The 130,583-nt window shown below is 42.5% G+C and overlaps 7 protein-coding genes across 8 annotated transcripts in view; all 7 read left to right on the top strand.

Moving 5' to 3' along the window:
• The window catches only part of LOC129841218 (zinc finger protein 235-like), an 8,690-nt gene extending 7,674 nt beyond the window's left edge, over window positions 1-1,016 (top strand). The window contains exon 3 of the mRNA XM_055909380.1: window positions 1-1,016. This exon is cut by the window's left edge and continues 789 nt beyond it. Within this exon, the coding sequence (XP_055765355.1) occupies window positions 1-504 (504 nt within the window). The 3' untranslated portion in view covers window positions 505-1,016.
• Window positions 1,017-6,462: 5,446 nt separating this feature from the next.
• LOC129841219 (ras-responsive element-binding protein 1-like) lies at window positions 6,463-11,765 on the top strand. Its single transcript, XM_055909381.1, has 3 exons — window positions 6,463-6,975; window positions 7,676-7,806; window positions 9,826-11,765. Exons 1-3 carry the CDS (start codon window positions 6,690-6,692, stop codon window positions 10,999-11,001), a joined length of 1,593 nt encoding a protein of 530 aa, XP_055765356.1. The 5' UTR covers window positions 6,463-6,689; the 3' UTR covers window positions 11,002-11,765.
• A 2,007-nt stretch (window positions 11,766-13,772) lies between these two features.
• LOC129841221 (zinc finger protein 552-like) lies at window positions 13,773-23,453 on the top strand. Its single transcript, XM_055909382.1, has 3 exons — window positions 13,773-16,159; window positions 18,379-18,503; window positions 18,711-23,453. Exons 1-3 carry the CDS (start codon window positions 15,892-15,894, stop codon window positions 19,800-19,802), a joined length of 1,485 nt encoding a protein of 494 aa, XP_055765357.1. The 5' UTR covers window positions 13,773-15,891; the 3' UTR covers window positions 19,803-23,453.
• Window positions 23,454-33,034: 9,581 nt separating this feature from the next.
• LOC129841215 (uncharacterized) lies at window positions 33,035-55,131 on the top strand. Its single transcript, XM_055909376.1, has 7 exons — window positions 33,035-33,532; window positions 33,928-34,058; window positions 34,260-34,445; window positions 38,509-38,673; window positions 51,763-51,874; window positions 52,120-52,247; window positions 53,526-55,131. Exons 1-7 carry the CDS (start codon window positions 33,250-33,252, stop codon window positions 54,390-54,392), a joined length of 1,872 nt encoding a protein of 623 aa, XP_055765351.1. The 5' UTR covers window positions 33,035-33,249; the 3' UTR covers window positions 54,393-55,131.
• An 8,682-nt stretch (window positions 55,132-63,813) lies between these two features.
• On the top strand, window positions 63,814-81,491 carry LOC129841214 (zinc finger protein with KRAB and SCAN domains 1-like). The gene is made up of 7 exons (XM_055909375.1): window positions 63,814-64,332; window positions 66,492-66,622; window positions 66,819-66,986; window positions 71,927-72,091; window positions 76,672-76,783; window positions 78,105-78,214; window positions 78,981-81,491. Exons 1-7 carry the CDS (start codon window positions 64,050-64,052, stop codon window positions 79,914-79,916), a joined length of 1,905 nt encoding a protein of 634 aa, XP_055765350.1. The 5' UTR covers window positions 63,814-64,049; the 3' UTR covers window positions 79,917-81,491.
• A 96-nt stretch (window positions 81,492-81,587) lies between these two features.
• On the top strand, window positions 81,588-110,110 carry LOC129841216 (zinc finger protein 8-like). 2 transcript variants are annotated; one of them, XM_055909378.1, is made up of 6 exons: window positions 81,588-83,029; window positions 87,717-87,847; window positions 89,680-89,865; window positions 102,122-102,286; window positions 102,892-103,003; window positions 108,739-110,110. In XM_055909378.1, the coding sequence occupies exons 1-6, from the start codon at window positions 82,990-82,992 to the stop codon at window positions 109,701-109,703; spliced, it is 1,599 nt and encodes a 532-aa protein (XP_055765353.1). In that variant the 5' UTR covers window positions 81,588-82,989; the 3' UTR covers window positions 109,704-110,110. The 2 variants fall into 2 exon arrangements, with proteins under 2 accessions (XP_055765353.1, XP_055765352.1); XM_055909377.1 differs by having other exon boundaries at window positions 81,588-83,419.
• A 6,236-nt stretch (window positions 110,111-116,346) lies between these two features.
• LOC129841182 (uncharacterized) lies at window positions 116,347-128,899 on the top strand. The gene is made up of 6 exons (XM_055909331.1): window positions 116,347-116,841; window positions 119,318-119,448; window positions 119,650-120,369; window positions 126,557-126,721; window positions 126,948-127,059; window positions 127,296-128,899. Exons 1-6 carry the CDS (start codon window positions 116,559-116,561, stop codon window positions 128,162-128,164), a joined length of 2,280 nt encoding a protein of 759 aa, XP_055765306.1. The 5' UTR covers window positions 116,347-116,558; the 3' UTR covers window positions 128,165-128,899.
• The last annotated feature ends 1,684 nt before the right edge of the window (window positions 128,900-130,583 follow it).

Below are 130,583 nucleotides of genomic sequence, written 5' to 3'. Positions count from 1 at the left end.
GATCAGGTATTGAACTCAAACGACACGGCTAGAGCCCAGACTCAGGGAGGGGGAGCCACATCAGGCAATGGTAAAGAGAAACGGTTCCTCTGCATGTTCTGTAACAAAGGCTTCAGCTGCCTCCAGAATGTGGAGGTCCACCAAAGGATCCACACAGGGGTGAAACCCTTCAGCTGTACCCAGTGTCACATGCACTTTGCCCAGGCTGGCACTCTGAAGAGGCACCAGAGTGTTCACACAGGGGTGAAACCCTTCAGCTGTACCCAGTGTCACATGCTCTTCGCCCAAGCTGGTGACCTGAAGAGGCACCATAGGGTCCACACGGGTGAGAAACCCTACAGTTGCCCCCAGTGTGAGAAGAGATTCACCCGCCAGCACCAGCTGAAGATGCACCTGAAGGTCCACACGGGAGAGAGGCCACTTACCAAAACGCACTGCAGGAAGAGGTTCTCAGAAAGGAGCTATCTCAGGATACACCAGCAGAAAAACCATTCCACTGGATAGCTTCTGATGTTTAGATCAAACCGTGCAATAAAGACAAATATAAATTTTCATTGTCAGCAGAAAAGACCCACAGATGCATTTGGAATAACGACAGTAACAGATTATTGTTGAATATTGCATTCAGACATAAAACATCTGTTACATATTGTGTTTGTATTGTGTAGGCTGTATTATTTTCATTACATCCATTCAACTATCCGCCCCACCCAATACACTTTTAATGAGAAAGTGAATGCAGTTTCTCAAGCTCATGCAGAGTTTTAGCTGAGACATATGTGTGATTTTCATATGGTGTATTTAAAACTTGTTTGTTTAATAATGCAAAATGGGACTTTTCAGTCTGACTTTCATTGAGACTCCCTTAACAGACAGTGTACAAAACATTAGGAACATCTCTTTCCATGACATAGACTGACCATAAGATGTGATCCCTTATTGATTTCACCTGTTAAATCCACTTCAATCTGTACAGATGGAGAAGAGACAGATTAAAGAATTTTTAAGCCTTGAAATTCTTTGGACATGGATTGTGTATGTGTGCCATTCAGAGGGAGAATGTGCAAGACAAAAGATCTAAGTGTGTTTGAACGGGGTATGGTAGTAGATAGTGATGGGGAAACAGGTTTTTGAAGCACTGAGTATTTCCAGCCAATTATGTTCATTACTTGAGGCTTTGATCAACACAGTGTACACTAGTGGCACCCGCTGATCAAAAGAAATTAGAACAGCCAAATTATTATAGATGACGTCACACACGCCGTAGCATAGGATAGCCTTTTTGTCTTCTACAGAAGCCAATACCAAACCAATCAGGTGGCTAATCGACAAAACAAAGTTTCGCACGACATTGAACACGTTCTTCTGATAAAATTATACAAGCAACGGCACACTGCTTTGAAGTAAACTGCTTAGAGATTTCAACGCATGCCTCGGAGCTCTGGTATCAAACGTACCATCACTAGTAGTAGGTGCCTTCCAGCCAACCTGACAACTGTTTGGAAGCATTGGAGTCAACATGGGCCAACATCCCTGTGGGACACTTCTGATGCCTTGTAGAGTCCATGTCCCAATGAATTGAGGCTGTCCTGAGGGCAAAAGGGGGTGCAACTCAATATTCTGAAGGTGGTCTTAATGTTTTGTACACTGTACATCACATCTTTCACCCTATTCTGCATACACACAACAGCGCTTTATAACCAATATACACTTACTAAATATACCTACACATACCCACACTAACAAACAACTACTCTATGTCAAGGGAGTCAGTATGCTGCTAACAGCTTAGCTTCCTCCACTGTTTGACTGCCCCATACTGGGCTTGAACCAGTGATCCTCTGCAACACTGATGACTGCCCTCCTTGACAACATGCAAAACTACTTCACCATACAACAGGTACCTCTTGAATGGCTTCATCTGCAACATTTCAAGGTAGCTGTGGAGTGAGCTTACGGTACGTTCTTAACTTGGTTACATGTACACTTCAAAATAGTTTAGTCAGGTTTGTCTGATGATGACTTGACTTATCATAGCTGACTCATATTTACCCACAACATATTTATGTCCACCATGATGGGTTTAACAATTAAGTCATTCTGTAACTACAGCATAGGACTCAAATGTAGTGGGGATGATTTAGAAACAACTAAGTTCTTTGTTCATATAACTGCACTGTCCAATTTACAGTAGCTATTACTGCGAAAAAATGCCATGCTATTGTTTGAGAGCTCCTAACAAAACACTTTTTTCACCGCGATAGGTTTGATAAATTCACCTCTGAAGGCAAAATGTGTACTTACATTCTGAAATCTTGCTCTGATTTATCATCCAAAGGATCCCAGAGATAACATGAAGTGTCGTTTTGTTAGATAAAATCCTTTTTCATATCCTAAAAAGGTCCATATAGCATGCACGATCGATTTTGTATTTCCACTTGTTCAATTTGCAAAGAAAGGAATCTGTGAAAATCTAACCCTAAATGTTGTTTCAACCGGTCAAATCACGTTCGTATGTATTCCTCAGAGAACTTAGAACGTAACCAGACTTCACTATATCATTAGGGGTATAGTATATCCTATAGGACACCAAATTTGGTCAGAGGGCGACGCCTTCATGGCACGCCAATGACGCGGCTGGTCTTTATTTGATTGACTGTATCTTTGTCAAATAAGCACCAATTTGTCAAACAAAGCTAGCTAGATAGCCAATGAGCTGGGCTTTACAGGAGTATGCGGAAACCCTGTATGTCGCAAAATGTAGGTGCTAACCTTTTGCGACCAGCATGCCTTTTCCTTTCGGACAAAAATTATTAGAATATTGGTTGTTTTGCAAATGTTGGAAAAGCTAAATCAAAGTCCAAGTATACAGATTTGATGATATTCTTGCATAAAAATGTAATATGAATGCAAATGTCTCCTTTACGATTTGCCCAAATGTACCTGGGTGACTTCACACTAAATGTCATGTAGTTAACTCATACTTCAAGTTATCTGTTTGCACATACACTGCTGCCATCTTGTGGACACCATCGGAATTACAACTAGAGTGATAGCATTTCAAAGATGGTGTTAGAAAAAAAACGTTTGTTTTTTTATTTGTATTTTCTTCTACCAGATCTATTATGTTATATTCTCCTACATTCAATTCACATTTCCACACACTTCAAAGTGTTTCCTTTCAAATGGTACCAAGAATATGCATCTCCTTGTTTCTTCAGGGCCTGAGCTACAGGCAGTTAGATTTGGTATGTCATTTTAGGCGAAAATTTTAAAAAGGGGGGATATCCCTAAGAAGTTCATGTTTACTTGACATGCAGTAGTGATGCTGTGTGTAATTTAATTTTGAACTTTTCCAGTGTATTCTAACATTCATTTTATCAAAGTGAGTGTACCAGATTTACAAAAGATAGTGTTAACCGTAGTGAGAAAATGTATACTTCTTGTCACATATCATTTTGTGAAATAAAGTACCGCACTTCAAGTCCCTTATGTTAGAGTATGACCATTTTGTTGAAATTAAATACAAAATTGTTGTGCTGATAATAAATAAAATAAATAAAGAAAAAAATCTGAGGGACTGAGTTTCCCTTATCTCATGCAAACCTAAACATTATACTTCATTCATGAATCAACACATAAGGACATTTTTTATAATAAACTACAATGGCTCCATATTGTTAGGTACTTGAATCACAGAGTTAGCAATGGGCTTGACTGTGGTTAACATTTTATAATGTCATGTTTCTGTTTGTACAGCTGAGTTTCTTATATAAACCTTTATGCTTTTCTGTTCAATGTGTGTTTACAGTGTGCAGTCCATGAGAACCTGCTGATATCCGGTATTGCTGACGGGAGAGACTGGACCTCTGAGGTGGCTGATCACAAACCCTTGCTCCAGATCAGGAGTCGTCACTCTTCCTTCCCGAGTCAGAACCAGGACCGAACCACGAGGGACAGAGACTCCACCACCACACAGAACACAACCAGTGCACAGGTGGACTGAACAACCTCAGTCCTGGTGGTCATCAAAGAGACAGAATCTCCAATCAGGGATCCAGTCTGCAGCCCAGTCCCTTCTCTTCACAGTCTCAGTGCAGGGATGAAGCAGGTCCTGGGGCTGATGGAGATAGACCCTCTTGTTGCTATAATACAAACACCACAGTATCCATGATGAACAGAGCAGGTCACCCTGGGCTTCAGCCTTCAGAGTGGGGTGGGAAACCCCCCTGGTGGTAGTCTTTCAGGTAGTCTGTCTTCTCCTTCAGGGTCTCGTCTAATGCCTGATGACTGGGTTCATAGAAAGCCTGGACCTGGGTCTAGCCTTCCTCAGCTACCTCAAAGTTACCCCACCAATACAGACAGGGTCAGGATGGGTGTCCACCACAAGATGTACCTAGCCTATAACACAGCACACAATCCCAACAACACCCAAACAATGGCTAGAGGTCAAGGAGGGAGCTCAAATACTACACCTGAGGGTGGTGGCTCCTGCTTCTACCTCCTCACGTAATCACTGGATCACAACGTGTGAGGTCGAGCATTAGGACGGAGACAAGCTGCTTCACTAGAGCAAACTATTTGAAAGAGCACCCAACCGTTCACCCCAAGGAGAGGCCCTTCTCGTGCCAACTATGTTACAAGAGCTTCTCCTTCCTGACTAACCTTACCAGACATAGTAGCGTCCACAACGGTGAGAAATAATTGCAGTGTGGCTTGAGATGTACGCAGGGGATGTCTGGGCACTATTCATTAGCTGACATATTATAGTTATCATGTGAAGTTTCTTAGGGTAATAAGGTAATTAACCACATACCCCACATTAACTTGTCATTTGAAACATGATTGTGTAAATTACTTTTTAGAGAGACAGTAAACCTAGGCTAGAACAAGGACAGTTGAATATTTACTTTATTGAGGTGATGTAGATGGAATAAATTCATTCTAATATGTTCTACTCTATTCTTGCTAACACACTGTTCTTTCTAAACAATTATGCTCTCAGCTTGAAAGATAGCAGTCATAGGAGATTTTGTGTAAAAACCCTCTGAATTTGGCATTCCAGATTGTGTTCGTAAATTCAATCTATTGTTTATATTTTTAAATCCCCTTAAAAACCAAGTTAGGAATAGGCTATATCATTTCAAAATAGGCCTTCACTGTCAACCATGTATGATAATTGGTCACGTTATACCAAACGTCCAAACAGCATCTCCATGACAATAATTTAATTAATCTCAATCAGTTTAATGGGAATATGCATTTGCACTGAACAAAAATATAAACGCAACATGTAAAGTGTTGGTACCATGTTTCATGAGTTGAAAAATATCCCATAAATGTTCAATACGCACAAAAAGCTTATTTCTTTTAAATGTTTTGCACAAATTTGTTTACATCCCTGTTAGTGAGCATGTCTACTTAGCCAAGATAATCCACCCACATGTCCAGTGTGGCATATCAAGAAGCTGATTAAACAGCACGATCATCACACATGTGATGAGTGGCCATACATGAGTTGCCGGTTGGATGTACAGCCAAATTCTCTAAAATGACATTGGAGGCGGCTTATGGTAGAGAAATTAACATTCAATTCCCTGGCAGACATTCCTACAGTCAGCATACCAATTGCACGCTCCCTCAATTTGGGGCATCTGTGGCATTGTGTTGTGTGACAAAACTGCACATTTTAGAGTGACATTTTATTGTCTCCACAGACCATTTAAAATGCTACTCTAAAATGTGCAGTTTTGTCACACAACACAATGCCACATATGCCTCCAGTTATTAAGGGAGTTGTGTGGGCAGCAGTTTGCTGATGTCAACGTTGTGAACAGAGCGCCCCATGGTGGCAGTTGGGGTTATGGTATGGGCAGGCATACCTATGGACAAGGAACACAATTGCATTTTATTGCGATTTGAATGCACAGAGATACCGTAGGATCTGTACACAATTCCTGGGAGCTGAAAATGTCCTAGTTCTTCCATCGCCTGCGTATTCACCAGACATGTCACCCATTGAGCATGCTCTGGATCGACATGTATGACAGCGTGTTCCAGTTCCCGCCAATATCCAGCAACTTCGCACAGCCATTGAAGAGTGGGACAACATTCCATAGGCCCCAATCAACATTCTGATCAACGCTATGCAAAGGAGATGTCGTGCTGCAGTAGGCAAATGGTAGTCACACCAGATACCGACTGGTTTTCTGATCCACGCCCCTACCTTTTTTTAATATGACCAACAGATCTGTATTCCGAGTCATGTGAAATCCATAGATTAGGGCCTAATGAATTAATTTCAATTGACTGATATCCTTATATGAAATGTATCAGTAAAATCTTTTAAATTGTTTCATGTTGCGTTTATATTTTTGTTCAGTATATAAAGCAGTACCGTGTTTCAAAGAACGGTGCACGCACCCTTTTCATTTAACCACACCCTTTGAGCCATGACACCAACCAATAAGAATTTAATTTCAAGTGTAAACGGAAGTGAACAGTGACCAAGAACAATTTCCCCGTTAGCGTTTTATTTCGACGTTTATTAACACGCTGAACTCAAAATATGACAAATGTAACTGCACAGCATCAAACATACCACAGGTAGTGTGTAATTCGCGTTGGAGACAGGACTTTGTTCATATGTTATCTTCGTAACGCTAGTTTGCTAGTTGCTGACGTTAACAATGGCAAACTGTGACGGTGTGGTTTTTCACACTCAAATAGCCTCCATTATGGAGGTGCTAGCGAATGCAGCCGTTGCAGAGATCTGTAAACTCGTAGACGACGAATATGCAGTGTTTCGTTTGGAAATAACTCAAAGCCAGAATGATAACAGGGCATTGCGGAGGAAACTACAGCTACTTGAACTGAAGGTGGCACGGGAGCGCGCAGAGAGGACAATTCGAGAGCGCGTCCTCGCCAGTCCCAGTAGTGTCAAGATCCTCGACCGATACAGAGGAATGGCAAGAGGTATATTTGCAATGCATGTCGCCCCCTTCCTCTGCACGCATGTTCAGATGTGTTACCCAGAATTGGGACTTAGTTAGCCCATTCAAATAGACGATAAAGGTTATTTAAGCAATAAGGCCCGAAGAGGTGTGATATATGGCCAATATACAACGGGAGTGCCAGGATACAGCCCTTAGTCGTGGTATATTGGCCATATATATCACAAACCCCCGAGGAGCCCTATTGCTATTATAAACTGGTTACCAACGTAATTAGAGCAGTAAAACTAAATATTTCATATAAGCAATACATTATTTTTCAAATATAGAATGTACACTTGCAAAGTTGCACCCGGATGTATTTTGAGAAACACAGGAAATGTGGAATGGAATGGTCCAATGGAAATGCTAGCGCAAGGTGAGAGGATGTGTCGTAGCCGAGGCAGTGTTTGAAAACAGCAAGGTGCAACTTGCTAAACTGCACAGTAAGTGTATATTTTTTATTTGAAATATTACTAGCAAGTGAGGCGCGTTTGGAGAGTGTCTGGAATAAACAGCGTCGAGATGGGGGGGGGGGGGTGTAAACTGGGTATAACCCACTTGGGTTCATGAGAGCTTGTTCTTGGATAGTAGGCAATAATTCACCTGATTAACTTACTTCGCTATCTTGCGCATATAGGTCGGTCTCTACTAAGCACCTCTTTTCCCACAATAACTCTCAGGTGAAGGAAATATCAGTGGAGGCCACAGGAGCTTTGTGAAGCGAGCGGGACACAATACATGGAGAGATGACCAACCAATCACTGTTGATGAGGGGAGTGGAACCTCAACCCAGCACGTTATCTTGATAGAGGTTAGTGTGCCAGTTTATTTCAGAAAGGCTACCCTCAGCTACAGATGGGCATGGTTATTTGAATATCCAAAACGGATGTTAGTATTCGATTACTAGGGAGAGTATTCATTTAAGATTTTTTTAAGGCAGTGTCTATAATTAAATAATGATCTATGTGACACTGCTACATAGCCTGCAAGGATAGATAATTACATTCAACGTTTTAATAAAACTGTTATGACAGAGTGCCTCATAAAAAAAGACTGCACCGTTAGCTTACACACGTTTCACACTGGTGTACATATTCTTCATCCCTTTACACTTGTGTGTATAAGGTAGTTGTTGTGAAATTGTTCGGTTAGATTACTCGTTGGTTATTACTGCATTGTCGGAACTAGAAGCACAAGCATTTCGCTACACTCGCATTAACATCTGCTAACCATGTGTATGTGACAAATACAATTTGATTTGATTTGTAACTTGTTATTGTATGTCAATCAAGAGGAACCATGTGTAGCAAGTGAAGTGGGAGCTTTCTACTCAATGCAAAAGGGAATTAAAGTTACGGAATTAAGCTGGCTAAATGAGGAGTAGGCTACAATGATCAACCAACAGATGCTGTTTCATATGAATGGAGTTGTGAACAAGGATGGGAAGCTCAGTAAAATAGCCTCAATTAGCCTTGCTACTTTAGCTAGCTGGCTGGCTAATTTAGCTGGCTACTGTAGCTAGCTAGCTTTTTTACAACGATGCAGTCATTACATGCACTACAGGATGGCATGACAGATAAACTCTGGCAGCAACAAGTTTGTCTAACTAGCACGAGTTGGTTTGGCTACTTTCTCTTTCTCCCTCAGTGCTACACACACCGGCCCCTGCTCCTCTCTCAACCCACCCCCACCCTTAGCATAGCGCACCTTCTCTCAAATCTCCATTGAAGTACACCAATAAAAATACATTCTTTAAAACGCATGAATCCGGATATCCTAAAAATATAATATTATTAAAATAGTGAAATCATTTCAAATGCCCATCACTACCCTAAGCTATTCACTTAAAATATATTTATTTAACCTTTATTTAACTAGGCAAGTTAGTTAAGAACAAATTCTTATTTACAATGGCGGCCTACCAAAAGGCCTCCTGGGGGCTGGGATATAAAATAAATATAGGACAAAATACACATCACGACAAGAGACAACACTACATAAAGAGAGACCTAAGATGACAACATAGCATGGCAGCAACACAACATGACAACAACATGGTAGCAACACAACATGGCAGGAGCACAAAACATGGTACAAACATTATTGGGCACAGACAACAGCACAGAAGGTTCAGAAAACAATACATCATGCAAAACAGTCACAACTGTCAGAGTGTCCATGATGGTGTCTTTGAATAAAGAATTGAGTTAAAACTGTCTAGTTTGAATATTTGTTGCAGCTCGTTCCAGTCAGTAGCTGCAGCAAACTGAAATGTACAACCACATTTATCTGCCATAGCCTCCAGAGATCCATAAAGTGTGGATGTAAAAAATACAAAAAAAATGCATTTGGGGTGCAAAAACAAAGAAAAAAGTTAAATTCATATTTTTTTATTGTATGTGATCTGTAGTGGCCATTTATGACTCAATTGATAGTAAATATGAACAGACAACATTTATTAACAAGCTCTTATTTAGATCTTATTTCATGTGAAAATTATTCCACTGCTCTGAAAACTCACACTATTCCTGAGATATTTACCTGTTTACCAATTTGAATATCATACTCAAATTATAATTACACACAAGAAAGAATTATGAAGGTGGCACCGCTACACGTGATATAATTGAAAATCCCCAAATGTCCTCTCATAGGTACAACAGGACCTAACACAGTGGCATGTATGGCCTTAGCGATACGATCAAAAACGAATGTCCATTAAAGAACATAAAAATTAATTGCTGGGTCTCAGGAGGATATGGGAGCTTGTGTGACTTTCCTACGACGTTGTTATCCAATTAGACTCCTGTACCACCTCTCTTCTTGTCAGTCTGTAGATGCAGAGGCTGCAGGTCCTGGAGGATCGTCTCTGGTCAAGCAGGAGAAGACTGAAAGAGAGGACCCACCACACAGCAGAGAGACCCAGACTAGAGCGGCCCCTGTAGCCACGGAGGACCCAGCACTGCCCAGGATCCGATGCAGCATCGGGTCAGTGGAACACCGAACACCGTCAGAGATCAACACTGAGACTTTAACTGAAACACACAGGCTCTTACACACAGGATATGACCACAGATCAGACCCAGAGAGACTGGGCTGTCCTCCTGCTCCCGGCTCAGAGTACTTACCGGTATTTCACCAGAGCCAGAGGACAGTTTATTCCCATGGAGATGTTGGTGACGCGCTAGACACTGGCGGTGATGATCTGTCTTGTTCTTACACTACAGAGACGGACGCTAGCAACATATCCTTGGGCTTAGAGACACAGACTGATCTATCTAGAGGGGACTGGAACCGGTACAGTAGTAGTGTATACTCTGAAGGGTGCCAGGACAAGAAAGTGGAGGTTATGGTGGTAGATGAGGTGACTGTGAAAGTGGAGGGAGACATTCCTCCCACATGGAATGCAGCTAGTCACCTAGGAGACGGACAGTCCCAGGGTAGAAATTTCTTAGATTACAGGGAAAGCTTAGAGACCAATCCAAATGTCGCGACCCAATCCCCTTTACATTCGCTCAGGGATCGCGACCCAGTGTCCACTTCGATGGGACCTTCCGATTCACAAGGCCGCGTCCTTTTCGATCAGGTATTGAACTCAAACGACAGGGCTAGAGCCCAGGCTCAGGGAGGGGGAGCCACATCAGGTAATGGTAAAGAGAAACGGTTCCTCTGCATGTTCTGTAATAAAGGATTCAGCTGCCTCCAGAAGGTGGAGATCCACCAGAGGGTCCACACAGGGGTAAAACCCTACAGCTGTACCCAGTGTCATATGCGCTTCGCCCAGGCTCGTGACCTCAAGAGGCACCAGAGGGTCCACACAGGGGAGAAACCTTACAGCTGCCCCCAGTGTGAGAAGAGGTTCTCCCGCCAGGACAATCTGAAGATACACCTGAAGGTCCACACAGGAGAGAGGCAGTTCGCCTGTACGCAATGCGGGAAGAAGTTCACAGAGAGGAGCTACCTCAGGATACACCAGCAGAAAAACCATCCCACTCTATTAACATAGAAAGTAATCATTCCACTTGATAGCTTCTGAAGTTTAGATCAAAACCTGCATTAAAGGGTAGGTAGCATAAACATAACTGAATGTAACATGGATTTGCATTAGTATACGCGTCAAAAGTCCCAATGCAAAGTTACCTCACTTTTCAATTTTTCAAGTTATTACATAAACTCCATAAAAATGCCGAAGTCATCCTGGAAGATGTTTTCGTGGGGTGTGACGTAATATGTAAGCCCCAGGAAAGCCAGCCTATTCCCCATGAATGTAAACTCCAACAGAAATAACTTTATATTAAACAATATTGTTTACACTCATTACTACTGGTTTCAATTAGATTTACTTTATGAATGTATTGTTACAAATCAGCTTGCAGGATTGCTAGCCAGCTAGCCTGCTAACGTCAGTGGTGTAAAGTACTACTTAGGTAGTTTTTGGGGTATCTGTACTTTACATTTTGGACAACTTATAATGTACGTTTTACTACAAACATTTTCACTGACACCAAAAAGTATTTGTTACATTTTGAATGCTTAGCAGGAGAGGAAAATGGTCCAATTCACACACTTATCAAGAGAACATCCCTGGTCATCCCTACTGCCTCTGATCTGGTGGACTCACTAAACACGAATGCTTTGTTTGTGAATTATGTCTTATGAAGAGTTCCCCTGGCTATCTGTAAAAAAAAATGTTTTAAATATCCCGTCTGGTTTGCTTAATACTTTGATACTTAAGTATATTTCAGCAATTACATTTACTTTTGATACTTACGTATATTTAATACCAAATTCTTTTAAACTTTACTCAGTAGTATTTTACTGGGTGACCTTCACTTTTACTTGAGTCATTTTCTATTAAGGTATCTTTACTTTTACTCAAATGTGACAATTGGTTCCTTATTCCACTACTGGCTAATGTTAGCACTGCATGAGTCAGCCAGTTGCTATCAACACCTAACTTCCAGCTACATTAATGTAGACCAACGTTTTGGGAAAGCATAACACCATCTAACCAGTTATCAAATAATGTTACCAGTTTATGCAACAGTGGAGGCTCGTTTGAGGAGGAAGTGGAGGACCATCCTCAGTGAAATTTCATAAAAATCCAAATGGTGAAACAAGAAGTTATTTTTTTAGATAAAACTATACTAAATATATTGAATTAACTTGCACTAACTGGACAAAAATAAAGTTCTAAAACCGATAAAACTATTTGTAAATCTACCTCCTCCTCCTGTAATTTGAAGGTCAGCATCCCGGAGTCGCCTCGTCACTGTTGACGTTGAAACTGGTGTTTTGCGGGTACTATTTAATGAAGCTGCCAGTTGAAGACTTGTGAGGTTTCTGTTGCTCGACACTCTAATGTACTTGTCCTCTTGCTCAGTTGTGCCCCGGGGCCTCCCACTCCTCTTTCTATTCTATTTAAAGCCAGTTTGTGCTGTTCTGTGAAGGGAGTAGTACACAGCATTGTACGAGATCTTCCGTTTCTTGGCAATTTCTCGCATGGAATAGCCTTAATTTCTCAGAACAAGAATAGACTGATGAGTTCCAGAAGAAAGTTCTTTGTTTCTGGCCCTTTTGAGCCTGTATTCGAACCCACAAATGCTGATGCTCCAGATACTCAACTAGTCTAAAGAAGGCCAGTTTTATTGCTTCTTTAATCAGAACAGTATTCAGCTGTGCTAACATAATTGCAAAAGGATTTTCTAATGATCAATTGCCTTTTAAAATTATAAACTTGGATTAGCTAACAAAACGTGCCATTGGAACACAGAAGTGATGGTTGCTGATAATGGGCCTCTGTACACCTATGTAGATATTCCATTAAAAATCATCTGTTTCCAGCAACAAAAGTAATTTACAACATTAACAGTGTCTACACTGTATTTCTGATCAATTTGATGTTATTTTAATGGACAAAAATTAGCTTTTCTTTCAAAAACAAGGACATTTCTAAGTGACCCCAAAATGGAACAGTAGTGTACTTTCTTCCTCCTATCACCATAATGTCAAGCTTGATTAACAACCCCTCCTTCCACATATCATACGCTTTCTCCACATCAAAAAAGACAGCTACTACAGTCTCCTTGTTCACCTGAGCCTTCCTTACCTCTGCTTCTAAGCAGAGCACTGGGTCCATAGTTCCCCTTCCTGAACCCACTCTGATGTGGCAATAGTAGCCCCCTGCTCTCCCGGAAGTAAGTTAGCCTCTCTGTAATCATACGTTCCATAATCTTACATACATGTGATGTTAAAGCTATTGGCCGATAGCTTGTTGTGTCCTTCCCTGGCTTCCGGATTGGTACCACTACTGCCTCCTTCCAACTGCCTGGTAGTTTCCCCTCCTCCCACACTGTGGAGAAGGCACGACAAAACCTATTCCCCCTCAGGAGACTGAAAAGATTTGGCATGGGTCCTCAGATCCTCAAAAGGTTTTACAGCTGCACCATCGAGAGCATCCTGACGGGTTGCATCACTGCCTGGTATGGCAACTGCTTAGCCTCCGACCACAAGGCACTACAGAGGTATTGGGCTGTACGCGCTACCATCACCGGGGCCAAGCTTCCGGCCAACCAGGACCTCTATACCAGGCAGTGTCAGATGAAGTCCCTAAAAATTGTCAGACTCCAGCCAACCTAGTCATACTCTCTCTGCTACCGCACGGCAAGCGGTACCGGAGCGTCAAGACTATGTCCAAGAGGCTCCTCAATAGCTTCTACCCCCAAGCCAGCTAATCAAATGGCTACCCAGACTATTGGCATTGCCCCCCCCCCCCCCCGGAACGCTGCTCCTACTCTGTTATTCTCTATGCATAGTCACTTTAATAACACTACCTACATGTACATGTTACCTCGACACCGGTGTCCCCGCACATTGACTCTACCGGTACCCCCTGTATATAGCCCCGCTATTGTTATTTACTGCTGCTCTTTAATCATTTGTTATTCTCTTTTTGGGGGGTATTTTCTTAACTGCATTGTTGGTTAAGGGCTTGTAAGGTCTACACCTGTTGTATTCAGCGCATGTGACAAATAAAATTAGATTTTGTTGTACAACACCAAAACCTTACCCAGTGCCTCATCACTAAGATGGGACAACATAACATAGCACACCTCATCTTTCCCAGGTGAAGTTAACCCAGCCTTACCTATTGTTCTTTTCATCTCTGCCATGGTAAATGGTGCATTCAATGCATCCTTTACATCCTCCCTCATATCCAGCACTCCAGGATATTCCTCTCTTGGTCTCTCTCTCCCCCTCTGTCCATCCTCTGACAAATTTGCCAAGCTAAATGGAAACTCCTTTGGAAAGCATGGAGTTTATTAGGCTATAGATTAAATAAATTATGAGCTTCACATGGTGGTGAATGTGCAAGATACTCCCTTCCAATAAATATCGAGGGTCTTATTCTGGTGACACGATTGATGATTGGCTGCCGTTTGACAAATAATATCGCTCTTATCCATAATAATCTCATAATGTAGATAGCCAACCTCCACTCTGTGCGAGCTGTTAGCTAGAGCGCATGTGCCAAGACCAGAGTAGGCACATTTGTTATTTAATGCAACAGTTGTGACAAAACCATCAGTAGCGTTGAAAATGTGATGGAAACACATTTAACTTGTATTTATTTTTATTCGGTACATGGGAATTTAACAGCAAAAGTAATTTTTTATCTGCAAAAAGTCTGATGGAAACATATCACCGGTGGGAAAATGCGCATATTGTTTTATGCAAATATTATATTCGTAATGAAAATCTGTCTCAAATTGAATGGAAACCTGCCTAATGTCTAGGAGTGCAGTGATGCGTAACATATTTTGGAATGCTGTTCCTTTCATTCAAGGTTTAAAAATGCTATCATCTAATTTCCCCATCAATCTTCCTATGCCGATCCACTATTTAAACTTACAGGCTGCAAGTAAATGAAGGACTTTCTGGTCTCATTGAAGCTGGGTCGGGAATGTCTTCCTGCCTAGCTGATAGACTGGCAGAAGTCTTAAAGCGATGTCACCTTGTGTATCTGGAGAGAAGAATGTTTAGTGAATAACTTGATTGTTTCAGGCAAAAAAAATGAATGAGCATCTGACGCACCACCAGCTGGGTATTTTCAAACTAGACTTGCACTTCGAAGAGAAGATCTTGGGCCTGCTTGAAATAGCCTCAATTAGCCTTGATACTTTAGCTAGCTAACTTAGGTGTGTACTGTAGCTAGATAGCTAGCTTATTTACAACGATGTAGTCAAGACATGCACTACAGGATGCCAAATCTTTCCTGCGGATGAGTTTTAGTTAGGTAAGATGTAATGTCAATTTTTTTTGCTGCTATGGTTATTAATTATACTGCACTGATGGAGCGTAAATCCCAGAAAACAGATTTGATATTGGTAGCAGCAGAGATATTTTTGAGTGCAAGAGATTTTAGAGCGTTAGATCTAAAGGGGGTTTTAAGAGAAGGGGTCTGCCCCATCCTCCCAGTTGGCCTGGAGTAAGATCTGGGAGGACTAGAGTACTGAGATAGGGGTGGTGAGTTTTTGGGGATATAGTGGTGTATAAAATGTGTGGGTTAGATGGTGGTGCAATTTATTTTCTCCATTTCCCCTTTATTTTTTTGTGACAAAATGTGCAATTCACACTCCGACCTGTGAAAGGAACCCATAACCAACACAGCGTCCAGTCTACCGGAAACTCCCACGAAGTAAACAGAAAGTGAACAGTGACTCAGAACAATTTCCACTTTAGCATTCATTGTTATTTAGACGTTTATTAACACCCTGGAACTCAATATATGACTAATTTAACTGGACAGCATCACATACTTGCAGCGTGTAGTGTTTAATAAGCGCTGGAGACAGGACTTGATTGATAGACGTGATCTCGATAACGCTAGTGAACAATGGCTAACTGTATTGTTTTTCACACTCAAATAGCCTCCATCATGGAGGTGCTAGCGAATGCAGCTGTAGCTGAGATCTGTAAACTCGTAGACGACGACTATGCAGTGTTTCGTTTGGAAATAACGCAAAGCCAGAAAGAAAACAGGGTTTTGCGAAGGAAACTACTGGAACTGAAGGTGGCAAGGGAGCGCGCAGAGAGGACAACGCGAGAGCGCGTCCTCGCCAGTCGTGTCAAGATCCCCGACCGAAACAGAGAAATGTCAAGAGGTACTGTTTGCATACCAGTGTGTGGTGCACAACAATAGTGGAATCGGCGGATCGCATTCAAATCAAAGTAACCCATTGAAACTGATTCAAACGGATAAAAATAGTGGAATCATGCCACAATAGATAATGCAATACCAGGTTGTAATGTTATGATAATTTGACAAAGTACACATCTGTTGAAATCGCACTGTGGATGTATAGACTACATAATTCAATTGGGGCGTTATTATATTGCAGTGTACATACAGCCTTACTTCTGGGTCCATGAAATGGGGTATCAGCCTACTCTGTGACGCCCACAGATTACAATTCTGAAGAGTTTGCAGAAATATTAGAGTTGTAGATCTTATTGTGGAACTTTTTTTATTTTTTTATTTTTTTTATTTTACAGTTATTTTACCAGGTAAGTTGACTGAGAACACATTCTCATTTGCAGCAACGACCTGGGGAATAGTTACAGGGGAGAGGAGGGGGATGAATGAGCCAATTGTAAACTGGGGATTATTAGGTGACCATGATGGTTTGAGGGCCAGATTGGGAATTTAGCCAGGACACCGGGGTTAACACCCCTACTCTTACGATAAGTGCCATGGGATCTTTAATGACCTCAGAGAGTCAGGACACCCGTTTAACGTCCCATCCGAAAGACGGCACCCTACACACAGGGCAGTGTCCCCAATCACTGCCCTGGGGCATTGGGATATTTTATTAGACCAGAGGAAAGAGTGCCTCCTACTGGCCCTCCAATACCACTTCCAGCAGCATCTGGTCTCCCATCCAGGGACTGACCAGGACCAACCCTGCTTAGCTTCAGAAGCAAGCCAGCAGTGGTATGCAGGGTGGTAAAGGGTGGTAAGCTGTGGAAAATCACCTCACTATTCAGCCTCTCCCAGAAGGTGGTGCACAATTGGCCCAGCGTCGTCCGGGTTAGGGTTTGGCTGTCATTGTAAATAAGAATTTGTTCTTAACTGACTTGCTTAGTTAAATAAAGGTTAAATAAATAAATATTGTGCATATTTAACATTAATATTGCAATGTACAATCAAATTTTCAATAATTTATTTATAAAGACCTTACATCAGCTGATGTCAAAGTGCTGTACAGAAACCCAGCCTAAAACCCCAAACAGCAAGGAATGAATGCAGGTGTAGAAGCACGGTGGTTAGGAAAAAGTCCCTAGAAAGGCCGGAACCCCGGAAGAAACATAGAGAGGAACCAGGCTATGTACACCCTTACCTCTGGATCTTGAGTCCATAAAATGGGGTATTAGCCTACTCAGTGACACACACAGAACACAACTGTAAATAGTTTAAACAAATATTAGCATTATAGCTCATATTGTGAAACTTTAACTGTGGGAAATCACCTCATTAAACAGCCTAGTCCTTCCCAAGATCATGGGCATAAGGGTGTACATTGCAAAATGAATGTTCAATACAATAGGCTGAATAGTGAGGTGATTTTCCACAGTTAAAGTAACACAATAAGAGCTACGCTGCTAATATGTGTAAACTCTTCAGAATTGTAATCTGTGGGTGTCACTGAATAGGCTGATAGTCCATTTCATGGACCCAAGATCCATAGGTAAGGCTGTACAGTGCATATAATTATGCCTCCAATGCAATTCGGAAGTCTACATCCATGTGCGATTAACAGTTGTTTTTTTGTTGCTTTAAACTACATTTTTGTCTTTTGTTGAATTTGTATAACAACATTCCAACCTTGTTTAGAATTATCTTGTCCAATTGTGGCATGATTCCACAATTGTTATCCGTTTGCATCAATGGGGGACTTTTAGTTTGAAGGCAAACCATTCAGCTATTGTTGTTCATGACACACACATATTTTACAGAAGGCTGAGCAGCCTGTCAGATATAGCAGCACTGCCTCTCCCCTGTTCCCTTCTGCATGTGTTCAGATGTGTTACCTAGAATTGGGTCTTGCTGGTCACGTTTTGGATAGTATGCAATAATTCCCCTGATTACTTATCTATCTTGCACAAGGACACAATATCATATTCTAACCAGATTGTTCATGTTCTGCATTTCCTATTATTTACTAAATGAAAACAATGTGATGCATGGAACATAATACATTGATCAATAAATAGTATATCAGGAAGTTATGAAAAGTGTTAACTTACATCCCTGCCAATTCTAGACAGTATCAATAGTGTACAAAATACCGTTGACAGTACCTAACCACCTCTTTTCCCCCAGTCACTGTCTCAGGTGAAGAACATCTCACTGGAGGCCACAGGAGCTTTGTGAAGCCAGCGAGACACAATACATGGAGAGATGATCAACCAATCACTGTTGAGGGGAGTGGAACCTCAACCCAGCACGTTAGTGTAATAGTGTTGCATAAAAATTACAATCACTTTGTAAATCAAATGTGGCCGTTTACTCCCGGAAGGCTCCCCTCAGCTATTCACTTGCTTACATGTACATCCTTATTTATCTGCCATAGGGGAGCTTGTGAGACTTCCCTATGACATTGTTATCCAATTCAACTCATGTACCGGTAATAACCTCCTCTCTTCTTGTGTCAGTCTGCAGATGCAGAGGCTGCTGGGCCTGGGGTCAAGCAGCAGAGGTCTGAAGATGAGAAGGACCCACAGCACAGCAGAGACATCCATACTGGAGCGCCCCCTGTAAGCATAGAGGACCCCACCACCGCCCCAACGCCTCCCAGGAACCAACCCAGCATCAGGGAGGTCAGTGGAGCGCAGAACGCCGTCCTCAAGTCAGAGACCGACACCAAGACTTTAACTTTAACACACAGGCTCTTACACACAGGTTCTGACCACAGATCAGACCCATGGAGACTGGGCTGTCCTCCTACTCCCGGTTCAGAGTACTTACCGGTATTTCACCAGAGCCAGAGGATGGTTCATTGCCGTGGAGATGATGACGCGATAGACACTAGTGGTGATGATCCGTCTTGTTCTTACGCTACAGAGATGGACCATGGTAACATGACCTTAGGTTTAGAGAGACAGACTGATCTGTCTAGAGGGGACTGGAACCGGTACAGTAGTAGTGTATACTCTGAAGGGTGCCTAGATAAGAAAGGGAAGGTTATAGTGATAGATGAGGTGACTGTGAAAGTGGAGGGTGATGCTCCTCCCACATGGAATGCAGATAGTCACCTAGGAAACAGACACTCACAAGGCAGAGATTTCTTAGATTACAGGGAAAGCTTAGAGACAAATCCCAATGTTGAGACCCACTCCCCTACACACACATTCAGGGAATGCGACTCAGTGTCCACGTCGATGGGGCCATCCGATTCACACGGCCGTGTCCTTTTCGATCAGGTATTGAACTCAAAGGACCAAAGGGCCAAGGCTCGGGGAACAACATCAGGCAATAGTAAAGAGAAACGGTTCCTCTGTATGTTCTGTAACAAAGGCTTCAGCTGCCCCCAGAATGTGGAGATCCACCAGAGGATCCACACAGGAGAGAAACCCTACAGCTGCCCCCAGTGTCACATGTGCTTCGCTCAATCTGGCAGCCTGAAGAGGCACCAAAGGATCCACACAGGGGAGAAACCCTACAGCTGCCCACAGTGCGAGAAGAGGTTTTCCCGCCAACACCTGCTGAAGACGCACCTGAAGATCCACACAGGAGAGAGTCCATAACGCCTTTACGCACTGCGGGAAGAGATTCTCAGAGAGGAGCTACCTCAGGATACACCAGCAGAAAAAACATTCCAAACCCTGCAATAAAGGTAGACTCAGGGAGATGACTTAGATGCACAAAGTGAACAGCAGTAGTGGGTCAATTTCTACAACAACTAAGAGCGTTGAAGCACGAGGCTAAACTTCTGATGTTTTGGTCCTGCGGCTACCACGTTGTAGCAGCGTGAAGCGACCTCATGTACATGCGCAGATACTGTGTGACTGTGTGAGAGCAAAGTCTAGCATCACGCTCATCACAATATCTGGGGTTCTGCTCGTGGCAACCTCATAACGCTGAGTCTTCCTTTAAAGACAAAGATTGATTTTCATTGTTGTCAGAATAACATTTCAGTGTTGAATATTCCTGGGTAGAATATTGCATTTAGGCATTGTGTGATACATATAATTATAGTGCCTTCAGAAAGTATTCACACAAGTTGTCTTTTTCCTAATTTTGTTGTGTTCCTGGCCTACACACAATATCCCATGATGTCAAAGTGGAATTATGTTTATAGACATTTTTACAAATTAATAAAAAATAAAAAGCGGGAATGTCTTGAGTCAATAAGTATTCAACCCCTTTGTTATGGCAAGCCTAAATAAGTTCAGGAGTACAAATGTCACTTAAGTTGCATAGTGTTTAACATGATTTTTGAATGATAACCTCATCTCTGTACCCCACACATACAGATAATTGTGAGGTCCCTCAGTCGAGCAGTGAATTTCAAACACAGATTCAAGACCAGGTAGGTTTTCCAATGCCTCTGAATGAAGGGCACCTATTGGTAGATGGGTAAAATAAAATAAAAATGCAGGCATTGAATATCCCTTTGAGCATGGTGAAGTTATTAATTACACATTGGATGGTAAATCAATACATCCAGTTACTACAAAGATACAGATGCCCTTCCTAACTCTGTTGCCGGAAAGGAAGGAAACCACTCAGGGATTTCACCATGAGGCCAATGGTGATTTTAAAACAGTTACAGAGTTTAATGGCTGTGATAGGAGAAAACTCAGGATGGATCAATAACTTTGTAGTTAGTGTTGTAGTCTACAACACTAACCTAATTGACAGAGTGAAAAGGAAGCCTGTACAGAAGAAAAATATTCAAAAACATGCATCCTGTTTGCAAAAAGGCACCAAAGTAAAACTGCAAAAAATCTAGCAAAGAAATGAACTATGTCCTAAATACAAAGTGTTGTTTGGGGCAAAAACAACACATCAGTGAGTACCACTCTTCATATTTTCAAGCATGGTGGTGGCTGAATCAAGTTATGGGTGTGCTTGTCATCGGCAAGGACTAGGGAGTTTTTTTTTTATCATAAAAATAAACGGAAGAGCTAAGCACAGGCAAAATCTAAGAGGAAAACCTGGGTCAGTCTGCTTTCCAATAGACACTGGGAGATAAATTCACCTTTCAGCAGGACAATTACCTAAAGCACAAGGTCAAATATACACTGGCGTTGCATACCAAGACGACATTGAATGTTCCTGAGTTTCTTGGTATCAGTTTTGCCTTTTTTTTTTAAATGTAAGAATAATGTGCAAATATTGTATAATCCAGGTGTGCAAATCTCTAAAGGATTTACCAGAAAGACCCACAGCTGTAAATAAAAAATAAAAAAAGTATTATTTATTTTATTTTTACAAATGTAGAATTTTTCTTCCACTTTGACAGAGTATTTTGTGTAGATCGTTGACCAAAAAAATTACAATTAAATCAATTTTAATCCCACTTTGTAACACAACAAAATGTGGAAAAAGTAAAGGGGTGTGAGGGCCGCACTTAATTTTTATATTGTGCCTGCACTGTGTAGACTGATGTCAAATGCCATTGAAATACCCCCAAAATTCCTGAAACACTTTTAATGAGAAAATTAATGCAGATTTGTTGTTGAGACATGTGGTTTTCATATGGTGACCTAAGTAGCCCCTCTTTTTAGGTACGAGCTCCGTGTATCCATGCTCTGTGCCACGTTTACTCTCCTCCATGTTTGTGTTGCAAATTTCCTTCCACGCGCAAAGCGTCGTCCAATTGATGTAAAATATTGCCGTAAAAAGTGATTTGCGACACAACAAAATAAACAATAGATGTTTTTCTATTGTTTCATATTGCTCTATCGCCCAGCCCTATGGTGATGGTTGGAGTGATGGTGTCTGTAAAAATGCTTTACTTATGAAGAGTGAAACTGGAGTTTTATAGTGAGGAAATGATAGTGCCTTAATTCATGTTTACTTAGATTTTTGTCATTTAGAAGACACTCTTAACCCTAATTGCTCCTGTAAGTTGCTGAAATCGACAGCTTTCTCACCTAGTCTGCTTGGAGACTCGAACCAGTGACCTTTTGGTTCTTAAACGCTAGGCTACCTGCCGCCAGCTACTTGACATAAAGGAGTGAAGATTTGTGTAATGTAATGTTGAACCTTTTCCAAAGTATTCTAAAATGCATTTTAATCAAAGCGAGGGTTAGAAAATAAAGGAGAGCCGCACACTCTAGGAGCTCAGATGCAAAAATATTTAATTACCAACGTTTCGACAGGCAAGCTGTCTTCATCAGGGTACAATCACAGACACTGCGGGATGACTCGTTTATATATAGTGTCAAGACACACAGGTGTCTGTAATCATGGCCAACAGTGGCCTAATATCATTGGTTAATTACTCATATTAAAACGGCATAGAATGAGCAACATACAATTAATACAAATGGATAGCATACGATCATAGACACACTAAAGACCACACAAGCCTACAAACAACCACAATGGCAAAGTCACAACAATCACAACAATCACAAGAATGGCTTCAGATCAAAGTCCACATTAAGACCGAAGGGAGCAAGGGTCTTTAAATTAAATATCCAAGCAGCCTCTCGTCTTAACAATAAATTATCAAGGTCACCCCCTCTCCTAGGGAGGGTGACATGTTCGATGCCAATATAACGCAAAGATGAAATCGAGTGGCCTGCCTCCAAAAAGTGGGCCGCAACTGGGTAGGTCAAGATTTTGCACCTAATGGTGCTACGATGCTCTGAGATACGTACTTTTAATTCACGCTTTGTTTTACCCACATAATTTTTACCACAAGGACAAGTTATGAGATAAATAACTGCCTTAGTGGAGCACGTAATAACACCTTTGATTGGGATCGATGTCCCTGTTTGTGGATGTTTAAAGGATCTGCATTTATAAGTGCCATTGCATTGGGCACAGCCATTACACTTATAATTACCATCCAATAGGGGCGCAAATAGACGTTGTTCAGGAATATCTTGGGGGGTTAAATCAGAGTGTACCAATTGGTCTCGGAGATTTCTGCCCCGCGAAAATACGACCAAGGGAAGGTCAGAAAAGACAGCTTGCCTGTCGAAACGTTGGTAATTAAATATTTTTGCATCTGAGCTCCTAGAGTGTGCGGCTCTCCTTTATTTTCTAGTTTTCTACTCCGCTACCCAGCACCTCGCCTACATAGGTGTGCGTTTCTTTTTTCTTCTAAATCAAAGCGAGGGTACCAGATTTACAGAAAAGATAGTGTTACCATAGTGAGAAAAGTTATTCCACTTGTCACGTATCTTTTTGTGCATTTAAAGTACTGTGCTTTAAAGTTATGCGAGTATGACAATTTTGTTGAAATTAAATACAAAATTGACTCTGTGCTGACTGACTTGGTTATTTTTGTATCATTGCAGGGATTGAGTTTCCCTTATCTCAGTGAACCAAAACATTATACTTCATTCTTGAATCAACACAGATTTTTTTTAAATAATAAACTTCAATGGCTCCATATTGTTAGGTACTTGAATCACGTTATAAAAGATGGGCTTCACTGTGGTTAACATTTGATAGTAATCTTTCTATACAGCAAAGAGTTTTGAACATACGTACCCCAACCAAAAAACGTGTATAGATGGCATCATTTAAACAAAACTGGAAGCTCGAACCACCACATCTGGCAGGGACTTCAGACAATTACGGATTATAAAGGGACCAGCTACGTAGCGGACACTGGCGCCTCAACTTCCAGACAGGCTAAACAACTTTTTTGCCCGCTGTTCCCACATGCTTCAAGATCTCCCCCATTGTTCCTGTACCCAAGCATGCTAAGGTAACTACGGAATGACTATCGCCCCATAGCACTCACTTCTGTCATCATGAAGTGGTTTGAGAGGCTAGTAATGGACCATATCACCTCCACCTTACCCGACTCCCTGGATCCCACTTTAATTTGCATACCGCCCCAACAGATCCATGGGCGACGCAATCGCAGTACACACAGCCCTATCTCACTTGGACGAGAGGAATACCTATGTGAATACCTCTGTTCATCGACTACAGCTCAGCTTTCAACATCATAGTGCCTTCCAAGCATATCACTAAGCTCAGGGCCCTGGGTCTGAACTCATCCCTGCTTCTACACCTGCATTGCTTGCTGTTTGGGGTTTTAGGCTGGGTTTCTGTACAGCACTTTGAGATATCAGCTGATGTAAGAAGGGCTTTATAAATACATTTGATTTGATCCCTGTACAACAGGTTGCTGGACTTCCTGATGAGCTGACCCCGGGTAGTGACCCGGGTAGTGAGAATAGGCAACAACAACACCACCACAATGACCCTTAACACGGGGGGTGGGGGAGCAGGGGTGTGTGCTCAGCCCCTTCCTGTACTCCCTGTTCACCCACGACTGTGTGGCCACGCACAACTCCTACTTAATCATTAATTTTGCTAACGACCCGACAGCGATAGGCCGATTACAAACAATGATAAGACAGCCTACAGGGAGGAAGTTGGAGCCCTCGCGGAGTGGTGCCAGGACAATAACCTCTCTCTCAACGCCAATCAAACCAAGGAGCTGATTGTGCACTACGGGAGAGGGTCAAAAGGTAACTGCACCGCCCTAAACCAGGCTCTTCAGAGGTTGGTGCGGTCAGCCCAATGCACCATCGGGAGCACACTGCCTGCCCTCCAGGTCATTTATACCACTCTGTGTCGATGGAAGACCAAGAAGATCATTAGGGTCCTCAGCCAACCGAGCCACGGACTGTTCACTCTACTACCGTCTGGCAGACAATACAGGAGCATCAGAGTCGGAACCAACAGCCTCCGTGATGGCTTCTAACACCAGACCATCAGACTGTTGAACAGCCATCACTAGCTGTCTGCCTGTCCTGAACCTTAGATACTTTTTCGGCACACATTATCCCACTGAATCACACAAAAACACACACCCATACTTACAAATACAAACACACACACACAGTCAACTCTGCTGTCCCATGTACAGTATATGGAGACACTGGACACTTCCTGTTTTTTATACTGTTTATACACACTATTTACATGGTGTAATCTTGACACAGCTCACTCTAATACATCTGCTGCTGTACATATCATTCTTAGCATATCCTCTGGGTGCATTCATCCTGTGTATATAAGCACAGATTGCTATTTGGATTATTGATATAGTATTCAAAAAGAAAGGAGGACCAAGGCACTCTTCATATAATTAATTAAAATGCCTTTATTAGTATGAACATGCCATACTAATAAAGGCATTTTAATTAATTATATGAAGAGTGCCTTGGTCCTCTCTTTTTGATGACCAATTTACCCCTTTTACCAAAGACCACCTTCTATCTACCAAAATGTACTATTGTGTACCTTAGTAGCGCTTCCCTTCCTCCTCTTTCTACTAATTATTTGATATAGTATTATTTGGATTGTAAATTGGATTCGTACTGTTATTTCTTGGTTTACATTTTTGATGATTTAATGATTTGTTTGACATTTATAATGTTAGTAACACAAGCATTTCACTGCACCCACTAAGACACTAGGCAGAGTTGCAAAGAAAAACCAATATCTCAGACTGGCAAACGAAAATAAAAGATTAGGATGGGCAAAACAAACACAGACACTGGACAGAGGAGTTCTGCCTAGAAGGCCAGCATCCCGTTATCGCCTCTTCACTGTTGAAGTTGAGGAATTGTGAGGTGTCTGTTTCTCAAACTAGACACTCTAATGTACTTGTCTTCTTTCTAGTTTGTGCACCGGGGCCTCCCACTCCTCATTCTATTTAGAGACAGTTTGCATTGTTCTGTGAAGGGAGTAGTACAGTCGTGGCCAAAAGTTTTGAGAATGACACAAATATACATTTTCACAAAGTTTGCTGCTTCAGTGTCTTTAGATATTTTTGTCAGATGTTACTATGGAATACTGAAGTATAATTACAAGCATTTCATAAGTGTCAAAGGCTTTTATTGACACTTACATGAAGTTGATGCAAAGAGTCAATATTTGCAGTGTTGACCATTCTATTTCAAGACCTCTGCAATCCACCCTGGCATGCTGTCAATTAACTTCTGGGCTACATCCTGACTGATGGCAGCCCATTCTTGCATAATCAATGCTTGGAGTTTGTCAGAATTTGTGGGTTTGTGTTTGTCCACCCGCCTCTTGAGGATTGACCACAAGTTCTCAATGGGATTAAGGTCTGGGGAGTTTCCTGGCCATGGACCCAAAATACTGATGTTTTGTTCCCCGAGCCACTTAGTTATCACTTTTGCCTTATGGCAAGGTGCTCCATCATGCTGTAAAAGGCATTGTTCGTCACCAAACTGTTCCTGGATGGTTGAGAGAAGTTGCTCTCTGAGGATGTGTTGGTACCATTCTTTATTCATGGCTGTGTTCTTAGTCAAAATTGTGAGTGAGCCCACTCCCTTGGCTGAGAAGCAATCCCACACATGAATGGTCTCCGGATGCTTTTACTGTTGGCATGACACAGGACTGATGTTAGCTCTCACCTTGTCTTATCCGGACAAGCTTTTTTCCGGATGCCCCAAACAATCGGAAAGGGGATTCATCAGAGAAAATGACTTTACGCCAGTCCTCAGCAGTCCAATCCTTGTACCTTTTGAAGACTATCAGTCTGTCCCTGATGTTTTTCTTGGAGAGAAGTGGCTTCTTTGCTGCCTGCTGCCATTCCTGAGCAAGCTCTGTACTGGTGGTGCCCCGATCCCGCAGCTGAATCAACTTTAGGAGACGGTCCTGGCGTTTGCTGGACTTCCTTGGGCGCCCTGAAGCCTTCTTCACATCAACTGAACCGCTCTCCTTGAAGTTCTTGATGATCTGATCGATGGTTGATTTAGGTGCAATCTTACTGGCAGAAATATCCTTGTCTGTGGAGACCTTTTGTGCAAAGCAATGATGACGGCACGTGTTTCCTTGCAGGTAACCATGATTGACAGAGGAAGAACAATGATTCCAAGCACCACCCTCCTTTTGAAGCTTCCAGTCTGTTATTCGAACTCAATCAGCATGACAGAGTGATCTCTAGCCATGTCCTTGTCCACACTCACACCTGTGTTAACGAGAGAATCACTGACATGTCAGCTGGTCCTTTTGTGGCAGGGCTGAAATGCAGTGGAAATGTTTTTGGTGGATTCAGTTCATTTGCATGGCAAAGAGGGACTTTGCAATTAATTGCAGTTCATCTGATCACTCTTCATAACATTCTAGAGTATATGCAAATTGCCATCATACAAACTGAGGCAGCAGACTTTGTGAAAATTAATATTTGTGTCATTCTCAAAACTTTTGGCCACGATTGTACACAGCGTTGTACGAGATCTTCAGTTTCTTGGCAATTTCTCACATGGAATTGCCTTCATTTCTCACAACAAGAATAGACTGATGAGTTTCAGAAGAAAGTGCTTTGTTTCTGGCCATTTTGAGCCTGTAATCGAACCCACAAATGCTGATGCTCCAGATACTCAACTAGTCTAAAGAAGGCTTCTTTAATCAGCACAACAGATTTCAGCTGTGCTAACATAATTGCAAAAGGGTTTTGTAATGATCAATTAGCCTTTTAAATGATAAACTTGGATTAGCTAACACAACGTGCCACTGGAACACAGGAGTGATGGTAGCTGATAATGGGCCTCTGTCCACCTATGTAGATATTATTATCCATAAAATATCTGCCGTTTCCAGCTACAATAGTCATTTACAACATTAACACTGTCTACACTGTATTTCTGATCAATTTGATGTTATTTTAAATGTTTTTTTGTTTTTTTGCTTTTCTTTCAAAAACAAAGGACATTTCTAAGGGACCCAAAACTTTTGAACGGTAGTGTAGTATATAGGGCAGCAGACTCTAATGTGCTAGTGATGGCTGCAGTCTGATGGCCTTGAGATAGAAGCTGTTTTTCAGTCTCTCGGTCCCTCTGCTGTTTCCTGAAGTACACGATCAGCTCCTTTGTTTTGTTGATCCTGGCATCACACTCCCAGGGCCCTCACCTCCTCCCTGTAGGCTGTCTCGTCATTGTTGGTAATCAGGCCTATTACTGTTGTGTCGTCTTCAAACTTGATGATTGAGATGGAGGCGTGTGTGGCCACGCAGTCATGGGTGAACAGGGAGCACAGGAGGGGTCTGAGCACGCATCCTTGTGGGGCCCCAGTGTTGAGTATCAGCGAAGTGGAGGTGTTGTTTCCTACCTTCACCACCAGGATGCGGCCCATCACAAAGTCCAGGACTCAGTTGCACAGGGTAGGGTTCAGACCCAGGGCCTCAAACTTAATGATGAGCTTGGAGGGTACTATTGTGTTGAATGCTGAGTTATAGTCAATGAACAGCATTCTTACATAGGTATTTCTCTTGTCCAGATGGTATAGAGCAGAATGCAGTGCGATGGCGATTGCATCGTCTGTGGATCTATTGGGGCGGTAAGCAAATTGAAGTGGGTCTAGGGTGTCAGGTAAGGTAGAGGTGATATGATCCTTGAATAGTCTCTCAAAGCACTTCATGATGACAGAAGTGAGTGCTACAGGCGATAGTAATTTAGTTCAGTTACCTTAGCTTGCTTGGGTACAGGAACAATGGTGGACATCTTGAACCATGTGGGGACAGCAGACTGGGCTAGGGAGAGATTGAATATGTCCGTAAACACACCAGCCAGCTCATGCTCTGAGGACGCGGCTAGGGATGCCGTCTGGGCCGGCAGCCCTTGCGAGGGTAAACACGCTTAAATGTCTTACGTCGGCCACGGAGAAGGAGAGCCCACAGTCCTTGGTAGCAAGGACATGTCGGTGGCACTGTGTTATCCTCAAAGTGGGCGAAGGTGTTTAGCTTGTCCGGAAGCAAACGTTGGTGGTTTTCCCTTTGTAGTCCGTGATTGTCTGTAGACCCTGCCACATACGTCTCGTGTCTGAGCCATTGAATTGTAACTCCACTCTTTCTCTATACTGACCTTTTGCCTGTTTGCTTTACGGAGGAAATAACTACACTGTTCGTATTCGACCATATTCCCTGTCACCTTGCCATGGCTAAATGCAATGGTACGCACTTTAAGTTTTACTCAAATGCTGCCATCTATCCACGGTTTCTGGTTAGAGTAGGTTTTAATAGTCACAGTGGGCACAACATCTCCCATACACTTCCTGATAGACGAATACACTGATATGGTGACTGAGTTTATGTTGTTCTCAGAGGTTACCCGGAACATATCCCAGTCCACGTGATCAAAACAATCTTGAAGCGTGGATTCCGATTGGTCAGACCAGCATCGAATAGTCCTTAGCACGGGTACTTCCTGTTTGAGTTTCTGCCTATAGGAAGGGAGGAGCAAAATTGAGTCGTGATCAGATTTGCCGAAGGGATGGTGGGGGAGGGCCTTGTAGACATCCCGGAAGTTGGAGTAGCAGTGGTCGAGTGTTTTAGCAGCGTGAGTACTACAGTCATTGTGTTGATAGAACTTCAGTAATGTTTTTCTCAAATGTACTTTGATAAAATCCCCAGCTACAATAAATGCAGACTCGGGATATGTGGTTTCCAGTTTGCATAAAGTCCGGTGAAGTTCTTTGAGGGCCGTTGTGGTATCGGCTTGAGGGGGAATATACACAGCTGTGACTATAACCGAAGATAGTTATCTTGGGAGGTAATACGGTAGGCATTTGATTGTGAGGTATTGTAGGTCAGGTGAACAAAAGGACTTGAGATCCTATATGTTATCACAATCACACCATGAGTCGTTAATCATGAAACATACACCCCCGCCCTTCTTCTTCCCAGAGAGATATTTATTCCTGTCTGCGCGATGAACTGAGAACCCAACTGGCTGTACGGACTCAGACAGAATATCCTGAGAGAGCCATGTTTCCGTGAAACAGAGTGTGTTACAGTCCTTGATGTCTCTCTGGAAGGAAATCCTCGCCCTGAGCTCGTCAACTTTATTATCCACAGACTGAACATTAGCGAGTAACATACTAGGAAGCGGCGGGTGTGTGTGCGCTTCCTGAGGTGGACTAGAAGTCCACTCAGAGTTCCTCTTTTCCACCGGTGGTGTTTTGGATCAGCCACTGGAATCAGCTCAACCGCCCTGGGAGGTACGAACAAAGGATCCGATTCTGGTAATGCTTTTGAGTTACCGCCGCTCTGATATCCAAAAGTTCTTCCCGGCTGTATGTAATAACATCAAACATTTCCTGGGCTAATAATGTAAGAAATATGACAAAAAAACGAAATACTTCAACGTTTCATAAGAGCTAGAAACACGGCAGCCATATCCGTCAGCTCCATTTTCATGTCACGCCCCTCAGGGATCGACCCGTGTCTTGCTTTGCTCTCCGGAGCAGGGCATTGTTCACAGGAGTGATCAATGGGGTAGCATTGAGTGTAGAAGTGGATCAAATTTAAAAAAAATATTCCTGGTGTTTGTGACACCCTCCGTTTGGTGAGACGCAGACCTGGTGGCAATGGCAAGACTGAGAATACTGACTGTCTTGTTGAGATTTGAGATCGTTTCTACCAGGTTAGGTCATATGTGACTCACCACCTTGATTTGGTCTTATGTAGCAAAATTTTAAATTGTGTTTTTTTAATATTGGATCAAAGTAGAGACTAGGCTACAAAATGGTAATCATACACTGCATTTTTGAGGAACAATGGGAAAGTAATGCTGCTTTGAAAGTTGCTAAACTTTTGAGAAAATGGCCTTTGAATGTTTTGGTATCTAGTGAAGAGGTTTTCTTTGTCTACACCCATTCAGCATTGTTCATATCCCCTTAAGCTTTAGTTCCACCCATCTCGTTTCGCTCTCAGCGCTTTCAGAGCCCACACTTGACACTCTGGCCGATGATTTGTTTACCTCTGGATAACATGGAAAACAGCCTAACCAGTTTTGCTGGCAACAATTTCATTACGCTTTTTTGCCGGCGTTTACTCACACCGGCAATATTCAACAGGTGTTGTACAATTTAGCTTAAGACATGTATAGTGTTTCATTCTGGAAATGGTTCTCTACAAGCCAGAATGTTGAATACAATTATATTTGAATTTACTCTGCCAATTTTCCGTGGTGTTGGTCTTTCAGACAAAATATTCACAGGAAAGTATTGTTTACCTGACTTGTTAGAGAACCGGTACTGAAGTATAAATGTATGTCACCTTCGCAAAACTTTGTAAACTCTGTATGGATCGTCATCTGGAGAAGGAGAGGAGGACCAAGGTGCAGCGTGGTAAGTGTTCATTGTTTTAATTAAAATATAAAACACTTGACAAATACAAAACAAGGACAACATAGAACACCAGACAGAGAATGCCCACCCAAACTCACGCCCTGACCAACCAAAATAGAGACATAAAAAGGATCTCTACGGTCAGGGCGTGACAGTACCCCCCCTCCCCCAAAGGTGCGGACTCCGGCCGCAAAACCTGAACCTATAGGGGAGGGTCTGACAAACTCCTGCAAGACTTCAGTTAGTATGCATGGTTCTGGTGCGTGTACTTCCATCTTGTGCACCTGCCTTCGGTCATGAGCAAAACATATTGATTGCCACACACATAGACCTGCGTTTTGAAGTTGGTTTAATAATACTTCATTGTGGACAACTGGCAGAGTAAGTTTAAATATAATTTTATTCAACATTCCTTGTCTACATAATTTAGTGACAAGGATAGAGAAAGCACTGAGAAAGAACTGTGTGTCAACTGTTGGCGCCGAAGATGTACAATTAAGTCTAAATTGATTCTCAATTGCGGCGCGGTTCTATAAACAAAGCCCTTTACTTTATTACCACTTCAAAATAACTTCACAAATGTAAAATATACACGTACTGTTTAAACTGGCTTTATCACAGTTGCAGCCAACAGTATTTTTCAGTTAAATGTTTCTGGCAGCCTTCTTCCGTTACACACAGGTGTTCAGAGCACGCTATATAGCTAATTAGCATAGGAGGTCCCTCTGTCTTCTATAAACACGTACTGTAACATGGATATATGGACGTATGGGAACACACATCCTAATCCTATAAAGGCCTGTAGTAATTTAACCTTGTTTTTTGCGGGGACTGATATGAAACTTACGTTCCTTATTTTTCCAAAACCTTACCGCAAGCGATACTTGTTAACATTGAGAGCAAACATCGGTTCTATCATCAATAGGTGATAAAGGTAGTTAGCGTCTATGAATGGGGTAGGGGCACCCATGGAACTGGGGATACGGAGTGCTCTTTGAGAGGGAGACGAGTTTGAGTGGGGCAGAAAGTTTACTATGCTTAGGCAGTGAAGAGAGCAGAGGATTGGCCAAGGTTAAGTGTTCGACCGGGAGGCCCCCAGTGAGTAGGCCTGAAGAGAGCAATCCATAGAGGATGAGTATTAGTAAGGCAGGATTTATTGCTATGGTTATTAATTGTCTGCACTGATGGAGCATAAATCCCAGAAAATAGATGTGGTAGTGGCAGCAGCTGTTGGCCTGCAGTAGGATCTGGTAGGGCTAAAGTATTGGTATATGTGTAGGGTTAGAAATTGGTGTGATTTATTTTTCACCCTTCTTTTCTGTGACATAATGTGCAATTCACAATCCAACCTGTAAAAGACAGCAACACAGCGTCAAGTCTAGCTGCCGGAAACTCACAGGAAGGAGTAAACCTATGCTAGGACAGTTTAATATTTACCTTACTGAGTCTTTGGAATAAAGTTGTATTATTTTCTATTCTATTCTAACACACTGTTCTTTGTAAACAAGTCTGCTTTGAGCTTGAAAGATACTGATCAAACGTGTAATGTAATAAGTGTGTAATGTAATGATGTGTAATGTAATAAGCAGTACCGTAATTCAAAGAACAGGGCGCATACATTTTTCATTTAACCACACCCTTTAAGCTATGACGCCAACAAATAAAATCCTTTCTCTTCTGTGTAAACGGAAGTGAACAGGTGACCAAGAACCATCTCCACATTAACGTTTATATTGTTGTTATTTGGACGTTTATTAACTCACTGGAGCCTTACAATATGACCCATTTAACTGCACAGCTTTACCTCGTGTAGTCTTTAATTCGCATTGGAGACAGGACTTGATAAATGTTATCTAGGTAATGCTAGCTAGCTGCAAAAGTTAGCAAACAATGGCCAACTGTATGGTTTTTCACACTCAAATAGCCTCCATCATGGAGGTGCTAGCGAATGCAGCCGTGGCAGAGATCTGTAAACTCGTAGACGACGACTATGCAGTGTTTCGTGTGGAAATTACTCAAAGCCAGAAAGAAAACAGGGGATTGCGGAGGAAACTACAGCTATTGGAACTGAAGGTGGCACGGGAGCGCGCAGAGAGGACAATTCGAGAGCGCGTCCTCGCCAGTCGTCCCAGTAGTGTCAAGATCCTCGACAGATACAGGGGAATGGCAAGAGGTACATTTTGCAGAAGGCTGCAGGGCCTGTCGCCCCGTTCCCCTCTCCACATGTGTTCAGATGTGTTATCCAGAATTGGGTCTTGGTCAGTTTTTGGATAGTATGCAACTTCCCGAGATTACTTGGATATCTTTATTTTACCTGGCAGATCAATTAAGAACAAATTCTTCTTGCACAAAGACAATATCATATTCTAGCAAAATTCTTGAATTTCCTGTTATACTCAATATATATTTTTTGATGCATGTAATATAATCAATCAATAAATACTATATTAAAAAGTTATGAATAGTGTTATCTTATATCCTTGCCAATTGTAGACAGTGTCAATAGTGTACAATATAGCATTGACAGTACCTAACTTAACCACTCCTTTTCCCCACAATCACTCTCAGGTGAAGGACATCTCACTGGAGGCCACAGGAGCTTTGTGAAGCCAGCGGAACACAACACTTGGAGAGATGACCAACCCATAGCTATAGATGAGGGGAGTGGAACCTCAACCCAGCATGTTATCGTGATAGAGGTTAGTGTGCATAAAACGTTATATGTAAATTACTGTACATCAAATGTCGCCCGTTTATTTCAAAAAGGCTCCCCTCAGCTATTGACTTGCTTACATGTACATTCTTATTTATCTGCCATAGGGGCACTTGTGAGACTTCCCTACGACATTATTATCCAATTCAGCTCATGTACCTGTAATAACCTCCTCTCTTCTTGTCAGTCTACAGATGCAAAGGCTGCAGGTCCTGGAGGATCGTCTCTGGTCAAGCAAGAGAGAACTGAAGGAGATGACCCACAACACAGCAGAGACATCCAGACTGGAGCAGTGGCTGGAGTGGCACCCATTTTAGCCACGGAGGACCCCACCGCCCCGCCCCAGCCCAGGAACCGACGCAGCATCACGGAGGTCAGTGGAATGCTGAACGCCGTCCTCAAGTCAGAGACAGACAGCGAGAATTTAACTGTAACACACAGGCTCTTACACACAGGACCTGACCAAATGTCAGACCCAGAGAGACTGGGGCTGGGACCACTGGGCTGTCGTCCTGCTCCTGGCTCAGAGTATTTGCTTTACGGTATCCCAAGCCCAAGGATGGTTCATTCCCATCGGGACTCAGGTGACACGTTGGAGACTGGCAATGATCTGTCTTGTTCTTACACTACAGAGATGGACCCTGGCAACATGCCCTTGGGCTTAGAGAGACAAACTGATCTGTCTCGAGAGGACTGCAACCAGTACAGTAGTAGTGTATACACTGAAGGGTGCCTAGATAAGAAAGGGGACGATATAGTGGTAGATGATGTGAAAGTGGAGGGCGACGCGCCTCTGACGTGGAATGTAGACAAGACTCACTTAGGAGAAGGACATTCAAAAGGCAGAGATTTTTTAGATTACAGGGAGAGCTTGGAGACAAATCCAAATGTCGCAACCCACTCCCATTTGCACGTGCTCAGGGATCGTGAGCCTGTGTCCACGTCGATGGGGCCTTCCAATTCACATGGCTGCGTCCTTTTCGATAAGGTATTGAACTCAGAGGACCAAAGGGCCAACGAGCAGGGAGGGAGACCAACATCTGGCAATAGCAAAGAGAAACGGTTCCTCTGCACGTTCTGTAACAAAGGCTTCAGCTGCCCCCAGAAGGTGGAGATCCACCAGAGGGTCCACACAGGAATAAAACCCTTCAGCTGTACCCAGTGTCACATGCGCTTTGCTGAGGCTGGCAACCTGAAGAGGCACCAGAGGGTCCACACAGGGGAGAAACCCTTCAACTGTACACAGTGTCAGATGCGCTTCACCCAGGCTTGCCACCTGAAGAGGCATCAGAGGGTCCACACAGGGGAGAAACCCTACAGCTGCCCCCGGTGCGATATGCGCTTCGCCCAGGCTGGCAACCTGAAGATGCACCTGAAGGTCCACACGGAAGAGAGGCCGTTTGCCTGTACGCACTGCGGGAAGAGGTTCTCAGAGAGGAGCTATCTCAAGATACACCAGCAGAAAAACCATTCCACACGATAGCTTCTGATTTTCATTGTTGTCAGCAGAAAAGATCCACAGATGCATTTGGAATAACGAGAGTAACACATTTCAGTGTTGAATATTCCTGGTAGAATATTGCATTCAGACATTGTGTGAAATATAAGCTTAAAAAGTCTTACATATTGTGTTTGTACTGTGTAGGCTATATGATGTTCAAAATTGCATGTTTCATTACCTGCATTCAACTACTTAATTTTTTCCCCAATACTATTTCTATGAGAAAATGTATGCGGTTTATCAACTTCATGGTGATTTTTTTGAGACATTACATTTACATTTTAGTAATTTAGCAGATGCTCTTATCCAGAGCGACTTATATCACATTTATAGCAAGTACAGTTTCCCTCAAAGTAGTTATCAGTAATATCTGTGCAAGTGGGAAAATACTATTTGTATTTATTTATTTTAATGATTCGGGGGGCTTTCGGATTCATTTAAGATTCTATTTGAAGAGGTAGGGTTTCTGAAGATTGTCAGTGAATCTGCTTCCTTGCTTCAGGGGGAAGCTGGTTCCACCAATCAGGTGCCAGGATAGAGAAGAACATTGCCTGGGCTGGCCGTGGGACGACCAAGAGACCATAGGTGGCAGAACGGAGTGCTTGGGTTGGGGTGTAGGGTTTGATTATAGCCGGAAGGTAGGGAGGGGCAGTTCCCCTTGCTGCTCTGTAAGCAAGCACCATGGTCTGCTAGTGGATGCAAGCTTCAACTGGAAGCCAGTGGAGTGTGCTGAGGTGTGGGGTGACATGGGAGAACTTGGGAAGGTTGAACACCTGGCGGACTGCGGAGTTCTGGATAAGTTGCAGGGGTTTGATGGCACAAGCAGGAAATCCAGGTAACAGAGTTGTAGTAGTCTTGACAGGAGGTGACAAGCGCAGGGATTAGGACATGCATCGCTTCCTGTGTGAGGAAGGGTCGTACTCTATAGATGTTATAGAGCATGTGTCAAACTCATCACCCATGGTGTAGAGCATGAACCTGCAGGAGCGATGTTCTTTGCACTCTGGGAGGGGGACACCATGGAGGCGCAGCTTCGTCTTGTTGAGCTTGAGGTGGTGGGTCGACATCCAAGCTGAGATGTCTGCCAGGCATGCAGAGACGTGTATGTGTGGTTTTCATGTTGTGTATTTTAACACTTAAATGTTTAATAAACACAAAATGGGACTTTTCATTCTAAGACTTTCATTGAGACCCTTTAGTATACATCACATTTGATCTCACCCTATTCTGCATACACTCGACAGCGCTTTATAACTGTAATGGGGATGGGTAAACACTTCATGCTGAAAGTGTGTTTATTACAGGGCCGGCATTATGGGCGGGTCTTAGGGGGCCCGCCGTACTGTATCTCCATAATCGTCCAAAAAAATATTTGAATATTTATCATTTATTTGACCGAGACGCGCGCCGACAGAAAGACCCATCACTGTCAGATAAAGTATCCGAGCAGTCAAAACAGCGCCCCTCTGTCTCAGTATGTGTAGCCCATGTATCTGATGCTGTCTGGACTAAAAGAGTATGGCATGACATTCTCTTTTTTGACCGCATCAGAGAAAGGGGTTACATATAGTAACACAGAAAGGCACTGTTTCAGTCGTTCCAATGCTATTTTGGACTAACGTGTGAAGGTAACCTACTTTTACAGTGATTTGTTTTACAATCAGATGACAACATCATGACGTGTTGTGTTCATGCCACATTAAACTACATGCATTACTATACAACTCACAATAGAAGCGCAAAAGCAGTAATTTGGACTGCTCATGAATACAAAAAAAAATGCATTAGGCTACTCTGCTAATTTTAAAGTCATGCCCTCCTCCGTCCTAGACTTTTCCTAAATAAGTCTATAATACACATGGTCAGAATCTTAATATCACAAACAGAATTGGTGTAATAGACAGTTTTAGGAGGCCCCTTCTCCCCACAATATGGCCTGCTCCCCACCTTCTCCCGATTAGTTGAAGATGCCATGCCCAGTTGATAATCACGCCGATAATTGTCTCGAAGCTGAACCTAAACTATACCGGAACTAAATTCAAACACATAAGAGATTAAATAAATTAAGTAGGCTAAAGTATGATGGGGGAGAATGGATGGGTTGATGAGGAAGGGGAAGCGAACAATGCATAATTATGTAATCACCAATTGTTAATGAAGGACATGGCGGTCCATTCTATTGTATTGATCTATTTTAATTCTAATCCAAACATGGTATGTACTCTATCAGTGTATTCTGGACCTTTTGAAGTACACCGCGAGAGCGTGTGTAATTTACAATGGCAAGAAGGCCAAGATGAATGAATGCACTCGTTAGTGTTGCTACAAAATCGGAATAAAAACGACTCAGATGGTGTGGAAGAATGAATCATGAGCACATCTCTGATGAGTCTTCTTCTGATTCTGAGCCTCAACCTGAACCTATTCCTCCGAGTCCTAAGCGCAAAACATACATAATTGTGCGCACTGAGCAGGTGGTAGGGCCACCACCAAATGAAATGGTGAGACAGGAAAGAGGACGGCACTATTCGGAATAGAACAAGCCGGTGAGAATTCTACGGGCCATTATCAGCACAAAATGTCTTCACTGAGAGAGCAGGCCCTACATCTCTAGCAAGAAACCAATTCAGCAACGCACTCCACAGCTTTCGTTGTTTAGGCTGTGCGACATGGACATGCTCCAACTGATAATTGACTTTCTGACTGTCATATCAACACTTACAATTTACTGAACACGTGAAAATTATATATATATATTTTTACATTATCCACATAGGTCCCGAAAAAACCGTGCCCCCCCTATGAAAAAAATCAAATGCCCATCCAACGGATTCGTTCTGGCGCCCACCCTGGTTTATAATCTGTGTGTGCATGTTTACATTATGTATCTGATGGAGTGTATGTCTATTTAATCTGTAACATCTGTCTCTTCCAGGAGGAGGAGTGTCCAGAGGTGCTGCTGGTGAAGGAGGAGGGCTGTGAGGAGGGTCTGGGGAACCCTGAGGAGACCATGGTCATGGAGGACAACCAGACTACACCTCCTCCTGAACCCACAGAGGAATTAGCTGAGCAGCACAGGACCACACACAGTCTCACTGAGGTGAGCCCACTGTGAACTCCTGTCTGAATGGTATTAGGTCAGGGCCTGTATCCACAAAGCCTCTCAGAGTAGGAGTGCTGATCTAGGATCAGTTTTGTCTTTTAGATCATAATGAATAAGACTATGTAGACAGGTGAGGACGATCAGCACTCTTACTCTGAGATGCTTGTAAAGTGGCTGTTCCACTGGATATCATAAGGTGAATGCACCAATTTGTAAGTCGCTCTGGATAAGAGCGTCTGCTAAATGACTTAAATGTAAATGTAATGCTTTGTGGATTTTATTTTGTCTAAACTGTGGGACCATGCCTTTTAATGATCGAACCATTAGTGTGAAGTAATCAAATTAATTAACATGTTTTTTTATTTAACCTTTATTTCATCAGGGAGTCATACTGAGACAAAGGTCTCTTTTACAGATGAGCCCTGAATTACAGAAATTAGAGAAAATACACACAACAAAATATAAATCCAAAATGTAACCAGAAAGAAAAGTCATAAAAAACAAACACATTAATCAGTAACAAGGTCCTCAATCAGCCTTCTGAATTGCCCTAGAGGCACCAAAGTATAAATGTAAGAACATTTGGAAGATTGTTCCACATATACGATGCAAGACAACTAAAAGCTGATTAACCTAACTTAGAGACCAAAGGAATTCCCGGAGTTAGCCAACCCTGACACCGGGTGTAGTAACTCATAAGTCTAAAGTTTAGCAATAATGTTAGGTACAGTGGGAGTTTTTGTAAAAGGGCTTTATAAATGAAAATGTATCAACCTATGTGACATCAGAGGGCCAACCAACTTTCTGATAGAGATTGCTTTGATGAGTACTAAATCTGACGCCCGTATTAAAGCACTATGATAACAGCATCTAACAGCTTTAATGAAGTGGCAGCTGAGTTCATGTAGATGATGTCGCCATAGACTGAATAATTTGCTGTCTACTATTTAGCGAGCGGCATGATCTATTTCTTTAGAAGAAGCCTATTTTTATTCTTAACTTCTCCATATTATTTTTAAAAGACAGCTTTTCAGCTATCCAGATGTCCAGACATTTGTAGGCAGGGACACAATCAATATGGACACCGTCCAAAGTACATTAGTTATTTTCATGCGCTCTAGAGAACAACATATGCTTAGTTTTACCTGCATTCAATACTAATTTCAGGTCAATAAAGTTTTTTGGTAATACAATAAAGACCGACTGCAGTTCAGATAAAGCCTGGTCAATCGTGGGGGCAATAGCATACACAACAGTATACATTTTCTGTAACCTGCAACAATATTGTTAATGTAAACAGTAAAAAGTACAGGACCCAGAATAGACCCCTGCGGGTCTATTTGTCAAGTAATTTTTAAACCAGTTATACTGTAAAGTGTAGGTCCCATTTTTCATGAGCTGAAATAAAAGATCCCAGAAATGTTCCATATGCACAAAAAGCTTATTTCTCTCAAATGTTGTGCACAAATTTGTTTACATCCCTGTTAGTGATAATTTCTCCTTTGCCAAGATAATCCATCCACCTGACAGGTGTGGCATATCAAGAAGCTGATTAAACAGGATGATCATTACACAGGTGCAACTTGTGTTGGGGACAATAAAAGGACACTCTAAAATGTGCAGTTTTGTCACAAAACACAATGCCACAAGTTGAGGGAGTGTACAATTGGCATGCTGACTGCAGGACTGTCCAACAGAGCTGTTGCCAGAGAATGTAATGCTAATTTCACGACCATAAGCCTCCTCCAATGTAGTTTAAGAATTTGTCAGTATTCAGTTCTCCGACTAGAAGTGGTAGGACACAAAAGCTCACAGAACAGGACCGCAGAGTGCTGAAGCGCGTAACGCGTAAAAATTCTCTGTCCTCGGTTGCACTACCGACGTCCAAACTGCCTCTGGGGCAACGTCATCACAGTAACTGTTCGTCGGGAGCTTCATGAAATGGGTTTCCATGGCCGAGCAGCCGCACACAAGCCTAAGATCACCATGCGCAATGCCAAGCGTCGGCTGGAGTGGTGTAAAGCTCGCCGCCATTGTACTTTGAAGCAGTGGAAATGCGTTCTCTGGCGTAATTACGCTTCACCATCTGGCAGTCTGACGGACGAATCTGGGTTTTTACGATGCCAGGAGAACACTACCTGCCCCAATGCATAGTGCCAACTGTAAAGTTGGGCGGAAGAGGAATAATGGTTTGGGCTAGGCTCTTTAGTTTCAGGGAAGGGAAATCTTAATGCTACAGCATACAAAGACATTCAACGATTCTGTGCTTCCAACTATGTAGCAACAGTTTGGGGAAAGCCCTTTTCTGTTTCAGCATGACAATGCCCCGTGCACAATGCGAGGTTCATACAGAAAGGGTTTATTGAGATCGGTGTGGAAGATCTTGACTGGCCTGCACAGAGCCCTGACCTGAACCCCATCAAACACCTTTGGGATGAATTGGAATGCCGACCGCAAGCCAGGACTAGTCACACCACATCAGTGCCCAACGTCACTAATGCTCTTGTTTCTGAATGGAAGCAAGTCCCCGCAGAAATGTTCCAACATCTAGTGGAAAGCCTTCCCAGAAGATTGGAGGCTGTTATAGCAGCAAAGGGGGACCAATTCCATATTAATGCCCATGATTTTGGAATGCAATGTTCGACGAGCAGGTGTCCACTTTTGGTCATGTAGTGTACAGTCGTGGCCAAAGGTTTTGAGAAATATTAATTTTCACAAAGTCTGCTACCTCAGTTTGTATGATGGCAATTTGCATATACTCCAGAATGTTATGAAGAGTGATCAGATAAACTGCAATTAATTGCAAAGTCCCTCTTTGCCATGCAAATGAACTGAATCCCCAAAAAACATTTCCTCTGCATTTCAGCCCTGCCACAAAAGGACCAGCTGACATGTCAGTGATTCTCTTAACACAGGTGTGAGTGTAGATGAGGACAAGGCTGGAGACCACTCTGTCATGCTGATTGAGTTCGAATAACAGACTTGAAGCTTCAAAAGGAGGGTGGTGCTTGGAATCATTGTTCTTCCTCTGTCAATCATGGTTACCTGCAAGGAAACATATACCGTCAACATTGCTTTGCACAAAAAGGTCTTCACAGGCAAGGATATTGCTGCCAGTAAGATTTTACCTACGTCAACCATCGATCAGATCATCAAGAACTTCAAGGAGACCGGTTCAATTGTTGTGAAGAAGGCTTCAGGGCGCCCAAGAAAGTCCAGCAAATGCCAGGACCATCTCCTAAAGTTGATTCAGCTGCGGGATCGGGGCACCACCAGTACAGAGCTTGCTCAGGAATGGCAGCAGGCAGGTGTGAGTGCATCTGCACGAACAGTTAGGCAAAGACTTTTGGAGGATGGCCTGGTGTCAAGAAGGGCAGCAAAGAAGCCACTTCTCTCCAAGAAAAACATCAGGGACAGACTGATAGTCTTCAAAAGGTACAGGGATTGGACTGCTGAGGACTGGGGTAAAGTCATGTTTAAAAGCATCACTTATCTCATTCTTATCAGTTAGCCAGAGTCAGACAGAACTTGCTTAGGCAGGGAAGAGGAATTTCTACACTTCAATACATTTACTGTTACTGTTCAAAATCACCAGCAGAGTCAGAGAGAGTGCATCTGTTTCTCACAGTTCACAACAGAGTCAGTTTTCCTTGCTTTGGACCGGGCCTGATTTCTCGTCTGAAGGAGCTCGGATAGCTCCGAAGATCTAACCCTTGGTTTTCTATCTTTGACTCTGAATTGTTTAAAAGGGGCGTGTTTATTTGCCAGAAGAATAAATATGGAGGATACATTTTCTAAAGCCAACTCAGGGTCAGGAATACAGGAGACAGTGGCTAAATCAGAGTAGAACATGTCATGTAAAAACCCTTAACCTTAAGGAGGAAACTTTTTTAAATGCATATTTTTTATTAAATGAGGATTAGTATTTTGCTGATTGGTATCTCTAATACGTACATACTATGGGACAATGATCACTAGACAAATATTTATGGGGGTTATTAGTAAGACATTTACCTGTGTGGGTTTTGAGATCAATTGAGACAGATTAAAATCAATGCATACAGTGCATTCGTAAAGTATTTAGACCCCTTGACTTTTTCCACATTTTGTTACGTTAAAGCCTTATTCTAAAATTGATGAAATCGTTTTTTCCCTCAATCTACACACAACACCCCATAGTGACAAAGCAATAACTGGTTTTTAGACATTTTCGCAAATGTATTACAAATAAAAAACTATCACATTTACATACGTATTCAGACCCTTTAGTTATTACTTTGTTGAAGCACCTTTGGCAGCGATACAGCCTCAAGTCTTCTTGGGTATGACCCTACAAGCTTGGCATACCTGTATTTGGGGAGTTTCTCCCATTCTTCTATGCAGATCCTCTCAAGCTCTGTCAGGTTGGATGGGAAGCGTTGTTGCAGTTATTTTCAGGTCTCTCCAGCGATGTTCGATGGGGTTGAAGTCCGGGCTCTGGCTGGGCCACTCAAGGACATTCAGAGACTTGTCCCGAAGCCACTTGTGCATTGTCTTGGCTGTGTGCTTAGAATCATTGTCCTGTTGGAAGGTGAACCTTCGCCCCAGCCTGAGGTCCTGAGTGCTCTGGAGAAGGTTTTAATCAAGGATCTCTCTGTACTTTGCTCCGTTCATCTTTCCCTCGATCCTGACTAGTCTCCCAGTCCCTGCCTCTGAAAAACATCCCCCATGGCATGATGCTGCCACCACCATGCTTCACTTTAGGGATGGTGCCAGGTTTCCTCCAGACATGACGCTTGGCATTCAGGCCAAAGAGTTAATCTTGGTTTCATCAGGCCAGAGAATCTTGTTTCTCATTGTCTGAGAGTCCTTTAGGTGCCTTTTGGCAAACTCCAAGCAGGCTGTCATGTGTCTTTTACTGAGGAGTGTTTCTGTCTGGTCACTCTCCCCTAAAGGCCTGATTGGTGGAGTGCTGCAGAGATGGTTGTCCTTCTGGAAGGTTCTCGCGTATCCACAAAGGAACTCTAGAGCTCTGTCAGCGTGACCATCGGGTTCTTGGTCACCTCCCTGACCAAGGCCCTTCTCCCCCGATTGCTCAGTTTGGCCAAGGGGCCAGCTTTAGGAAGAGTCTTGGTGGTTCCAAACTTCTTCCATTTAATCATGATGGAGGCCACTGTGTTCTTGGGGACATTCAATGCTGAAGACATTTTTTTGGTACCCTTCCTCAGATCTGTGCCTCGACACAATCTTGTCTCGGAGCTCTACGGGCAATTCCTTCAACATCATGGCTTGGTTTTTGCTCTGACATGCACTGTCAACTGTGGGACCTTAAATAGACAAGTGTGTGCCTTTCCCAATCATATTCAATCAATTGAATTTACCACCGGTGGACTCCAATCAAGTTGTAGAAACATCGCAAGGATGATCAATGTAAACAGGATGCACCTGAGCTATATTTCAAGTCTCATAGCATAGGGTCTGAATACTTAGGTACAGTTGAAGTTGGACGTTTACATACACCTTAGCCAAATACATTTAAACTCAGTTTTCACAATTCCTGACATTTAATCCTAGTAAAAATTACCTGTCAGGTCAGTTAGGATCACCACTTTATTTTAACAAGGTGAAATGTCAGAATAATAGTAAAGAGAATGATTTATTTCAGCTTTTATTTCTTTCATCACAGTCCCAGTGGGTCAGAAGTTTACATATACTTAATTAGTATTTGGTAGCGTTGCCTTTAAATTGTTTAACTTGGGTCAAACGTTCAAGGGTAGCCTTCCACAAGCTTCCCACAATAAGTTGGGTGAATTTTGGCCCATTCCTTCTGACAGAGCTGGTATAACTGAGTCAGGTTTGTAGGCCTCCTTGCTCGCACACGCTTTTTCAGTTCTGCCCACAAATTTTCTATAGGATTGAGGTCAGGGCTTTGTGATGGCCACTCCAATACCTTGACTTGGTTGTCCTTAAGCCATTTTGCCACAACTTTGGAAGTATGCTTGGGGTCATTGTCCATTTGGAAGATCGATTTGCGACCAAGCTTTAACTTCCTGACTGATGACTTGAGATGTTGCTTCAATATATCCACATAATTTCCCCCCCTCATGATGCCATCTATTTTGTGAAGTGCACCAGTCCCTCCTGCAGCAAAGTACCCCCACAACATGCTGCCACCCCCGTGCTTCACGGTTGGGATGGTGTTCTTCGGCTTGCAAGCTTCCCCCTTTTTCCTCCAAACATAACGATGGTCATTATGGCAAAAAGTCATATTTTTGTTTCATCAGACCAGAGGAAATTTCTCCCAAAAGTACCATCTTTGTCCCCATTTGCTGTTGCAAACATTAGGCTGGCTTTTTTATGGTATGTATGGAGCAGTGGCTTCTTCCTTGCTGAGCGGCCTTTCAGGTTATGTTGATATAGGACTCATTTTACTGTGGATATAGATACTTTTGTACCCGTTTCCTCCAACATCTTCACATGGTTCATTGCTGTTGTTCTGGGATTGATTTGCACTTTTCACACCAAAGTACGTTCATCTCTAGGAGGCAGAACGCGTCTCCTTCCTGAGCGGTATGGCGGCTGCGTGGTACCATGGTGTTTATTCTTGCATACTATTGTTTGTACAGATGAACGTGGTACCTTCAGGCGTTTGGAAATTGCTCCCAAGGATGAACCAGACTTGTGGTCTACCATTTTTATTCCTGAGGTCTTGAATGATTTCTTTTGATTTTCCCATGATGTCAAGCAAAGAGGCACTGAGTTTGAAGGTAGGCCGTGAAATAAATCCACAGGTACACCTCCAATTGACTCAAATGATGTCAATTAGCCTATCAGAAGCTTCTAAAGCCATGACATCATCTTCTGGATTTCCCAAGCTGTTTAAAGGCACAGTCAACTTAGTGTATGTAAACTTCTTACCCACTGGAATTGTGATAGTGAATTATAAGTGAAATAATCTGTCTGTAAACAATTGTTGGAAAAATGTCTTGTGTCCTGCACAAAGAAGATGTCCTAACCGACCTGCCAAAACTATAGTTTGTTAGCAAGAAATTTATGAAGTGGTTGAAAAACGAGTTTTAATGACTCCAACCTAAGTGTATGTAAACTTCCGACTTAAACTGTAAATAAGGTATGTTTTAAAAATGTCAATACATTTGCAAAAATTCCTAAAAATCTTTTTTTGCTTTGTCATTATGGGGTTTTGTGTGTAGATTGCTGAAATCCATTTTAGAATAAGGCTTTAACGTAGCAAAATGTGGAAAAAGTCAAGGGGTCTGAATACTTTCCGAAGGCACTGTATTCTTTAATTGATCTGAGGCCGGGGGGAAAGGGTCAACACTCAGATATAGCACCAATAGCATCCGCCATGGCAGCAAGGGGTAAATCACAGCAACAAATACATGTGTATTCTGGGTTATGGACACAATTACAACCAGGAGCTTACATTTCTTAGGAACAGAAATATATTTTTTAAATGGGACGCCATGAAATTATATTTTACATACAGTGCCTTCAGAAAGTATTCACACCCCTTGACTTGTTCCATATTTTGTTGAGTTACAGCATGAATTTAAAATGGATTACATTTAGATTTTTTTGTCACTAGCCTACCCCATGTCAGTGGAATTATGCTTTTCGAAATGTTTACTAATTCATTAAACGCTGAAATGTCTTGAGTAAATAAATATTCAACCCCTTTTTTTATGGCAAGCCTAAATAAGTTCAGAAGTAAAAATGTGCTTAACAAGTCACATAATATGTTGCATGATTTTTTGAATGACTACCTCATCTCTGTATCCCACACATACAATTATCTGTAAGGTCCCTCGGTCACGTTGTGAATTTCAAACACAAAGACCAGGGAGGTTTTAACTCTTTTTTGGAAAGATGGGCACCTCTAGGTAGATGGGTAAAAACAGGAGCAGGTATTGAATATCCCTTTGAGCATGGTGAAGTCATTCATTACACTTTGGATGGTGTATCAATGCACCCAGTCACAACAAAGGTACGTACGTCCTTCATAACTCAGTTGCCTGAGAGAAAGGAAACCCCTCAGGGATTTCACCGTGAGGCCGATGGTGACTTTAAAACAGTTACAGAGTTTAATGGCTGTGTTAGGAAAAAACTCAGGATGGATCAACATTGTAGTTACTCCACAATACTAACATAATTGACAGAGGGAGAATAAAGAGTCCTGTACCTAATAAAAGTAGTCCAAAACATGCATCCTGTTTGCAAAAAGGCACAAAAGTAAAACTGTTTTAAAAATGTGGCAAAGCAATTCACTTTTTGTCCTGAATACAAAGTGTTATGTTTGGGATAAATCCAATACAACACATTACTGAGTACCACTCTCATATTTTCAAGCATAGTGGTGGCTGCATCATGTTATGGGTATGTTTGTAATGGGATTTTTTCAGGATAAAATAAAATGGAATGAAGCTAAGCCCAGGCAAAATCCTAGAGGAAAACCTGGTTCAGTCTGCTTTCGACCAGACACTGGGAGATGAATTCACCTTTCAGCAGGACAATAATCTGAAACACAAGGCCAAATGTACACTGGAGTTGCTTAACAAGAAGACAGTGAATGTTCCTGAGTGGCCAAGTTACAGTTTTGACTAATCTACTTAAATATATGCCAAGACGTGAAATTGATTGTCTAGCAATGTACAACAACCAATTTGACAGAGCTTGTAGAATTTTGAAAAGAATAATGGGCAAATGTTGCACAATCCAGGTGTGGAAAGCTCTATTTTTATTTTATTTTTTATTTAACCTTTATTTAACCAGGTAGGCTAGTTGAGAACAAGTTCTCATTTGCAACTGCGACCTGGCCAAGATAAAGCATAGCAGTGTGAACAGACAACAACACAGAGTTACACATGGAGTAAACAATAAACAAGTCAATAACATGGTAGAAAAAAAAGAGAATCTATATACAATGTGTGCAAAAGGCATGAGGAGGTAGGCAATAAATCGAATAATTACAATTTAGCAGATTAACACTGGAATGATAAATCATCAGATGATCATGTGCAAGTAGAGATACTGGTGTGCAAAAGAGCAGAAAAGTAAATAAACAAAAGCAGTATGGGGGGTGAGGTAGGTAAATTGGGTGGGCTATATACCGATGGATTATGTACAGCTGCAGCGATCGGTTAGCTGCTCGGATAGCAGATGTTTAAAGTTGTTGAGGGAGATAAAAGTCTCCAACTTCAGAGATTTTTGCAATTCGTTCCAGTCGCAGGCAGCAGAGAACTGGAAGGAAAGGCGTCCAAATGAGGTTTTGGCTTTAGGGATGATCAGTGAGATATACCTGCTGGAGCGCGTGCTACGGGTGGGTGTAGCCATCGTGAGCAGTGAACTGAGATAAGGCGGCACTTTACCTAGCATAGCCTTGTAGATGACCTGGAGCCAGTGGGTCTGACGACGAACATGTAGCGAGGGCCAGCCGACTAGGGCATACAGGTCGCAGTGGTGGGTCGTATACGGTGCTTTAGTAACAAAACGGATGGCACTGTGATAAACTGCATCCAGTTTGCTGAGTAGAGTATTGGAAGCTATTTTGTAGATGACATCGCCGAAGTCGAGGATCGGTAGGATAGTCAGTTTTACTAGGGTACGTTTGGCGGCGTGAGTGAAGGAGGCTTTGTTGCGAAATAGAAAGCCGACTCTAGATTTGATTTTGGATTGGAGATGTTTGATATGAGTCTGGAAGGAGAGTTTGCAGTCTAGCCAGACACCTAGGTACTTGTAGATGTCCACATATTCTAGGTCGGAACCGTCCAGGGTGGTGATGCTAGTCGGGCGTGAGGGTGCAGGCAGCGAACGGTTGAAAAGCATGCATTTGGTTTTACTAGCGTTTAAGAGCAGTTGGAGGCCACGGAAGGAGTGTTGTATGGCATTGAAGCTTGTTTGGAGGTTAGATAGCACAGTGTCCAAGGAAGGGCCAGAAGTATACAGAATGGTGTCGTCTGCGTAGAGGTGGATCAGGGAATCGCCCGCAGCAAGAGCAACATCATTGATATATACAGAGAAAAGAGTCGGCCCGAGAATTGAACCCTGTGGTACCCCCATAGAGACTGCCAGAGGACCGGACAACATGCCCTCCGATTTGACACACTGAACTCTGTCTGCAAAGTAGTTGGTGAACCAGGCAATTCAGTCATTAGAAAAACCGAGGCTACTGAGTCTGCCGATAAGAATATGGTGATTGACAGAGTCGAAAGCCTTGGCCAGGTCGATGAAGACGGCTGCACAGTACTGTCTTTTATCGATGGCGGTTATGATATCGTTTAGTACCTTGAGCGTGGCTGAGGTGCACCCGTGACCGGCTCGGAAACCGGATTGCACAGCGGAGAAGGTACGGTGGGATTCGAGATGGTCAGTGATCTGTTTGTTGACTTGTCTTTCGAAGACCTTAGATAGGCAGGGCAGGATGGATATAGGTCTGTAACAGTTTGGGTCCAGGGTGTCTCCCCCTTTGAAGAGGGGGATGACCGCGGCAGCTTTCCAATCCTTGGGGATCTCAGATGATACGAAGGAGAGGTTGAACAGGCTGGTAATAGGGGGTGCGACAATGGCGGCGGACAGTTTCAGAAATAGGGGGTCCAGATTGTCAAGCCCAGCTGATTTGTATGGGTCCAGGTTTTCCAGCTCTTTCAGAACATCTGCTATCTGGATTTGGGTAAAGGAGAAGCTGGGGAGGCTTGGGCGAGTAGCAGCGGGGGGGGGGGGGGGGGGGGGCTGTTGGCCAAGGTTGGAGTCGCCAGGAGGAAGGCATGGCCAGCCATTGAGAAATGCTTGTTGAAGTTTTCGATTATCACGGATTTATCGGTGGTGACCGTGTTACCTAGCCTCAGTGCAGTGGGCAGCTGGGAGGAGGTGCTCTTGTTCTCCATGGACTTTACAGTATCCCAGAACTTTTTGGAGTTGGAGCTACAGGATGCAAATTTCTGCTTGAAAAAGCTGGCCTTTGCTTTCCTGACTGACTGCGTGTATTGGTTCCTGACTTCCATGAACAGTTGCATATCGCGGGGGCTCTTCGATGCTATTGCAGTTCGCCACAGGATGTTTTTGTGCTGGTCGAGGGCAGTCAGGTCTGGAGTGAACCAAGGGCTATATCTGTTCTTAGTTCTGCATTTTTTTAACGGAGCATGCTTGTCTAATATGGTGAGGAAGTGACTTTTAAAGAATGACCAGGCATCCTCAACTGACGGGATGAGGTCAATATCCTTCCAGGGTACCCGGGCCAGGTCGATTAGAAAGGCCTGCTCGCAGAAGTGTTTTAGGGAGCGTTTGACAGTGATGAGGGGTGGTCGTTTGACCGCGGACCCGTAGCGGATACAGGCAATGAGGCAGTGATCGCTGAGATCTTGATTGAAGACAGCAGAGGTGTATTTGGATGGCAAGTTGGTCAGGATAATGTCTATTAGGGTGCCCATGTTTACGGATTTAGGGTTGTACCTGGTGGGTTCCTTGATGATTTGTGTGAGATTGAGGGCATCTAGCTTAGATTGTAGGACTGCCGGGCTGTTAAGCATATCCCAGTTTAGGTCACCTAACAGAACAAACTCTGAAGCTAGATGGGGAGCGATCAATTCACAGATGGTGTCCAGGGCACAGCTGGGAGCTGAGGGGGGTCGGTAGCAGGCGGCAACAGTGAGAGACTTATTTCTGGAGAGATTAGTTTTTAAAATTAGAAGTTCGAACTGTTTGGGCATAGACCTGGAAAGTATGACAGAACTTTACAGGCTATCTCTGCAGTAGATTGCAACTCCTCCCCCTTTGGCAGTTCTATCTTGACGGAAAGTGTTATAGTTGGGTATGGAAATCTCAGAATTTTTGTTGGCCTTCCTAAGCCAGGATTCAGACACGGCAAGGACATCAGGGTTGGCAGAGTGTGCTAAAGCGGTGAGTAAGACAAACTTAGGGAGGAGGCTTCTGATGTTGACATGCATGAGGCCAAGGCTTTTTCGATCACAGAAGTCAACAAATGAGGGTGCCTGGGGACATGCAGGGCCTGGGTTTACCTCCACATCACCCGAGGAACAGAGGAGTAGTAGGATGAGGGTGCGGCTAAAGGCTATCAAAACTGGTCGCCTAGAGTGTTGGGGACAAGAAATAAAAGGAGCAGATTTATGGGAGTGGTAGAATAGATTCTGGGCATAATGTGCAGACAGGGGTATGGTGGGGCACGGGTACAGCGGAGGCAAGCCCAGGCACTGGGTGATGATAAGAGAGGTTGTATCTCTGGACATGCTGGTCTCTATGAGACTAACCCAGAAAGATTCAGAGCTGTGCTCGATGGTGCTTCTACAAAATGTTGACTCGGTGTGAATACTTAAGTAAAGTAGATATTTCTGTATTTCATTTTCAATAAATCTGCGAAAATTTCGAAAAACATGTTTTCACTTTGTCATTATGGGGTATTGTGTGTGTGTGTGTATATGGGTGAAAGAAAATCTAGAAAATCTGAAACACAGTAAAATGTGGAATAAGAGTACTTTCTGAAGCCACTCCCCCCCTTTCTGTAATCCGTCACATTTTAAGAAAATTATTATAATGTATTTAATCTCTTTTTCAGAGACAGAACCATTTAACCATGTTTCCGAGAGAACCAGAATGTCAGGGCACTAGTTCTGTATACAAATATCAATTGTGCCCATAGTTTTGTATACAATTGTCAATTGTGCCCATTTTTTAAATCATACTACGCACATTTAGGTGCATTACCCCCCTACAAGATTTAGAGGGGGTATTCAGTTAATTTACATAAGGGCTAACTGGCATAGGATCATCTGCAGCTATTTGTTGAGTGAGCTGAGACTTTGCCAGGTCCTTGGCCATCCACATGAGAGCAGAACAGACTGCGCATTCGACAGATCTCCTTCAATTTGCTGGATGCAATGGCTTAAACGGGAACTGGGTGAGCAGTGTTGGCAGAGCTCAGTCCACCCAGATGAAGCTCTCATAGTATCAAGTGAACTAACATGTTTGCATAGTACTCTTAGCAATCCTTCACTGACCCTTTAGAAAATGCTCCATAGCAGGGTGCTCATATGAGATTTTTTCATCCAACATCGTCTCACGCTGTATCTCTTACAGGCAGTAGACATGGAGGATGTGAAGCCTGATCTGCTGCTTGTCAAAGAAGAGACAATAAAGGACGGACCAGAGAGAATTGACCTGCGGCGTGGACTAAAGATGGGGGAGCAAGGTACGGGAGAAATACATATAACCTACATACAGTAATAGATCTTCAATGGGAGTAGTGATGCACCTGGCTATTATTCTTTCTTAATTTTCTTCATTGATAAAATGAAATCAATACAACTTATGTTTACATACTAAAACACACATTATAATGTATGAACTTGATCAGGTAATTGACTCAAAGAACTCCATTGGTATATGAGTTCTCTGCCATGTTTGTAAAGTCTATTTTGTAACGTCTTCCTGCAGGTGGTTGGCTAGAGGCAAACAGAGGAGACTCTGCGGCCATCTTGGATTCCCAGACCCAGACGAATGCAGCCAAGGGCCCAGGGGACAACATCACTGAGCAGGCCATGACCAGAGGCGACATATTGGAGGTCAGTGGAGATAGCAAAAGCTCAGGTTGCCCAGCCCGGCGGAGATACAATCTTCTGCAAAATCATTCGCAAGGAGATTCCTGCAAAAATATTATTTGAAGATGAGAGCATCCTCAACTCTGGGCTGGGGAACAACATTGTTAACCACAACCAGAAACAGACAGTCGAACAAAAAACAGCAACCAAACTTAGTCTCCATGACAACATACTGGCTGAGACCAGGGTGAGGCGTAGATTTGGTCTGCGGGGACGGGGAGGTGTCTGTATGAGAACAGACACAGACTCGCCTAGCAATGCGACATCCTGCTCCTATAGTTGTGATTCAGACAGACTGATGGCGCCTCAGGTTGACCCCCTAACAGGTGCTGCCTTCAGCCTGCCTTCTATAGGATCTATCAACTGGAACAGGAACCCTGTGACAACAGACACTCCCTGGCCTTTGTCCTCCTCACACTCTCCTAATGTTTAACCAGACCTCAGACAATGCCAATGCCTCAACACTAAATGGCTACACAAGCCCATTCACAAATTACAGTAGTAGTAATGCTATCAGCAGATCCGGTGGCAAAGAGAAGCTCTTACAGTGTTCATTCTGTGGGAAAGCCTTCAGTTTCCCCAAACAGGTGGAGATCCACCAGAGGATGCACATGGGGAGAAATTGTTGGGCTGCCGCCTGTGCTGTGCCTGTTTTTTCGACTCATGCTACCTGAAGAGACACCAGAGTGTCCACACGGGAGAAACCCTACAGCTGCCCCAGTATGAGAAGAGGTTCTCCCACCAGTTGAAGATGCACCTGATGATCCCACACGGGAGAGAGGCCGTTCGCCTGTACACACTGCTAGAAGAGGTTCTCAGAGAGGACCTACCTCAGGATACACCACCAGAAAATGCACACGGCCCATGTATAGTTTAATGTAACATAGTACTAGTTAGTTGGTTTGTAGTTAATTCTGTTGGTTTTGGATGTAGTAGAGAACTGGATGAGAACTGAGGAAAGAATGAGTAAGATGAGGCAGAGTAGATGATAGTGTGATGGTGTCTGTAAAAATGCTTCATTATTGAAAAGCATTTTCATGTAATGTTGAACTTTTTCCAAAGTTTCCCCCAACCCTACCCGGTCATATCCCCTATACTCCCCCAACCTGGTTATATCCCCCATACCTCCATTGACTGTGGTTAATATTTTAGAATATCTTGTATCTTGTCATGTTTGTGTATGTACAGCAAAACGTTTCTTATATAAACTTTTATGATTTTCTCTTCCATTTGTGTTTACAGTCTGCAGTCCACGAGGACTTGTTAATATCCAGTGTTGCTGGTGGGAGAGACTGGACCTCTGAAGCGGCTGGTCACAAACTCTGGCCCCGGATCAGGATCATGGATCAGGAGCCGTCACTCTTTCTTCCTGAGTCGGATCCAGGAACCAACCGTGAGGGACAGAGACTCCACCACCAACACCACACAGAACACAACCAGCGGACAGGTGGACTGAACAACCTCAGACATGGTGGTCATCAGAGAGGCTCCAGTCTGCAGCCCAGACCCTTCTCTTCACAGCCTCAGAGCAGGGATGAAGCAGGGCCTAATAGAGAGAGACCCTCCTGTTCCTATGATACAAACTCCACAGTATCCATGATGAACAGAGCAAGACACCCTGGGCTTCAGCCTTCCGAGAGAGTGGAGGGAGACTCCCCTGATGGGAATCTAACAGGAAGTTTGTCTTCTCTTTCAGGGTCTCGTCTAATATCTAGTGACTGGGTTCATAAAAGGCCTGGGCCTGGATCTAGCCTTCCTCAGCTACTTCATGGTTACCCTACCAACACAGCACACAATCCCAACAACACCCAAACAATGGCTAGAGGGGGGAGCTCAAAGACTAACCACCTGAGGGTGGTGGCTCCTGCTTCTACCTTGCCTGGTGTCATTGGGTCACAACGTGGGAGGCGGAGCATTAGGGGGGATGCCGACAAGCCATACGCCTGCCCCACATGTGGGAAGCGCTTTGCTCAGTCGAATTATGTGAAGATGCACCAGACCGTTCACACCAAGGAGAAGCCCTTCAAGTGCAAACTATGTTACAAGAGCTTCTCCTTCCTGACTAACCTTACCAGACATAGGAGTGTCCACAATGGGGAGAAATTGTAGCACTGTGGCTTGAGTATTATACAGGGGATATCTGAGAACCATTCTTTAGCTGACATTATATTTATCATGTGAAGTGTCTTGGGTTACGATATTTTTTTTTAAGTACTCTAAGTCCCTCAGTTGAGCATCTGTGTACACTCACATTCTCAGATATACAGACTTGTTGTTTTGGGTGCTAGCATAGCCAAAACACTGTCATGTTATTGAAGAGCAACATTATATTTCCCCTTTCAATTTGGTTTTGCCTATGTTCTATTCATAACAAATATAATGTCCCTCGCAACATTATTTGGCATAATCAGGTGGTACCTGTTCCTTTATGTACTATAATTAAGTGATCAAATCTGTTAATAAATTAGAATAAACCTTGTTGATTTTGTATTTGCTTGTTGACCATTTAGATTTAAAATTGGCCTTAGTTTCCTTGGCTTATAGTGCTCTGAGCTTGAAAGATACTGATTGTGATTGTGAAAAGGACATTTTATGTGTAATGTAATAAGCAGTACTGTACTTTAAAGCCCCCAAATAGCAGTCTATTTAATTGTATTTTTAAATCATGCCTAATAAATCACTGGTTGTTTATTTCATGAAAATAACTAAATATATTTAGTTATTTATTTCCCTGAACCTCTCTTTGCCATTGAAATGCTCATGGGTAAATACATTATTATTCAATTACTGTTGCTGCATCCCTGTTGATTTAAATAAAACTTTCCATACATGTTTGCCCATGGAAAAAGAGGACAGAAAGTGATTTTTTTTTAGCTGAATGACAAGAAATTGTTCATGTACAATCACTGCAGAACAAACTGGATGAGCTTCGTTCGAGACTAACCTATCAACGGGACCTGGAGAACTGTAATATCCTATGTTTCTCTGAAACTTGGCTGAACAAGGACATGGATAATATGCATCTGGCTGCTTTTCTTATGCATCAGCAGGACAGAAAGGCAGTATTGAGTAAGCTCAAAGGGGGTGGTGTGTCTCTTTGTTAACAACAGCTGGTACGTAATCTTTAATGTTAATGAAGCTTCAAAGGTTCTGCTTGCCTGACTTAGAATACCTCATAAACTGTAGACCATACTATTTACCAGGACTCAATGACCTGTGTAGAGCCATAAGCTAAGAAGGAAATACTCATCCAGAGGCAGCCCTCCTCGTGGCCAGTGTTTTTAATGCAGGAAAACTGAAATCCGTTTCACCTCATTTCTACCAGCATGTCACCTGTGCAACTAGAGGCGAAAACACTAGATCACTTTTACTCCACAACACAGGCACGCATCCAAAGATCTCCCTCGTCCTCCATTTGGCAAATCTGACCATAACTCTATTCTCCTGATTCCTGCTTACAAGCAAAAACTCAAACAGGAAGTACCAATGACACGCTCAATACGAGTCACTGGTACTTCCTGTGGATGGTAAACTACAGGATTGTTTTGCTAGTACAGACTGGAATATGTTCTGGGACTCATCTTATGGCTTTGAGGAGTTAACCACATCAATCATAAGTGCAATGATGACATTGTGACCATACGTACATATCCCAACCAGAAGCCATGGATTTCAGGCAAAATCCGCACGGATGTGGCAGGGCTTGCAAACTATCACGGATTACAAAGGGAAACCCAGCCACAAACTATCCAGTGAGTCGAGCCTTCCAGACGAGCTAAATGCCTTCTTTGCTCGCTTCGAGGAAAGCAACAGTGAACCATGCGTGAGCACCAGCTATTCCAGATGACTGTGTGATCAAGCTCTCTGTAGCTGATGTGAGTAAGACCTTTAAACAGGTTAACATTCACATGGCCGGCAGGGCCATACGGATTACCAGGACGCGTAGTCAGAGCATACGCTGACCAGCTGGCAAGTGTCTAACATATTCAACCTCTTCCTGACCCACTCTGTAATACCAACATGTTTCAAGCAGGCCACTTTAGTTCCTGTGCCCAAGAACGCCAAGATAACTTGTCTAAATGACTATCGCCCCATAGCACACATCTGTAGCTGTGAAATGCTTTGAAAGGTTGGTCATGGCTCACATCAACACCATCATCGCAGACACCCTGGACCCACTCCAATTCGCATACAGCCCCAACAGATGACGCAATCTCTATTGCACCCCACACTGCCTTTTCCTACTTAGACAATAGGAACACCTATGTGAGAATGCTGTCCATTAACTACAGCTCAGCGTTCAACACCAGTGTCCTCCAAGCTCATCGCTAAGCTAAGGACCCTAGGACTGAACACTTCCCTCTGCAACTGGATCCTGGACTTCCTGACAGGTCGCCCCCAGGTGATGAGGGTAGGCAACAACACTTCCACCATGCTGACCCACAAGATGGGGGGCCCCTCAGGCATGATTGCCAGGTCTAGCAAACATTTCAAGCCCAATGACCACTCAAAAACCAGCAAAAGGGCCTGAAAATGTGCAAATTTTTATTTCCCACAGCAAAAGTTGCCACATTTACACGATAAACAATTTTTCCATTATGTTTTCAAGCTAATTTAGAAGGAATAGACATAACTTGTAACTACGTTAGAAGCAAAATTTGTTTTTCATCAAAATAATAAGTGAACTATCACATGACAAACTAATTTAACATGCCAGATCATTTTCCATCAATGGATGTCGATTTAACTCCTTTGACTACTATGATTAAGCAATAAAGCATGAGAGGGTATGGTATATGGCCAATGTACCACAGCTAAGGGCTGTTCTTAAGCATGACAACGCGGAGTGCCTGCATACAACAATTAGCCGTGGTATATTGACAACAAACCCCCAGGGTGCCTAATTGTTAATATAAACTGGTTACCACAGACGTTACCAATCACACTGCCCTATCCCATTTGGACAAGAGGAATACCTATGTAAGAATGCTGACTACAGCTCAGCATTCAACACCATAGGACCCTCCAAACTCATCATTAAGCTTGAGACTCTGGGTCTCGACCCAGCCTTGTGCAACTGGGTCCTGGACTTCCTGACGGCTGCCACTCCGCTGATCCTCAACACTGGGGCCCCACAAGGGTGCGTTCTCAGCCCCCTCCTATACTCGCTGTTCACCCACGACTGCGTGGCCATGAACTCAATCATCAAGTTTGCAGACGACACAACAGTGGTAGGCTTGATTACCAACAACGACGAGACAGCCTACAGGGAGGAGGTGAGGGCCCTCGGAGTGTGGTGTCAGGAAAATAACCTCTCACTCAATGTCAGCAAAACAAAAGAGATGATCGTGGACTTCAGGAAACAGCAAAGGGAGCACCCCCCTATCCACATCAACGGGACAGCAGTGGAGAAGGTGGAAAGTTTTAAGTTCCTCGGTGTACATATCACAGAGAAACTGAAATGGTACATGCACACAGACAGTGTGGTGAAGAAGGTGCAACAGCGCCTCTTTAACCTCAGGAGGCAGAAGAAAATTGGGCTTGTCACCGAAAACCCTCACAAACTTTTACAGGTGCACAATTGAGAGCATCCTGTCGGGCTGTATCACCGCCTGGTATGGGAACTGCACCGCCCACAACCGAAGTGCTCTCCAGAGGGTGGTGCGGTCTGCACGACGCATCACCGGGGGCAAACTACCTGCCCTCGAGGACACCAGCAACACCCGATGTCACAGGAAGGCGAAAAGATCATCAAGGACAAATACCAACCGAGCCACTGCCTGTTCACCCCGCTTTCATCCAGAAGGCGAGGTTAGTACAGGTGCATCAAAGCTGGGACAGAGAGATAGAAGCTGTTTTTCAATCTCAAGGCCATCAGATTGTTAAACAGCCTCCACTAGCACAGAGAGGCGGCTACCTTCCTACGGACTTCATATATCAATGGCCACTTTAATAAATGGAACACTCGTTACTTTAATAATGCCACTTTAAGAATGTTTACATATCTAACATTACTCATCTCATATGTATATACTGTATCCTTCACAATCCATTCTTTATCCATTGCATCTTAGCCACTCTGTCACTGCTCATCCATATATTTTATACTTACAGTTGAAGTCGGAAGTTTACATACACCTTAGCCAAATACATTTAAACAAAGTTTCACAGTTCCTGAAATGTAATCCTAGTAAAAATTCCCTGTCTTCGGTCAGTTAGGATCACCCCTTTATTTTAAAAATGTGAAATGTCAGAATAATAGTAGAGAGAAAGTTTATTTCTTTCATCACATTCCCAGTGGCTCAGAACGTTGGGTCAAACGTTATTTCCAATATATCCACATAATCCCCCCCCCCCCTCATGATGTCATCTATTTTGTGATGTGCACCAGTACCTCCTGCAGCAAAGCACCCCCACAACATGATGCTGCCCGTGATTCACGGTTGGGATGGTGTTCTTCGGCTTGCAAGCCTCCCCTTTTCCCTCCAAACATAACAATGGTCATTATGGCCAAACAATTCTATTTTTGTTTCATCCGAGGATATTTCTCCAAAAATTACGATCTTTGTCCCCATGTGCAGTGGCAAACCGTAGTCTGGCTTTTTTATGCCGATTTTGGAGCAGTGGCTTCTTCCTTGCTGAGCGGCCTTTCAGGTTATGTTGATATAGGACTCATTTTACTGTGGACATAGATACTTTTGTACCCGTTTCCTCCAGCATCTTTACAAGGCCCTTTGCTGTTGTTCTGGGATTGATTTGCACTTTTCGCACCAAAGTGCGTTCATCTATAGGAGACAGAACGCGTCTCCTTCCTGAGCGGTATGACGACTGCGTCATCCCATGGTGTTTATACTTGCGTACTATTGTTTGTACAGATGAACGTGGTACCTTCAGGCATTTGGAAATTGCTCCCAAGGATGAAACAGACTTGTGGAGGTCTATATTTCTTTTTCTGAGGTCTTGGCTGATTTCTTTTGATTTTCCCATGATGTCAAGCAAAGAGGCACTGAGTTTGAAGGTAGGCCTTGAAATACATCCACAGGTACACCTCCAATTGACTCAAATTATGTCAATTAGCCTATCAGAAGCTTCTAAAGCCATGACGTAATTTTCTGAAATTTCCCAAGCTGTTTAAAGGCACAGTTAATTTAGTGTATGTAAACTTTTGACCCTCTGGAATTGTGATACAGTGAATTATAAGTGAAATAATCTGTCTGTAAACAATTTTTGAAAAAATTACTTGTGTCATGCACAAAGAAGATGTCATAACCGACCTGCCAAAACTATAGTTTGTTAGCAAGAAATTTGTGAAGTGGTTGAAAAACGAGTTTTAATGACTCCAACCTAAGTGTATGTAAACTTCCGACTTCCTGTATATATTCTTATCTCATTCCTTTACTAGATTGTGTGTATTAGATTGTTGTGGAATTTGTTAGATATTAGGTTTTGTTATGGAATTGTTAGATATGACCTGTTAGATACTGCTGCACTGTCGGATCTAGAAGCATAAGCATTTCAACCCACTAACCATGTGTATGTGACCACAAGATTTTTATTTGAAGTCATTTTTTGTCATACCCATGGTACACGGTGTGAAGTTTTATATTTTTATATTTTTTCCTCACCTTTATTTAACCAAATAGGCCAGTTGAGAACTAGTTCTCATTTACAATTGCGACCTGGCCAAGATAACGCAAAGCAGTGCGACAAAAACAACAACAGAGTTATACAAACAATTCGTACAGTCAATAACACAATAGAAAATCTACGTACAGTGTGTGCAAATGTAGAAGAGTAGGGAGGTAAGGCAATAAATAGGCCATAGGGAAAAAATAATTACAGGGGCAAAATAAGTATTGTGCTATTTATTGTGCTATTTACAGATTGGCTGTGTACAGGTACAGTGATAGGTAAGCTGCTCTGACAGCTGATGCTTAAAGTTAGAGAGGGAGATATAAGACTCCAGCTTCAGTGATTTTTGAAATTCGTTCCAGTCATTGGCAGCAGAGAACTGGAAGGAAAGGCGGCCAAAGGAAGTGTTGACGTTGGGGATGATCAGTGAAATACACCTGCTGGAGCGCGTGCTACGGGTGGGTGTTGCTATGGTGATCAGTGAGCTGAGATAAGGTGGGGCTTTACCTAGCAAAGACTTCTAGATAACCTGGAGCCAGTGGGTTTGGCAACAAATATGTAGTGAGGGCCAGCCAACGAGAGCATACAGGTCGCAGTGGTGGGTAGTATATGGGGCTTTGGTGACAAAACGGATGGCACTGTGATAAACTACATCTAATTTGCTGAGTAGAGTGTTGGAGGCTATTTTGTAAATGACATACCCGAAGTCAAGGATCGGTAGGATAGTCAGTTTTACGAGGGTATGTTTGGAAGCATGAGGGAAGGAGGCTTTGTTGCGAAATAGGAAGCCGATTCTAGATTTAATTTTGGATTGGAGATGCTTAATGTGAGTCTGGAAAGAGAGTTTACAGTCTAACCAGACACCTAAGTATTTGTAGTTGTCCACATATTCTAAGTCAGAACCTTCCAGAGTAGTGATGCTAGTCGGGCAAGAGGGTGCAGGCAGCAATCGGTTGAAGTGCATGCACTTAGTTTTACTAGCATTTAAAAGCAGTTGGAGGCCACGGAAGGAGTGTTGTATGGCGTTGAAGCTCGTTTGGAGCTTTGTTAGCACAGTGTCCAAAGAAGGGCCAGATGTATACAGAATGGTGTCGTCTGCGTAGAGGTGGATCAGAAAATCACCAGCAGCAAGAGCGACATCATTGATGTATACAGAGAAAAGAGTCGGCCCGAGAATTGAACCCTGTGGCACCCCCATAGAGACTGCCAGAGGTCTGTACAACAAGCCCTCCGATTTGACACACTGAACTCTATCTGAGAAGTAGTTGGCGAACCAGGCGAGACAGTCATTTGAGAAGCCAAGGCTATTGTGTCTGCCGATAAGCATGCAGTGATTGACAGAGTCGAAAGCCTTGGCCAGGTCGATGAAGACGGCTGCACAGTACTGTCTTTTATCAATGGAGGTTATGATATCGTTTAGGACCTTCAGCGTGGCTGAGGTGCCCCCATAACCAGCTCGGAAACCAGATTGCATAGTGGAGAAGGTATGGTGGGATTCGAAATGGTCTGTGATCTGTTTGTTAACTTGGCTTTCGAAGATTTTAGAAAGGCAGGGCAGGATGGATATAGGTCTATAACAGTTTGGGTCTGGAGTGTCTCCCCCTTAGAAGAGAGGGATGACCGTGGCAGCTTTCCAATCTTTGGGGATCTCAGACGATACGAAAGGGGTTAAACAGGCTAGTAACAGGGGTTGCAACAGTTTCGTCAGATAATTTTAGAAAGAGAGGTTCCAGATTGTCTAGCCCAGCTGATTTGTAGGGATCCAGATTTTGCAGCTCTTTCAGAACATCAGCTATCTGGATTTGGGTGAAGGAGAAGCGGGGGGGGGGGGGGGGGGCTTGGGAAAGTTGCTGCGGGGGGTGCTGAGATGTTGGCCGGGGTAGGGGTAGCCAGGTGGAAAGCTTGGCCAGCTGTAGAAAAATGCTTATTAAAATGATTGATTATCGTAGATTTATCGGTGGTGACAGTATTTCCTATCCTCAGTGCAGTGGGCAGCTGGGAGGAGGTGCTCTTATTCTCCATGGACTTTCCAGTGTCCCAGAACTTTTTGTAATTAGTGATACAGGATGCTAATTTCTGTTTGAAAGAGCTAGCCTTAGCTTTCCTAACTGACTGAGTATATTGGTTCCTGACTTCCCTGAAAAGTTGCATTTCGCTGGGGCTATTCGATGCTAATGCAGAACGTCACAGGATGTTTTTGTTCTGGTCAAGGGCAATCAAGTCTAGGGTGAACCAAGGGCTATATCTGTTCCTAGTTTTACATTTTTTGAATGGGGCATGCTTATTTAAGATGGTGAGGAAAGTACTTTTGAAGAGCAAGCAGGCATCCTCTACTGACGGGATGAGGTCAATATCCTTCCAGGATACCCGGGCCAGGTCGATTAGAAAGGCCTGCTCACTGAAGTGTTTTAGGGAGCGTTTGACAGTGATGAGGGGTGGTCGTTTGACCGCGGACCCATTACGCACGCAGGCAATGAGGCAGTGATTTCTGAGATCCTGGTTGAAGACAGCAGAGGTGTATTTAGAGGGCAAGTTGGTCAGGATGATATCTATGAGGTTGCCCATGGTTATTGATTTAGGATTGTACCTGGTAGGTTCCTTGATCATTTGTGTGAGATTGAGGGCATCTAGCTTAGATTGTTGGACGGCTGGGGTGTTAAACATAAAAATAGAAAAAAATGTATAAATGTATAAAATAAATGTAATAAAAAATAATTTAGCCTCACCCTTTGAGTTATGACACCTGCCAATAACAGGAGTGATTATTGCGGTAGCAGTAAAAGTAAAAGTTGATCAACTGAAGGGGAAGATTCCCGGTGTTTGTGATGCTCATTGTTTGGTGTGATGCTCGTCGTTTGGTGCGACGCAGACAGGGTGGCGAGAGTGGGGAAACAGAAGAGTTTGATGAGTCTTTTCCCATCAAAGATGTTTGGGTATATAAGTTATCCTGTATGAGCTTTTGTGCCAAATACATTACGTTGTTACAGGTGTCAAGCTTATGGGCATGTGGCAGCAATGTTTAGGAGGGAGATTCCTAGATGTGAGAAGTGTGCAGAAGGGCATGAGACAAAGGAATGTGTAGCATTGGGGAAAGTAGTGGTATGTGTTAATTGTAGGGGTGCCCATGGGACTGGGGATCAGAAATGTCCCGTGTGAGAGAGGCAGATTGAGGTTTGCAGGGTTAGAGTAGTGCAGAAGTTGTCATATGCCGAGGCAGTGAAGAAAGTAGAGGAAGATGGGTCAAGGAGGAGGGATCCTGAGAGGAGTGCTGTGAGTAGTAGATATGTAACATTTACATTTACATTTAAGTCATTTAGCAGACGCTCTTATCCAGAGCGACTTACAAATTGGTGCATTCACCTAATGACATCCAGTGGAACAACCACTTTACAATAGTGCATCTAAATCTTTTAAGGGGGGGGGGGGGGCAGAAGGATTGCTTTATCCTATCCTAGGTATTCCTAGGTACTAGGTACTCTGTAACAATACAGAGGGATAGGCCAACAAGTGACATGTTTCAGTAAGATTGGATTTTTATCATTTATAGCAATGGTTATCGACTGTACTGCAGGGATGGAACATAAGTCGCAGAAAATTGAGGTTGGGCAGAGAGGTATTTGGGTGTGCGAGACTTGACATCAGAAGAGTTACAGGGTTTGTTGAGTGGTGATGTCCCATCCTTTCAGGTTGTTAGCATGAGGTAGGACTAAATAGATTTAAATATTGGAGTAGGGTGGTGTTCTTTTTTTGTGAGTGTAGTGTTAGATAGTAGGGTATTTGTTTATTTATTTTTCAAGCAAAGTATAAGGTAGTTGTACTCCAGTCTAATAGATGGCGGTAATGCAACATATATTGGATGCCAACCGCGTTAAACCTCCTCGAAGAAGAACAACATCCTTTCTCTTCAGTGTAAACGGAAGTAAACAATGTCAACGACCAAGAAACATTTCCACTTTAGCGTTTTTAATTAGGTTATTTAGACGTTTATCAACACCATATAACTCAGAATATGGACCATTTAACAGCACAGCACCACACTCTTACCCCATGTAGTCTTTAATTCGCGTTGTAGACAGGACTTTATTGATAGATGTCATCTAGGTAACGCTAGCTAGCTGCTAACGTTAGCTAACAATGGCTAACTGTATGGTTTTTCACACTCAAATAGCCTCCATCATGGAGGTGCTTGCGAATGCTGCCGTGGCAGATATTTGTAAACTCGTAGACGACGACTATGCAGTCTTTCGTTTGGAAATTTCTCAAAGCCAGAATGATAACAGGGCATTGCGGAGGAAACTACAGTTACTGGAACTGAAGATGGCACGGGAGCGCGCAGAGAGGACAATGCGAGATCGCGTCGTCGCCAGTCGTCCCAGTAGTGTCAAGATCCTCGACCGATACAGAGGAATGGCAAGAGGTACAATTTCGCACCATTCCCCTCTGCACATGTGTTCAGATTTGGGTCTTGGTTAGTTTTTGGATAGTATGAAATAATTTCCCTGATTACTTAGCTAGCTATGTTGTGCAGACACAATATCGTACAGGTATTCTGACCAGGTGAGCGCTACTTTTGGATGTAGATTGCAGAATGAGAGCAGGTCACCCAGTCGTCAGTCAGGGCCCCGAAGAATCAAATCATAGGTTGTTGTAACCAGAGCCACACATTTTTGGTTTGTCATACACGTAAAATGTTTTGAATATTACTTGAATAGTCACTAAGATTATATTTGGTTGTGGTCTTTTTTGTGTGCCAAATACCTATTTTGGATGCAGCTGTTAGCTAGAATGCTAACGCTCATTGACATACAGTGCATTTGGAAAGTATTCAGACCCCTTGACTTTTTCCACATTTTGTTACGTTACAGCCTTACTCTGAAATGTATTAAATCATTTTTCACTCAATCTGCTCAAAATACCCCATAATGACAAAGCAAAAAGTATTCAGACCCTTTGCCTTGAGACTCGAAATTACGCTGCATCCTGTTTCCATTGATCATCCTTGAAATGTTTCTACAATTTGATTGGAGTCCAACAGTGGTAAATTCAAATTGATTGGACATGATATGGAAAGGTCCCACAGTTGACAGTAAATGTCAGAGCAAAAAACCAAGTCATGAGGTCGAAGGAATTGTCCGTAGAGCTCTGAGACACGATTGTTTCGAGGCACAGATCTGGGGAAGGGTACCAAAACATGTCTGCAGCATTGAAGGTCCCCAAGAACACAGTGGCCTCCATCATTCTTAAATGGAAGAAGTTTGGAACCACCAAGACTTCCTAGAGCTGGCTTCCCGGTAAAATTGAGCAATCGTGGGAGAAAGGCCTTGGTCAGGGAGTTGACCAAGAACCCGAAGGTCACTCTGACAGAGCTCCGGAGTTCCTCTGTGGAGATTGGAGAACCTTCCAGAAGAACAACCAACTCTGCAGCACTCCACCAATCAGGCCTTTATGGTAGAGTGGCCAGACGGAAGCTACTCCTCAGTAAAAGGCACATGACAGCCCACTTGGGGTTTGCCAAAAGGCACCTAAAGATTCTCTGGTCTGATGAAACCAAGATTGAACTCCTTGGCCTAAATGGTGGTGGTGGCACCACATCTGGAGGAAACCTGGCACCATCCCTACAGTGAAGCATGGTGGTGGCAGCGTCATGCTGTGGGGATGTTTTCAGCGGCAAGGACATAGAGACTAGTCAGGATCGAGGGAAAGATGAACGGAGCAAAGTACTGAGAGATCCTTGATGAAAAACTGCTCCAGAGCGCTCAGGGCCTCAGATTGGGGCAAAGGTTCACCTTCCAACAGGACAACAACCCTAAGCACACAGCCAAGACAATGCAGGAGTTGCTTCGGGACAAGTCTCTCAATGTCTTTGAGTGGCCCAGCCAGATCGCGGTCTCTGGAGAGACATGAAAATAGCTGTGCTTCCCATCCAAGCTGACCGAGCTTGAGGGGATCTGCAGAGAAGAATGGGAGAAACTCCCCAAGTACAGGTGTGCCAAGCTTGTTGCGTCATACCCAAGAAGACTTCAGCCTGTAATCGCTGCCAAAGGTGCTTCAACAAAGTACTGAGTAAAAAGTCTGAATATTTATGTAAATGTGATATTTTTAAAATATAAATTATCAAAAAAATCTGTTTTTGCTTTGTCATTATGTGGTATTGTGTGTAGATTGATGAGGGAAAAAACGATTTAATGCATTTTAGAATAATGCTGTAACGTTACAATGTGGACAAAGTTAAGGGGTCTGAATACTTTCAGAATGCACTGTAGGCTGTAGCAAAGTTAGCCGAAATAGCCATAATTTTTAAGTGTAATGCAGTTGATTTGCGATGATGATAAACATTATCTAGCAGGACATTCACGCAAGCCTTAAAATCCAATTAAATCCAAAAGTACAGTAGTGTGAAATGCATTCATAAGCAACTGTTGTTGCTGACGTTCTATGAGAACTTCCCCATCTTCTGCAACCAAATTCTGCACATAGCCCTGGTGCAGCAATGTTTGAAATCACAGAATGGGGTCTATACCGTTGAAAAGACAGTAGCTAACCTAAAAGCATATTTTCCCCCAATCACTTTCTCAGGTGAAGGAAATCTCAATGGGGGCCACAAGAGCTTTGTGAAACCAGCGGGACACAATACATGGAGCGATGACCAACCAATCACTGTTGATGAGGGGAGTGGAGCCTCAACCCAGCATGTTATTGTGATAGAGGTTAGTGTCATAGTGTAACATAAAAAAATGACAGTACATTAAATGTGGCCCGTTTATTTCAGAAAGGCTCCCCTCAGCTATTCACTTGCTTACATCCTTATTTATCTGCCACAGGGGAGTTTGTGAGACTTCCCTATGACATTGTTTTCCAATTCTACTCATGTACTGGTAATAACCTCCCCTCTTCTTGTGTCAGGATACAGAGGCTGCAGATCCTGGGGTCAAACTGGAGAGTTCTGAAGGAGAGGAGGACACACGGCACAGCAGTGACATCCAGACTGGACTGGCTGGAGTACCCCCTGTGGCCACGGAGGACCGTACCACCGCCTCAGCGCAGCCCAGGACCCGAAGCAGCATCATGGAGGTCAGTGGAACGGCGAACGCCGTTCTCAAGTCAGAGACAGACACCAAGACTTTAACTGTAACACACGGGCTCTTACACACAGGATCTGACCACAGATCAGACCCAGATAAACTGGGGTTGGGGACACTGGGCTGTCCTCCTGCTCCTGGTTCAGAGTATTTACCGGTATTTCAACAGAGCCAGAGGACAGTTTATTCCCATGGAGATGGTGATGCATTAGACACTGGTGGTGATGACCTGTCTTGCTCTTACACTACAGAGATGGACCCTAGCAACATGCCCTTGGGTTTAGAGACACAGACTGATCTGTCTACAGGGGACTGGAACCAATACAGTAGTAGTCTATACTCTGATGGGTGCCTAGATAAGAAAGGGGAGGTTATGGTTGTAAATGAATTGACTGTGAAATTGGAGGGCAACGCTCCTCCCACATGGAATGCAGATAGTCACCTAGGAGACGGACACTCACAGGGCAGAGATTTCTTAGATTATAGGGAAATCATAGAGACAAATCCAAATGTTGCGACCCACTCCCCTTTACACGCGTTCAGGGATCGCGACCCAGTGTCCACGTCGATGGGGCCTTCCGATTCACAAGGCCGCGTTTTTTTCGATCAGGTATTGAACTCAAACGACAGGGCTAGACCCCAGGCTCAGGGAGGGGGATCAGAATCTGGTAAAGAGAAGCGGTTCCTCTGCGTGTTCTGTAACAAAGGCTTCAGCTGCCCCCAGAAGGTAGAGATCCACCAGAGGGTCCACACAGGGGTGAAACCCTTCAGCTGTACCCAGTGTCACATGTGCTTCGCTGAGGCTGGCACCCTGAAGAGGCATCAAAGAGTCCACACAGGGGAGAAACCCTTCAGCTGTACCCAATGTGAGAAGAGGTTCTCCCGTCAGCACCAGCTGAAGATGCACCTGAAGGTCCACACCGGAGAGAGGCCATTTGCCTGTACGCACTGCGGGAAGAGGTTCTCAGAGAGGAGATACCTCAGGATACACCAGCAGAAAAACCATTCCACTCTATAACATAGAAAGTAACCATTCCACTCAATAGCTTCTGATGTTAACATCAAACCCTGCATTAAAGGTAGACTCAGTGAAATGACATAGATGCACAAAGTAAACAGCAGTAAACAGCAGTCAATTTCCGCAACAACAAAGAGCATTGAAGTGCAAGGCCCAGACATTGTGGGATATTTAAGGCATATATATAAGCCTGACATTCAGAAGCTTAGCTACAACCTTCTAAAGTCGAGGAGTCAAAGAAATTTGACTTTGCTTGGGAAGTAATCTTATACAATGTGTGACTCTCGCTATCAATTGATCAATTCACTTTCTGTAAAATATAATATGTATAATAAAATTGAATGTTCATATAAATTATTATTATTATAAAACATTTGGTAGCAGAATAACATTTGGAAATCTGGTCTATCATTTATTTTCCTTATCCATTCATTTTTATTATTATTATCATTAAATAGCCTACCTAAAAGATGTAATGAGTCTTTGTTAAGCTATGTAGAACTGCAGGAAATTAGCTTCAAAACAAAATTCCTAGGTCCCTCAAATTAAACTAAATCAAGCTGGGAGGGGCTATAGAATGATCACAAATACCTGTTTCATCACTTATATTTAACTACTTATTTTTTTCCAAATACACTTTTAATGAGAAAATGAATGCAGTTTATCAAGTTCATTCAGATTTGTAGTTGAGATGTGTGTATGCGTGGTTTTTATATGGTCTAGTTAAAACTTGCTTGTTTAATAAACAAAACATTTGACTTTTCATTCTAAGACTTTCATTGAGACTTCCTTTAATATACATCACTTCTGATCATATAAATCACACAACAGCACTTTATAACCAATATAAACTAAATATACCTACACATATACACACCATATACACAATTGAACAGGCCTATTTATATAATGAATTCGGAGGGCAGAAATAATAAAATATTAAAGTACTGGACCTCTAAGTAAAGGCTTCAGTCATGCAAAAGCTATACATAAATCCAATATGGTTCGCTCCGTGTTCAAGAATGACCTTATTCCCTTTATTCAGATTATAACCTCACTTTCGGTTGTTTGAAAATTAAATAATCTTCAAAATATCACTCTTTTTAAAACGAGCCATAGAAAGCTGGTTACCATTTCAGTTTAATCCACCAGAAAAGACAGAACAAATATTACAACACATTATGTTTAAACTCAAATATACTAATTGATTTTTAAAAAAAACACACAAAAACAGTCATCTTTGCAAATTATATCATAAATAGGACTGGTAGAGTTATTTGCAGTTTACAAAAATACATGCAGTTTACAAAAATATGGAAATGTCTGCTCTATCCAAAATTACAACCAACTGCAGCATTACTGCAAAAATGAATGAGGCAAGTGAAAGGGGGAGAAGATAACAAATTTGTCTGTCAGACCTGCATTAAAGACCAAAATTGGTTAAAGAAAATTGTGATAAATAAAAGTATACCCGTTTCATTTTAGGACCAGATGCACCATACAGGTTGCAAAATAGTTGAAGAGATTTTCGATGTACCGATTCCATGGCACGTGGTTTCAACTACGCTTGATTCAAAACATTGAGTCTTTCAATTTTTTATTATTATACAAGATTCTTGCAACCAATAGAATGTTATGCACAGTGAGTATATCTATATATCTATCTTTCTATCTACAGTGCATTCAAAGTATTCAGACCCCTTGACTTTTTCCACATTTTATGTTACAGCCTTATTCTAAAATGGTGTAAATATTTTTTTCTCCTCACCATTCTACACGCAATACCCCATAATGACAAAGCAAAAACAGTTTTTTTGAAAGTTCATCAAATGTATTAAAAAAAAAAAAAAACGGAAATATTACATTTACATAAGTATTCAGAGCCTTTACTCAGTACTTTGTTGAAGCACCTTTTGCAGCGATTACAGCCTCGTCTTCTTGGGTATGACTAAAAGTTTGGCGCACCTTTATTTGGGGAGTTCCTCCCATTCTTCTTTGCAGATCCTCTCAAGCCCTGTCAGGTTGGATGGGGAGCGTCGCTGTACAGCTATTTTCAGGTCTCTCCAGAGATGGGGTTCAAGTCAGGGCTCTGGCTGGGCCACTCAAGGACATTCGTAGACTTGTCCGGAAGCCACTCCTGCATTGTCCTGTTGGAAGGTGAACCTTCGCCCCAGTCTGAGGTCCTGAGCGCTCTGGAGCAAGTCTTCATGAAAGATCTCCGTACTTTCCTCTGTTCATCTTTCCCTCGATCCTGACTAGTCTCCCAGTCTCTGCCGCTGAATACGTCCCCAGCATGATGCTGCCACCACCATGCTTCACTGGTGGTGGGATGGTGCAAGGTTTCCTCCAGACGTGATGCTTGTCACTCAGGCCAAAAAGTTCAATCTTGGTTTCATCAGACCAGAGAATCTTGTTTCTCATGGTCTGAGAGTCCTTTAGGTGCCTTTTGGCAAACTCCAAGCGGGCTGTCATGTGACTTTTACTGCGGAGTGGCTTCCGTCTGGCCACTCTACCATAAAGGCCTGATTGGTGGAGTGCTGCAGAAATTGTTGTCCTTCTGGAAGGTTCTCCCATCTCCACAGATGAACTCTGCTTCTCTCTGAGTGACCATCGGGTTCTCGGTCACCTCCCTGACCAAGGTCCTTCTCCCCCAATTGCTCAGTTCGGCCGGACGGCCAGTTCTAGGAAGAGTCTTGGTGGTTCCAAACTTCTTCCATTTAAGAATGATGGAGGCCACTGTGTTCTTGGGGACCTTCAATGCTGGTACCCTTCCCCAAATCTGTGCCTCAACACAATCCTGTCTCGGAGCTCTACGGATAATTCCTTCGACCTCACCTCATGGCTAGGTTTTTGCTCTGACATGCACTGTCAACTGTGGGACCTTATAGACAGGTGTGCCTTTCCAAATCATGTCCAATTAATTGAATTTACCACAGGTGGACTCCAATAATAAGGTATTTCAGTTTATTTATTTTTTTTCGCTTTGTCCTTGGAGTATTCTGTGTAGATTGATGAGGAAAAATATTAATTTAATCAATTTTAAAATAAGGCTGTAAGATAACAAAATTGGGAAAAAGGGAAAGAGTCTGAATACTTTACAAATGCACTGTATATATGGGGGATACAACCATCCTAGCTCTGCAGATTTTGCTGCGAAGGGACAGAATCATTAGATCACTTGTTTTGGTACTGCCCATATGTAGCTTGTTTTTGGTTGCAGGTTCAGGAATGGCTGAAGAATTGCTACATTTACCTGGCGCTAACTTTGCATATAGCACTGCTGGGTGATTTTGAAAAGTCATAGTCAATCGATCAATAATATAATAATACTCTTAGCAAAAATGGTCATCTTTAATTTACAATTGTAGAAACAATGAGAATAGAAAGGTTCAGAACTTTGGTTAAACAGCACAGCACAGTTGAAAAATATATGGCAATTAGAAATCAAAACGGGATGGTCTTCGGGGATAGATGGGAGGGGTTGAGGGTAGCTGAAGGGTGGGCCCAAAATAGAGAAAGAGAAATAATGTAAAATATACTATGTCCGTAAAATGTATATAGTATGTATAAGCTGGAAGTTGTCCATTCGTTTACTGCAATTAGGGGAGGGGTGGTTGAAAAAAACGAAGAGAAAAAAAAGTATACTTCAAAATAATTTAGTCGGGTTTGTCTGATGATGACCTTTGACTTATCATAGCTGACTCTTATTTACCCACATCCTCATCATTTATGTCCACCATGATGGGTTTAACAACAATGAAGTTATTCTGTAACTACAGTACATGACTCATGTAGTGGAGATGGGTAAACACTCCATGTTTAAAGTGTGTTTATTATCTCTGCATTTTTAGTGTGTACTGTACGTATCTGATGGAGTGTATGTCTATGTAATCTGTATCACCTCTCTCTTCCAGGAGGAGGGGGGTCTGGAGGTGCTGCTGGTGAAGGAGGAGGGGTGTGAGGAGGGTCTGGGGAACCCTAAGGGGACCATGGTCATAGAGGACAACCAGACTACACCTCCTCCTGAACCCACAGAGGAACCAGCTGAGCAGCACAGGAACACACACAGTATCACTGAGGTGAGCCAACTGTAAACTACTGTCTGAATGGTATTAGTATCCACAAAGCCTCTCAGAGTAGGAGTGCTGATTTAGGATCAGTTTTGCCTGTCTTTTTTTCCTGTTATTAGTTGATTTTGTTAGCGCATCCCTATATCTAATTTATCAGCTGTTGTCAAAGCCAAAAAGAGTATCAAATTAAATTTTATTTGTCACATGCGCTGAATACAAATGGTGTAGACCATATGCAACTTTTCAGGGAAGTCAGGAACCAATATACACAGTCAGTTAGGAAAGCTAAGGCTAGCTCTTTCAAACAGAAATTTGCATCCTGTAGCACTAATTCCAAAACGTTTTGGGACACTGTAAAGTCCATGGAGAATAAGAGCACCTCCTCCCAGCTTCCCACTGCACTGAGGCTAGGAAACACTGTCACCACCGATAAATGTTCGATAATTTCAATAAGCATTTTTCTACGGCTGGCCAAGTTTTCCACCTGCCTACCCCTACCCCGGCCAACAGCTCTGCACCCCCCACAGAAACTTGCCCAAGTCCCCAACTGCTTCTCCTTTACCCAAATCCAGACAGCTAGTGTTCTGAAAGAGCTGCAAAATGTGGATCCCTACAAATCAGCTAGGCTAGACAATCTGGACCCTCTCTTTTTAAAATCACCTGCTGAAATTGTTGCAACCCCTATTACTAGCCTGTTCAACCTCTCTTTCGTATCGTCTGAGATCCCCAAAGATTGGAAAGCTGCTGCGGTCATCCCCCTCTTCAAAGGGGGAGACACTCCAGACCCAAACTGTTATAGACCTATATCCATCCTGCCTTCCTAAATCTCCGAAAGCCAAGTTAACAAACAGATCACCGACCATTTGAATCCCACCGTACCTTCTCCACTATGCAATCTGGTTTCCGAGCTGGTCATGGGTGCGCCTCAGCCACGCTCAAGGTCCTAAACGATGTATTGTTTGTTGGTTTGACAATGCCACTGTCAGCCAGAGAAATATGATGAGAAGAATTATTACCACAGCAAGCAAGGTACTTGGAGTCAAACAGTCAGGCCTGGATGAGATCTTTAAGGTCAGGGCCCTCCGTAAGGCTCACAAAATAATTTCAGACCCAAGCCACCCCCTGTACCTGGACTTTGAACTACTCCCCTCTGGGCGCAGGTATAGGGCACCCCTCAGCAGGAAAAACAGAACTAGACAATCATTTGGGCCAGGTGTGATATCCCTCCTAAATAGCTCGGGCTAATGTTCCTATCGACTCCGTAAGGCCAGCAGGCTAGTCTTTATTTCTTTATTTATTATTTAAAAATATATGTATATTGGTATGTAACTGTTATGAAAGTTGTATTGTCAATTTTGTTTTGTATTTAAACGCCACTTTAAATGTGTACATGACACTGCAACAAAATTTCCCCATGGGGACAATAAAGTCAGTAAGTATAACCGCCATCGATAAAAGACAGTACTGTGCAGCCGTCTTCATCGACCTGGCCAAGTCTTTTGACTCTGTCAATCACCGCATTCTTATCGGCAGACTCAATAGCCTTGGTTTCTCAAATGACTGCCTCGCCTGGTTCACCAACTACTTCTCAGATATAGTTCAGTGTGTCAAATTGGAGGGCCTGTTGTCCAGACCTCTGGCAGTCTCAATGGGGGTGCCATAGAGTTCAATTCTCGGGCCGACTCTTTTCTCTGTATACATCAATGATGTCGCTCTTGCTGCTGGTGATTCTCTGATCCACCTCTACGCAGATGACACCATTCTGTATACATCTGGCCCTTCTTTGGACACTGGGCTAACAAACCTTCAAATGAGCTTCAATGCCATACAACACTCGTTCCGTGGCCTCCAACTGCTTTTAAATGCTAGTAAAACTAAATGCATGCACTTCAACCGATTTCTGCCCGCACCCGCCCGCCCGACTAGCATCACTACTCTGGAAGGTTCTGATTTAGAATATGTGGACAACTACAAATACCTAGGTGTCTGGTTAACTGTAAACTCTCCTTCCAGATCACATTATGCATCGATATGACAACAGTGAAAGTGCAGGGCGCCAAATTCAAACAACAGAAATCTCATAATTAAAATTCCTTTTAGTATTTTACACCATTTTAAAGATAAACTTGTTGTTAATCCCACCACAGTGTCCGATTTCAAAAAGGCCTTACGATGAAAGCACACCATCTGATTATGTTAGGTCAGTACCTAGTCACAGAAAAACACAGCCATTTTTCCAGCCAAAGAGAAGAGTCACAAAAAGCAGAAATATAGATAGAATTAATCACTAACCTTGCTTCCAAAACATCCAGTGATTTTGCAGAGCCACATCAATTTACAGAAATACTCATAATAAACATTGATAAAAGATCCAAGTGTTATGCATGGAACTTTAGATAAACTTCTCCTTAATGCAACCGCTGTGTCAGATTTCAAAAAAGCTTTACCGAAAAAGCGCACCATGCTATAATCTGAGTACAGACCAAAACAAGCCATACAGATATCCGCCATGTTGTGGAGTCAACAGAAGTCAGAAATAGCATTATAAATATTCACTTACCTTTGATGATCTTCATCAGAATGCACTCCCAGGAATCCGAGTTCCACAATACATTTTTGTTTTGTTCGTTAAAGTCCATAATTTATGTCCAAATACCTCCTTTTTGTTCGCGCGTTTAGTTCACAAATCCAAATTCACGACAGGCAGGCCAGACGAAAAGTAAAAAAATTCCATTACAGTTCGTAGAAACATGTCAAACGATGTATAGAATCAATCTTTAGGATGTTTTTATCATTAATCTTCAATAATGTTTCAACCGGAGAATTCCTTTGTCTTTAGAAATGAAAGGGAACGCAGCTAGCTCTCACGGGCGCGCGCCTGACTGAGCTCATGGCCTTCTGCCAGACCTCTTACTCAATCAGCTCTTATTCTCTCCTCCTTCACAGTAGAAGCCTGAAACAAGGTTCTAAAGACTGTTGACATCTAGTGGAAGCCTTAGGAAGTGTATGACCCCATAGACACTGTATATTGGATAGGCAAAGACTTGAAAACCTACAAACCTCAGATTTCCCACTTCCTGGTTGGATTTTTTCTCAGGTTTATGCCTGCCATATGAGTTCTGTTATACACAGACATCATTCAAACAGTTTTAGAAACTTCAGAGTGTTTTCTATCCAAATCTACTAATAATATGCATATCTTAGCTTCTGGGCCTGAGTAGCAGGCAGTTTACTCTGGGCACCTTATTCATCCAAGCTACTCAATACTGCCCCCAGCCATAAGAAGTTAAATCTAGAATCGGCTTCCTATTTCACAACAAAGCCTCCTTCACTCATGCTGCCAAACATACTCTCGTAAAACTGACTATCCTACCGATCCTTGACTTCGTCGATGTCATTTACAAAATAGCCTCCAACACTCTACTCAGCAAATTGGATGTAGTCTATCACAGGTCCATCCGTTTTGTCACCAAAGCCCCATATATACCCACCACTGCGACCTGTATGCTCTCGTTGGCTGGCCCTCGCTACATTTGTCGCCAAACCCACTGGCTCCAGGTCATCTATAAGTCTTTGCTAGGTAAAGCCCCGTCTTATCTCAGCTCATTGGTCACCATAGCAACACCCACCCATAGCACGCGCTCCAGCAGGTATATTTCACTGGTCATTCCCAAAGACCACACCTTCTTTGGCCACCTTTCCTTCCAATTCTATTGCTGCCAATGACTGGAACAAATTGCAAAAATCACTGAAGCTCTCTAACTTTAAGCATCAGCTGTCAGAACAGCTTACCGATCACTGTACCTGTACACACCCCATCTGTAAATAGCACACCCAACTACCTCATCCCCATATTGTTCTTTTTTCTCTCTTTTGCACCCCAGTATCCCTACTTGCACATCATCATCTGCACATCTATCACTCCAGTGTTAATGCTAAATTGTAATTATTTCCCTTCTATGGCCTATTTATTGCCTTACCTCCCTAATCTTACTACATTTGCACACACTGTACATAGATTTTTCTATTGTTTTATTTATTGACTGTACGTTTGTTTATCCCATGTGTAACTCTGTGTTATTGTTTTTGTCGCACTGCTTTGCTTTATCTTGGCCAGGTCGCTGTTGTAAATGAGAACTTGTTCTCAACTGGCCTATTTGGTTAAATAAAGGTGAATTATTTTGTAATTTTTTAAAATACAGTTAAATGCTTACTTACAAGCCCTTAATCAACAATGCTTTAAGAAGTTAAACTTATTTTTCTTAAGTAGAAAATAAAATGTACAAATAATTAAACAGCAGCAGTAAAATAACAATAGCGTTATTACATCCAGGCATTTAAAGTATACTCGATTTTCAAAACGTCGCATACTATTAAACTTTTCTTTTTTCATAAACTCAAACAGCTTACTATTTAGGATGCAAATATGGTCATTCGGACACAGCCCATGTTTTTCAATGATCAAACCACGAATGAGTGTCAAATAATAAAATTGAACGTTTCCATAGTATCAAATCAACTAAAACGTTTGAATTGTACTCCTAGCGAATTTCTTAATCCAACATCCTCTCACTCTGTATCTCTTACAGTCAGTAGACATGGAGGATGGGAAGCCTGATCTGCTGCTGGTTAAAGAGGAGACAATAGAAGATGAACCAGAGAGCATTGACCTGCTGAGTGGACTAAAGATGGGGGAACAAGGTAAGGGAGAAATACATATAACCTACATACAGTAATCAGGATGTAGGAATGGACATAAACCTAACAACTTCAAAGACCAATGTATCTAAAAGGAGGGGGGGGGGGTCACCAAATTCACTGGAGTGGAATTGGTGTGGAGGGTTCATGGGTGGCATTTGACAATTTCTTTAGATTCCTCGTGTCTAAATTATTTTTTGAAAAAGTTTGTTGAACAATATTTGAATCCTATAAATTAGAATGGACAAGTTGGGTGCAATCAATTCTCAGAGAGGAAATTATATTTCAAGCAAATAATGTTGCAGGAATGCTAATCTTATCTATTTCGAACAACAAAAACAATTTCAGAACAATCTGAGATGGTGGGTGTCAAAATCCTCTTTCTTGTGCTTCTTGAGGTGGAATGACCCTAAAGCATCTTCGGCTAATTCGTCACATTTGCACTATTTCACTTGACGACCAGCAGTGGAGGGTTTTCTCTTTAAAAATAATTTTGACCTGAATTGGATTTGAACTCACAGCCACCATATGCCAACATCTGGGGTAGACCACTTTAGTGTATGACGCCACTACTCCGCTTAGACCATGGGTAACAAATTGAACCAAGCAGTTGGCCAAATTGACCTGTTGAACAAATGCGAATGGATGGTGGCTCTACCGCTTGAGGGCTCTGATGGGTTGAATTTGTTATTTTGTTACCGGATATAATTATATGCTCAGCTGGCCGTCCACAGCATCGTGGCTTATTTGGCCAGGTTGCACTTTGAGAAACGCTAGCAGCTAGCCATTTTAGACTGATGGTTTAAAGCTAGTCTGGGCCTCCCGGGTGGCGCAGTGGTCTAGGGCACTGCATCGCAGTGCTAGCTGCGCCACCAGAGTCTCTGGGTTCGCGCCCAGGCTCTGTCGCAGCCGGCCGCGACCGGGAGGTCCGTGGGGCGACGCACAATTGGCCTAGCGTCGTCCGGGTTAGGGAGGGTTTGGCCGGTAGGGATATCCTTGTCTCATCGCGCTCCTGCGACTCCTGTGGCGGGCCGGGCGCAGTGCGCGCTAACCAAGGGGGCCGGGTGCACTGTGTTTCCTCCAACACATGGTGCGGCTGGCTTCCGGGTTGGAGGCGCGCTGTTTTAAGAAGCAGTGCGGCTTGGTTGGGTTGTGCTTCGGAGGACGCATAGAGATAGAGATTACTAGAGATTGGATACCACGAAAATTGGGGAGAAAAGGGGAAAAATTATTATTATTATTTTTTTTTTATTAAAGCTAGTCTAAGCAAAAGTTCATAAGTATGCCATGTTTCTAAAGTCTATTTTCTAACCTCTTCCTGCAGGTTGTTGGCTGGAGGCTAACAGAGGAGACTGGGCGGCCATCTTGGATTCCCAGACCCAGATGGGTGCAGCCAAGGCCCCGGGCGATGACACCAGAGGCAACATATTGGAGGTCAGTGGATGGCAATCCATTTATTTTTTACCAGCTGAAGATGCACCTGAAGGTTCACACGGGAGAGAGGCTGTGTGATGTAGTAGGAACCTGGACGAGGTGAACTGAGGAAAGAGTGTGTATGATGAGGCAGAGTACATGATATTGTCATGGTTGGTGTGATGGTGTCTGTAAAAATGCTTCACTGATGAAGAGTGACAACCTTATCATGGTGTTTGATGCTGGTGTTTTATAATGAGGAAATGATAGTGCCTTAATTCATGTTTACTTGAAAGGAAATAGTGAAGCTGTGTGTAATGTTGAACCTTCTCTAAAATATTCTAAAATTCATTTTATCAAAGCGAGGGTACCAAATTTACAGAAAAGGTAAAGTGTTACCATAGTGAGAAAAAATATTATTCTTCCCACATCGCTTTGTGCAATAAAAGTACTGTACTTCATGTTATGTGAGTGTATGACCATTTTGTTCAAATGAAATACAAAATCGACTCTGTGCTGACTGACTTTCAAAAAAATGTATTTCAGGCACAGACTTTCCCTTATCGCAGTCAAACCAAAACATTATACTTAATTATTGAATCAACATATAAGGACATTTTTTATAGTAAACTCCAATGGCTCCATATTGTTAGGTACTTGTATCACAGTGTTAGAGATGGGCTTGACTGTGGTAAACAGTTTATAATATGATGTCATGTTTCTGTGTGTACAGCAAAGAGTTTGTTATATAAACTTTTATGCTTGTCTTTACAATCGTTGTTTGCAGTGTGCAGTCCATGAGGACCTGCTGAAATCTGGTGTTGCTGGCGGGGGAGACTGGACCTCTGAAGCGGCTGGTCACAAACCCTGGCCCCGGATCAGAACCCTGGATCAGGAGCCATCGCTCTTCCTTCCGGAGTCAGAACCAGGACCGAACCACGAGGGACAGAGACTCCAGCACCACGCAGAACACAACCAGTGGACAGGTGGACTGAACAACCTCAGTCCTGGTGGTCATCAGAGAGGCTCCAGTCAGGGATCCAGTCCGCAGCCCAGACCCTTCTCTTCACAGTCTCAGTGCAGGGATGTAGCAGGGCCTGGGGCTAATAGAGATAGACCCTCCTGTTCCTATGATACAAACACCACAGTATCCATGATGAATAGAGCAGGTCACCCTGCACTTCAGCCATCACAGAGAGTGGTGGGAGACCCCCCTGGTGGTAGTCTATCAGGAAGTCTGTCTTCTCCTTCAGGGTCTTGTCTAATGACTAGTGACTGGGTTCATAGAAAGCCTGGGCCTGGGTCTAGCCTTCCTCAGTTACCTCATGGTTACCCAACCAATACAGACAGGGCCAGGATGGGCGGTCACCACGAGAGGTACCTAGCCTATAACACAGCACACAATCCCAACAACACCCAAACAATGGCTAGAGGTCAAGGAGGGAGCTCAAAGACTAACCACCTGACGGTGGTGGCTCCTGCTTCTACCTCCTCTGGTGTCATTGGGTCACAACGTGGGAGGCCGAGCATTAGGACGGATGCTGAAAAGCCGTATGCCTGCCCCACATGTGGGAAGCGCTTCGCTAAGACGAAATATATCAAGCAGCACCAGACCGTTCACACCAAGGAGAGGCCCTTCAAGTGCAAACTATGTTACAAGAGCTTCTCCTTCCAGAGTAACCTTATCAAACATAGGAGTGTCCACAATGGGGAGAAATCGTAGCACTGTGGCTTGAGATATACACAGGGGATGTCTGGGAGCAATTCTTTAGCTGACATATTATAGTCATCATGTGAAGTGTCATAGAGAGAGGGTTTTTTGGATTACTAAGTCCCTCAGTTGAGCATCTGGGTACCCTCACATTCTCACATGGTACAGACTTGTTGTTTGGTGTGCTGACACAGTAAATCCATTTTGAATTCACTCACTTTTTGACAGCATCCGTTATGATTTAAACAAAACTTTCCATACATGTTTGCCCATGGAAGAAGTTGTCAGAAAGTGACACGTAAACTCCAATGTTGCAGCTTGGACCCTATTTCACATTATATGAGGTTTGTGTTGTGCCCCGCCATCAGTTGAGCCACAACATGCTCTTGAATACAGGGTGGGTGTCATTTCAATCATAGAAATATAACTCATAGAACGGACCTATTCCTTCAGACCGCTGTAATTTACATTTTTATTGAATTGACATTTTTACTTCTAATAACTACCACAACAATGACCTTGGGTCCACCCACAGTTTAATGTCAATTTAAAGGGTCATGTCTATTATATTATCTTTATTTCAATAGGTTTCCTGTGGAGGATTGGCAGTATAATTTGAAACAACAGATATTCACATTCAAGTCAACATTCTCGGATGTGTGGACCTCCAACCATCTTTGTGGTACCATTTGAAATTTGAAATGTTTGTACATTTATCATCCAAAACATGACACCCACCCTGTATTCAAGAGCATGTTTTGTCTCAACTGATGGCGGGCACAACACAAACACCTTAGATTATGTCAAACAGGCTAAGATACAGCATATGCGAATATGAAAAAAATCTGATTACAGATTTAGATAATTGACTTTTTAAAAACGTTTTATTAATACTGTAACGACCCTATCGATCCCACTTCTGACACCAATGTAATAAAACAGGCAGGGAGCAGGTCTCGAACCCTCGACCTCCTAGCCCGAGGTCCGGCGCGCTATCGACTGTGCCGCAAAAGCATGCTCAAGCGGCAGAGTCGATTTCCGCGCTTATAAACCCAGGGTCGTTACAATACTTAATTAAAAAATATATATAAAATAAATCTCCAGAAATCATTAAATAGTTTGACAACCCTGTTTGTAATTTTTTTTAAATATAAATCCCAACCGTTTATCTTTTCTAGTGATGAAGTCATGGATGTCTCATGGTATGGTGGGATATGCAAAATGGGTCAACTTTGAGGACCTTTATCTCCTGAATTTTTTGGTATTCAGATCCAAAAAGTTACTTTCTGAGCACTTATACCATGGTTTTTGTTCAAATCAAAATGGGTGCCATCAAAAAGTCATTGAATTCAAATGGATTTACCCATAGCCAAAACACTGTCATTAAAGTGTAACACTATATTTCCCCTCAGACTTTGGTTTTGGCTATGTTCTATTCATAACAAATATAATGTCCCTCTTTTGTTATAACACCTTTATAACACCCCCTCCCCCCAACATTATTTGGCAATCAGGTGATACCTGTTCCTTTATGTACAAAAAAAATAGGTGATCAAATCTGTTAATAAATGAGAAATAATTTTGTGAGTGGGTTACACTGGTGAAAAAGAAAGGAAATGAGAAGTAAAGTTGTAGTGGAAAATAGGAAACTCTCAGACTTTTACAGTTGGTAGCACCAGCCCATGATATGGTCGAACCCAAATATCCAAATCATGAGTTACCATCTAATCAGGTCATTCATAGTGCAAAAAAAACACATTTCAAAATTGTATTTCCAAAATCTGGTCACCATAATTGACAATATAGCAAATATAGTCAATTTGTCAACCCAAAATTCATGACAATCACTGGATTAGGTTGCACATCAAAATATCATATACTCATACATAACAAGTCCAAGCAGGAATGTATGAGTTCATGATATTTTGATATGCATCCTAATCCAGCCATTGTCATGAATTTTGACTTTGAATGTGTGTTTGTGTGAACTCAGCTCAGCCTATCAGAAAAAAGGGCCGGCCCATCCTGATAGGTCCATCCATTGCCCACTGATCAGCCAATGGCTCATTATAGATTAGCAAAAATCATTAATAAAGGCCCATGGGCCACTGCAAATGTCATCTTACTCTTTTTGTATATAGAAAAATAAAACAATAAGTTGTGTGTGTAAATTTTGACCAGCCCACCCAACAAAAAAATTCTCTAGCCCATTTGGCAGATGGCCAAGCTGCCTCTGGGTTTTTGGGTGATTTTAGTTTTTCCCCCTTTCCTACAATTGTTTGCCGACCACCACAATACCATAGAAGGATTCCTAAACTCTGTGAGCCAGAAGTACTTAGTTATTCTTGCCTGTTTCGTGTTCAGGGCTAGAAGGGATCCAGCTTTTGTCAAATTAAAGTCAGATTTTGACATTTTGTAGCAGGTTAGGATAATTAGGTTAAGATTAGGAAAGGGGTTGGGGTTAACTAAAATTAACAAAAAATATATTTTGATCTTCATTTGACAAAAACTGGATCTCATCTAGATTACCAACCCTTCATAGGGTTGTTACTAAACGAGGTACAGCTACGGACGATATTTACCATTGAACTACTGCGAGAGTTTGGATGTACGTTTTGAAGCCTGATAAATCGGTTAATTCTTATACGTCAGTGGTCGGATATCACTTTTGCTATGGCAAAAGCAGCTAGAGGCAGGAGGAGAGCAATGTGCAGATAACGGGTGGTCAATAGGGAGTTTATTTGAAAATACCACATTTAGGCTGTATTGGCATTTAGCAGGGCAAATTGGCTTGGTTATATTGTATCTGGTCGCTGATACATCGTAGTTCATTTTCGGACCCTATCCTTTCCCCATTCAGTTTTCCCATAGAGACGCCTGAAAGAACCAGAGGTAGCTTATTTCAGGGTTTAGGCCTACAAATCGAAGCGATATCCGACTCCGACTCTCGCGGTAGTTCAATGGTACATCTCGTCCGTAGCTGTACTCCATCTAGTCACAACCGTTTCTCAACGGTACCGAGAACAGTTTCCTCGTAATCGTTTTTATTGTTTAGACATTTATTAACACCAAGGAACTGAACCATATGACTCATTTAACGGCACAGCATCACGTACTTACACCAGGTAGTATTTAATTCATATTGGAGACGGGACCTGGTTGATAGCAGCTAACTAGCGTTACCCCCCCCCCCCCCAAAAAAAAAAATTGCGTTACCTAGATACATCTAACAATGGCTAACTGTATGGGTTTTCACACTCAAATAGCCTCCATCATGGAGGTGCTAGCGAATGCAGCAGTGTCAGAGATCTGTAAACTCGTAGACGACGACTATGCCGTTTTTCGTTTAGAAATAACTCAAAGCCAGAAAGAAAACAGGGGATTGCGGAGGAAACTACAGCTACAGGAACTGAAGGTGGCACGGGAGCGTGCAGAGAGGACAATACGAGAGCGCGTCCTCGCCAGTCGTCCCAGTAGTGTCAAGATCCTTGACGGATACAGAGGAATGGCAAGAGGTACATTTTGCAGAAGCCTGAGGCTGCGTGGCATGTTGCCGTTAATATAAAATTGTATTGGTCACACACATATTTAGATGTTATTGCAGGTGTAGCGAAATGCTTGTATATAGCTCATTTTATGTCGCCCCGTTCCCCTCTGCACATGTGTTAAGATGTGCTACCCAGAATTGGGTCTTAGTCAGTTTTTGGATAGTATGATTACTTCGCTATCTTGCGCAAAGACACAATCATATTCTATCCGGATTCTTGATTTACTGCATTTCCTATTATTTACTCAACGAAAACAATGTGATACATGCAGGGGCGAAAATCTGAGATCAACCTTGGAGGGGACAATTACATTAAATTTTCTCAAGAGCAATTCCTGAGGGGGACACCAAAAGTAGTGCTGTAACACATAGCATACGTTGTTAAATGTATATTGAGGAACCATAATTCCTACAACTGGATAATTGATAGGTACAGTAGTTAACTGAAGGGTTTTCCCAACTTGTTCAAATGTTTAAATCATTACAATTCTACTACTAATAATAGTTATAGCAGTGCTCCTTACCAGTCCAGTATGTATGCAGGTATTCGTACTTACAACCAGCAATATCAAGAAAGGTCAGTAGGTGACAATGGTACTGTACACTGTATGGGTGTAGTTTTCATAAATACAATGAACATGGTGTGATCACATCTAAAAGAATCTCCATTGAGAACCATCACAAAGTTGGTCTCCGTATTGAATTGACCTTTTAATTGGACTTTTTCTGATACATTTATATAGTCATTAAATATGTCCACCTGGCCTGAGTCTACAATATCTTTGCAAGAACAAAAAGCTTAAAATAAGTAGTTCTAAAAGCAAAATAACTACTTCAATGAAAAACCCAAATAAATCAAACAAAGTATCCTTCAGTGTCTCAACTCAGCCAGTGTCTCAACTCAGCCAGTGTCTCAACTCAGTCAGTGTCTCAACTCAGCCAGTGTCTCAACTCAGCCAGTGTCTCAACTCAGCCAGTGTCTCAACTCAGCCAGTGTCTCAACTCAGTCAGTGTCTCAACTCAATCAGTGTCTCAACTCAGTCAGTGTCTCAACTCAGTCAGTGTCTCAACTCAGTCAGTGTCTCAACTCAGTCAGTGTCTCAACTCTTCAAACAGCAGCTATGGACAAGTATGTTGCACAAAGTAGGCCATTTTAAATAAAATAACATGAAATAAATCATTTGTAAGTGTCCTGAAAACTACTAAACAAAAGAACAAATATCAATTACACCAGGGGTTCTCAAACAGGGGTCCATGGACTAATTGCAAGGGGTCCGTGAAATAAAAAAGTGTAATGAATGTAGTCAGTACCACAAAGTTTCCAGTAAGTTTACATATAATATAGAGGGGGTGGAGGTCCCTGAGGACTGCTCAAAACCTTGCCTGCCTTGCCTCAAAATATGCAGGGGTTCCAGTACCCCAAAAAGGTTGAGAACCACTGCTATACACACTACTGAACAAAAGAACCGAGCATATGTTTGCGGGTTTCCTCAACAACACATCAGTTGGCACTTTTGCAATGCCCTCGCCTGTTGTCTCCGACACCCTGTATAGCCCAATAAACTCCTTGTGAGGGACATGGTCATGGTCAACATAACGCAGACAGACACTCTCCTGTTCAGCAGCAGAGACATCTTGAGTACCATCAACAATTAATGAAAATTGTACAATCGGAAGAGACCTAATCTCAGCTGCAATGCCTCGAATGACTATTGGCCATGATGTTCAGAATTTCATTCTGTGCTTTGGGGCCTGTGTACATTGTGGTGCGCTCTGTTAACCACTTCAGTAAAATGGGATCATCCTCTTCTGCCCTAAGTTTCAAAATCTGGTATAAATTCCCACTGTCATCCGTGTGGCCTCTAAAGGCTTGTCCCTGTCTTACTACATGCCGCACCGAACTAACAATTTTCATCAAGCAATGCCTTGCGTCATCCAGCTGTTTAACCCACGCGCTGGACATAACTGGACACTGATTGGATTTAGCTGGTGTGCTGTTACAATTACAAAGTGGCGGTGGGTTTGGCAATTTTGATGTGCTGTGAACTTTTCAATGCCTTTTCTCCAGTTCCTAAATCCTGCACTAATGAAGGCAGCATCAGCTCTTTGGCCAAAAGATGGCTGGCTTGAAAACCCTTGGCTACAGTGAAAACATAACACTCCTTTTATTGATGGATTATAATGTAGCCAGGGGAAATCGCGAAACCATCTCTCTTGAAACGTCAACACTCTGTTGGCAAGAGTTTGCGGTTCTATAAATTGTGGGTGTGGCTGATATGGTTTTGTGCCATCACTGTGGTAACTGGACAATGCTGTGCCACTGTCCCCTATACTGGTGCTGCTGGCAACAAGGGTGACACTTGGTCCTGCCGTGGCTGTGACACTGTCCTCTGAAGTCTCTCTTCCTGGCTCTTTCCCTTTCACCCCCCTAACTGACTCAGCCGGTCTCCTAGAAAATAAATAAGGTGTTTGCCGTACTCCTAACTACCGGTACCCAAAACTACACAATTAATCACAACAGCAATACCATTGCCGTAAACAAATCTTAGTTTAGTCACCAGTTTAAGTTGAGAGTGGGGGTATCCATGGCATTTTCCAATTAAGTCCCTATTTTACAAGTCAAAAAAATTGAGAACCTTTCATAATGTTGCCAAACAAAGACTCAACAAACTTACCTGAGACTCCCTGTCTCTGCCAGTCTGTCCCTGCATATCTGTCCCCAGCTCTGCTGTCTGTGTGCCATCTGTTGCCTGCTCTGCCTAATGACATCATTGTGAAACATTTCCATTAGCATTTCACTTCTTTCTTATGAACATTTTATCAACTAGTCTTTGAGATATTAGGATACTAGAGTTCTTACTATGCGTTTTGGTGTACTGACAAATACTCTGATGTCCGTCTTCTTACTTTTTTCTGCCATTTTTCTACCTGGCTGGCTGGCTGGCCTAGCTGCACACACACACATTTACACAACACATGCTGCAACCTTTTGTAATTTAAATAGTTTGTTTCATATTGGCTGGCTTCCAACAATAGCTGAATTTGTAAAGCTAGCGAGCACCAATTCCGTTTCTGTGTGTTTGCTATAATCTTTGCTACCTGGTTAAATAAAGGTGAAATAAAATAAAATAAAAAAAGTTCACTAGCGACAATTTATCTTTTGCAACGAGACCATTATATATATTTAAGACAATGGTAGAAGAGAGTGTAGTTCTGTTCTGTTCAGTTTGGACTTCAGTTTATTGCTAACCTTATCACAGGGACGTCGAAGCACTACAGCTGCATGCTGATCTTGGAATAAACTGACGATAGCAAAGATTCCATCTTTGACGACGCCACATAAATGGAATAGGTACTAGCTAGCTTGATAGTTAATGTTTGCTTTAGTTTGTGCGCTAGCTCTGCAAATTCAACTAGTGTGTGAACCCTGCCAACATAAAAATAAATAAATAACATTGCTATGGACCTGCTATGGATTGACTGGATTAACCTCACGTCAGTTACGTACATGTCCCTTTCGGACAGTAGATACGAACCCTTTATTACCTTGCCAGCTAAAGAACTGGCAGTGGATCAAACCATTGTGAGGCAAAGGGCGGGGGGGTCGCAATCTTTTGAAATTTAAATGCGCTATTAAGTGTCTATAATCAGCACAAGTGCTTTCATTGCGTATTATTAATATTATTGAAATTACATAGTTATGTTTACAGTGATATATTGGGGGGGACAAATCATATTTTTCCCAAGATGGGGGGGGTCGTGTCCCCCCCGTCCCCCCTGGGATTTCCGCCTATGGATACATGGAACATAATACATCAATCAATAAATAGTATATCAATAAGTTATGAGAATTGTTACCTTACATCCTTTAAAAAAAAACATTTAACCTTTAATTAACTAGGCAAGTCAGTTAAGAACAAATTCTTACAATGACGGCCAAACCCGGACAACGCTGGGCCAGTTGTGCACCGCCTATGTGACTCCCAATCACGGCCGGATGTGATTCAGGCTGGATTCGAACCATGGACTGTAGTGACACCTCTTGCACTGAGATGCGGTGTGCCACTCGGGTGCCCAAATTGTAGACAGTGTCAACATAGCCATGGGAAGTAGGGGTGCTGCAGCTCCCCTGATAAATCGAAATGTAAAACACAAAAATATTAAACACCCCCCAAAAAACATTACCACCAAATTAGTGTGCTAGACCTTTATAACCCTCCCCCAACCTAACCTAACCACTTATTTTCCCCCAATCACACTCTCAGGTGAAGGACATCTCACTGGAGGCCATAGGAGCTTTCTGAAGCCAGTGGGACACGATACATGGAGCGATGACCAACCAATCACTGTTGATGAGGGGAGTGGAACCTCAACCCAGGACGTTATCGTGATAGAGGTTAGTGGAATGCATAAAACGTGTTATTTGTAAATCAAATGTGGCCCTTTTATTTCAGAAAGGCTCCCCTCAGCTATTCACTTGCTTACATGTACATTCTAATTTATCTGCCATAGGGGAGCTTGTGAGACTTTCCTACAACATTGAGTATGGTTACATGCACACAGTAATGTGATTATTAGCGCTGGTGGAGTTTGGATCAACTGAATTTATGCATCTTAGAAGTAGTTTTCACATACAAACTTTACATGTCCCAATTCAGAATCAAATATCCTTCCCAAAAATAACGTGATAGAAAATGTATTTTGATTGGCGATTTTATACATTTATCAGACTGCCAACAGGATTTCGCAACATTTTATTGTGATTTCTGTGGCCAGAAATGCTTGATTTGGCGGCAGAATTTCTGAAATTCTACGAAACATTTTGCGATGTGTTTTTTTTAACCTTCATTTCATATAAAGGCATGTGCTCAGTTTTAGGACAATTTTAAGCAGAATACAAAAACAATTAGAAACATCTAAAGTGCTCAATTTGGTTTATTTTCCTCAACAAACAGCTATCCACTCACACATTCACTCACACACACCCCTCTTCTCTCCATCAGGCTTGGGGCTTGCTATCAACACGAGATGCACCTCCCATTCCTTCTCTCTCTCTCAAAAAAACAAACAAATTGATTCAAAGCTGATCAATCGCTTTCAATTTGAGGATCGACATTTCTTTCTAATAAATTGTTTTCAAAATACTTGAGATTATGATTTTTTTTCTGAAAGGGTCGTAAAGTAGATCAAGAACATAAAACGTGGTTGATATGTACAATTATATATTTTTTTTATCCAGAAAGGATGTTCTTTCGTGATCCATATTAAGTTTTATAGAGTTTAAAACGGCAAAGCTGACAAATAGCACTCAGCGCTTTGAGCAGCGCTCTCCATAGACAGTGCTATCACTTCAGTCATGGTGGTCTGCCGCTGCTGTGGGAACTGTTGTGACATTCTCGTATGCTTTGCTGATTCGAAGTGACTGTTGATTGTTGACTTTCTCTAGTTTCTAAAAACATTTGGAAATTGTTTTGCACGTTCATGAACTGTTATTTTTGTTGGAAAATGAGATTGATTTCAGTTCATTGTACTGCCTGTCAGCCATCAACCATCACCTATCATCTTCGCATGTGAATAGGCTGACAGGCCAGGGGGAAAATACTTTGTTGAAGTGTGATCGGATTGGGCCATTTTCCACGGTAACAGTACAGTAATTGGTCAAAATTACAAACCCGCTTTTGATTGGACCCTTTTATGCGCTAAAAGTGCGGGGATTGGTAAAAATTGCAAGCTCTCGCATAATATGCGCTGATTGCGTAATTCAATGCAAAAATCAACCAATCGCGGAATCCTGGAGAGACTGAACAGGTAGCCTTTCAGATGTGTCCATTTACGATTAGGGAAATCGTTCTTCTTGTAAAGCATGTCAACTTTTTTAATTGAACTATTATATTAATCTGACAATCCACAAAGAGGGAGGCTCGCTCGGCTGGTGCTAGCACATGCGCAAATCAAATACACCGCTGGAACACCGATTTTTAAGGTGTTTACATGTTCTAATAATTTAAAACGATTGCTCAGAAAACCAGGTGTTTCAATCGGTGTATGCTTACTTAGATTATGACCATCCGCCGATTTAAGATGGGCAGAGTAAGGTGTTTACATAACTATTGTATAATCTGCCTACTGCCATAATCAGTTTAATATAGAATTTTTACTATGCATGTAAACATACTCTTAATGTATCCAATTCAAATCATGTACCGATAATAACCTCTCTTGTGTCAGTCTGCAGATCCAGAGGCTGCAGGTCCTGAAGGATTGTCTCTGGTCAAGCAGGAGAAGACTGAAGGAGAGGAGGACCTACAAAACAGCAGAGACATCCAGACTGGAGCGGCTGTAGCACCCCCTGTAGCTACAGAGGACCCCACCAACGCCCCAGCGCAGCCCAGGACTCAACGCAGCATCATGGAGGTCAGTGGAACGCTGAACTCCGTTCTCAATTCCGAGACAGACACCAAGACTTTAACTGTAACGCACAGGCTTTTACACACAGGATCTGACCACAGACCAGACCCAAAGAGACTTGGGCTGTGGAGACTGGGCTGTCCTCCTGCTCCCGGCTCAGACTATGTACCGGTATTTCACCAGAACGAGAGGACGGTTCATTCCCGTGAGGATGGTGATGGTGACGCGTTAGACACTGGCAGTAATGATCCGTCTTGTTCTTACGCTACAGAGATGGACCCTGGCAACATGCCCTTGGGTTTAGAGACACAGACTGATCTGTCTAGAGGAGACTGGAACCAGTACAGTAGTAGTGTATACTCTGAAGGGTGCCAAGATAAGAAAGTGGAGGGTCTGGTTGTAGAGGAAGTGACTGTGAAAGTGGAGGGTGACATTTCTCCCACATGGAATGCAGATAGTCACTTAGGAGACGGACACTCACAGGGAAGATATTTCTTAGATTACAGGGAAAACTTTGAGAAAAATCCAAATGTCGCAACCCACTCGCCTTCATACGCGTTCGGGGACCGTGACCCAGTGCCCACGTCGATGGGGCCTTCCGATTCACACAGCCGCATCCTTTTCGATCAGGTATTGCACTCAAACGACAGTGCTAGAGCCCAGGCTCGGGGAGGGGGAGAAACATCAGGCAATAGTAAAGAGAAACGGTTCCTCTGCATGTTCTGTAACAAAGGCTTCAGCAGCCCTCAGAGTGTGGAGATCCACCAGAGGGTCCACAGAGGGGTTAAACCCTTCAGCTGTACCCAGTGTCACATGCGCTTCAGCCAGTCTAGTGACCTGAAGAGGCACCAGAGGGTCCACAGAGGGGTGAAACCCTTCAGCTGTACACAGTGTCTAATGCGGTTCACCCAGTCTAGTGACCTGAAGAGGCACCAGAGGGTCCATACAGGGGAGAAACCCTTCAGCTGCCCCCAGTGTGACATGCGCTTCACCCAGGCTGGCAGCCTGAAGAGGCACCTGAAGGTCCACACAGGAGAAAGGCCGTTTGCCTGTCCGCACTGCGGGAAGAGGTTCTCAGAGAGGAGATACCTTAGGATACACCAGCAGAAAAACCATTCCACTCTATAAACTAGAAACCATTGCATGTTATAGCGTATTACGTTTCAATCAAACCCTGCGTTGTCAGCAGAAAAGATCCACAGATGCATTTGGAGTAGAGAAAGTAACACATTTCATTTGTTGAATATTCCTGGTTTGAATATTGCATCTGACAACTTGAATGAAACATTTGTGAGGATGGTAGCGGCCTATATGGCCACTCCTATTTGCCATCTCTTCAGTATAAGCCTACAGGAAAGTAATTGTCCTCAGGCCTGGAGGGAAGCAAAAGTCATTCCGCTACCCAAGAATAGCAAAGCACCCTTTACAAACTCAAACAGCCGACCAATCAACCTGCTACCAACCCTTAGTATACTTCTTGAAAAAAAATTGTGTTTTACCAGATACAATGCTATTTCACAATAAACATATTAACAACTGACTTTCAGCCTGCTTATAGGGAAGAGCACTCAACATGTACAGCACTTACACAATGATGATTGGCTGGAAGAAATTGATAATAAGAAGCTTGTGGGAGATGTTTTGTTAGACTTCAGTGCAGCTTTTGACATTATCGATCATAATTTGCTGCTGGAAAATGTATGTTATGTCTTTACGTGCCCATTTTTACCACATTCTTGCCTGCATACCCCTTTTATACCTCCTATGCGCATGCCAGAATGCAGGTGACGAGTGGCATTAGTGGTATGCAGATGCTGGTGGGCGTTTAATTGAATAAATCCATTGAATATACACTTTCAAAAATAAATACTTTATAGTTTTTTTCAGGCAGGTCCTAAGAAACATAAGACTAATAATGTATTTTCAAAGGGATAGAATAGGCCTAGCATAAAGTGTAATGATGTTATGTACAAATGAATTAAGTCAATAGTTCATTCTTTTGTTCATTAAACTCATGACACACACCTACACCATTCAGTCAACACGCTTGTATTTTATAGTAAGAATAAAATACAAATAATATTTTTCCTACACAACCACTGTCATATTAAAAAGTGGTATTCTGAAATAGAACTCAAGCACATGCTTTTTTTCCCCACGTTTCATCTATTTCCTATCCTCACACCACTTTGTTAAGGAGCAGGCCTAGGGTCTTCATCGTGATACGATAGAAAATAAGAGTAGAGTTCATATTTCACAATCTCCGCAGACTTTTGGAGTTGCCTATATGCGAACGAGCAAAATATTAGGTCTACACTTGCTACATTATAGCATTCAATATGTTTCTGATTTGCTCAGCCAGAAACCAATTAACCAAATTGCCTGAGACAAGTCCGTGAAGTCAGGCTTTTGGTCGGGAGTAGGCGTAGACTACTAAACAACTGCGAGTGAAGAGCAAAACAATCCACTTGTTGAACTGCATATTACATGCTGACAACATTTTCTAACAAATGAGCCAACTATACAACATGATCATGAGCAGCACTCACCTCAACTTAGCTAACATTTCCCCAGTGTAAATTGTAGCCTAACCAATATCCAAACGGACATTCGATGAAAACAAAACATCTGACATTGATTGATTTATCAAGACGACTCCCCATATTTGTCTCAAAGCAGCACGATGGAGCTATCCCAATCGAAACGGTGCTGAAATTATCATCTAGTTGACCACATGTGGGTAGGCTATTGCTTCAAATGTATTACCTCGAATGGATGACTTTGGGAGTTTCATCAAGGAACAATTTGATACATGTCTTCAATTGCATTAGCCTTATTTTATTTATTCCATTATTTTTGTCATTCAGTGATATTTATTCCCACGGTAGTTCTTTATGGATCCATCCAGTTGCGGTTAAGAAAACAGTGCACACTTAGGCGAGCTATGCGAAGAGATGGGCGAGGTGACATAGAAACTGGCGGGAGGATGGTTACAGTGCGGTGCCTAGCAACCATCAAGGGTTTAAGAGCTTAGTGCATGTCAATGCCGCCTCAGCGATACAGCTAAGTATCATACTAAGCCGTAGGCAGAACTTTACCAAATTGATTACTAGGTCGTTAGGTAGAAATACAAGTTTAGGCTTTGATACCGGCAATATATATCAGATATAAAGAAAAGGCGGGAAAAAAGTTGGCGGTATGGTAAAAATAGCAGAAAAACAATATATGCATTCTGATGACTGAACAGTAAACACGTCAGCTACCACAGCAAGAGAAATCACTGCAACACTTAAAGAACTGCAGTCAGTTTTAGAATGGGTGGCAAGTAATAAGCTTGTACTAAAAATTTTTTTTAACTAAAAGCATTGTATTTGGAACAAACCATTCACTTGGCAGCAGCTAATATCGATCACTAATAAATACAAATACATTGTGTGATATACACTGAGTGTACAAAACATTAGGAACATCTCCTACTATTGAGTTACACCCCCTTTTGCTCTCAGAACAGCCTCAATTCGTCGAGGCATGGACTCAACAAGGTGTCATAAAGCGTTCAACAGGGAGGCTGGCCCATGTTGACTCCAATGCTTCCCATAGTTGTGTCAAATTGGCTTGATGTCCTTTGGGTGGTGGACCATTCTTGATACACACAGGAAACTGCTGAGTGTTTAAAACCCCAGCAGCATTGCACTCAAACTCATGGTTAAATAAAGGTGAAATAAATAAATAAAATAAAAACCGGTGCGCCTGGTAACTACTACCATACTCCGTCCGTTCAAAGGCGCTCAAATCTTTTGTCTTTCACATTCACCCTCAATGGCACGCATACACAATTCATGTCTCAATTGCCTCAAGGCTTAAAAATCCTTCTTTAACATGTCTCCTCACCTTCATCTACACTGATTGATGTGGATTTAACAGGTGACATCAATAAGGGACCATAACTTTCACCTTCACCATAGACAGAGCAGGTGTTACTAATGTTTTGTACACTATGTATGAGCCACATTAGCCTAAAAAGTCTGTTATATATTGTGTTTGTACTGTGTAGGCTATGTGACGTTCACAAATGCCTGTTTCATTACTTTAATTCAACTACTTTATTTTTGTCCCCAAGACAATTTCAACTAGAAAATTAATGCAGTTCATGTATGTGTGGTTTTCATATGGTTTATTTAAAACTTGTCTGTTTAATAAACACAATGTGACTTTTCATTCTAAGACTTTCATTGAGACTCTCTTTTGTGTACATCACATCTGATCTCACCCTATTCTGCATATTCTGATAGCGCTTTATAACCAATATACACTTACTAAATATACCTACACATACCCACACACTAACAAACACCTACTGTACATATCAAAATAGTTTAGTCAGGTTTGTCTGATGATTACTTGACTATTTTTACCCACATCATATTTATGTCCATGATGAGTTTAACAACAATGAAGTCATTCTGTAAATACAGTTTAGGATGCAAACGTATTGGGGTGGGTAAACACACTGGGGCCATACTTGTGAACATTAGAAAAAGTTTATGTTAAAGGGAAAGTTTAAGTATCAGCACATTTTAAATCTTTGATGTAGTGGCATGTGATCAAAGCTTACATGTTAGCGGTTCCCATTACATGAGCTTGCAAGTTTAGCCCTATGATAACCTCAACAGGTGGCTGTGATTATTTCCTGTAACAAATGATGTATCAGCCAAATAAAAATCGTCAACGTAGTTGGACATGTCCCAACACGTGTTCATGGAACAGTCTTTAACAGAAGTATAACAGCATGTACTGACAATCAGAGCAACTACATCACGTGTATTTAACTCATTGGTCAAATTGCTTTCTGTGTAGAGGGCCTAGTTCCAGATAATTGTCACAGATTGTGGCAATGGTTCGAATCTCACATTAGTCCCCCCCCCCCCCCCCTCCTTTGAAATGTGGAATTATATTTGTGTCAGTGTGTTGAAAGGATGTAGCCTACAGCCAACAGTTTGAACATTAAGATTAAGAATGAATTTATTAAGGAGCTACCTCTTTCTTCAGCCTTGCAGACAAACACTGCTATGGCCTAATAATCATATTACATAGGCAATATTGTATGGACGTGTACACCTAAATGTAGCCCTACAACGTTTTATATGCATTTTTATAATCATCTACTTCGTCACGTGTTATTTGACTTGAGGACGAGCATTACAAAGTGTACTAGAGTAGGATTACAGGTTGTACTCTCACTATCATCCTACAGATGGCAGTATTGCAGTTTATTTTAAAGAAGTTTATCGCAAGTCCGGACTCGAACCCACGCTAAGCTTACCGTGTGTAAACTATTCCAAATCGACAATCTTAATGGAGGACGATATTTGTTATTATCAGATAGCGAATTATTTTTTATTTGACAGACAACTAACTCTGAGCGGATCGAAAGTTTCAAGTTCCTTGGTGTCCACATCACCAACGAACTATCATTGTCCAAACACACCAAGACAGTCGTGAAGAGGGCATGACAACACCTTTCTCACCTCAGGAGGCTGAAAATATTTGGCATGGGTCCCCAGATCCTCAAAAGGTTCTACAGCTGCACCGAGAACATCCAGTACATCACTGGGGCCAAGCGTCTTGCCATCCAGGATCTATATAATAGGCGGTTTCAGAGGAGGGTCCAAAAAATGGTCCCAAGTCATACTGTTTTCTCTGCTACCGCACGGTAAGCGATACCGGAGCGCCAAGTCTAGGACCAAAAGGCTCCTTAACAGCTTCTACCCCCATGCCATAAGACTGCTGAACAATTCATCAAATGGCCACCGGACTATTTACATTGACCCCCCCCCCCCCCATTGGTTTTGTACACTGCTGCTACTCGCTGTTTATTATTTATGCATAGCCACTTCACCCCTACCTACATGTACGAAGTACATCGACTAACCTGTACCCCCGCACATTGACTCTGTATATAGCCTCGTTATTATTTTATTGTGTTACTTTTGATTATTTTTTACTTGAGTTTATTTTGTAAATATTTTCTTAACTCTTCTTGAACTGCGCTGTTGGTTAAGGGCTTGTAAGTAATCATTTCACGGTAAAGTCTACACTTGTTGTATTCGGCTCATGTGACAAAGTTTGATTTGATGATCATATTCTGTACTATAGGAGCTCCGATCAACAGTAGAGCTATAACCTACATTCACATCAGATAGTGTCCTCCTTATGCTATAACCTATTATATGGGACTTCGCATGGTACACTTCCATTGTCGATAGGCTATAGTCCTACGGAAATAAAAATGTATCACTCCTGGAACCCGTCTCATGTGAAATCCATGAATTCAATGTAAACATGCAGACCGACACAGGCTACTAGCACAGCTACATAAATAATCAACGCTACTCTAGTATATTCTATATCATATTGTAGCGACCCGCACAGACATCTGTGTGTTATGTGTTAGGCTATTAGTTGGTTGTGTTGTACTGACCAGTACCCAGTGTTCGCGGGGTCCGACATGTCAATCAACCTGCTATCTGCCAATCACGGGAATGCCTGGAATGTTCTGATGCCGGGCATCCTGGTGGTTTGCGGAGTGGCGTGGAGGGGGGTTGGGCAGGGAGACGGAGCATTGGAAGTTAAGACCAGGTTTAGCTATTGTTCTCTCTCTTACGTCTGGGCTTCACAAGAGAAGGTCACGATTGGCATGTGGGTTATCTGTCATTTATTTGGCGTGAAGCGAGGGGTTTTCCAACCCGCATTTAACGAACACTGTCTTTTTCAAATCAACCGCATTAGCGCTGTTTGTCACCTGAAAGGCAATGGCTACGGTACATGACAGCTATTTGACAAGTCCATAAGGCAAAAAAAAGTTTACCTATTTTAAGAAATGCCATTGGTTTGTGGAGAAAAAGTTTAAGCTCGATGATAAGCTGTTACCGGAAATAATCAAGGCCACCTGGTGAGGTTTGCATAGGGCTAAATGTGCAACCTTATGTAATGGGAACCGCTAACAGGTAGCCTTTGATCACGTGCCACTACCTCAACAATTTTAATAGGCTGAGTGACCCCTTACACTCGAGGGTCGAGTGCCTGCTAGTTTTCGCTCCTCCCTTGTACTTGATTGCTGAATTAAGGTCAGTAATTAGTAAGGAACACCCCTCACCTGGTTTTCTAGGTCTTAATTGAAAGAATAAAAACTAAAACCAGCAGACACTAGGCCCTTCATGGAATGAGTTTGACACCCCTGGCCTCATTTATTTAATAACTAGGCAAGACAGTTAGGAACACATTCTTATTTACAATGATGGCCTAGGAACAGTGGGTTAACTGCCTTGTTCAGGGGCAGAACAACAGATTTTTACCTTGTCAGCTCTGGGATTAGATCTACAACCTTTCGGTATTGGCCCACTAACCAGTACTGATGGGTCGTTCGCGAACGAGTAGGCTCTAAGAGCCAGCTCTTGTTGGTGAACGTTGGGAGCCGGCTCGCATATCAAAGAGCCAAATCTATTTATAAAAAATAAAGATATGAATAATCAAAAGATGTAAATTAATAGAATTAACTAATTCAAAGAACAAAAAAAGAAATTAATAGGCCTAAATGCTCAAGCGCACACACATTCGTTCTGACTGTCTGCTCAGACTAACAGCCTCACCTGTTGATCCTGTCAATCAGACACGCAGTGTCAACCAATGAACCAAAGATGCGTGAGGGAGGGCCGAGACAACTCACTCACAGTCACACACTTAGCAGCCGAGGAGAGAGAGGAAGGACAGCTGTGAAAACAACAGCTGGAAAATGAGTCGTAAGCACAGTAGCATTTGGATGCATTTGAATCATGTAGACAATGTTAGAGCACAGTGTAGAATTTGCCAAAACAAAATCTCATATAAAGCCGGTTCTACGCACAACCTACACCGGCATAATATGCGAACTGTGCACCCAACGGTGAAGCTTCGAGAAACTAGCGGGCCTGCTAGTGATAGTGGTGGAGCCAGCACATGAAGGTGTATCCACTCAGTCAAGTAGGCCTACTCCGCAACCCACAGCAACGCAGTCTTCTATGGACCAGTTTATGCCAAAGTCTATGTCTGTAGCAAAACAAGGCCAAATTGATATTGCATTGGCTAAAATGAATGGCACCGATTTCCAGCCATTTTCGATCGTGGAGGACAGAGGTTTTAGAAATTATAGCAATAGTCTAAATCAAATGTACACAATTCCAAGCAGGAAAACCCTTTCAAAATCACTTATTCCACAACTGTACGAGAGCACACAGGCATCAGTGCGGGAAAGAGTCCAAATAGCTACTGCAGTTTGCCTTACCACTGACTGGGCAACCACTTCTTACATGTCAGTTACATGTCACTTCATTGAAGATTTTTCGATGTCTAGCTGTCTTCTGGACTGCTTTGAGTTCAGCGACAGACACACCCCAGAGAACTTGTTGAGAGTGGCATGAGAATGGCAAGTAGATGTAAAAGTGGTCTGTTGTGTTAGCGACAATGTAGCTAACATAACCAAAGCCATGAACATTTTTAAATGGACCCATCATCCATGTCTTGCCCACACAATCAACCTGATTGTAAGAGATGCTCTGAAGGTGATGAAGCCCACCATTGACAAAGTGAAAGCAGCTGTGGAATTCTTCCGCAGGAGCACAGTAGGTGCTAAAAAACAAAAGTCTACACAACGCCAGATGGAGATGCCTGAGCTGAGGCCTAAACAAGACTGCACGACAAGGTAGAATTCAACATTTTATATGTTGAAGCGGTTTCTTGAGTCAAAGGATGCCATCATCTCTACCCTGGCCATTGTCAATGCACCTGTTGATGTTCTGACCCAAGACGAATAATGGGAGGTGGTGGAGGAGGTGTGCAGAGTCCTGGAAACCTTTTAACAGGTCACTATGGAGATCAGTGGAGTGAGGTACAGTAAGCCATTATTACTACATCATTATTTAATCCAGTATTATATATGTATATGGGCAGTAGATGAGAATGTAGTATCAGCAGACAAAACATGAACCTGAACTAATAAGTTACTGTTCTCTCTTTTCAGCTATGTGACAGCCTCAAAAATGATAATCCTGTGTAAGGGTCTGCAGCGAATCACAGCCAGCCGCCAGAGAGAAGCAAATGTAACCACAGGATATGTGACAGAGTTGATGGACACATGTTTACATTTACATTTAAGTCATTTAGCAGACGCTCTTATCCAGAGCGACATACAAATTGGAAAGTTCATACATATTCATCCTGGTCCCCCCGTGGGAATTGAACCCTGGTCCCCCCGTGGGAATTGAACCCACAACCCTGGCGTTGCAAGCGCCATGCTCTACCAACTGAGCCATACGGGACCATGTTCTTCAATGGACAGAAAGTTCCACAGAATGGAATATAATCATGTGCTATCAGAAACCGTTGCACTTGACCCCAGGTTTAAGAAGTTAGCCTTCAGTGATGCCAAAGCGATTGATGAGGCTCTTCAAAGAATAACCTCAGCAGCAGGGAGGGACATCCCCAGCAGTCAGCTGGCTCAGGCACCAGGGCAACAGGAAGAAGAGGGTTCAGATGGAGCAGAAGCACCAGCAGTAGCGCCACAAACGTCTGCTGTTTGGATGCTGTTTGACGAGAGAGCAACTGGGGATGCAGTACGAAGGAATCCCTCAGCAGATGCCATAATGGAGGTCCGATTATATTTGGAGGAGCCCCTCCAAAGATCTGCAGATCCTCTGAGCTGGTGGAAGAACAAGGCCTCTGTCTACCCACGGCTTACTAAAGTCATGAAAGGGAGACACTGCATAGTGGCCACGTCTGTTCCCTCTGAGAGGGTCTTCTCGAAAACGGGACAAATAATTACTGAGAGAAAAAACATCAGCCCCTCAAAAGTGAGGCAGCTTGCATTTCTGAATGCAAATCTCTCATAAAAGCACAATATGGTCAGCATTGCTGTGTGCTGCTGGTTATAACATGGCAATAAATAAGAGAGAGAAAAGAAAGACCAGTTTAATGTTTTAAGTGGGATGCTGCAGTTTTGTACATTGTTATTTATTTTTCTTTGATATGGTGCAATATTCTTGTCACGTTCCTGACCTGTTTTCTGTTGTTTTGTATGTGTTTAGTTGGTCAGGACGTGAGCTGGGTGGGAATTCTATGTTGTGTGTCTAGTTTGTCTGTTTCTATGTCAGCCTAGTGTGGGTTCTCAATCAGAGGCAGATGGTAGTCGTTGTCTCTGATTGAGACTCATATATAGGAGGCTTGTTTTGTGTTGGGATTTTGTGGGTGTTTGTTACCTGTCACTGTGATTGTCTGCACCAGATAGGTCTGTCTCGGTTTCTGCACATTTTGTTATTTTGTATGTTTGTAGTGTTTCACTTGTTATTTTATTAAACATGTTGAACACTAGCCGCGCTGCACTTTGGTCCAATCCTTGTTACTCCTCTTCGGATGAAGAGATGGAAGAAGCCCGTTACAATTCTATTATTATGCTGTTCAGATTTGAATTGTTACATTTATATGCTCTTTGTTTATATACATTTAAAAAGGTATACTTTAAATGCACATGTGTAATAGCATCCTTCTTCTTTACATTTATTTCAATTTGTGGGATGCTGCAGTTTTGCAAATAGTTATTTATTTTTCTTTGATATGGTGCAATATTCTATTATGCTGTTCAGATTGTATTCGTTTTGAATGGTTAGATTTATATGCATTTTGATTATATACTTTAAATGCTTATATACTTTAAAAGTTATACTTTAAATGCAAACTTTTTCAAAACAAACCAATGCATTTTTAAATACATTGTGGTTAAGGTAGAGTATGATTTCATTTAATAATTTAATTAGAATTGTTTTAACACCAATCATAGTCAAACTATCGCAAACTGTTTGACTTGAAAAAATACATAATATATTTTTTTTTAAAGCCGTTTGGGAGCCAAAAGAGTCGTCTCTTTTTGGTGAGTTGAGCCGAAGGAGCCGGTTCACTGAAAAGACCCGGAATGCCCATCACTACTAACCACTATGCTACCTGCCGCACCTATATGATAGGGCTGAATTGAGATTTTTCTTACAGAAGAAATATGGAATGCATATGCATAACTATGGTAGCAATAAAAAGGGATCATTTTGGAGATTATGGGAAAATTAGACTAAAGGTGAGGACAACAGTTAATCTGACACAAGACTGAATCCAAACATTAACTGTTGATTTGTGTATTTTACATTTACTGTAATATTTGCCGCATTTGTTATTAACAAAGTCTGAAAATACTCTGGATACATTCAGTAACATGAAAAATATGAATGGAAAATTTGGGGAAAGTTCAACATAAAACAAAAAAATTACAAGGGTTTGAGCGGTAGGTCTAACTGGTGTCTTCAAGTGGCCACACACCTCTCCAAAGTGTGCACAGTTCCTACGTAATTTCAATGCACTTTTATGACTCGAAGAGTCAACTAACTATTAGGTGGTATCTTAAGCTGTCCTAGCCGTGCTGTTGAGGAACTAGAGCAAGCGGTTTTCTTTGGAACACAACCCTGCCTTCCCGCCATCAAACAATTACTGTTGTTGTTCGCGCGTTCCAGAAACGGTCCATTTAAATCACAATCTGCACAGGTGGGCATAATTTGAAAACATATTATATTGCCAACATGGCTATCTAAGTAACAAAATACGATCTTACAGTGTTAGGCTTTCACAAGGCAAATCAGAGAAGCAGATCTTAAATTTGCTGCACATAGAGTCATGAGTGCATTGTCTGAGTGAGGGAAAGGCTGTGTTCATATTTCTTAAGAAAACGACAAACGGGCTCATTCTGTTCAAACTCAATTGCATACATATATTTAGCAGATGTTATTGCGGGTCAGAACAACCCAGGGTATGACGCCATGTTATTTGGGACTGTACATCAAGCAGAGTGATCATAAATGTTGACAATGTATATAACATGAGTTTTATGATATGGAAATGTGAAGTGCACATTTGGACAAACTGGCTTTTGGCTTGCTTGTATGACATCAAAGCTGTATTTATTATAATCCTCAACATCGCATCTTGCAAAATACATTAAGTCCTCTTTATGTACAGCATTTCCCTCACTCAGACAACAATAAAATTGCTAAAGTTGCCCAATTCACAGGAGGCATTTGGTCAACTTCTTGCCGCGCACTGTGTTCAAGTTCGCAAGTATGGCCCCCACATGTTGAAAGTGTGTTTATTATCTGTGTGTATGTCTATAATCTGTATCACCTGTCTCTTCCAGGATGATGAGGGTCCAGGGGTGCTGCTGGTGAAGGAGGAGGGGTGTGAGGAGGATCTGGGGAACCCTAAGGGGACCATGGTCATGGAGGACAACCAGACTACACCTCCTCCTGAACCCACAGAGGAACCAGCTGAGCAGCACAGGACCACACACAGTCTCACTGAGGTGAGCCTACTGTAAACTGTCTGTATGGGCTCCCGAGTGGCGCAGTGGTCTAAGGTACTGCATCTCAGTGCAATAGGCATCACTACAGTCCCCGATTCGAATCCAGGCTGTATCACATCCGGACGTGATTGGGGGTCCCATAGGGCGGCCACAATTGGCCCAGCGTCATCCGGGTGTGGCCGGGGTAGGCCATCATTGTAAATAATAATTTGTTCTTAACTGACTTGCCTAGTTACATTTTTAAAATTCTATTAGGTTAGGGCCCGGCGTATCCACAAAGCCTCTTAAAACATGAGTGCCGATCTAGGATCAGTTTAGCCTTTCAGATCATAATGAATAAGATTATATAGAGAGATCCTAGAACAGCGCTCGTACTCAGAGACTCTTTGTAGATATGGGCTCAGGGCTTGATTCATTTTGTCTTAAGTGTGTGACCATGTCTTTGAATGATAAAACCATGAAAGAGAGATTAGTAATCAAATCAACTAACATATTTGCATAGTACTCATAGCAATCCCTCATTGCCCAATCAGAAGATGCTCAATAGCAGGGTGCTCATATCAGATTTCTTGATCCAACATCCTCTCACACTGTATCTATTACAGTCAGTAGACATGGAGGGTGGGAAGCCTGATCTGCTGCTAGTCAAAGAGGAGACCATAGAAGACGGCCCAGAGAGCATTGATCTGCTGAGTAGACTAAAGATGGGGGAGCAAGGTAAGAAATACATACAGCCTACATACAAAGGTTATTATAGTTTTGTGTTTTATATTTGTTTTCCTTTCTATTTGTTTTAAGATGTTTAAAAAAATTCTGTTTAGATTCAGTTAGTTTTCAGAACTGATTTCCTCGCTTTATAGTTTTATACAAGCATTTCTATTTATTTTTTATTTTTTGTTTGTTTTAGGGACAGAAGTAGCCAATGCGTGGGAGGCTAGGAGCCATTTATACATTTTCTGTTTTTGTGGATGTCACTACTTTCCACTGTGGGGCAGTAATACATAAGGTGATGGGTCAGGTCGTTAGGTTTAAAGGTAGACTCAGTGAGATGACATAGATGCACCAAGTAAACAGTAGTAGTGGGTCAATTTCCTCAATGACGAGGAGCTTTGAAGCGCGAGGTTAAACTTCTTTGCTGTTTTCGTCCCTTGGTACCAAGTTGTAGCAGCATGAAGCGCACCCATGTTCAGATACTCTGTGTGACTGTGTGAGAGCAAAATCATGCATGGCTGACACCTGCCCGATCTTACAACACCTGGATAAGTTTTTTACATACCAGCTAACCACATCATGGTCACGTTCCCCTGCTCAGATGTCACATGCATCAACCAATAGTTGCGTGCCACGTCATAGACTGTGCAGGCGGGCACCAGACTGCTGTACCATATGATATGGTTAGCTGATATGTACAGTGGCTTGCGAAAGTATTCACCCCCCTTGGCATTCAACCTGGAGTTAAAATAGATTTTTGAGGGGTTTGTATCATTTGATTTACACAACATGCCTACCACTTTGAAGATGCAAAATATTTTTTGTTGTGAAACAAACAAGAAATAAGACAAAAAAAATGAAAACGTGAGCGTGCATAACTATTCACCGCCCCCAAAGTCAATACATTGTGCAGCAATTATAGCTGCAAGTCTCTTGGGGTATGTTTCTATAAGCTTGGCAGATCTAGCCACTGGGATTTTTGCCCATTCTTCAAGGCAAAACTGCTCCAGCTCCTTCAAGTAGGATGGGTTCCGCTGGTGTACAGCAATCTTTAAGTCATACCACAGATTCTCAATTGGATTGAGGTCTGGGCTTTGACTAGGCCATTCCAAGACATGTAAATGTTTCCCCTTAAACCGGGGTCATTGTTCTGCTGGAAGGTGAACCTCCGTCCCAGTCTCAAATATCTGGAAGACTGAAACAGGCTTCCCTCAAGAAATTCCCTGTATTTAGCCGCCATCCATCATTCCTTAAATTCTAATTCTGACCAGTTTCCCCGGCCCTGCCGATGAAAAACATCCCCACAGCATGATGCTGCCACCACCATGCTTCACTGTGGGGATGGTGTTCTCGGGATGATGAGAGGTGTTGGGTTTGCGCCAGACATAGCGTTTTCCTTGATGGCCAAAAAGTCTCCCACATGCCTTTTGGCGTACGCCAAACGTGTATGCTTATTATATCTTTAAGCAATGGCTTTTTTCTGGCCACTCTTCCGTAAAGCCAAGCTCTGTGAGGTGTACGGTTTAAAGTGGTCCTATGGACAGATACTCCAATCTCCGCTGTGGGGCTTTGCAGCTCCTTCGGGGTTATCTTTGGTCTCTTTGTTGCCTCTCTGATTAATGCCCTCCTTGCCTGGTCTATGAGTTTTGGTGGGCGGCCCTCTCTTGGCATGTTTATTTTGGTGCCATATTCTTTCCATTTTTTAATAATAGATTTAATGGTGCTCCTTGGGATGATCAAAGTTTCTGATATTTTTTATAACCCAACCCTGATCTGTACTTCTCCACAACTTTGTCCCTGACCTGTTTAGAGAGCTCCTTGGTCTTCATGGTGCCGCTTGCTTGGTGGTGCCCCTTGTTTAGTGGTGTTGTAGACTCTAGGGCCTTTCAGAACAGGTATATATATACTGAGATCACGTGGCACTTAAATTGCACACAGGTGGACTTTATTTAACTAATTATGTGACTTCTGAAGGTAATTGGTTGCACCAGATCTTATTTAGGTGCTTCATAGCAAAGGGGGTGAATACATGTGCACCCACCGCTTTTCCGTTTTTACTTTTTATAATTTTGTGAAACAAGTTATTTTTTTCATTTCACTTGTAAGATCTGGCATTTGTCAGCAACGTCTGAGCAGAGGAACACTACTGACATGTTACAGATATCTAGTGCCGACTGCACAGTAAATGACGTGGTACGCAATCATTGGTTGATGCATGTAACATCTGAGCAGGGGAAGCAATATCTGCCGTGCTACTCATGGCAACGTCATCTCGCTGAGTCTACATTTAAATTAAAGTAAATCTCAATGTGACCCGGCAGATTCAGAAGCTTAAACTCCATTAGGGAAAAAAGCTTAACTCTATTAGATTTTTGCACAATTATCTTTAGAAAAAACAACTACAACTGAACATAATTCATGATGGATTTTATTTAAGTTTGTTTTGGAGTCAAAGATAGTTTCAGTATAGTTGTAGTATTTCAAATGAGTTTGTTAATTATTTAATTTCAGTTTCCTAAATTGTTTTTTCATGATTAGTTTGTTTTAGTTTACTTTAAAAACCTTGTATATAATAACCTTGTATATAATAACCTTGTATATAAGAACCTTGTATAAACAGTGCACCCGAAAAGTATTCAGACCCCTTGACTTTCTCGACATTGTTACGTTACAGCCTTATTCTAAAATTGATGAACAAATAAATACAGTTAAAGTCGGAAATTTACATACACATTATTAGTAATTAAAACTCGTTTTTCAACTACTCCACAAATTTTTTGTTAACAAACTATAGTTTTGGAAAGTTGGTTAGGACATCTACTTTGTGCATGACACAAGTCATTTTTCCAACAATTGTTTACAGACAGATTATTTCACTTATAATTCACTGTATCACAATTCCAGTGGGTCAGATGTTTACATACACTAAGTTGACTGTGCCTTTAAACAGCTTGGAAAATTCCAGAAAAGGATGTTATGGCTTTAGAAGCTTCTGATAGTCTAATTGACATAATTTGAGTCAATTTGAGGTGTACCTGTGGATATATTTCAAGGCCTACCTTCAAACTCAGCACCTCTTTGCTTGACATAGTCAACTGGAATGCATTTCAATTAACAGGTGTGCCTTGTTAAAAGTTAATTGTGAAATGTATTTTCTTCTTAATGCGTTTGAGCCAATCAGTTGTGTTGTGGCAAGGTAGAGTTGGTATACAGAAGATAGCCTATTTGGTAAAATACCAACTCCATTACATGGCAAGAACAGCTCAAATAAGCAAAGAGAAACAACAGTCCCTCATTACTTTAAGACATGAAGGTCAGTCAATCCAGAAAATGTCAACTTGAAAGTCACCTTAAGTGCAGTCGCAAAAAACATCAAGCGCTATGATGAAACTGGCTATGGAAGACCCAGAGTTACCTCTACTGCAGATGATAAGTTCATTAGAGTTACCAGCCTCAGAAATTGGCAATTAACTGTACTTCAGATTGCAGCCAAAAGAAATGCTTCACGGAGTTCAAATAACAGACACATCTCAACATCAACTGCTTGAATCAAACAGAAAACACGACTAAAGGACACCAATAAGAAGAACAGACTTGTTTGGTCCAAAAAACATGACCAATGGTCATTAGACCGGTGGAAATCTCTCCTTTGGTCTGATGAGTCCAAATGAAAGATTTTGGGTTCCAATTGCTATGTCTGTGAGATGCAGAGTAGGTGAACCGATCATCTCCGCATGTGTGTTTACCACCGTGAAGCATGGAGGAGGAAGTGTGATGGTGTGGGGGTGCTTTGCTGGTGAAACTGTCAGGGATTTATTTAGAATTCAAGGCACACTTAAACAGCATGGCTACAACAGCATTCTGCAGCGATACACCATCCTATCTGGTTTTCGCTTAGTGGGACTATCATTTGTTTTTCAACAGGACAATGACCCAACACACACCTCCAGGCTGTTCAAGGGCTATTTGACCAAGAAGGAGAGTCATGGAGTGCTGCATCAGATGACCTGGCCTCCACAATCAACCGACCTCAACACAATTGAGATGGTTTGGTATGAGTTGGACGGCAGAGTGAAGAAAAAGCAGCCAACAGGTGCTCAGCATTTGTCTGAACTACTTCAAGACTGTTGGAAAAGCATTCCTCATTAAGCTGGTTGAGAGAATGCCAAGAGTATGCAAAGCAGTCATCAAGGCAAAGGGTGGCTACTTTGAGGAATCTAAAATATATTTTGATTTGTTTAAAACATTTTTGGTTACTACATGATTCCATATGTGTTATTTCATAGTTTTGATGTCTTCACTATTATTCTATAATGTAAAAATAAAGAAAAACCCTGGAATGAGTAGGTTTGTCCAAACTTTTGACTGGTACTGTAAGTATTCAGTACTTACAGTACTTTGGTGATGGACCTTTGGCAGCGATTACAGCTTTGAGTCTTCTTGGGTATGACGCTGAAAGCTTGCCACACCTATATTTGGAGAGTTTCTCCCATTCTTCTCTGCAGATCCTCTCTGTCAGGTTGGATGGGGAGCGTCGCTGCACAGCTATTTACAGGTCTCTTTTGAAATGTTAGATCAGGTTCAAGTCCTGGCTCTGCCTGGGCCACTCAAGGACATTCAGAGACTTGTCCCGAAGCCACTCCTGTATTGTCTTGGCTGTGTGTTTAGGGTCGTTATCTTTGGTTTCATCAGACCAGAGAATCTTGTTTCTCATGGTCTGAGAGTCCTTTAGGTGCCTTTTGGCAAACTCCAGGCAGGCTGTCATTGCCTTTTACTGAGGAGTGACTACCGTCTGGCCACTCTACCATAAAGGCCTGATTGGTGGAGTGCTGCAGCGCTGGTTGTCCTTCTGGAAGGTTCTCCCATCTCCACAGAGGAACTCTGTAGCTCTGTCAGAGTGACCATCAGGTTCTTGGTCACCTCCTCCCTAACCAAGGCCCTTCTCCCCAGATTGCTCAGTTTGGCCAGGCAGCCAGCTCTAGGAAGATTATTGGTGGTTCAAAGCTTCTTCCATTTAAGAATGATGGAGGCCACTGTGTTCTTGGGGACCTTTAATGCTGCAGACATTTTTTGGTACCCTTCCCCAGGTCTTCGCCCTGACACAATCCTGTCTCGGAGATCTACGGACAATTCCTTTGACCTCATGGCTTGGTTTTTTCTCTGACATGCACTGTCTACTGTGGGACCTTATACAGACAGGTCTGTGCCTTCCCAAATCATGTCCAATAAAAAATGTTTTACCACAGGTGGAATCCAATCAAGTTGTAGAAACATGTCAAGGATGATCAGTGGAAACAGGATACACCTGAGCTCAATTTCGAGTGTCATAGAAAAGGGTCTGAATACTTATGTAAATAAGGTATTTGTGTTTTTTTATTTCTAAAAACCTGTTTTGGCTTTGTCATTATGGGGTATTGTGTGTAGATTGATGAGAAAAAACATTTATTAAATCAATTTTAGAATAAGGTTGTAACTTAACAAAATGTGGAAAACGGGAAGGGGTTTGAATTCTTTCTGAAGGCACTGTAATGACCAGTAATAGATCTTCAATGGGAACAGGGATGTACCTGGATATTTCTTTTCTTAAATTTCATTCATGAAATTAAATCAATACAACTTATGTTTACATACAAAGCACACATTATAATGTATGAACTTGACCAGGTAATTGACAAAAAAAACTCCATATGTAAAGTTTTCTGCCATGTTTGTAAAGTCTATTTTCTAACTTCTTCCTGCAGGTGGTTGGCTGGAGGCTAACAGAGGAGACTGGGTGGCCATCTTGGATTCCCAGACCCAAACGGGTGCAGCCAAGGGTCCAGGGTACATCATCACCGAGCAGGCCAGGACCAAAGGCGACTTAGTGGAGGCCAGTGGATGGGACAGCATCCTCAACTCTGGGCTGGGGAACAACACTGTTAACCACAACCAGAAACAGACAATTGAACACAAAACAACAACAAAACTAAATCTCCAAGACAACAGACTAGCTGAGACCAGGACGAGGCGTCGATTTGGTCTACGAGGATGGGGAGGTGTTGGTATGCGGCAGGAGAGAACAGACATAGACTCGGCTAGCGATGCTCCATCCTGTTCTTATAGTTGTGATTCAGAGAGACTGATGGCGCCTCAGATTAACTCCCTGACAGGTGCTGCCTTCAGCCTGCCTTCTATAGGATCTATCAACTGGAACATGGACCCTGCGACAACACAGACACTCCCTGTCCTCCGTCCTCACACTCTCCTAATGTTAAACCAGACCTCAGACAATGCCAGAGTCTCAACACTAAATGGCTACACAAGCCCATTAACAAATGCGAGTAGCAGAGACGGAATCAGGAAAGGTGGCAGTGCCAAAGAGAAGCGCTTCCACTGTTCATTCTGTGGGAAAGCCTTCACTTTCCCCAAACAGGTGGAGATCCACCAGAGGATGCACACGGGGGAGAAACCTTTTGGCTGCCACCTGTGCCGGGCCAGTTTCTCAGACTCATCAAACCTGAAGAGGCACCAGAGGGTCCACACAGGGGAGAAGCCCTACAGCTGCCCCCAGTGTGAGAAGAGGTTCTCCCATCAGCACCAGCTAAAGATGCACCTGAAAGTCCACACGGGAGAGAGGCCGTTTGCCTGTACGCACTGTGGGAAGAGGTTCTCAGAGAGGAGCTACCTCAGGATACACCAGAAGAAAATGCACACGGCCCATGTATAGAGTATAGTGGTGACATGTAATGTAGTACTAGTTAGTATGTTTGTAGTCAATTCTGTTGTTTTTGGATGTAGTTGGGAACTGGATGAGGTGAACTGAGTATGATGAGGCAGAGTAAATTATGTGGTGATGTTTATTGTGATGCTGTCTGTAAAAATACTTCAACCATGTCCTGTTGTTTGATGCTGGGGTTTTATGAGGAAATGATAGTCCCTTAATTAATGTTTACTTGATATGAAGTAGTAAAGATGTGTGTAATGTGATGTTGAACTGTTTCCAAAGTATTCTAAAACAAATTTTATCAAAGTGAGGGTACCAGATTTACAGAAAAGGTAAAGTGTTACCACAGTGAGACAAGTTATTCTACTTGTCACATGTATTATTTCGTGAAATAAAAGTTCTGTACTTCACGTTGTGAGCGTAGGAACATTTTATTGAAATGAAATACAAAATTTTATCTGTGCTGACTGGCTTGTTTTTTTGTATCATTGAAGGGACTGAGTTTCCCTTATCTCAGTGGAACCAAAAGATTCTTGAAGTATTATTATTTGAAGTATTATTATTTTTTATAATAAAGTATTATTTTTTATAATAAACTCCAAGTAAGTTGAGCCAAAGGGGTAAGTTGAGCAACCCTTGTTTCTAGGTAACCATACACACACACAATAATTTCACCAAATAAGTCATAATTTCATTGGGTCTGTGAAGGAAGAAACGATATGGAAAAAGTGGTAAGCAAGTTAGGTCCAAAAAACAGATTCAGTGGAATGAATGTATTCGAGGTTTCATAATGCTTGTATCTAAACAAAAATGTATAATTTTGAGATTGTTCTATACATCATTTTGGGTCTCTATAAGCTTGAGGTCCTAAACATAGCATGAAAGTGCATCCATGTAGCTGTATGGTCAAAATAATATAGTCAAAATGTTTGCCTTGGGGTAAGTTGAGCCAATGGAAGTGTTTTACTCCCTGGTGTAATGCAAGGCATTATCACTGTTATATGAGGTTACAACAGGGCCTGGTCTATGGTAAAAGTGTTTTTTTAAAGTACAAAGTGTTTGTTAGGTGGTAAGCCTGTGTTAAACTATGCTTAAAATTATTTTGAAAAAGCGATTGTGTTGAATTGTGTTTTGGACATAAAGATAGACATGGTTTTATAGGAGGCTTAACTTACCCTGTCCCGCAGCTCAACTTACCACATACCACTTTCTTTTTTTGGACAAGCTATTTTTTCAAAAGTGTAATGTTTACATGAATTCATGAACTTCCAGGGATACACAACATCCTGAAATATGTGTAGATATCTTTGATAGAAAAAATATACTATATTCCCCTTGACGGAGTGATACTGAATGTAAACAATTTACCCCACGCCTCCCTACTTGAACCACAGTGTTAGAGATGGGCTTGACTGTGGTTAACATGTTATAATATCATGTAATATATAATAATATATGCCATTTAACAGATACTTATCTAAAGCGACTTAGTCGTGCGTACATACCTTTTTCCGTATGGGTGGTCTCAGAAATCGAACCCACTATCCTGGCATTGCAAGCGCCATGCTCTACTAACTGAGCTAAAGTGGACTGCAGAGGGGTCATGTCATGTTTCTGTGTGTACAGCAGAGTTTCTTATATAAACCTTTTTATGCTCTTCTGTACAATTTGTGTGTCTGCAGTCCACGAAGACCTCCTGATATCCAATATTACTGGTGGGAAAGACTGGACCTCTGAAGCGGCTGGTCACAAACCCTAGCCACGGATCAGAACTGAGTTGGAACCGAAGCCGAACCATGAGGGACAGAGAGTCCACCACCACTACATAGAACACAACCAGTGGACAGGTGGACTGAACAACCTCAGTCCTGGTGGTCATCAGAGAGACAGAGGCTCCAGTCAGAGATCCAGTCTGCAGCCCAGACAGGAGGTATCTAGCCTAAGACAGCACACAATCCCAACAACACTCAAACAATGGCTAGAGGTCAAGGAGGGAGCTCAAAGACTAACCAACTGAGGGTGGGGGCTCCTGCTTCTGCCTCCTCTGGTGTCATTGGTTCACAACGTGGGAGGCCGAGCATTAGGACGGACGCAGACAAGCCATACGCCTGCCCCACGTGTGGGAGGCGCTTTGCTGAGGCAAACTATGTGAAGAAGCACCAGACAGTTCACACCAAGGACAGGCCCTTCAAGTGCAAACTATGTTACATGAGCTTGTCTTTCCTGACTAACCTTATCAGACATAGGAGAGTCCACGATGAGGAGATATTGTAGCAGTGTGGCTTGAGATATACACAGGGTATATCTGGGATAGTTATCATGTCTAGTGTCTTGGGGTAAGAGGGTAATTAACCACATTCCCCTTATTAACCCTTTGTTAACTTGTGCTTTGAAACAAGCTTGAGTAAATACTCCCCAGTAATCCCCAGTTTACAATTGGCTCATTCATCCCCCTCCTCTCCCCTATAACTATTCCCCAGGTCGTTGCTGCAAATGAGAACGTGTTCTCAGTCAACTTACCTGGTAAAATAACGGTAAAATAAATAAATAAATAAATAAAAATACAGTGGGGCAAAAAAGTATTTAGTCTGCCACCAATTGTGCAAGTTCTCCCACTTGTCACGTTCTGACCTTTATTTTCCTTTGTTTTTGTCTTTAGTTAGTATGGTCAGGGCGTGAGTTGGGGTGGGCAGTCTATGTTATGTGTTTCTATGTTGAGGTTTGTCATTTGGCCTGATATGGTTCTCAATCAGAGGCAGGTGTTTTGCATTGTCTCTGATTGGGAACCATATTAAGGTAGCCTGTTTTCACTGTTGGTTTGTGGGTGATTGTTCCTGTTCGTGTGTTCCTGGTTTTTTCTGTGTTCACTAGTTCGGGACTGTAGCTTCGTTGGTTTTTCGTCTGTTTATTGTTTTTGTTCATATTGAGAAGTATTCTAATAAATGATGGATACGCACCACGCTGCACTTTGGTCCTCCTCTCCTTCTACCGATGAAAGACGTTACAACACTTAAAAAGATGAGAGGCCTGTAATTTTCATCATAGGTACACTTCAACTATGACAGACAAAATGAGAAGAAAAAAAATCCAGAAAATCACATTGTAGGATTTTTAATGAATTTATTTGCAAATTATGGTGGAAAATAAGTATTTGGTCAATAACAAAAGTTTATCTCAATACTTTGTTATATACCCTTTGTTGGCAATGACAGAGGTCAAACGTTTTCTGTAAGTCTTCACAAGGTTTTCACACACTGTTGCTGGTATTTTGGCCCATTCCTCCATGCAGATCTCCTCTAGAGCAGTGATGTTTTGGGGCTGTTGCTGGGCAACACTCCAGGACCTTGAAATGCTTCTTACGAAGCCACTCCTTCGTTTCCCAGGCGGTGTGTTTGGGATCATTGTCATGCTGAAAGACCCAGCCACGTTTCATCTTCAATGCCCTTGCTGATGGAAGGAGGTTTTCACTCAAAATCTCACGATACATGGCCCCATTCATTCTGTCCTTTACACGGATCAGTCGTCCTGGTCCCTTTGCAGAAAAACAGCCCCAAAGCATGATGTTTCCACCGCCATGCTTCACAGTAGGTATGGTGTTCTTTGGATGCAACTCAGCATTCTTTGTCCTCCAAACACGACGAGTTGAGTTTTTACAAAAAAGTTATATTTTGGTTTCATCTGACCATATGACATTCTCCCAATCTTCTTCTGGATCATCCAAATGCTCTCTAGCAAACTTCAGACGGGCCTGGACATGTACTGGCTTAAGCAGGGGAACACGTCTGGCACTGCAGGATTTGAGTCCCTGGCGGCGTAGTGTGTTACTGATGGTAGGCTTTGTTACTTTGGTCCCAGCTCTCTGCAGGTCATTCACTAGATCCCCCCGTGTGGTTCTGGGATTTTTGCCCACCGTTCTTGTGATCATTTTGACCCCACGGGGTGAGATCTTGCGTGGAGCCCCAGATCGAGGGAGATTATCAGTGGTCTTGTATTTCTTCCATTTCCTAATAATTGCTCCCACAGTTGATTTCTTCAAACCAAGCTGCATACCTATTGCAGATTCAGTCTTCCCAGCCTGGTGCAGGTCTACAATTTTGTTTCTGGTGTCCTTTGACAGCTCTTTGGTCTTGGCCATAGTGGAGTTTGGAGTGTGACTGTTTGAGGTTGTGGACAGGTGTCTTTTATACTGATAACAAGTTCAAACAGGTGCCATTAATACAGGTAACGAGTGGAGGACAGAGGAGCCTCTTAAAGAAGAAGTTACAGGTCTGTGAGAGCCAGAAATCTTGCTTGTTTGTAGGTGACCAAATACTTATTTTCCACCATAATTTGCAAATAAATTCATTAAAAATCCTACAATGTGATTTTCTGGATTTTTTTCTCTTCTCATTTTGTCTGTCATAGTTGAAGTGTACCTATGATGAAAATTACAGGCCTCTCTCATCTTTTTAAGTGGGAGAACTTGCACAATTGGTGGCTGACTAAATACTTTTTTGCCCCACTGTACCTGTTTTTAGAGGGACGGTAAATCTAGTCAAGAACAAGGACAGTTGAATATTAACCTTACTAAGGTAATGTAGATAGAATAAAGTAATTCTAATATTTTCTACTCTATTCTTGCTAACACACTGTTCTTTCTAAACAAGTCTGCTCTCAGCTTGAAAGATACTGATCATAGGAGATTTGATGTGTAAAGCAGTCCCGTAATTTAAAGAACAGCGTGTACACCTTTTCATTTAACCACACCCTTTGAGCTATGATGCCAACCAATAAGATCCCTTCTCTTCAGTGTCAACAGAAGTGGAGCTAGCTAGCTAGTTAGCTTGACCGGCGGGCACTTGGAGGAAGAATGGCGGATGGCGAGATGACACGAGGCAGAAAGAAGGGAGAAAGGCACAAACTGTACAAATCTCTGCGAAATACATGCAAAGTACTTTCTCTCATGAGTCAACTACAGCAGAGATAATTACATGTTCCTCTCCTGAAAAGCATGAGATGGAGTCAGCAGTGGTGTTAAGTACTTTAAGTAAAAATATTTTAAAATACTGCTTAAGTAGTTTTTTTAGGTATCTGTACTTTACTATTTATATTTTTGGACATGAAAGTGGTCCAATTCACTAACTTATCAAGAGAACATCCATGGTCATCCCTACTGCTTCTGATCTGGAGGACTCACTAAACACAAATGCTTCATTTGTAAATTATGTCTGCGTGTTGTAGTGTGCCCCTAGCTATCCGTACATTTTACAAACAAGAAAATTGTGCCTTCTGATTTTCGTATTATAAGCAATTAAAAAATGATTCACACTTTTACTTTTACTTTTGATACTTCAGTATATTTTTGTAATTAGATTTACTTTAGATACTTAAGTATATTTAAAACCAAATACTTTTAGACTTTTACTCAAGTATTATTTTTCTGGATGACTTTCACTTTTACTTGAGTCATATGAGTCATCTACAAAAGGTATCTTTACTTTTACTCAAATATGACAATTGGGTACTTTTCCACCAATGGGAGTCGTATAGTGAAAGCTTAGAAATCAAACCTGACAAAAGTGAAGAAAAAGAACCTGAAGACTTCTGAGCCTCACCCCAATCATCAGGAAAAGGCATGAGATGACTCTTGTGATTTGTGGAGAAAGTGAATTCATGCCTTTTGGCCAACCAATTTGTGGTATCTGGCTGCGTGGAGAAGGAGTTGTGTATTGTTATCTCAGTCAAAGCATCTAGAAGTGGACTTACTGTTTTTCTGTGTGTCTTCCGCCCAGAAGGAGCGGGCACTCCACATCTCGCTCCTTGGGACAAGAGCTGTGTCTTGCTTTGCTATCTGGAGCAGAGCACCGGTGAAAGGAGTGATAACTGGGGTGGCTTTGAGTGTTGAGGTGGAACAACTGAAGTTGAGGATCCCTGGTGTCTGTGATGCACGCCGTTTGGTGGAACGCAGACCCGGTGGCGAGCGCGATATTGAGGAGACCCTGTCTATCCTTCAGAGTTTTGATGTTGAGTGTTTACCTGATAAAGTCATGCTAGGACATGTCAGGTATCCCATAAGAGCTTTTGTTCTGAACCTACTACGGTGTTTCAGGTGCCAAGTGTATGGTCATGTTACAGCAGTATGTAGGAGGGAAATTCTGACGTTTGAGAAGTGTACAGGAGGGCATGGGACAAAGGAGTGTGTCGTTTTGGTGGAGAAAGTGGTGCTTCAATTGTGGTGGTGTTGCTGGGGGTCAGAAATGTGCGAGTGAGGAAAGTAGATGGTGATGGGAAAAGAGTGAGGCTGGGTGAGGGAGCCTGAGAGGATCCCTGTGACTCGTAGGCCAGTACAGAGTGACCCGGACAGTTTGTGCTTTAGTAAGTTTGGCTTCTTATCATTTATCGCTATGGTCATTAATTGTACCACACAGATGGAGAAGAAATCCCAGAAGATAGGTTTGGTAGTAGCAGCAGCAGAGAAGTTTTTGGGTGTCAGATTTTAGTGCAGAAGAACTACACAGGGTTTTAAGAGAAGGGGTTCCAGCCTCCCAGGCCGACGGCCTGTAGTGGGATATATGTGGGGTTAGATGGTGGTGCCCTTTTTCCGTGAACAAAATGTGCAATTCAATCTCTGACCTGTGAAAGGCAGCAAAACGCAACAAAGCGTCTAGTCGGCCGGAAAACCACATGAAGAAGACAATTTAAACGGAAGTGAACAGTAACCAAGAACAATTTTTACGTTAGCGTTTTTATTGTTGTTATTTAGACGTTTATTAAAACCTTGCATAGCATCACATACTTACCCCGGGTACTATTTTATTCGCGTTGGAGACAGGTTAGGTTGATGTTATCTAGGTAACGCTAGGTAGCTAGCTTTTAACAATGGCTAACTGTATGGTTTTTCACACTCAAATAGCCTCCATCATGGAGGTGCTAGCGAATGCAGCCGTTGCGGAGATCTGTAAGCTCGTAGACAACGACTATGCAGTGTTTCGTTTGGAAATAACTCAAAGACAAAAAGAAAACAGGGCATTGCAGAGGAAACTACAGCTACTGGAACTGAAGGTGCCACGGGACCGCGCTGACAAGACAATGCGAGAGCGCATTCTCGCCAGTCGTCCCAGAAGTGTCAAGATCCTCGACAGATACAGAGGAACCGCAAGAGGTACATAAGGGGCTATTTATGTGTGGGAAATTCCGTAATTATATGTAGGGTTTTTAATACGATTACGGAACCAAAGGATCTGGTATCTCAGTCAATTTAATACATTTAAATACAAATTTTGAAACTTGAACAAAACTATTTATAAAGTGATATCTGATTAAATATGGTGTTGAAGTCGCATACCGCAACCTGAACCCTCCTGCAGAAACAAGGATGTTTAAAAATATATATACTCGTTGCACAGTTGTCAGAAAATGTACAGTATCTGTCAAAAGTTTGGACACCTACTCATTCAAGGGTTTTTATTTATTTGTACTATGTTTTACATTGTAGAATAATAGTGAAGACATCAAAACTATGAAATAACACTGTTAAACAAATCAAAACATATTTGATATTCTTCAAAGTAGCCACCCTTTGCCTTGATGACAGCTTTGCACACTCTTGGCATTCTCTCAACCAGGCTCGTGAGGTAATCACCTGGAATACATTTCAATTAACAGATGTGCCCTGTTAATTTGTGGAATTTCTTTCCTTAATGAGTTTGAGCCAATCAGTTGTGTTGTGACTAGGGGTGTTATACAGAAGATAGCCCTATTTGGTAAAAGACCAAGTCCATATTATGGCAAGAACAGCTCAAATAAGTAAGAACTTTAAAGAACTTTGAACATTTCTTCAAGTGCAGTCGCAAAATCCATCAAGTGCATCATGAAACTGCCTCTCATGAAGGGAAGACCCAGTTACCTCTGCTGCAGAGGATACGTTCATTAGAGTTAACTGCACCTCAGATTGCAGCCCAAATAAATGCTTCACAGAGTTCAAGTAACAGACACATCTCAACATCAACTGTTCAGAGGAGACTGTGTGAATCAGCCGTTCATGGTTGAATTGCTGCAAAGAAACTACTACTAAAGGATACCAATAATAAGAAGAGACTTTCTTGGGCCAAGAAACACAAGCAATGGACATTAGACCCGTGAAAATCTGTCCTTTGGTCTGATATCCAAATTTGAGATGATTGGTTCCAACCGACGTGTCTTTGTGAGACGCAGAGTAGGTGAACGGATGATCTCCGCATGTGTTGTTCCCACCATGAAGCATGGAGGAGGAGGTGGTGTGCTGGTGCTTTGCTGGTGACACTGTCAGTGATTTATTTAGAATTCAAGGCACACTTAACCAGCATGGCTACCACAGCATTCTGCAGCGATACGCCATCCCATCTGGTTTGTGCTTAGTGGGACTATAATTTGTTTTTCGACAGGACAATGACCCAACACACACCTCCAGGCTGGTTAAGGGCTATTTGACCAAGAAGGAGAGTCATGGAGTGCTGCATCAGATGACCTGGCCTCCACAATCATTCAACTTCAACCCAGCTGAGTTGGTTTGGAAGGAGTTGGACCGTGGAGTGAAGGAAAAGCAGCCAACAAATGCTCAGCATATGTGGGAACTCCTTCAAGACTGTTGGGAAAGCATTCCTCATGAAGCTGGTTCAGAGAATGCCAAGAGTATGCAAAGCTGTCATCAAGGCAAAGGTTAGCTACTTTGAAGAATCAAAAATATTTTGTTTTGTTTAACACTTTTTTTGGTTACAACATGATTCCATATGTGTTATTTCATAGTTTTGATGTCTTCACTATTATTCTACAATGTAGAAAATAGTAAACATAAAGAAAAACCCTTGAATGAGTAGGTGTGTCCAAACTTTTCACTTGTACTGTATGTATAAATCCCAAGTCTGTCTTTCATGGTGTCTTTGATTCTCACGTGGATGACTCTACTAAATAATTATGGTGGACAATAATATACGTTGTGAACAGTAAAATTTGGAAGACAAGATGCATTATGACTATGAAATAACATTTTGTTCAATTAAAAAAAGTATAATAATCAAAACGGAACTAAAAATGAGGAAATAAGATGGACTCCCAAAAACTACCACAGACACTATAAAATCTGTACATCACGTTATGTAATTATGAACTAAAATGTATTGTGAAACTTATTGTATTTATGTGAAATATTTATGGTTGTAAAATGTTAACTTCAATAAAGATGATTTTTTTTTTGAATGAAAAAAAGGGCTAGAGGTACATTTTGTCGTCCTTTCTCCTCTGTGCATGTGTGACTTTAAATGTGTTAACCACATTTGGTTAACCAGAATTGCGTCTTGGTCAGTTTGTGGATTGTATGCAATAATTCCCCTGATTTATTTAGCTATCTTGCACAAAGACACTATCATATTCTAACCAGATTCTTGATTTACTGCTTTTCCTATTATTTACTAATTGAAAACAATGTGATGCATGGAACATAATCTACTGATCTAAAAATAGTGTATCAAGAAGTTATTTGAAGTGTTACCTTACATCCTTGCCAATTCTAGAGTATCAAAACTGTCATTGGTGTACAACATGGCGTTGAGCATTGACGGTAGCTAACCTAACCACCTCTTTTCCCCCAATCACTGTCTCAGTTGAAGGACATCTTACTGGAGGCTACAGGAGCTTTGTGAAGCCAGCGGGACACAATACATGTAGAGATGAGCAACCAATCACTGTTGATGAGGGGAGTGGAACCTCAACCCAGCACGTTATCGTGATAGAGGTTAGTGTATTAGTATTACATCAAAATTAGAGTACATCAAATGTGGCCAGTTCATTTCAGATAGGCTCGCCTCAGCTATTCACTTGCTTACAAGTACATCCTAATTTATCTGCCATAGGGGAGCTTCTGAGACTTCCCCACCACATTATTACCGGTACATGAGTAGAATTTGGATAACAATCTCCCCTCTTCTTGTGTCAGGATGCAGAGGCTGCAGGTCCTGGGGTCAAGCTGGAGAGGTCTCAAGAAGAGGAGGACCCACGGCACAGCAAATACATCCATACTGGAACGGCTGGAGCGCCCCCTGTAGCCACAGAGGACCCCGCCCAAGCGCCACCCATTACCCGACGAAACATCACGGAGGTCAGTGGAACGCTGAACGCCGTCATCAAGTCAGAGACAGATACAGAGACCTTAACGGGGCTGGACCGACTGGGCTGTCCTCCTGCTCCAAGCTCAGAGTGTTTACTTTATGGCAACACGAGCCCAAGGACGGTTCTGTCCCATCAGGACTCAGGTGACACGTTACAGACTGGCAATGATCCGTCCTGTTCATACGCTGCAGAGATGATACCTGGTGACATGCCTGTCGGCTTAGATACACAGACTAATCCATTGAGAGGGGACTGGAACCGGTACAGTAGTAGTGTATACTCTGACGTGTGCCTTGATAAGAAAGGGGAGGGTATAGTCGTAGATAAAGTGAAAGGCGACACTCCTCTGACATGGAATGCAGACGAGACTCACTTAGGAGAAGGACACTCGCAGGGCAACACCAGTGACTTCTTAGACTACAGGGAAAGCTTACAGACAAATCCAAATGTCGCAACCCACTCCCCTTTACACCCGCTCAGGGATCGCAACCCAGTGTCCACGTCGATGGTACCTTCCGATTCACACGGCCGCGTCCTTTTCGATCAGGTATTGAACTCAAACGACAGGGCTAGAGCCCAGGCTCAGGGAGGGGGAGCAACATCAGGTAATAGTAAAGAGAAACGGTTCCTCTGCATGTTCTGTAACAAAGGATTCAGCCGCCCCCAGAAGGTGGAGATCCACCAGAGGGTCCACACAGGGGAGAAACCCTACAGCTGTACTCAGTGTCACATGAGCTTTGCCCAGGCTTGCAACCTGAAGAGGCATCAGAGGGTCCACACAGGGGAGAAATGCTATAGCTGCCCACAGTGTGCAAAGAGGTTCTCCCACCAGCACCAGCTGAAGATGCACCTGAAGGTCCACACAGGAGAGAGGCCGTTCCCCTGTGTGTAGGGCTGTTATGGTGACTGTACTACCGCCACACCGGTGGTCACAAGTCATCACTGTAGTCAAATTCCACATGACCGTTGAGTCATGGTAACTGAGCTAATCAAACTGCACTCTGTAAATGAGTGGTGCTGATGGGCGTTAGTAGCCTACCAAACTTGCTAACGGCCATCAAGACGCTAATCGCATGGTACTCCACGCTCTATTGTCCCTCAAATCACTCTGACATCAATGCTAATGCATTTGAATATCGCATCAAACACTTCATGATTGAATTTGAATAATCTGCAGGGATCACAATAGCAGGAATACATGTGTGTTGCATTCTGAAAATACAGGTGTGTTGACCATGACTTTTAAGTTCCACATTTTTATATTGAAATAGACTTGCTGCTATTATCTGAAACGTCTCATCCATCGTCCAAACCACGCTCTCTATCTCTGTGCAGAATGATTTTAGGGACAATAGAGCGTTGAGTACCAGGTCATTAGCATCTTGATGGCCGTTAGCAAGTTTGGTAACCTACTAACGCCCATCAGCACCATCCGTTTACAGAGCATAGTTTGAGTAGCCCAGTTACCATGACTCAACGGTCACGTGGAATTTGACTACAGTCATTCAGTTTCAAGTTCCACATATTTATATTGACATAGACTTGCTGTTATTATCTGAAACGTCTCATCCATCCTCCAAACCATACTCTCTCTCTCTCTGCGCTCCAAGTGGGTGAGAGGAGAGGGAGAGAAATGCATTGTGATTGCAACATTTCAAATTGCAGTTGTGGGAAAGTCACACAAATAGGCCTATTGTTGTGACTGTTGGAGAGAAGAGGGTCTCAGATGTCTTCGTGCTTTTTTTGTTGTTGTGATACCTAATTGGTAGTTTTGTCCCATCGCTGCAACTCCCGTACGGACTCGGACGAGGCGAAGGTTGAGAGCCATGCGTCCTCCGAAACACAACCTGCCAAGCCGCACTGCTTCTTGACACACTGTTCGCTTAACCCGGAAGCCAGCCGCACCAATGTGTCGGAGGAAACACCGTATAGCTGGCAACCGAATTTGGCTTGCAGGCGCCTGGCTCACCACAAGGAGTCGCTAGAGCGAGATGGGACAAGGACATCCCAACTGGCCAAACCCTCCCCTAACCTGGACGACGCTGGGCCAATTGTGCGCCGCTTCATGGGTCTCCCAGTTGCGGCCGGCTGCGACACAGTCTGGGATCGAACCAGAGTCTGCGATGCAGTGCCTTAGAACGCTGTGCCACTCGGGAGGCAGGAGGGTCTCAGCTTTCTGTAGGTTTTATATTTATTTCTCAATTTGGACTGCTGGAGCACCTTTTTTAAATGAAGTGTCTCATAGGCTATAGCTTTGAGATATATCTTATACGGGGCGGAGTAATTGCATAGGCCTATAGACATCATTGGGTATGCTGAAAAGTTTTCAGGACATTACATTAACTGTTAACTAACTACTTGAACTGTTAGTTAGCTGTGTAATTGATTAATCTATCAGCATATTATATTTAGTTTTATAGCTAATGCATTTTGAGTTTCTACTTCCTCAGATGGTGAATTAGCCCAAATCCACATTTTATATATACACTGCTCAAAAAAATAAAGGGAACACTTAAACAACACAATGTAACTCCAAGTCAATCACACTTCTGTGAAATCAAACTGTCCACTTAGGAAGCAACACTGATTGACAATAAATTTCACATGCTGTTGTGCAAATGGAATAGACAAAAGGTGGAAATTATAGGCAATTAGCAAGACACCTCCAATTAACGAGTGGTTCTGCTGGTTGTGACCACTTCTCAGTTCCTATGCTTCCTGGCTGATGTTTTGGTCACTTTTGAATGCTGGCGGTGCTTTCACTCTAGTGGTAGCATGAGACGGAGTCTACAACCCACACAAGTGGCTCAGGTAGTGCAGCTCATCCAGGATGGCACATCAATGCGAGCTGTGGCAAGAAGGTTTGCTGTGTCTGTCAGCGTAGTGTCCAGAGCATGGAGGCGCTACCAGGAGACAGGCCAGTACATCAGGAGACGTGGAGGAGGCCGTAGGAGGGCAACAACCCAGCAGCAGGACCGCTACCTCCGCCTTTGTGCAAGGAGGAGCACTGCCAGAGCCCTGCAAAATGACCTCCAGCAGGCCACAAATGTGCATGTGTCAGCATATGGTCTCACAAGGGGTCTGAGGATCTCATCTCGGTACCTAATGGCAGTCAGGCTACCTCTGGCGAGCACATGGAGGGCTGTGCGGCCCCACAAAGAAATGCCACCCCACACCATGACTGACCCACCGCCAAACCGGTCATGCTGGAGGATGTTGCAGGCAGCAGAACATTCTCCACGGCGTCTCCAGACTCTGTCACGTCTGTCACATGTGCTCGGTGTGAACCTGCTTTCATCTGTGAAGAGCACAGGGCGGCGCCAGTGGCGAATTTGCCAATCTTGGTGTTCTCTGGCAAATTCCAAACGTCCTGCACGGTGTTTGGCTGTAAGCACAACCCCCACCTGTGGACGTCGGGCCCTCATACCAACCTCATGGAGTCTGTTTCTGACCGTTTGAGCAGACACATGCACATTTGTGGCCTGCTGGAGGTCATTTTGCAGGGCGCTGGCAGTGCTCCTCCTTGCACAAAGGTGGAGGTAGCGGTCCTGCTGCTGGGTTGTTGCCCTCCTACGGCCTCCTCCACGTCTCCTGATGTACTGGCCTGTCTCCTGGTAGCGCCTCCATGCTCTGGACACTATGCATCTTATTTAATATATATATATTTAATAAGATGTCGCTACTGTTGGTGCATGCAAATGCGAGTCATTTCAACTGAACATTGTGGTTACATTAATGAAGAATGAAATCAAATTAATGTTATTCATAATGAATTAATGATGCGTGTCAGGAGCTGGTCATTTTTCCAACACACCTATTATAGTGTTCGTATTTCATCGACACTGTCGAGTGCATACGGATGGCATGCCCATGCAGCTGATAATGGCCCATTCTAAACTCATTTCACACACATATTATTTAGTATAAAGATCTTATAAATTGAGAGTAGTCTGATGGGAGAGAATATTATCACTTGTGAATGAGAGACTAATGAGCAGTGTGTGCAGTCTAGGCAAGAAACGGAGCGCATGCCTTTTTTGCAACTTTTTCAAATCATCAATTGTTGCATCATGCAGCCCATATGTTTTGATTTCTAAGACATTCTAAGGTTTGCCTCACAACTAAAGTTGCCAAATAACTCGAAATGAATCATATAGGACATGTTACAAATGATCACTTTTTACACTCGACACAGAATAGCCATTGCGCACTCGCTCGGTAATCGTTAGAGAAAAATATCCTTTCTATTTTATTAATCAATGTACACTTATATTCTTGTAAATATAAAGTCATATAAAATAATTGCACAGGATTTAAGTATATTTTTTCTGCTATTGGCATGGCACTCCCAGATCGGTAACATACAGTTGGCCGACTCAATATGAAATTCTGTTCTTCTGAAATAGATTTTCTTCATATCATAATGTTTCTTAACACCAGCTATTGTGATGGTGTATATTAAATGGATTTGTAATCCATATTTCAATTTTAGATGTTCCAAAGGCGCGCATCAGCGGCTTGTATGCTTGGAAACCCGGAGATGCCAACCGTATTTGTTAATACATGGTCAATAACCTTGTTATTGTGGTCATTTTGCGTGACAGTTAACGGCTGACACATTTTCATGACCGCCACAGCCCTACCTGTACACAATGCAGGAAAAGGTTCTGAGAGGACCTACCTCAGGATACACCAGCAGAAAAAAACCATTCCACTCAGTAACATAGAAACCATTCCACACGATATATTCTGATGTTTGGATCAAACGTTGAATTAAAGACAAAGATTACTTTTCATTGTTGTCAGCAGAAAAGATCCACAGATGCATTTGGAATAACGAGAGTAATCCATTTCAGTGTTGAATATTCCTAGTTAGAATGTTGCATTCAGACATAAAACATCTGTTACATATTGTGTTTGTATTGTGTAGGCTGTATTTTGTTCACAAATGCATATTTCACTACTTCTATTCAACTAACTTTTTCCCCCAAGACACCTTTAATGAGAAAATGAATGCAGTTAATCAAGTTCATGGACATTTTTTGTTAAGACATATATGTGTGGATTTCATATGGCTTATAAACAACTTTGTTTAATAAACATTAACTTTCATTGGGATTCTATTTAGTAGAAATTACACCTGATCTCACCCTATTCTACATACACCCAACAGTGCTTTATAACCAATATACACGTAGGGCCTACATACAGTGCCTAGAGAAAGTATTCACAGCCCCTTTTCCCGTTTTGTTACGAAGTGGGATTAAAATGGATTTAATTGTACAAATTCTCTGTCAAAGTGGGAGAAAAACTATACAATATATATTTTTTAAATCATGAAAATCACCTTTAGTAGCAATTACAACTGTGAATCTTTGAGCAAGTCTCAAAGAGCTTTCCACACCTGGATTGTGCAACATTTGCCCAATTTATTTTAAACAAAAATCTTAAATCCCTGTCAAATTGGTTGTTGATCATTGCTAGATAATCATTTTCAGGTCTTGCCATAGATTTTCAAGCAGATTTATGTCAAAATTGTAACTTGACCACTCATTTGCGGTCTTCTTGGTAAGCAACTCCAGTGTAGATCTGGCTTTGTGTTTTAGGTTATCGTCCTGCAGAAAGATGAATTCCTCCCAGTATCTGGTGGAAAGCAAACTGAACCAGGTTTTCCTCTAGGATTTTGCCTGTGCTTAGCTCCATTACGTTATTTTTTTTATCATGAAAAACTCCCCAGTCCTTAATGATAACAAGCATACCCATAACACGATGCAGCCACAACTATGCTTGAAAATATGGAGAGTGGTACTCAGTAATGTGTTGTATTGGATTTGCTCCAAACATAACAGTTTGTATTCAGGACAAAAAGTTAATTGCTTTGTCACTTTTTTTTTTGCAGTACTACTTTAGTGCCTTGTTGCAAACAGGATGCACGTTTTGGAATATTTTTATTCTGTACAGGCTTCCTTCTTTTCACTCTGTCAAAGAGGTTAGTATTGTGGAGTAACTACAATGTTGTTGATCCATCCTCTGTTCTCCTATCACAGCCATTAAACTATGTGACTGTCTTAAAGTCAGGGCTTGAATACTTATTGACTCAAGAAATTTCAGCTTTTCATTTTTTATTAATTTGTCAATAAAAAAAAAAAAACACACATTCCACTTTGACATTATGGGGTATTGTGTGTAGGCTAGTGACCCAAAAAATCTCAATTTTAATCAATTTTAAATTGAGTCTGTAAAATAACAAAATGTGGAAAAAGGTGCATGAATACTTTCTGAAGGAACTGTAACAGTGGAGGCTGCTGAGGGGAGAACGGCTCACAATAATGGCTTGAATGGAGTTTAATGGATGGAATAGAGTGAATGGAATGGTATCAAAACCATGAAAACCATGTCTTTGAAATCATTCCATTTACTCCATTCCAGACATTATTACGAGCTGTTCTCCCCTCAGAATCCTTCACTGCACTGTACCTACACATACCCACACACGAACAAACACCTGCTGTGCACTTCAAAATAGTTCAGTCAGGTTTGACTGATGATGACTCATATTTACCCACATCATATTCATGTCCACCAGGATGAGTTTAACAACAATTAAGTAATTCTGTAACTAGGACTCAAGCGTAGTGTGGATGGGTAAACACTCCATGTTGAAAGTGTGTTTATCTGTGTGTACATACCTGAGGGAGTGTATGTCTATAATCTGTATCATCTGTCTCTTCCAGGAGGAGGAGGGTCCAGAGGTGCTGCTCGTGAAGGAGGAGGTGTGTGAGGAGGGTCTGGGGAACCCTGAGAGGACCATGGTCATGGAGGACAACCAGACTACACCTCCTCCTGAACCCACAGAGGAACCAGCTGAGCAGCACAGGACCACACACAGTCTCACTGAGGTGAGCCCACTGTGAACTACTGTCTGAATTAGGTCAGGTCTTATTTAATTTTGTCTTAAGTATGGGACCATGCCATTGAATTATCCAACCATTAGTATCAAATCAACAAACATGTTTGCATAGTACTCATAGCAATCTCTCATTGCCCAATCAGAAGATGCTCCATAGCAGGGTGCTCATATCAGTTGTCTTGATCCAACATCCTCTCACTCTGTATCTTTTACAGTCAGTAGACATGGAGGATGGGAAGCCTGATCTGCTGCTAGTCAAAGAGGAGACAATAGAGGACGGACCAGAGAGCATTGATCTGCTGAGTGGACTAAAGATGGGGGAGCAAGGTGAGAGACATACATATAACCTACATACAGTAATAGATCTTCAATGGGAATAGCGATGCACCTGACTATTTTATCTTAATTTTCTTCATTCATACAATGAAATCAATACAACTTATGTTTACATACAACAAAAACACAATGTATGAACTTGACCAAGTAATTGACTCAAAAACACTCCATATGTAGAGTTTTCTCTGCCATGTTTGTAAAGTCTATTTTCTAACCTCTTCCTGCAGGTGGTTGGTTGGAGGCTAACAGAGGAGACTGGGTGGCCATCTTGGATACCCAGACCAGTGCAGCCAAGGGCCCAGGGGACAACATCACTGAGCAGGCCAGGACCAGATGCGACATAGTGGGGGTCAATGGATGGAACAGCGTTCTCAACTCTGGGCTGGGGAACAACGCTGTTAAACACAACCAGAAACAGACAGTTGAACACAAAACAACAGCTGAACTTAGTCTCCATGACAACAGACTGGCTGAGACCAGGGCGAGGCATAGATTTGGCCAGCGTGGACGGGGAGGTGTCTGTATGAGAACAGCCACAGACTCTGCTAGCGATGCTCCATCCTGCTCCTATAGTTGTGATTCAGAGAGACTGATGGCGCCTCAGGTCAACCCCCTAACAGGTGCTGCCTTCAGCCTGCCTTCTATAGGATCTATCAACTGGAACATGGACCCTGCAACAACACAGACACTCCCTGGCCTTCATCCTCCTCACAATCTCCTTATATTAAACCAAACCTCAGACAATGCCAGTGCCTCAACACTAAATAGCTACACAAGCCCATTGACAAATGACAGTAGTAGAGATGGAATCAGTAAAGGTGGCATCGCCAAAGAGAAGCGCTTCCCGTGTTCATTCTGTGGGAAAGCCTTCAGTTTCCCCAAACAGGTGGAGATCCACCAGAGGATGCACACAGGGGAGAAACCATTCGGCTGCCACCTGTGCTGGGCCAGTTTTTCACACTCGTTCAGCCTGAAGAGGCACCAGAGGGTCCACACAGGGGAGAAACCATTCAATTGCCACCTGTGCCGGGCCAGTTTTTCACACTTGTTCAACCTGAAGAGGCACCAGAGTGTCCACACAGGGGAGAAATCCTGAAGCTGCCCCAGTGTGAGAAGAGGTTCTCCCACCAGCATCAGCTGAAGATGCTCCTGAAGGTCCACATGGGAGAGAGGCCGTTCGCCTGTACACACTGCGGGAAGAGGTTCTCAGAGAGGAGATACCTCAGGATACACCAGCAGAAAACATGGTCCATGTATAGAGTGTAGTAACATGTAGTACTAGTTAGTGTGTTTGTAGTTAATTCTGTTGCTTTTGGATTTAGTAGGGAACTGGATGAGGTGAACTCCACCCAGCACAGCCAGAAGAGGACTGAGTTTTTCCTAGCCACCGTGCTTCTACATCTGCATTGCTTTCTGTTTGGGGTTTTAATCTGGGTTTCTGCTGATGTATAAAGAGCTTTATGAATGCATTTGATTGAAATTTGATTGAACTGAGGAAAGAATGAATATGATGAGGCAGAGTAGATGATATGGTGTCTAGTAAAAATGCTTCACTAATGAAGAATGACACATTTAGTCCCTTTAGGTTGATACTGGTGGTGTTATAGTGAGATCAGGATGGTGCCTTGTAATGTTAAACCTTTCCCAAAGTATTCTAAAATTCATTTTATCAAAGTAAGGGTTCCAGATTTACAGAAAAGGTCAAATGGTACCATTGTGAGAGAAGTTAATCTACTTGTATCGTTTTGTGCAATAAAAGTACTGTACGTAAAAGTTATGTGAGTAAATTACCATTTTGTTGAAATGAAATACAAAATTGACTCTGTGCTGACTGACTTGGTTATTTTTGTATCATTGTAGTTTCCCTTATCAGTCTAACCAAAACATTATACTTAATTATTTAATCAACACACACAGTCGTGGTCCTTGCACTTTTATCAAGTAACTGACCATTTTCCCTAAAAGACTTGTTGAAATTGAACATTGTATTTGGTCTCAAATGCTTTATTTCACTGTTAATATTACAGAACCTTTTGTTTTTGATTCATAACTTAATATATCCCTTTAAATCAGAAAATAAACAGAAATGGCATTGACTAAATTATTGACACCCTAGACATAATATTTGGTAGCACAGCCTTTGGTCAAAATAACTGGTATAATCAAGCGCTTCCTGTAGCCATCGATGAGCTTCCTGCACCTCTGTACTGGCAGTTTGGCCCACTCCTCTTGCGTGCCATCTCCCAACTGCTGTTTTCAGGTCTCCACAAGTTTTCAATGGGATTTAGTTCTGTAGTCATTGCTGGCCACTTTAGAACAGTCCAGCGTTTTCTCTTGAACCATTCCTGGGTGCTTTTTGACGTGTGTTTAAGGTCATTGTCCTGCTGGAAGACCTTTGACGGAGACCCAGCTTTCTGGCACTGTGTCTGACATTGCGATCTAAAATGCCTTGGTATTCTCCTGATTTCATGATGCCATGTACACGTTCAAGGCACCCAGTGCCAGAGACAGCAAAGCAACCCCAAAACATCACTGAACCTCCTACAGTTTGACTGTAGGGAAGGTGTTCTTTTCTATGAAGGCTTAATTTTGTTCTCTGTAAACAGAGATGGTGTGCTTTACCAAGAATATCTAATTTGTTCTAATCTGCCGACAGGACATTCTCCCAGAAGGATTTTGGCATGTTCAGGTGTTAGGGAAAATTGCAGTCAGGCGTTCTTATGTCTCTCTCTCAGCAGTTGGGTCCTCCTGGGTCTCCTACCATATAACCCCCTTTCATTGAGTTGGCGACGGACGGTGCGGGTTGAAACTGTCATACCTTGTGTCTGAAGGTCAGCTTGAAACTGTGTGGCAGTTTATCGAGGTGCTTTCTCCACCATTGAAACAATCCTTCGCTGCAATCTTCCATCAAGTTCTCTTGCGGCCCCTTCCAGGGAAGTTGGCTACAGCGGCATGGGCCTTAAACTTCTTGATAACGTTACGTACGGTGGAAACAGGAACTCTGGAGATGGACTTGTAGCCTTGATTGTCCATGCTTGGCTACAATCTTGTGTCTGACCTCCTCAGACAATTCTCTGGTTTTCTTTATTTTCTCCATGCTCATTGCGGTACACACAGTGACAAAACAGGAGAATGAGTCCTTTTCTCTATTCAAACTTCGTCTTCTACTATGGTATAATGGCGTTCGCAACAATTAGATGTGCATTCCGCCACCTACTGTGCGGGTAGATAATAAGGATCCCAAAAAGGAAAACGTTTCGGTAAAAATATATAAAATATCATACAAACTACCAAAAAATAAATTAACTATACAAAATCAACCTGCTTTCTGTAAAAACCTCATTCTAATCAGGTCTAACACAGGCTCAGAAGCCTCCTGTGAGGACGGGACAATAGTCCTTGGAGCCCCAAGTCTTTGAGCCTCAAAAATGTATCAGGCTGCAGATATGATGTCCAGCTTCTTGGACATCTTAGACACTTGTGCTGTACAATTAATCACTGTGGCTATAAATGTC

This window comes from Salvelinus fontinalis, chromosome 42 (genome assembly GCF_029448725.1).
Source record: "Salvelinus fontinalis isolate EN_2023a chromosome 42, ASM2944872v1, whole genome shotgun sequence".
NCBI lineage: Eukaryota > Metazoa > Chordata > Actinopteri > Salmoniformes > Salmonidae > Salvelinus > Salvelinus fontinalis.
This window is presented reverse-complemented; position numbering and strand designations above follow the sequence as displayed.

What these genes read in the sequence shown, in the direction of transcription:
- LOC129841219 (XM_055909381.1), top strand. Translation starts at nt 6,690, where the DNA reads ATGGCAAACTGTGACGGTGTGGTTTTTCACACTCAAATAGCCTCCATT. An exon ending in ATACAGAGGAATGGCAAGAG is followed by an intron (nt 6,976 to 7,675) that starts GTATATTTGCAA and finishes AATAACTCTCAG; the next exon opens with GTGAAGGAAATATCAGTGGA. An exon ending in AGCACGTTATCTTGATAGAG is followed by an intron (nt 7,807 to 9,825) that starts GTTAGTGTGCCA and finishes TCTTCTTGTCAG; the next exon opens with TCTGTAGATGCAGAGGCTGC.
- LOC129841221 (XM_055909382.1), top strand. Translation starts at nt 15,892, where the DNA reads ATGGCTAACTGTATTGTTTTTCACACTCAAATAGCCTCCATCATGGAG. An exon ending in AAACAGAGAAATGTCAAGAG is followed by an intron (nt 16,160 to 18,378) that starts GTACTGTTTGCA and finishes CTTTTCCCCCAG; the next exon opens with TCACTGTCTCAGGTGAAGAA. An exon ending in GTGGAACCTCAACCCAGCAC is followed by an intron (nt 18,504 to 18,710) that starts GTTAGTGTAATA and finishes TTCTTGTGTCAG; the next exon opens with TCTGCAGATGCAGAGGCTGC.
- LOC129841215 (XM_055909376.1), top strand. Translation starts at nt 33,250, where the DNA reads ATGGCCAACTGTATGGTTTTTCACACTCAAATAGCCTCCATCATGGAG. An exon ending in AGCATGTTATCGTGATAGAG is followed by an intron (nt 34,059 to 34,259) that starts GTTAGTGTGCAT and finishes TCTTCTTGTCAG; the next exon opens with TCTACAGATGCAAAGGCTGC. An exon ending in ACCGACGCAGCATCACGGAG is followed by an intron (nt 34,446 to 38,508) that starts GTCAGTGGAATG and finishes TGTCTCTTCCAG; the next exon opens with GAGGAGGAGTGTCCAGAGGT.
- LOC129841214 (XM_055909375.1), top strand. Translation starts at nt 64,050, where the DNA reads ATGGCTAACTGTATGGTTTTTCACACTCAAATAGCCTCCATCATGGAG. An exon ending in ACTAAAGATGGGGGAACAAG is followed by an intron (nt 76,784 to 78,104) that starts GTAAGGGAGAAA and finishes CTCTTCCTGCAG; the next exon opens with GTTGTTGGCTGGAGGCTAAC. An exon ending in CCAGAGGCAACATATTGGAG is followed by an intron (nt 78,215 to 78,980) that starts GTCAGTGGATGG and finishes CGTTGTTTGCAG; the next exon opens with TGTGCAGTCCATGAGGACCT.
- LOC129841216 (XM_055909377.1), top strand. Translation starts at nt 83,137, where the DNA reads ATGGCTAACTGTATGGGTTTTCACACTCAAATAGCCTCCATCATGGAG. An exon ending in ATACAGAGGAATGGCAAGAG is followed by an intron (nt 83,420 to 87,716) that starts GTACATTTTGCA and finishes TCACACTCTCAG; the next exon opens with GTGAAGGACATCTCACTGGA. An exon ending in CCACACACAGTCTCACTGAG is followed by an intron (nt 102,287 to 102,891) that starts GTGAGCCTACTG and finishes TATCTATTACAG; the next exon opens with TCAGTAGACATGGAGGGTGG.
- LOC129841182 (XM_055909331.1), top strand. Translation starts at nt 116,559, where the DNA reads ATGGCTAACTGTATGGTTTTTCACACTCAAATAGCCTCCATCATGGAG. An exon ending in AGCACGTTATCGTGATAGAG is followed by an intron (nt 119,449 to 119,649) that starts GTTAGTGTATTA and finishes TTCTTGTGTCAG; the next exon opens with GATGCAGAGGCTGCAGGTCC. An exon ending in CCACACACAGTCTCACTGAG is followed by an intron (nt 126,722 to 126,947) that starts GTGAGCCCACTG and finishes TATCTTTTACAG; the next exon opens with TCAGTAGACATGGAGGATGG.